Source organism: Mytilus galloprovincialis, chromosome 7 (assembly GCF_965363235.1).
Source record: "Mytilus galloprovincialis chromosome 7, xbMytGall1.hap1.1, whole genome shotgun sequence".
Lineage (NCBI taxonomy): Eukaryota > Metazoa > Mollusca > Bivalvia > Mytilida > Mytilidae > Mytilus > Mytilus galloprovincialis.
Window position 1 is genome coordinate 48,911,349 of NC_134844.1, and position 144,011 is coordinate 49,055,359.

Consider the following 144,011-nt stretch of genomic DNA (forward strand, 5'->3'; position numbering starts at 1 on the left):
TTCCTCATTGAAGATTTTCAACATAAAAAAAACCTGCCAAGACATGGTTTTTACTGTTCCATTTTGGTGTTTTGACTTTTATCAGAAGTGAATTATGATGCATATATTCTAAAGACACATGTTAAATCTATAGCTCAAGATTATCATCATAAAAGACCACCAGGACGTGTTTTTTACATCTACCATTTTTCTGTTTCATATGTGGTGGTATGGCTTTTTTCAGAACTGCATCATGATGTTGCTGCATGTATTCAAAAGACATGCACATGCTAAGTCTCTGGTTCTTTCTCAACAAAAAATAATCGGAGTCGTGCATTTTGCATCTTTTATACCATCTTAAAATTACTTTGTATTAGCAGCAAACTCGCTTTCTTTGACATCTCTTGTGTTATAGTACTAAACAGATTAAAGACTCGACTTAAACACAAAGAACATTGAAAAAAGGATATATCCCCCAAAAGCCTTCACACCGGCAATGTTTTGGTTATAGTTACATACTCTCGTATACCGAACAATTCAGTAAACTTTTACGAAAGTGTTCTCTCAACAGTTATACTCTTTTGCCACTTTTTTCACTATGTAGAAAGGTAATCATAAGGTACGGCTGAATTTTTGTATATTCCATTAAATTCAGTTGTCCCCAAAGAGGAGTGCAAATATGTAAAATTGTGTTGACATCTCTATAATCCTTTACTTGCAATAATACCCTGACATATGTTTTTATGGTTAAAACAGAAGACGTTGATGGTTGAATTTATCTGACTGTTGAATAAGGATGGTAGATCGAGGGTGTTTTCATGTTCTTATTGACACCTTAATGTACATATTTGATATTTACTACTGTTTTATGCCTAGACTTGTCACATACACTGTAGTATGTCTATCTACAATGAAGTTTTTATACTGCAACTATTTAAAATATATAAACATGATAAAGACATATCTGTCTATATTTATTCAATCTTTAAGAAATCACTTATCATGTAATTCATCAATGAAACGCCTTAAAATCTTACTTCAATTTGATAAAAGAGAATTTGTTTAGAAATGATAAATATTCTCATTTTTCTGAATAGAATATCTAATTTTAAATAGGGAATTTTTTTAAACATAAGTTATAATTGTGTATAGTGAATATACTTGTTGAGTGGTGAAACTTAAAAAAAATAACCTTGAATTGAATTGAAAATACATGTATGTATACAACATGTATAAATATGTAAATACTGGCTTCAATAACAGTTAAACGGCGTGACATAGGGATGCAAATACGCATGCATGCACTAAATATATTGCTTTCAATTTTTAAATCTTATATGAAATGCACTTGAAGAATGTTTGCTTTATCGTGTTTGACTCAACACGTTTTCAAACATGTTCATTTTGTGTTATTATTACAAATACAAGGAAGTATGATTGTTTATAAATGAATCGGTTTCCAGTCGCTCATTTCTGATAAATACATGAAATATGCATAAAACTATTGGAGTGTAATGCAAAAGAAATCCCAGAGCTTATGGAATGGCAAATTTGAATTATTGATCTAGTATCCCGCCAGGGATCTGACATCTAAAAACAATTTCTTTATCTTAACAAATGATAATTTATATGAATCAACAAACAGAATTTGTAGAATATAAAACACGCGGTGCAATTTACATGAATTATACTATAATTATTACAGTAACTCTAAACTAAAAACACTCGTTATTTCCGTCAGTGCAACGGAACATTATATACGTTTATTGATTTAAGTACCTAAACCGAGTTGACATCAAAATATAATTCTATTGAAGTTTGTCTGAATGAAATTTACTTATTTTTGCAATAAATAAAATAGCAAATTTTTTTTTAACTTCTTGCTTCATTGTGCTTATAACCTTTTACCAAGCTGGACCTTCTATTAGTCACTATGCATGGGACTTATTTGATATCTAATGGTCCAAGACACACGTTTCAGATTCTTCGACATTTTGGTGGGCACAATGACATCCTAAATAATATTCAATTGCGTTATTGGCGCATCCAGAGAGGAGGTGTCTAAAGATTTCTATGGATTTATTTCAATAACGTAACAAATCGGCAAAAACTAAGCAGATTATTCCCCCTTTTCCACTTGAATCCTTAAATTTCCCTTGTTTTAAAACTCTGGAATCGCATCTTCTCTTTCTCCAACAAATAGAAAATAAGAATCGATTGACGACTCATCTTATTTTGTCCAAAAAAAACATAAATGCAGGGAATAAAACGAAAAGAAGAGTAATACATTAAGTCTCTAAGCTGCAATTTTAGTGCATAGCTAGCATTCTTTTTAGACATACATACACAATCATGGTGAACCTTTAACCATTTGTGTGTCCGTAGTGTGAATACTATAGGCTACACCTGTCTTCATTTCATACAAAATTATGCACAAAATGAAATGATTGTGATCCTATATACTGCAGATATCGTGGCTGTTTACTATTTTTTTTTTTTTAGATCTTCGCAATTAGTAATCCTTTTCCCTATCTTAACCTCACGAACTTCCGTGTGCAGAACAATAAATTATTTATTTTCTGCAAATAGTTTCGTCGTTTTAATCATTTATAATGTGATAAATGGACATCATAATAAACGGCTACTGTACAAACAGTGAAATACCATTCTGACATTTAGAAAATTGATGTTAATTGCATATGTCGCTTGACAAAGCTATAACAGTCGTCCAACCTTGGTTGTTTTCCGTTGCATGTAAATCTATTCGATCGAAGAGATAATGACGATGAAAAACATTTCGCATCATTATGATTCTTCCATAACGTCAGAAAAAGAGAGAAGGAATACGGCATATTTATTACGTAATCAAAAACCCTACAAGGAGGCTCATCTTAGCTAGGATGACCTAACTGATGTCATAAGAGTTGGCGTAAAAGAGAATAGAAATCAAAATATGTTATAGTTTTTGACCAAGCAAGTTTCTGTATATATAGACAGATAGGGATGCTAAAAAAGGGGCATAACAATTTGGTGATACTCGCTTTGCATGATCCTGCATGGTGCCTTCGGATTGAATTTGGCAGCAGGCACACCATAGTCTTAACGCTAAAATGACTTATATTAAGGCCTTAACGACAACTATTCATTTGTGTTAACTTTAAAGACATTTATTTCATTGTTCGAATATTTCTTCATAAATATGGTCAAAATCAGTCTGGATTTAAAATAAATACTTGTTAAATTGTGCCTTTTGTCGTTTAAATATATATAAATAAGGACAAGTTTATGTTGTCAATAGGTTTCTTTGTAATAGATATATAGCTACACATTCCAAAATTTACCTACTTCATCGATGAATGGGTTGATTATATGGTTTGGTTTTAATTCGTGTTATTATGAACGAAATTTATTAGCATTCCTTTTGTTCAGAATAGCGAACGTGACCTTTCAAAAAGAAAACTAAAGTCAAAACGAACTTCCTCAAATGTGTATTATAAACGTTAACTTTGATCTTGATTTAAAAGCACAGCTGATCGCCAACTATGATAATAGACTTTCAAATAGTACCTACATTCTTTTCTTGTTCTGTGCATTAAATTTGATTTTCTTTCACAGAACACTCTTTATTAAAAATGAAAATTTTGTACAGACAGTAAAATAAACAACTTTTACGTTGAACCTGAATAGAGGTTACTGACACTGAGCTCCATGATAAAAAAATTCTGAAAACTCTTTTTTTTTTTACTGTTATCAAATTATAGTATGATAGTACATTGAACAAATATTCAAATACAAATATCTTCAATTCCAAAGTACAGGGCCCATATAAGGTATTTTAATTAATATGAATCACAAAGACAAAAAAATATAATTACATATACATACATATCAATATAGTTGTTATTATGTACCTGGTATTATTTAAACTTTTTTTAATTTATATTTTCGGTGTTTAAGACACTATACGATCAAAAATTGATATATTTATTTCATTTCTGTCAATATGAAATCACGATAATCCATTACGTTGATCGATTACATCAATCTTTGCGGTCGATATGATTGACATCTGATCTTTCAAAAAATCAATATAAAATGATAAAAATATGTTCAAATGTTAGTAGCATTATCATCATTCTATTGGGCGTTGTCAGTTTTTATTTCGCGTACGAATTGTTGTGTCTCCTTGGTATCGTCCGCCTTTTTTTTTCTAGTGTCACTTTAATGGGGTAGACCTTGGTTCAGGGAGATAACTCTTTAAATCAGTTAAGCGTTTTTAAAAGTCAAGTTCATCAATGTTTTTTAAGCATTTACCTGAAACAGATTAAAAATAAACTATGTAACGTAGAAGCTTAGAATATGTTTTTGAAAATGGTTGACACAAACGTACTGATGATTTTAAGAGTTATTTCCCTGAACCTAGGTCTACCTCCTTAACTGATCTTATTTAACTGCTAAGAAGTTTAGTATCGTATTCCTATATATAAAAATAAAGTGTAAATGTCCGATTATTTAGAAAATGTAAATGGCTCAAAATAAGATGAGTCGTCAAAAGATGAAGCGCATATATCCATTTTAAAAAGGTGGCAAAACTGTTGAGGTTCGCCTTATATTTTTATTCATTTGATATCTTGCTTTTAAATAAATTAGCTATCTAGTATGTGTAAACTGTATTTAAAGCACTTCTATTGGACTAAGTTTCAATCAATTTGTCCAACCTCTTTGCTTTCAGTACCAAAAAAAGGTGTATCTGTTAAATAAGGGAAGGAATGTAGAAGACAGCAATCCATGAATGGCACAAAAACAATAAAATTAAAAAGATAGTGACAAGTCAACATACAGTCTATAGAAATGACAATCCGAAAATTTATCCACAGTAAAAAAAACATGGTTAACGAACAGCCATGCCTCCACCGCCAGAATCTTTAAATAAAATGCAGTTTTGTTTGAGAAGTCGAATTTTTCAAAAACCTTTCGTAATTAAACGTCAGATTTGTGTTCTGTAGACTCAAAGATAAAGTTCGATAGAGGACAGTGCTATACTAAGTCAGGAACCTGATGTTCATTAGTTGTCGTTTGTTGATATGGTTCTAACTTTTTCTCGTTTGTTATATACTAGAAGATTAGACCTTTGGTTTTCCTGATTGAATGGGTTAACACTTGTCATTTCCGGGCCCTTTATAGCTAGATTTTCGTTGTGGGGCAAGGCTCCGTACTGAAGGTCTTACTTTAGCCTATAATGGTAAACTCTTACAAGTTGTGATTTGAATAGAGAGCTGAGTTGTCTCATTGGCACTCATACCACATCTTCCTATATCTATTATTATTATACACATATATATATATAGTCACTGTGATGTTTTGATCTCACTTTACTTTTAATAATTTAAAAAACAATTTGTTAAATATTAATAATATTGTAATGTGTTTTAGGTGGCTATGGATGAGCAAATAATAGATTTGGAAGAAATCGTTGAAAAACAAGCATGGGATTTATATATGAGCAGTAGAAAGAAAGGATTTCCAAAGAAAAGAAAAGAATTAAATTTAGTATTTGACTGGTCTGGAGTGTCTTTTGTAACAGAACAGCCAACTTATTCCCCAACAGGAAACGCACATTTTGAATCGAACGTTATATTTAGGTCGGTCTTCGAAAATCAAAGTGCCAGTGCGCAGACTCATTCTCTTAAAGCCGAGCGCCAAACAGTTGCGGAGTGTAAAAGTACCTTGTCAAAGGGCTACACGACAAGTTTAAATATGGGTTTAGAAATAGGAGCACCAGAGGAAATAGCAAAGGCTTCAATAGGATATTCTAGAGGATATGAGGTGGTTAATGGTAGAGAGACCACTAACCAGAAAACATTGACATGGTCAAGTGAAGGGACACTTACAGTCCCAGAACATTCAAATCTGACAGCTGAAATTCATATCAAAGAAAAGCAATGTGGATACACATTCAAATCTCGTGCCGCCATACGTGGAACAGTTGTAGTGAATTTCTACAGTAGGAGGGACAATGACAAATATTTAATGGTATTCACAGGAGATATGAAAGACGTTCTTTTAGATGATAAAACTATACCGGACTTAAAGACCGAGGGACGGACAGTGTTTATTGATATAGAGGGAAGCTGTGATTTTAAGTTTGGGATTGAACAACAAATAGTTATATCGTAGATTCATATCCGTTTATATGCATTTATAATTGCCATCGTTGTTTATCGATTGTTCAGGAATATTTGACTTGATTCTGAGGAGCCAGAGCTCTTAGACTGATTCGCCGACATGCATTAACTGTTGTAACCGGGCTGTGATTTTCTGATGTATTTCGTGATCATCATGCAGATATTTATTTTTTACAAATAAGTTTTTTTATAATATATTATTAGGCTTATATTGCTTATAGTCTATCAATAGTACCGTTTTCTATATAAAAAAATCATTTTCAAAGATTTTATCCAATTGTTGTTGTTGAATTACTCAATTATATTGCAGAACCTAAAAGGTGTTTTACCTCTGGGAAATATAAAGAACTTATCACCTCACTGAGGCTTACTCTGCTTCTTTAAAATTTCCTGTATCTCGAAGAAACAAAAATCCCTTCATTTTACTTATTTTATTTCCATAATTATAAGATCTAACCGTAACGTTAAAAAATGCAAATATGAATTTGATAGAAACACATGAAGCTAATTCTTACATACACTGAACAATATACACTCTGTAACGCTTTTTCATTCGGTTCTCATCACGTATTCTTAGACAAAATAGAAGCCACGAATCCACTTTATTTTTTTTTCATTCTGATCAAAATTCTAGAACAATTGAATGAGTGGTTGCGCATTTAATAATTAATTTTGACATCTAGCTATGAATGGAGTTTGTAGCTACTGCTTTAAAGAATATGAGGTCCTGGTCTAAAAAAATTAGGGCAACTGTTGCGGTTATATATCTTTGTTTCCTACTTTAATTTTGTGAAGTGGTAGGTGAGCTGAAGCGATAGAGCTGCTGGCACAGACTATCTTCCTATCTCCTTATCATAGGGATATTTACACTGATCCTTATGTATAGATGTCTTTGAAGGTCTTTGGGGTGTATTTTTGTTCAATTTGTGGGGTTTAATTGTGCTCAGTTTTTAGTTTTCGATATAGTGTTTTGGTGACTTGTTTTCCTCTCGTGGGTTTTCGTATTTTTTTATTGCGTTGTCATTTGTTCTTCGTCTTCTGAGTTTTTAATTTTCTCTTACTATTATTCCTCGTCTCTTTCTATAGTAAGTTAAAACTGTGTTAAGATTCGGCAAATTGACAAATATTCCAATCCTGTTATTTGCAACGTACTTATTCAGATTCATTTTATGATTTAGGTAAAAGTCAGACCTCAAGTTGCCTTCGATATGTAACTGACTCGAGAGTTGGACACCGGGTATATATTTTTTCTATTTGGAAAACCAGCACCATTGGGGAATTACGCTCGAGACCAAAGTTTAAGAAGACAAATACTTTTTTTTAATAAAATTGAAATATCCGAACTGAATAAAACATTGTTGGTATGAAACTCTTATAACATGGAAACGATTACGGAATAACTTACTAGTTTTTAGCTTTTTTTCTCGGATCGAATTGTCAAACAAAACGAACTTGCGTGCAATGGCAGAGGAATCTGAATATCGCATTCCCAAAGGTGTATATTTCAGGTGTAATAAGTTTATAAGACAACCCAATATTTGTCAAACTTAGCTTTTTCTACATTTAGGTTTTAACAGCAATCGAAGATATAATGTTAATGCTGACTATTTGGCAGTTTGAATCAAAAACATGAGTACTGTCATATGACATTTATTTTTACTTTCAGTTTAAATTACATTCTTGGAATGTTAAATCATTTATTTGCCTTTCAATTATTTTCTTTTGTTGAATCATTCGAAAGTAATCTGGTTTAATGCTTGGCAATGACTACAATTTATAAAATTAATTCAATAATAATAATGATATTTATACATTGTTGCTCACTCTTGCCCCAGGCAGCATTTTATTTACATCAAGTTATGAGGGTCAACATGGGATTTACAGAATAAAAATCATTGGCATAAAAAGTGATGAATAGGCAAAAAAATATAAAAAGAATGTCCATACATGTGTATTTTGGAAAATTATCCTGACTTGACTTAATCCACTTCGTCCCAAGGGGAACATTATAAGGGCGACTACAGTTTCTGTCCATGGCTGTTCGTTTTGTTTCTTTCCAGGTCATCCCAATTTTACTCAGCTCGGTTGTTAGTCCCCTGCGCCAGGTGTTTTTTGGCCTTTCCCTTTTTCGGTGTCCTTGGGGGTTCCATTTTAGGGCTTGCTTGGTAATGTGTGTGGCTTTTTTTCTGAGGGTATGCCCGATCCACTTCCACTTTCTTGCTCTTTTTGTCTGAGTTGTTGGCTGTTGTTTGGTTCCTCTCCATAACTCATTGTCGGATATTTTGTTTGGCCATCTGATGTTGAGGATGTTTCTCAAACATTTATTGACAAAAGTTTGGATAGATTTGATGGATGCAGCTGTTTCTCTCCAGGTTTCTGATCCGTATAAGAGTACAGATTTGACTTTGTGGTACAAATGTAAATATCCTTAACTTTGTTCTAGTTCTTAAAGCATTACTCCTCCAAACAGGTTTAAGCATGGAAGCCGATATGTCTTCGTCTGTGCCTCCTGATGTACTGATAATACTTCCAAGATAGGTGAATTGTTGTACATCTTCAACAGTAGAGTCGTCGATCTTCAGACAATCGTGCTGGTTTGTATTTAGCCTAATTGGTAAATCAGCCTACAAAGATCCAAAAGGCATTAGATGGACCCTCACAACACGTCTTGAAGATCTTGAATTTGCTGATGACATTTGTGCACTATATATATCCCATCGCTTTCAATATGCACGACATCAGACCAAAAGTCTTGAAACAGTAGCAAAACAAACAGGCTTATACATCAACGCACATGAAAATTATCCTAGTTAAAGTACAAATGTAATTTAATAACTCCTTAAACATTGTTAAAGGCTTCTTTTTTGCTGTGACAACTAAGTCTTTCAAGACTTCAGAATTATTTGGTCTAAATAACATCCAAGCTTTTGAAAAAGATCAATCAATATGCAAATTCAATGGTAACACGGAAATTTTGTTTGTCTCTTATTACTGTCATCACTGTCTTACATTTTTTTTGTCTTAGTCATGTACCTCCAATCTACTTATTAAAACCAACTGTCACTAACCTCGGGGGATTTCCCCATGGAGACTTCCAATTAGAAATTTGGAAAGCTAAATTTTGTCCAAAAAATAAAATAAATCAATAATTTTACATTGATATATGACATGTATGAATGTGAAAGTATGAAGAAGCAACTAAACATCATTAAAAAAAATTGAAGGCCCCTTTAAAGGTTTTGTGGGACTATGAGAGCCATCTTGCTCGTAAAACCCCCATGGGCATTTTGAAATGTTGGCAGGTATGAACACACCTCAGAAATCACATCACACAGAACATGCAGAATATAACTACAAAAATGTATAAGCATTGATAAACAAGAAAACATCTGATGTGAGTGTTCCATAATGGAAAATTTTCTTACAAAAAGAACAGTAACCTGCATTGAGTAAAACTTTAACATCACAAGTATATTTAAAGGAGAAGGCATTTATAGGAAAATGAATTCCCTAGTACTCAGATGGATTTTTCTATCAATCCTTTTTCATTTCTTTTTGGGAGTTGATATAAACCTCATATCTTGCTGACTTTGTCTAGTCAATGAAATAGACACATGAGTTCATTTTATAATAAGACTTGCAAGTACATTGTACATGTAATATGCTTTATTGACCTGAGCAGAGAACCTTTTGTATATATCGCATACATTCATGTACATGTATGTTTTATTTCTACAAAACAAGAAAAAAGCCACACAAAAAAAAACAAGTGAGGAATGAGATCTAAAATAACTAGTTGAACAATTCTACATTAAATTAATATGGTCTAAATCCATGAAATCGTCACAAAATAATTAGACCAGCACATTTGTGAACTATATACACTTTTGCAGTAAATTAGGTTTACCATCATGATCATGCTAACATGTTTGTTATTTGTTCAGCCACTGTTCAAGAAATTGACAAGAAAACAGTAGAAGTTGATATAAGAATACCTAATTTGGAAGTGAAAGCCAAGATTCCAGGGATAGGAACTGCTAAACTAAAGGATAACTGTACAGTAACACCCAGTTTTGAGGCAAAGTAAGTAAGACTTGCATTATTATAATTATAAAGAAATAAACTTGTAATGTCTTGAGGAACAGAAAATATATGATACTTAAAAACATACATGTATGGTAGAAAATAAGTAACAGCTTATTTCTAAATATTAATACTGTATAAGACTAAGTCCTTGGAAACATTCATGAATATACATTTTTGTTAAGAATGTGTATCTGATGCATATATCTTCTTTGTGTAACACATTTATGTTGGTCAAAGGCTGTGACCAATGGATTTCAGAAGGTAGTAGACCTTAAAAATGCATAATAACAAGCAATCTGGCTGAAATCCAGTAAAATATCATTCCTTTAACTGTTTAAGGATGTTAACAGGCTTAAAACAAACACCCAAAAGAAAAAGATTGTTATGTGATTATAAATTTTTACATAGACAATAGACAATATTTATTAGCACAAACACATTTACACTAAACATTACTAAATGGTTATGGCATACAAAATTAAGACATATGACACTGCAAAGGTCAATTTTTAGGGCCATATGTGGTCATATGCTTTTACAAAAAACATTGTTTTTTTTATTTTGTAATTGTTAAACTTGCTTTAAAGGGGATTATGTACAGTATAGGCTTCAATTTAGACAAAAAAATAAAATACAAATCTTTTTGTTTCAGGTATAAGTTAAAAAGGAATTTTGAAATAATATTTTGTCATCATGGTCATATGCAACATTGAGAGTAAAACATGTGAACCTTTTTGTTAACTGAATAATTATTATGCATTGCTAATTAATTTAAGACTTTGATGTTATATATTTAAGTATATTAAAATCAAATTTGAGTCAAATCTGTGAACATTAATTAAACAACAGGTTTTTTAAAGCCATTCTAGGAACCTTTAGAACTTAAATCTAACTAGGAAAATGAAATTAAACATTTAATTTATATTGTTTTATTTGTTTATTTTAGTTCACTTCAAATTACTGCCATTATTAAGAAGAATGATATTGAAAATAAGTTTAGATATGATATAAGAAAGTTACCAGGGGAGATAATTCCAGAAAAATGCACCACAAAGGTTAGTAGATTGTTAAAACATAAAAATAAGAAGATGTGGTATGATTGCCAGTGAGACAACTCTTCCTAAGAGACCAAATAACACCAACATAACCACTATAGGTATCTCAAGGTCCGCTTTAAAGGGGCATGAAATGACAATTAAAACCAGAAAACGTTTAGTGAAATGAAAATAATGAAAACATGCCAAAAAACAATAAAGAAAGAATCAATAAAAAATAAGAAAATTTGTCATGCTTGAAGTTTTCCCCTGTAATATAATACACAGAAAAAAAGTCAGATTGGTTAAAATGATTGAACAGTTGAAAAGTTTGATTTGATAAAACAATTGTAATAGGGTCATAATTTTAAATGAACAGCAATAGGTGAAGAGAAACCTGTATTTTGTACATTGAAGTCATCTATCTCTTATTTAGATTTAATTCAGTTAAATGACCAGGTACACATAAGTGCTTAAATGATATACATGTATACAAGTAGCCAATGGCTATAGTATGTATCATTACATATATATGTGTATCACACTTGTAATAGTAGGTGTTATGTTAAACTTGGTAATGGTCAAATCTTTAAATGAAATAGGGTAAATGTATCTTTCTTTTTTGTAATTTACATAAACTGTCATGTTAAACTACAGTAAGATTTTAATAAAGCCTTAAAATACAATTGATATAGGTCATTGAAATGTGAAGTGTTTTTTGTGTAGAATGATAAGTTGATTTTTTTTATCTTCCAACATGCATGACATGAAGTGTAATTTATAGATTTTTCTATTCACAGTACAAAGATGATCTGATAACTGTATTACTACACAAAGCTGAGCCATCATCATGGGAGATACAATTAAAGAGAGGACTTGAGCAAGCTAAAGATTAAAAAGGATACCTAACTCAAGTGTTGAAGGGCCATCATGCCTCTTTCCACTGGTTTACTACTGTATAACCTGCATATCAACTTAAACGATTTATTAAGATTGTATATAAACCTATAGAAATACTGATTTTTACAACAAAAACCTATGCATCTGTTGTGTTGTCTACACTCCTCTAGATATGATTGTGAATCATAAATTACCCCATAAAGTCAGATTATACAATGTATATTTCAAATTAGTGCAATTTTCATTTTCTCTTTTGTATATTGAATTTACATACATAATGTATTCCTTAATCTGTAAAAGATATGCCTTTAATTTATAGTTACTTGTGTGTTGTGTATACTGCTTGCACAAACTGTTAAAGGTTTCTGATTTGGTCCATTTCAGAACTGGTACTTGTAATAGATAATTGATTAACTTTACAATTAAATATCATCCACACATATCAAATACTTAGCAGAATATGAGATTCTTCACTTCACACAGTTTTGCTCTTTTGTTTTTGAACATCTTTCTTTGATACCCTGTGCAAATAATGTTTTGGGAGGGCTATATTGGTATCATCTAGTTCATCTGTGTATCTGTCTGTCCATGTATATTAAAAGCTTCCTAAATTGCTAAATGAATGTCAACGAAACTTAACATAATTGTAGGACACTACCTAAGCAGTGGTGGATCCAGAAATTTTTATAAGTGGGGGCCCACTGGCTGCCTAAGAGGGGGCCAGATCGCTTCACGCTTCAGTGAATCCCTATATAAGCAACCAAATTTTTTTCTCAAAAGGGGGGGCCTGGGCCTCCAGCCCCCCCCTAAATCCGCCTCTGCTAAGGGTGTGCATATATAATTATTTCAGATCCTGCATGTTAAAGGGGAGACAACCCAACTAATTAGCCATTTCAGAATCTAATGTATCCTGGGTAATATTTTTAAAAGTGTACACCAAAACGTCCAGATTGGTTTGAAATGTCTTAAACAATGGAAATTTAACCAATGATGTGACGTTATTTTCATTTTGGGGTACCAACAATGAAATTACCCATGATGTTTTAGATTCAGATCATTCTGAAACGGCCAATTAAATTCAATAATACAGAAATGTGATGATAGTCTCTCATCTCACAAGTACAACTCCTTTTAAAGGATGGATAAGTTTAGATAAAACTCTACACAATTATAGAACATCTATGGAAGATATGAATAAAGGAATGTTATTATTGATTAAAATGTAAAAAGGGGAGATAATAAATTAAGTTATAGAAGTATTTTCATGGTTTCACTGACTTCACTAACAGTTCTATTTCTTATTTAACAATGTTTACATTTGAATACTAATTGTGTTTAGAAGGAAATAATTATAAGTGTCAGTATGTGTGACAATGGACTATGATGTATATGTTGTTTTATCAGCATTATTTTTTTTTATTAGTTTTCATGTCCCAGATGTATATTGGGTGTTCTATTGATGTTGTTATATTTAGTTATTATTGTTTAGAATGCATAACATAATTTTCATATACAAGTTTAAGATTTTTGTTACATCTGAAAAGATTTTCTGAAATATTGTGCTCTGGGTGTGATGCAATTATTTCTAAAAACAGTGTTATAAATGTGATATATATATTCCATCACTGCAACAAGTCAGTGTGTTACCATATTTCTCCACTTGATACAGTTAAATGTTGATATTTAAAGCGTGAGGCTTGCCCTTAAGTAATCTTTTTATTTTTTGTATGATTATTTTGTTTTACATTTTAACCTAGTACTTGAGTTCATTTTATGTATGTGGTGATTGGTTTTAGTTTTTTAGATTTTTTATCTACCTCATACTCAACTTTGATAAAAAAATTTGGTATATAATAATGCCAATGTTACTTTTATTATTTGGTCTGTACAACTATTTGCATCTGTCTGAAAGATTGATTTTTATACATTAAACATAGTAAATGTATATTATCTCCCTTGATAACTTTTGAGTTATCTACCCTGATTATAAAATGAAATAGATAACTTTTCAAGATTCTGCATTTTGCAGTTTTTAAAATGAACTATTTCTAAATTTGATTTGAAATTGATATTTAATTTAGTACTATATCATAACAAGGTTGCAAACAATCTATTTTTAACTTAACATTTTATGCTCTATTTTCTTTTTTATTGTATTTTCTTTTCAAGAATTCCTCTATTAATAAACCAATTTAAACGATTTATTGCTGGAGATAAAATTACAGTATAAAAAAGTTTTGATTAAACAAAATTTGAAAAGAAATTGAAAATGTATTTATATTTGAAATGTTACCAAAGGGTGCTCTTTTGTAAATGAGAAATACATGAACTATAAGTTACAGTAAGAATGCAAGTAGATGTAGTGTCGGTGAGGTACCTCATAAACAGCAACACACAAACTTACATAAGCCTTCTTGTGTCTGCTTTTGATTTAATTCTACAGCAAGCTTCCTATGTTGATAAAATCTACCCTAAATTTTTTCAAAAGTAGATTCTGTGGTTTAAAAACTCAGTTTTTTTTACTTTTATTCCTTAAATATAATTATGCCAATGTTTTGAATAACATAAGTTAATTTGTATTTATAATTTAATAGGTTGTTTTTATGTTTATTGCAATGATCTGATGTGTTCTTTTTATAGTTATATACATTTGAAGCATTTAATCAACTAGTAAAATATTTTGAAAAATTTTGTGCTTTTTTTGTATTCAATATCTAATAGTTAATTTTGCTATTGTCACTTTACAATAAGGAAAATTTATAGGGCATTTTGGGCAATGAGTTTGGGTAATACAAATTTTACTCTAACTTAAGTTTGCCTCAACCACATTGCATAAAACTTATACACAATGCTAATTACCACCAAACACAACTCAAATTTCAATTTTGGGAGGAGTCTCTTTTGTTGTTCTTGACTTATGTTACTTTGTAATCGGAAAATTGCAGAATTTGTTGTATATTTACAAGCGAGGGCATCTTTGTTCCATGGACACATTCTTCATTTATTTTGTCGAGTGAAACACTCACATGAATTGTTTAATATGATTTCTAGTATATGGGTTCTTGACAATGTCTACATGTCCTTCATGTAAGTTTTACCTGACCTCTACCTCATTTTGGATCAATGATCAAGACTAAAGTTACATGATTAAGTCCTTATCTCATAAACTATGAGCATTAGGTCAACTTTATTTGCTGTATGGAATGATTGTAAGTTGTTCATGTACGACTGGCAGTGTCATCTGACCTTTACCTCAAATTCATTGTTCATTGGGCAATGTTTTATTTTCGGGGTTTTTTGGTCTATTTGACAGATACTATAAGAAAAAGAGCCACAATAGTTGGTGTATGAAATGATTGTAAAGTGTACATGTCCGTCTAGCATCTTTTATTTGACCTTGAACTATTTATTGTTCATAGGACAAATTTTTAATTTTTGTAGTTTGATCTATTTTTGAGATAATTGAAGGAATAGGACAATTATATGTTGTGTATGGAATGATTTTTATGTGTGCAGGGCTGTGTTGCAGGTTTCATATGATCTTATCATGGTTCATTGATCAATGTAAAGATTGTGTGCTTTATTCTGTTTCTCATAAACTATATTAGCCATATGATCACCATATTTGGTGCATGAAGTGATTTGAAGTTGTACATGTCTGTCTGGCAAGGTTCATCTGTTGGGTACTTCATTTTCATAGAACATTGATAATGTTAAGTTTATGTGATAAAAAACCTTCATTTTACAGGCTTTCATCATAAATTCAATGCTAAGTAAAACAGACAACTTAGCATGTGCACTCTTATTTATAAGCATAACAATAAGTATGATTGGACAGAAGAAAACAAGGTGAACATCTCAGGTGATGATTCACACAATCCCTTTCTGTTTTCCTTGAATATGACCTACCGAATTATACTATTACAAGAGCAACACGTCAGGTCAGCCACAAGTGGAGAAGGATCCTCATACTTTTCCAGAGCAAATGTGAACAACCCCTGTTTTTTATTGGGGGGGGGGGGCGGGGGAGGGAGCAATAGTGATTTTCATAGTGGTTTAAGGTGTTCTTTCCAGTTAGGTCGTACTTTGAGATATAATGTTTAACTTTTATTACATTTTGACTTGGATGGAGAGTTGGCCTCATGGGCCCTCATACCACACACCTGTGGCCTCCACTAATGTTTGCTCATATGAAAACTATTGTTTAACAGATTAGAACTCAATGCAATTTGAAAGTCCAATAACACATCGCCATTGGTCTTTCTTTTTATAAATATTCACCACATATTCCTTGTAACGGCTGTGTTTGGAGTATTTTCACCAACTCCAAGAAAAGTCCTCTACATTCTTATTTATGTATGGTATAAATGAAGGAAAAATTCTTGCAACCCCAAATACAGCCACCATATTCAACAATCGGGAGCAACAACTGTTCAAATAGTTTGAAAAGACATTATGGGTTACAGTGACACCACCTTAAATTTTCCATTTAGCTATTACAAGACCAAATGCTCTGTTTGCAGGAGATTCAACAGTTACATTATGATCTATAAAAAATTGGTTACAATTCCTATCATGATTTCCTTGAGAGAATGTTGCTGCTCACAAAGAAGCTATTAAAACAAGAGTTCCAAATGGTGAAGTTGAAATCGTAAATTTTACAGACACCAAAGCTTTTGAATGACATCAATTATGTCTGAGAGTAAAGATAATTGATCAAAAGTGCTATGATTTTTTCCAAAAACCATTCTTCTCGCCTGCTACCAACTACATACTTTAGCCTTTGAATTTGTTTAAAATGTTATACCATTGGTTAAGCATTGCCTCCGTGAGATAAGGGTTCTCGCAGATCTGACATGTTTGTAGCACATTAACACATAAATTATAAAAGGGGTATTAACTGTCAAATTCATGTTCACCAATTGGGCTCAAATTCTCATATTAGATTTATAACATACTAAAACGTATATTCAAATTACAATAAGTCTGAAATAAACAGTTAACAATGCATGTATTCGATAATATATATAATAATTTCGTGTGTATTTTAGTATAAACGTCATCTTATTAACTATCGAGATAACCTTCGAAGACTGCCGACGGTCACATAGCCCGATATAAATATAAATAGATAGCGACCTCGTGCAATTGGATTTTCTAGGTCTGTTTGACTTCATGTTTTTGTGGATCGAATCAGCCAACGAAATGGTCCACCTTTGTTTCACTTTCAATTTTGACATTCTTTTCCTTTTAGTGACTGAAACACGATTCATACATGTATACGTAACCAACCTTTATCTAATGGGTTAAATTGAAGGTCACATGAATACGGATTCAATGAGGTCGAAACATTCACTTGCAAGTAAATAATTCATCAGCGATGTTTCTTTGCTTATTTTGTCAAAATTGAACCAAATTGGTTTCTAAAAACGAATTATTATTTCATCATTTCACTTTTATAAATGATTGAAACAAAACAAAAATCATCTCCTATTTTTTTCAATATATATCTCGTAGCTAGTGCCCCTGTAACAAACTAAATGAGAATATAAAGTTTATTTCATCAAATCAAGGCCGTTTATATAACTAACAAGGACGTGATATAATTGATTTACAAAATAGAAGATAAGATCTGAGACTACTATACAGTAGTCTCAGATAAAATCTAGAACAACAGGGAAGTGTTTCGAACGTTAGCCGATTCTACATGGTACAGGAAATACATGTATTAATTTCAGTTTCAGTGTTGTTAACTTTCCATTAACATCTTTTAAGTTATAACTCTTTGTGTATCTCTTACATTCAGTAAATCGGATACACTTGAATGAAAGCATCTGGACGATCAAAACAAGGTAGTATGTTTGTCATTGTCAAGACAATTATTTAATTGATTTACAGAAATTGAAACGTTTGGATTTGAATATGTATGCTGCTTTAATTTTTCTATTGGATAATTGCAAGCACCAAAAATTAAAAAAGAATTTTAAGAGTTTAGTGTGACGTTCATTTATGCTGAACTATGGTACACATTTTTGTTAAATGACCAGCTGAAGCCCGCCCAAGGGTGCGGGATTTTCTCCATGCGTTGAAGACCATTTGTGGCCTTGGGCTGTTTTCAGCTCTTTCTGGTCGGGTTGTTGTGTAGTTGACACATTCCCCGTTTCCATTCTCAACTATTATATAAGTTTACAACATAGATAACAGCAGACGATTCTGTTAAACATATTAGAGTATGTCGGATCTTATAATTTATTGTGCTCGATATATAAATTTACCCAAAATACATACAGCTCTTTCAAATCATTTAACTCATTATTTTATATATTCATACAAATATGTTTTTTTCCAATAATAAAATTTGATAAAAAAAAGTTCTAAGATCATAAGAGTGTGAAATTTTAAAATGAAAAGCATCTCAAATGACACCATTAGTGTCCTAATCCTATGGATTCATTTATTTTCGTGGGTACCAATTTTCGTTGATTGAGGAAAAATTGTATTGTCGTTGATATTTAATTTCGTGGTTTTGCGAAAGTGTGCCTACATGCCTATATGATATTTGTTATTGTTGTTCATTTGAATTCGTGGTTCATCTTTACCCACGAAATCCACGAATATTGGTATCCAACGAATAATAATGAATCCACAGTACTAAACCCCCAGAGTTTTCTATTTCATCTGTAAATTGCAAAGTAGCGGCCACTTTATATAGAACTAATATATCACTTATAAGTCTTATTTTGTAAATGTTTGCCTTATAAGTCTTATTTTGTAAATGTTTGCCTTATAAGTCTTACTTTGTTAATATTTGTCTTATAAGTCTTCTAAAATGTTTTTAATGTAATGTAATTTAAATAATAAGTCCTAGTAGGGTGTCATGTTATTTGGCGGAACAACCACGTTGAAATACCAACTAAGCGTGTCGGTCAGTACAAAGCAAGTTCATAGTGTATTAGCATGTTCTCGTCTTGAATATGCAATTAACTTGCCACTGGACGCTATACAGCCATCCATTGTCATCATCGGATAAGAATCTACCATAAAAAGAAGATGTGGTATTATTGCCAATGAGACAACTCTCCACAAGAGACCAAAAGGACACAGAAATTAACAACTATATGTCACCGTACAGCCTTCAACAATGAGCAAAGCCCATACCAGCTATAAAAGACCCCGAAATGACCAGTCTAGCTAGGTACTTCCGTGGTTGGATGTACACGAGTGTTTTTACTGTTTCACATAACAAATCACTAACACAATGGTATAACACCTGAGCACTTCTTGTGTAAAATAATGTTTTTCAAAACGTACTGGAACTATTGAACACTTGAAATCGACCATATCCAACAATATTATGTCAAATATAACTTTAAATATCCATGTCACTGCTAGAAACCACAACATCTTTATGACAAATTCGTTAATTCAATATTTCAGAACACTATATGTACAAATACAGTTCACATTTAAAAGAAAACCTATTAAAAAAACCCATGATGTTTGAAAATATTGATTAAATTCAAAGTTAGAGTTGGTTTGTATTCTGTTATTTGATCAATGCAGATGATATGGGCCGGAAACCTCCATGCGTCAAACAATGGTCAAGTGTCTTGAGACATTGGGCTAGGTGTTCCATAATGGACCCACACAGGATAATTTTTAAAATGTTTAAGTGGTCTATACGAAAGTGTAATACTAGAATTAAAAACTGGAGTTTCAGAGTTATAGAAATGTTAAAATTGTATAATTATGAGCAATATTGTAATTTTGAATTAAATGTATTGAACAAAAATTTTATTAAACAAATTGAGGAAGATGTCAGATTTGATCATTTTAAATCAAGAGTTGCAGAGGGAAGTAAATTGAGGTCTTACAAATTATTTAAAAATAACTATTGTACTGAAAATTATTTGCAAAATATTATGTCATTAGAAAAACAGAAGTTTATTCGCTAAATTTAGATGTGGGGTAGCTCCACTAAAACTAGATACTGGAAGATATGAAAGGAAAGAAGTCTATGAGAGGACCTGTTTTAACTGTAGCTCTATTGTTGAAGATGAACTGCACGTCATTCTAATATGACGTCCTTATTACGCTTTGTAAACAAAGCCGTGTTCTAATAAGCACAAAACATGTTTGACACATGCGCACAAACTTACTGTTTAAATTAACGTTATTTCCATCGTTATCCTTTAAAATATATACATTTAGGCAGATAACATAAACTTTTATAATATATTTTTATGAAACAACATATATTTATCCTGCTCGTAGTTTTTAAACTTATCAAATATGAAATTCAATGCACAGACTCCTCGAGGAGGAAACGGGAACAGCCAAACATTTTTACGGTAATTTCGTACGCTTCGACCTATAAAAATACTGTATTAATTTGTCCTATTAGAATCGAAATAATTCCTTCATGTCATGCTCTATGCTCATTTTAACATGGGTAGGCATTATATTTGACCACATTTTACACCTCGCTAACGCTCAGTGTAAAATATCGACAAATATAATGCCTTTATGCCCATGTTAAAATGAGCATAGAGCATGACATGAAGGAATTATTTCTTAATTTTAAAATGCCCATTGTATGTGGATCTAAGACAAATCATGATGACCATGAAGCTTTACATTTTAACGAACGTTTTAACCTTTTATAAGATAATGAAAAATTTATGTTTTTATTTAGTAACGACGTTGCTGCTATAGTTGCCAAAACCTGCAACAATATTTTATTAAGAAGAAATAGTATTTTATTTCACTAGTTCTTAAAGAAACAAATGTTTTACTATCATGTAGTAAATGTATATTGTGAATTTTAATTATAAATATGTAAAAATATGTTTATACAATGTATGTATATAATATATTTTAAAAGTCTCTCTTAAATCTTTTTAAGATTGGTGCATGCAATGCAAACGTTTTCATGTTTTAAATCTATGTATGTGAATATCATGTTATGTTTGTATGTGGTGAGACTATAATAAAATATTGAATCTGAATCTGCTTAGATTTTGATGGGGACGCGTAAACAGTTTGAATCACACCAAAAAGTGGGTGAAAAAAAAAACTATTTACCCTTTTCTCTGCAGATTTTGGGGAGAGAAATCCAAATCAGAATAAATTCACAGAGAATACCATGAATTTAGTACTTTTAATTTATTGTGCATTTTCCAAACAATGGAGTTGCATTTCGAAAACAAAATTCTACAGCGTATTTAAACATTTTTTCTTTGAGAATTATTTGAGAGAAAAATGTAGAAATATTTTACCCACTCCAACCCAGTTATAGTAAATTGCTGTGAGTCAACTTGACCTCTTTTTTTACAGAACCTGAACGGGAAGAATTTTGCTGGTCTATTGTTTGTGGGTAATAGTTCCAAGGCTGAACAAAAGAGAAAGACTACACGTGAACTTTTAAAAAATAGTTTAATGTAACCTTATACAGAAATTTCCGCTTTTATAATTATTAAGTTTGATAGATAAAATATCTGTGTCACTTATAATGATCGTAATGATATTTTCACAACATGTATAAGATTGTGGCCTAAGATTGTAGCATCTGGTGGAAGTCCTATACAATATTTAAAGTTTTTTTTAAAAATCATTTTGTTTCAATTTCTGCATATTTTAAAGGGTAAAACAATATAATAGAACAAACATTTTTTAGTTATTTTTTTAATTGATTTTTTTTTTGCTCTTACATATTACATACTTTAGTATTAAAAAAGAAAATCGTTTTAATATTTTTTTGATCTTTGTTTCTACAGTTTTACAATGTTTTCTGCTGTTGGTTCAGTTATCTCCCATGTCTATTTCAAGCTGTAAGAATGATCTTCGGTTATCTCCCATGCTGTAATGATCCGTATTTATTTAATTCTGTTTTCATGTCTCTAATCATAGCGTTCAATATCAAGAATCATTCACAAAGCAGTTTTATATCAAATCATAAAGTAATATTATTACTAATCATTAAACTGCCTTATTAGTGTAATTGATCAAAGTTAAGGCAGTGGTCACATGGTGGTTCCAACCAATCAAAAGACACTTTTTCTATGAGAATATCATAATTATAATTTCATGTACTGAAAATGTATTGATATTCTAGAAGAGTAGGATCGAAGTAAAACAAACTAGCACACTTGAAATAAAAAGGTAGGCATAATTATATATTTAATGCTTAAAAACAAAGAATTGCTGGATTGAAGTTGTTTTAGGAAATGTGTATATTTCTTTTAATCTAAAGTCAAAAAGGACATTTTCATTCAAATTCAGTATTATATAATTTTCATTTGATTTCCAATTTTTCTCTGAAACCATATCATTATCAAAAAAGAAAAAAAGAAAAGAAAAACTCTTTTTGAGTGAAAACCATAAAAAAAAAAATGAAAGATCTACGAAAGGAGAAATATTCACCAATTAAGTTTAAATTTATTCATGATGGCGGTTGCTTCTCTCTAAATTGAACCTAGCCCAATAACTATGATCGTAGACTTTTCCTGAATCATGATTCTGTTTTATCATCTTAAGCAACAATTCTTGATGATTTGAGATGTTAATGGAAATGAAAATTTTCAGTGTTAATTAATAATTGCACAATTAGGTTCTGCTTTAAAGCAGTTTGAAGAGAACTGTCACTATCAAATTGATCTAAGATGGGCCCAATCGGTGCATCTCCAATGATTTTGATGACATTTTACTAAGTATAGACTTCAAACGCCTGTGCTTCTCCGGATGACATCACTTAGTACTTTAATATTTAAGAAAAGAAACACATAGAAAGGAACCACGAGCTGAAAATCTGCTCAAATCTGCCATCATACTCGGTTATCTAATATGTTTTTTCCCTCATTGTTGAAACTTTTCCCCGACCACGATAATCTTCATAATCTGCGGCAACTTTTTAAAATACTTGTATCAAACCAAAGGAGTTCGCCATCTTTTTTCTAGTACAATGTATTGACCTATTATAACTTGATCATACAAAATCTTACAGATCGTATCAACAGGAATAGATTAAATTTAATATTCTATGAGTATATCTATTAAACTTACCGTACTTAAGATGTTTGTATTCCTTTTTTCCCTCGTATTTCTTTCTTGTTTTTTTTACCAGGTCCTTGTTTTTTACCTTCAAGTTGTCTTTTTGTTTTGTTTTGTTTTGTTTTGTGTTTTGTTTGTTTGTTTTATGTTGTTGTTTTTTTACACATCGTCTATTCTGTAAACCCTCAATAAAGACACTCATATAAACTTTGAATTTGAATCATTTTTGTTTTGACATGACATCTTCATGATGCAAATAGAATAAATAAAAATAAGAAGATATGGTATGATTAGAAATGAGACAACTCTGCATCAGTTTCTTCGTCTTCTATAGTATGCATTATACCAGATATATTTGTGTTTTCATAGATTCAAATTTGCATTCCCCGGCAGGTTTATAAATTGCTCATTTGAATATGTTTTTTTTTCAATTGGACATTTAATTACTTCATTAACAATGACATATTTAAAAAATTGATTATAGGGTAGATTGTCCAGAATTTCAATCTTACAAACTGTAAAAGTAAGTAAAACTAATAACATGCACGAACTATTTAAAATATTTGACAGTTCAACAATTCCCAACTCCACCTAACAGATGGACGTACAAAGAAAACAACAGGTTGTCCATACCTTGACTTGTTACAAGCACAAAATATGAAGGGGTTATAAGATAAGAGAATTTCGAGATAAGAATTTTATTAATCTAATCAAGAACCCATAAAGGGCATCATTTTACAACAATATTATGCACAATATGATTGGAAAAAAGCAAAACAGAAACCTAATACCATACCATAACGTTATGGACAGGTTCAGAGCCTAATATATAAACACCAGTGGCGGATCCAGGGGGAGGGTTCCCTTTTTTTGGACAATCAATGCATTTGAATGGGGACCTATAGTTGGAACCCCCCCCCTTTTTTTTAAATGGCTGGATCCGCCCCTGAACACTTTGTTCGTGTTATATATAACCACTTTGTTTGTGTGCACAAACAAAAAATAATGTTTTCTGCTTTACTTTGGTTTTGCCAAGGTTTTGTCTTACTATACAAATCCTGGTCTCGCTTAATTAAATGAAACATGTGAAACATGACACGTAACGTTTGTAGAAATTAAACAGACATAGGTAGCTTATGAAAGGATGCAGATATCTTAAAAACTCATTTTCTCTTTGCAGACACATTTTTAGTATTTCAACCTAATAGCCTGAACCTGTTAAAGATAACAGTATTGTTTTCATCAATATCATTAAAACTTTCATTTAGAACTGGTTACCATGGGAATGCATATTTGTTTGTTCAAGATGAAATGTTTCAGATTTGATATACAATACCTGATAGATTATTTCTTGTGCAAAGTTATTTATTTTCAGATCGTACCAGGCATAGTTATTCATTTTCAAAAACTTCCTGTCTCCTCCCCTCCCTAATTAAAATGGTCATTCCGTTACCTGCAATGACCTTTACATAGTGTTGTTTTTTACACTTATAAGGGTTGTTTGTTACTTTAGATATATATATATATATATATATATATATATATATATATATATATACATGTCCCTGGTTAAACATATTTTGATGTCTCTGGTTACTCATTCCAAAAAACTCGATGCTAATATTTTACTTCTAAAAAGGATCAAAAATATAATTTGACATCCAAAATTTACAGATGAGTTTCGAAACTACTCTCTTCTTTGTATGTCCTGGACATCTTATAAAAGATGTTACAACTGGTTTTTTTGGAACGCCGTAACTGCCTTATGGTACTTCCTTCTTTATCATGATGAGGTTTTTCTATTTCATGATGAGGTTTTTCTTTATCATGATGAGGTTTTTTATACGACCCCAAAAAAAATTTGGGATCGTATAATGGTAAACTATGACTGCGTCGTCTGCGTCGTCGTCGTCCGAAGACACATTGGTTTCCGGATAATAACTTTAGTTTAAGTGAATAGAAGGTCCAATACCACAAAAGGAAGGTTGGGATTGATTTTGGGGATGATGGTCCTAACCGATTAGAAATTAGGGGCCCAAAAGGGGTCCAAAACAAGCATTTTTCTAGTTTCAGGGTAATAACTTGTGTAGAAGTATTTCAATTGCTCTGAAATCATACCGCAATGTTTAAAACCACAAGTAGAAGGTTTGGATTCATTTTAGGGGTTATGGGGCCAAAGTTTAGGAATTAAGGGCCAAAAAGGAGTAAAACAAGCATTTTTCTAGTTTCAAGACAATAACTTATGTGTAATTGTATGGATCTCTCTGAAATTGTATCACAATGTACCATTAAACAAAGGGGAGGCTGGGATTAAGTTTTGGGTTAATTGCCCAAAATATGTAGGAATTAGGGGCAAAAAAAGGGCCAAAAAGAAGCATGTTTCTAGTTTCCAAACAATCATGACAATAACTTGTGTTTAAGTGTATGGATCTCTCTGAAATTGTACTACAAGGTTCAATACTGCAATGGAAAGCATAGGATTGAGTTTAAGGGTTATTGAGGTTTCAAAAAGTTGGGGGGGTGGATTTTTTGTTTACCATTTTTAGAAGGGCTGCCTTTTTTCAAAATTTTTCAAATTTCGAATTTTGAAAAGTTTCAAGAAGAAATCTTCAATTGCACAGTATTGTGCAATAGATTTGTTAGATCTTTGACCACATTTATTTTTTGACAAAACCTATATTATGTCAAAAATTTGATTACAATCTAAATGCAGACAGAATCAAGCTTGAATATTGTGACAAAATTTGCCCTAACTGTTCAGGATTCAACCACTGCGGTCGTATAAAGCTGCGCCCTGCGGAGCACCTGGTCTTTATTAGAATGATTTTTTTTCTATTATGATGAGATTTTTCTATATCATGATTTCTCAATTTTTATTTTTATAGATAGTATTAGTGCACAACAATATTATGTTACCGTTTTGTAGAGTTATTTAAGCAACAAAACCTCCGATGTTCATCAACAGATAAGGTACTGACAGAAGAGTAATCAATGCTTTAGAAAGTGCACATACTTGTTGAACATAGAATATGCCAAGGTTAAAAACATTATCTCAAGGGCATGCATGTTCTGTAATATACATTTACACTACTCCATGTTTATTAGTTTACTTGGAATTTTCATACCAGTAGTTTTGTTCTTTTTTATCGACGTCAGTTTTTTACTTATAACTGATCATCATGCCAAACTATAATCACTATTGCTCGATATTAAGCAATGCCTGTCAGTTATAACATTCTTCACTCACACGAAAAAAGAAAAACCGGATCACGATCAGGTGCGGATCCAGGATTTAAAATTAAAGGCTCCAAGGATCCTGTGTCTCTCACTTGATATTTTTATTTACAATCGATGCATAAATTAATGCAATCATTATACTTTTGCTTTCGTTTCAGAGATATAAGCCAAAAACTGCATTTTACCCCTTTGTTCTATTTTTAGCCATGTCGGCCATGTTGGTTAACAGGGTAATCGGACACACTTTTTAAACTATATACCCTAATTATAATTGTGGCCAAGTTTGGTTAAATTTGTCCCAGTAACTTGAGAGGAGAAGATTTTTGAAAGATTACAAAAAATTGTTTCAGAGATATAAGCCAAAAACTACATTTTACCCTAATGTTCTATTTTTAGCCTCGGGTGCCATCTTGGTTCAAGTGGTTGGCCGGGTCATCGGACACATTTTTCAAACAAGTTACCACAAGAATGATTGTGGTCAAGTTTGTTTAATGGTCCAGTTGTTTCTGGGAAGTAGATTTTTGTAAAAGTTAACGGACGACGACGGACGACGAGTGATGAGAAAAGCCCACTTGGCCTGTTGGGCCAGGTGCGCTAAAAAAAAGTTGGGGTGGCAAGACAACGTTTGGAGTACGATTTTTTAAAATTCTTTGCATTTACCATATATATGTCTCCGATTGGGACAACCCTTTACACATATGTTACATCAGCTGTGACAATTTGGTTTAATATTAAACGTATGAAATTTTATGCTACTCTAGTTATTTGATTGATCTTCCGACTTTGTTGCTATTTATCCATATTGATTTAGACAACAGTTGTATTATTTATATTGGATAAATTTCAAACAGTCATCATCGTGCATGATTCTTCTGGATAGGTGAATGCCTTTTTGATTTGAATAAATCATTATTAATAGTCATTTTAAAGCTATATTATACTGATCAAATTTCATTTAATAATTAATAATCCATCAATTAATTATATATATGAACAAATCAAGCAAATCATATCAATTCTTACTTTAAAGTACTAGTATACTGTACAACATGAGTCCTGGAAGTCCGAATGAAGCACAATCATTGTGTTCAAGGAACAAATCTGGTTTAAATAATTTTATGCTAAATGATATACAGTTTTGTTTAGTGCTTTGGATTATCAGATTTCCGATAAAACTACTTTTCATATATACGAAGGTCCGTGTAACACTTATCAATTCAAAGTTTTAAATTTTTTTTTTAGATTTTTGGAATTTTGATCAAAGTTTTATATACGAATTGAATGCTTCTTTTCGTAATTTTATTCGATTGAAACAGCATTAAAAAAAACATTTTGTATAAAGCACGGACAAAAACCATGCATGACGCGTTGCCATAAAAATATGTTTTAACATTCTTAACAATTCTAAACCCTATGCTATATTTGTAGCCATGTCGACCATGTTGGTTGATAGGCGAGAAAATACGATTTTTAAACTAAATTCCACAAAATTGGGTCCCAATAGCTAAAAGTACAACAAGAAAGAAACATGATAATCTGTAATTTCTATATTTTTTTCAAAGTTTTTATTTTTTACCTCATTTTTTTCCAGAGTCAACAAATGGCATCAGAAAGAGAGATTATTGACTTGAAAGAAATCGTAGAAGACCGGGCATGGAATTTCTACACCAAATGCCGCAAAAAGTGGCAACCAAAGAAACGGAAAAATGTAAACCTCGTTTTTGACTGGTCAGAAGTTACTTTTGATGTGAAAGAGCCAAAGTACACCGAGAAATCTGGCTCGGAAAAGTTAGTTTCAAATATAATTTTTAAATCAGTATTTGAAAACAAAAGTAAAACTGAGCAGTCGCATTCTCTGAAAGCTGAAAGGCAAACCGTGGCTTCATGCAAGGCATCACTGACGAAGTGCTACACTATAAGTACAAACATGGCCCTTACACTTTCAGCTCCAAAGAGCGTGGCCACGGCGTCCGTAGGATATTCTGCTGGATACACGGTAACATACAATAAAGAAACCACAGACCAAAAGACTTTAACCTGGGCAACCGAAGGCAACCTGACTGTTGCCCCGGAATCAAAACTAACAGCCGAACTAGAAATCATTGAGAAACAATGTGAATATACATTTGAAACTAAAGTTGCTATTAATGGAACTGTGATTGTTAACATTCATAGTCGGAAAAATAAAAATAAATTCTTAAAAGTGTACACCGGAGATATGAAAGCTATATTATCTGATAAAATAAAAGACATTGAAAGTGATGGGAGAACTGTATATATTGATATTAAAGGAGAATGTGACTTTAAATATGGAATAGAACAACAAATTGTGATTAGTTGAGATGTGATTTCAACAGTCTAGCTCGTGTGTGTCTCTCGTGCTTACATGCACTATATTAAAAGGATAATATGACAAAAAAAATGCATAGCTTTGAAAAGAAAGTGGTAAATAGAAGTCTTATATTTGAGTCAAAAACTCGACAATTTTAGGAATCGTTTGGCAACTGTGAATCGCATACATGTACATACATTCATATAAAGTGGTGTTCTTTCAGGTACACTTTTTAGCACACAAAATCAATTAAGACAATGGTCATTTAAGGATACTAAATAGACTTAGAGTAGAGGTTTATCCAAAGCGCTTTCGTCTTGTGCATGGTGTGTATAAATTGCGATTTATATTAAAAATTTAAATGTTAATCGTAAGTTAATTTTTCAAAATAGATATAATATTACGTACGTAGATGTACGTGTCCTGTATTTCAATATCTCATAATACTGGTATACGTATAAGACACAACCATTGCGTACTATAAGTTTTTAACCTCCCTCACATCATAAAAGGCTATGTGTACCAAGCTGCTGTAAATGATACCATGGAACAATTCATTGATATGCATGGTGAAACTTTACTTTGGTATGAAACTTATCTTGAACTTTTTCATTTGATATATTATTAGAGACAATAAAAAAATATGAGTTAGAGACGAACAGCCATGGATGCACCGCCATTGTCATAAAAGAAAATATAACCTAAACGAGATAGCAGACATGAATATTCATTATTTACAAAACTAAAAACCAAACCCCACAAAAATAATTAATGTACAAATATAGAGGTTTGTATACGAGAATGAGCTATAGCAAGTTATATCGATATAAGAAGATGTGATATGAGTGCCAATGAATCAACTCTCCATCCAAGTCACAATTTGTAAAAGTAAACTACAATAGGTCAAAGTAAGGTCTTCAATACGGAGCCTTTGCTCAATACGAACAGCAAGCTATAAAGGACCCCAAAAAGGACTAACATATATGAAACATTCAAATGGGAAAACCAACATTCTATAAATCTATATAAAAAATGAGAAATGATAAACAATTATGAACCCCTGTCATTTAAAAAGTTTGAATCGTCCAAGAATGCCAAAAAATCCTAGCATTCCAAACTATAATACTACAAATAAATTAAAAACAAAAACCGTGGCAAATTAAACTATGACAAACTATAAAAAAAACTCACAAAAACACAAACGATAATGACAAATACCACACAAAGATGCTTTGTCGTCTAACTCTCCTTTCCGCTATATAGATAATGTTCTTTCACTCTATAATTCAAAATTTGGTGACTATGTGGAAGGCATCTATCCCATCGAACTAGAGATAAAGGATACTACAGGTACAGTTAAGTCGGCCTCATATCTTGACATACATCTAGAAATTGACAATGAGGGTCGGTTGAAAACAAAACTTTACGACAAAAGAGATGATTTCAGCTTTCCAATTGTGAACTTTCATTTTCTAAGTAGCAACATTCCAGCAGCACCTGCATACGGGGTATTTATCTCCCAATTGATACGATATCCCCGCGTTTGCATTTCCGATCATGATTTTATTGATAGAGGGTTGCTGCTCACAAGGTAGCTATCAAACCAAGAGTTCCAAATGGTGAAGTTTAAATCATCCCTTCGTAAATTTTACGGACGCAATCAAGAGTTGGTTGACCGTTATGAAATAACCGTTTCACAAATGATATCTGATATGTTCCTTACGTCGTAACTACAATTCCCTTCCCTTTCATGAATGTGACCTCCCGAATTAGACTATTTGCCGGATTTGTTATCACATAAGCAACACGACGGGTGCCACATGTGGAGCAGGATCTGCTTACCCTTCCTGAGCACCTGAGATCACCCCTAGTTTTGGTGGGGTTCGTGTTGTTTGTTATATAGTTTTCTATGTTGTGTCATGTGTACTATTGTTTGTCTGTTTGTCTTTTTCATTTTTAGCCATGGCGTTGTCAGTTTATTTTCGATTTATGAGTTTGCCTGTCCCTTTGGTATTTTGTCCCTCTTTATTTTTTTTTTTTTGTAATGTGTTTATTGGCAAAAAAAAACCTACATATATAATAACAATAGTAAGTAAGTTCATAGTTCATCAGCAAAACCGAGACAAGTACACAAAGCTGATATTTTGAATCATTCTTTAAACGTATAATATTAATAATTATGATTTTAAATAAGAACAGAAAATCTTAATCTAAGGTAGCATGGATTGGATAGATATTTTTATTACGTTACGGTTAACTTATAAAATCATTCTATTATTTGGAGCCAGGGGTTTCAGCAGGCGTACGCTCTTTGTTATGGTTTATTTTAATAAAATATTATTTTTTCAATAAACAAATTTTCCCCAAGATAATTTTTTAAGGCTACAATATTTACTTGTTCACATTGCATTTTTGTTTTGTATATATACTATTTAGTTAATAGTATTATGAGATTTCTAATGTAGTTTTTTTCTGTTTTTTTCTAATATCCCAAATAAGACAATATCTAAATTAAGTGGTAGTTCAATTTGGACTTTTGAATATATCCATTTATTATAAGTTCTTCCCAAACATCAAAAACTTTTGGACATGTCCAGAATATGTGTTCTATAGTTTTTATTGAGTCTGTATACAGAAAGTGTATTTATTGTTTTGTGAGATTTTAATTTTGTAGAGTAATTTATTTGTTCCCAAAATTCTCTAATTTATCCTGTATTGGAGCCACTGTAATTTTGAAATTTTAGTAATGTAAAATGGCAGTCTGTATATTTTATTCCAAATAATATTATGTCTATTTAGGATTATGGACTACTTTTCCTGTGATGTGATATTTGTTATTTTTTCATTTAAAACATTGTACATGTCTTTTGATCCTTCTGTAGATTTCATAAATATAGAATTAGTAGTAGGTATAATTTGCCCATAAGGCTTTATAAGCTGATTACATTTAATATTAAGACTTTTCATATAGGTATAAACAGGTGACATTACTCCTTGAAATATAAGAAAGTTTTTATCAATATTATATGTTTCTTTAAATTCCTGCCAAGTCATTAAATGTCTATCATAATCAATTAAATCATTTCAATGATTAGCCAGACTATCTTTTCAGTTCATTTTCTATACAGGGATTACCATTTTTTTTTTATTCCAAAGATTAGATGTGATAAAATCATATCCATTCTTAATATCTACTTTGGTTTGGAGTTCAGTCCAAGCATTAATAAAAACCTCCTGCCAAAAAGGATTTCTAACTTGTGTTCTTGGACCAAGGACGTAATATACGTCCATGTTGCACCTACCCAGAATAACTCATTAAATTTAATTTGTTCAGTACAAGTTAGTAACTTACAATAGTTATTATTTTGCTTAATTATTCTTCTTATCCAAGTTATTCTTATTCCTTTGATGTATTGTTTTATTAGATCTAACATGTTAACATGGTTAAGTCCACCCTGTATATATATTTGAGATATTGTTTCTCTTTTAATTTTGTCTGGTTTACACTTTTTATTGTTATTGTTTTGACATTAGTATTTCGTCATTTTCAAATGTATTGGGAAGTGGTTTAGTTTAATTATGCAACTTTTAGGAGCATCCATGATAGCGGAATATTGGTATATACTCGAATACTGCACTCCGTTTTTTTTTATATGAAATTGCGGATTTTAAAAGACAAGAAACGAACTTCTCCGGAACGATAATATGAGCAATGGCAGAAAAGGAAGAATATACAATTCCTGATGGTTAGATTTGTTTGAATTGTGTTTTTACATAATTTCCGCTTCAACTTCATTTTACAGTATTCAAATTATATATAGTATCAATTATTAACAAAGATTAAGACGAACTAAACAAAATAAAGTAAAAAGGGGGAGGGTTAATAATTTAAGTGATATACATGTATCTATTCTAATTTCTAGTACGACCAATACATACAATGTATTGCACCCATTTAAAATTATGCAATCGGAAACACATGCACATAAATGTTTGTCAATGAACATTTAGTGCTATGGTTTTTTTTTCATGTACTATTCTTACAGCTTCTTTTGTTTAGATTACAGAATTTAGATTAAGGGGAATAATAGACGTATTTACACTTGTATGCAAATTTGTCCACCATTACCTATAATCACACAGGTTCCCGTAAACTTTGACATCATAATTCAAAACATTTTACGTCATAACTAAAAAGTTGCTTGACGTCAAAAGGTTATTCGGAGGTGATATAAGGTCATTCGGAGGCAAAATACATCTAAATACCAAAAGTGTAAATACGTTTTTTTAAGCTTGACTGTTGACACACTCCAGACCTGGGAACAGAATATCTAACTCAATATATATGTTGGTGCCATATACAGGTCAGGAATAACCACCAATTGGTGGATTATACCTCAATTGACATATAATCCACCAATTGAGGTATATTGGTATAGACCAATTGACGTATAATGTAATTTTTTTGTAATAAAATGCTAGTGTGCGATAGGAGCATGATTTTGCAACTAGCAACCTATTTATGACCCTTATTGAGTCCTCTGAAAGTTTCAGTTTTGTCAAAGCCTGCTGTATCTCTTGAGAATGCATGTGTACAGCAATTCTTTTGTTGAAACATTTGTACTATTGACCATGATTGACTTTTAATAATGAAAGTCAAGTATTAACAAAGAGCTCCATTCACCTGTGGAGTTGTACTCATGATCGCATGACTGCAAACAATCCATTGACAGATGATTACAGGTAAATTTTCCAATCAAGAATTGACAAGATAACAATAGAAGAAACTGCAAATACAATTATTGATTAAATGCAATATGTTATGTCACTATACTTAACTAGGAATGTTTGACAAGTTTTTATACCATAATATGGTTTTAAGAAAACAATGCTCCATTTTGATAGAATAATTTCTTTCGAAAAACAAAGAATTATACACCAATTGGTCTATACCATTATACGTCAATTGGTGGATTATACGTCAATTGAGGTATAATCCACCAATTGGTGGTTATTCCTGACCTGATATATGTTCCTGTGCAGACTGACTTCTAAGTCTCCAGTTACAGATCCATAACTGCTCAGTGATTCCTATATTTTCGATGCGCCGACGTATAGTCAATAATGTGCTGATGGATCGTCGTACGATGTAGATGTAGATATAGATAGATACAAAAGGATACATGTCAACTCGTACTTTCGGCAACTTGTACTCAACCAACTCGTACCCTATTTTTACCAACTTGTACTTCTACCAAGTCGTACCCAATTTTTTTTTAACATTATAATGCTTCATTTTTCATTATTTTGTGGTTGATCTACTGATAGGATTTATATCTAAAAAATATTCTCAAATGTCAGTGTGCTTGATCCATAGAATATTTGAAAAGGATATTTTTCACTGAATATTGCGATGGACTGCAGAATATTTTTTTTCAACATTATAATGCTTCATTTTATATTATTTTGTAGTTGATCTCCTAATAGGATTTCTATTAAATAAATCTTCAAGTGTGCTTGATCCATAGAATATTTGAAAAGGATATTTTTTACTGAATATTATGATGGACATGTCTTTTTTTTGTATATTTTATATACATGTATATAATCAATGAATAACTTTTTAATCCTTTTGAAACCATAAAGCACATGTATAAAGCAAAGTGCAAAAGATTTATATATTTTTTTATTAGATACTATAATCAATAACAGATTAGAATAACAATTTTCGGTGAGGATGGTGATTATGTAACATAAAATATTGTCCCTCATGAACTATTGTCTGTCGGACAAAATTTCATATAAAATATTGTCCACTGATAGTACTGACAGTATTTCATAATGAAATATTTCATTATGAAAAAGTGTCTTTTTCCGTGAAATGTTGTCACCTCCTTCTGGACAATATTTCACTATGAAATTTTGTCATTGGACAATATTTTATATGAAATTTTGTCCGACAGACAATATTGAAATACTGACTTTGAACATGTTGAAAATATTTTTTAATCGAATTATTACACAATTAGAAATAGTACACAAGCATGCATCATGCATATTTTTAAATTTATAACTGAAATGCTTTTGTATAGTAAGGAACTTATTTTATGTTATTCTGAACCCAGTACTGGAACGTTAACATACATTGTACTTTTTTTTTACAAGTACAAAAGAATAATTAACAAAATATATCTGACAAATAAATGCATATGCTTCATTTAAATCAATATTGTGTAAATTGTATAAATTTACAATGCAATCTCTCTCTTTCACTCAGTTTTATAACATGTATATAAAATAGATCATAGATAGTACAATGTAAGTAAGTAAGTAAGTAAGTAATTTTTATGGTTTTGAAATCCAAAATTACAGGATTGATACCAAGACAATACAAAATATACAAACATATATATCATACCAAATTCATAAACATTGTATATTTATATAAGGAGGTGGTACCACAAAGTTATTTAGTACTTAATAAAGCATTTCTAGAAATGTACATGTCACTTATAAATTTAACAATAATTCTAATTATATCAGTCACACCACACATATACAAAAATTTAAATCTTGCTTCATTAGTCATATTTAAAAAAGATTAGATTTAGATAAGTATGTTTTTTTATACATATGTATTTCTCATATTATGTGTGTTTTCAGCTATCACAGAAGAAATCAGTTCTAAGATTGTAGAGACCTATATCAGTATACCTGGTCTGGAGGTCAAGTGGAAGATACCAGGTATAGGCACTGCTGAACTCAAGAATAACTGTTCAGTTACTCCTACATTTAACACAGAGTATGTATAAATCTCATGTAATCTTTGAAAACTACACAAGTATGAAATAACCTAGCTGTGAAAATGTAGCTCTATTGTTCTTTGATATCAAAAATCATCAAAAGAACCTTAAGAGCTACGTTTTCGCAGCTAGAAATAACCTTGCCATTACAATAGCCACATTTCTAGTGCTCTCTGTTGTGACATAAAGATTCAAAGACTACTACAGGTCATATAGAAAACAATGGTATATGGGGTAATCTCAATGATGCCTCAACCATATAATTATAAAACAAAACCAGAAAATATGCCTACATGTAATTAAACATACAATGTTCAACAATGAACAAAAGTCTATAGCATATTAGCTGCCTCAGATAAAATACAATGTATAGACCTTTATATGCAAGTCAAGGACTTCATGTATAAGATGTTGGTAACAGTCTTTGTTGATACGCTAATGTGTGCTTCATTTTCAGGTCTCTAGAAGTGGTTGCTGTTGTCAAGAAGGATAATGGAGTGGAACATAAATATAAATACACAGTGCAAAAACTTCCAGGGGAGATAATTCCTTCAGAATGTTCAACCAAGGTATGAAAAAATTAGTACAAGTTTTTCTGGTTTTTTCAAATTTGCTGTTGAGAGGTTTTAAGGTACTTTATTGTTTCAAAATGAAGCTTGTTGGGTGTTTTTTTTGTGCTGTGGAAATATGAGGTTTTTCAAAGTCATTGTTCAAAAGCAATAACGAAACAATTCATTTTGAAGAATTAATTTCATGAATTGTTTTTAGTAACAGATTTATTTATATGATTAATACATGCAGATGAAGTGTTCAGGTGCTGCAAGTGTTCTGACATCAGGGACACATCATTTATAGAATTGGGATGCTAGACTGGATATGTCTCCTTTTTTTTAGTTTTAAAAAATGTTGTTTTTTATATAAGTAATTTCTAATTAAAAATAACAGGCATTTGTTCATGAATTTCTCATGCTACATGTACTATGCACTATATATGATGAATTTGAGAATGTGCCTCTCAGTAATCCCAGTTAAAAAGTTAAAAAGCTTTTTAAAAGTAGCATGTGTCTCATCCAAAACTGTATATCTAAATGTTGGACTGAAATCATTGAAGATTCATATGCATACTGCAGGTATTGGTAATTTTCTATATTTCACAAACTTTTGTTTCAGTTTAAAGATGGCCAGATTACGATAGTACTAAAGAAAGCCAACCAGTCATCTTGGGAAGTTCTATTGCAACGAGGACTTGAACAGGCCAAGTGATCAAAATAAATTACTTTCAGGGGAGATAATCAATAGATAATTTATTTCTTATCTCCCCCCTACAGTATTCAATGGAAGAGATGTAAAAGCAACAAAAATTATGAAAGAAAGCTAGATCAGAAGAATCTCAAAGCAACATTTGGAATTTAATATATAATTCAAATATATAATATATCTTTGTATACTAGTACTAATTGAATTAACTATTAACTGTGGTTAAATAATGCACCTTCCTCTGAAATATCATAGTTAGGTATAGCTGCATTATTATTTTTTTGTGTAGTTGTAAAACCCTTTCTTGTGTTCATGCTGACTACAAAAAAAATCTGTCTAATGGATTGAGAAAACCCATTATGTTTTACACTAGTACCATGCTATGGGAAAATTTTGTATGGAGAGATCAAAGGAAAATTTGAAAAAAAAAGTGATAAACTCTAATTATTTAATGGATTCTTGATCGTGATAACTATTGAATGTCCTACATAAAATCTTAATCCTTTAGTTCTGACAGTCCTGAAAGACATAAAAGTCATTTTATTTGGTTACAGTTGGTGCTAAACCTGCTTACTGTTATAAGGACATATTCAGATTGTCTGCCTTTTTATCAGCAAATATACCTTTTGTTTGCATAAATTTGAGGAAAAATATTCTCAACCCTAAACTTCCAACTTTGGCACTATTTGTCACATAACTAAAATGTCATGTGATGATGTTTAATATATTGTCATTTTATACTTTTGCACACAAAAAAAATATTACTAAGTAATTATATTTTACTTAAATTAAGTATTCTTTTTTATTACTCATTACTAGGAATTACTTACCAATTACTCACTATTACTATCAATTACTTATATTTTACTAGATATGAAAATAGTTACTTGAAACAAGTAATTGTTTTACTGAAAAAGTGTGTCTATCAAAGATGTACATGTAAGGCATGTAGATTTTTGTTTTGTTAACTTCCACCTTTTTACACCAGAGTCTATACACACCAATGTATATATGAATTTTCAAAACAAAGGTTTTATTTACAATGTATGACCTCTTAAAATTGGAATAGTATATAGAGTTTACATGTAATGAAGTTTTTAGTATTCTAATTCAATTGAATTATTCTGTTCAAATAAGCAATTTACGGAATTGAGTGACATTAAATGAAATGTGTTACTGCAAGTGGTTTCACAATAAATATGAGTTAAATACCTTGAACAAGAACTTCATTGGTTAAGAATTCATAATTTTTCCCCTTTGAATTTTAAAATTCCATTTCTAAGCCAATTTTATTTATACTTGTTGATATAATTCACTATCTATGTTTGATGACCAAATCTATTTGTTGAATGAATTACTGAACAATATATACCATCATAACATATGTATTTCTGATGCATTTCTGAGTTGTATTATACTGTTTATTTTTCATTTTGATGGCATTATTTTTATGCATAATTTAAAATTCTGAAAATGGATTAATCATGATTTTTTTGTCCATTGCTTATCATTTGCAATAATAATGGATGTAAATATTCCTTATATTTTAGTTTTCTATTTTTTATCTTAGATATTTAAAAAAAATTAAGTTAATGAATCATCGTTGTTTCTGTCGTTGACTTTTTATATTCATACCTTCTTTTTTTTATTTTTTGTTTTATTCCGTTTTCTGATTTATTTGGTGCTACATTTTGCAAGTTATGTATACTTTTCATTATCAAAAATATATATCAAACCTATGTTCTTTTGTTTTTATATTCTTTAAGCCATAACTGGTCTCAAAATTTTTAAAAATCACCAAAAAAGTAAAGAGTAGAAATTAATCCAGTTTGACCATCATAAAATATGCAAAATGTGAGTAAAGAAAACCCCTGATGCTCAACCAACTAGAACAATAAAGGTAACAACAGTAAGATCATTTGTAAAACCACTCGGTGCTAAAAAGAATGCACTTCGCATGAAAATTAACCAAACTGGAAACATGAAATGCAGTTAAGTTGACTTATGAATGACCATTTCACATAGGTTCTTGTGCACACTTTTGCAAAACCACAAAATCAAATATCCTTGCAAATACAGGTGTTCTTCAATCCACGAAAATTGGTACCCACAAAAAGTATTGTTTGAAATACTCTATGAATAACCATGATCATTGTTCTTTGAAATGAAAAAAATATCAACACACTTTTATTCCGTCTCACAAAAGAGATCTACAAATTAAAAACAATTAAAAGTGGAAAGGTGAATATGACAAGAGAACTCAGAAACTAAAAATTGAAAATCCAGCAAGCAACCCAAATTGTAGAACTCTAGAAAATAAACAGTCATCGACAACTTAAAATAGACATACAAATGTATAGACAACCCAAAACAAACAATGCCAAATTATATAAAACTAAAGAAAACTTGACACAGTCTAAACAGTCTGAAAATTTAAAGGGGATAATAAACTTGCAGACTCAAAGTATAATGGATTTGACGGTTAAGCATGGTTCTTTATCAATCTCTACAGCCTTGTGACATCTGAGTTCATATCCTTAGTTTTTAAGCTCACCTTGCCTAAAAGTATTAAAGATCTACAAACACATCACCATCACCAAAACACAATTTTGTCATGAATCCAACTGTGTCCTTTGTTTAATATTCACATAGACCTAGGTGAGCGACAAAGGCTCTAGTTTAGTGTATTGCTATTATATAATTATATTTTTTACATATATTATAATGGACAACAAAGAAAAGTGAGTATTGTCAAGTGTGTTTTAACTCCCTTTTTCTCATAAATCAGTGTAGCAATTACAACTTTTTTCATCATTTTTATTTTGATAACAGAACAAATTACATACAATACATACTAGTCATCATAGATAAAACATTTAAAAGGCATATTACAAACAATAAATATAAAATCTTAATATTAAAATCTTATATAAAAATAAGTCAGTAAAAGTTTTAAATATAAAATGCAAAATATCAAATAGTTTTCTTTCACCCATGTCTGCATAACAAATCAGTATACCATAAGTTATTGCCTTGTTTTAGCATACCATAATTCTGGTTTTGTCACAACTTGGATATATTAGTCACAATATAATTGGTTTAACACTGTCACTCTATGAATCTGTAGGGGTCAGTAGATTTCAAGAAAGGCATTAAGGTGGTTGGCATGAGATAAGCAATTATCTTTTTTTTTTATATTTCTTTAAATCCTTGTTTAATTTTTACTTTGTATACAAAATTTAGTAGGAAAAGTTCCATGTGCCATAAATTGGTAATATGATAAGCATAACTGAACGCCTATAGATCCTATAAAGGTCATATCCCCCCTCAAGGTAGACATTGACAAAAAAATTATTTATTAAACTAATTGGCCTAATCGGAAAATTAAGTATTCATTCTTCTGTCTCAATGTAAAATTGTACAAAATATACACTTTAAAAAAAAGTCTTCCTGCATTATTTACATACAATCTGGACACACAATCATAAATTAATCTTTTTAATTCATAAATTAATAAATATTCACAAAAATATTAGCATTTTAAAAGATGTAAACATGAAAATCATAAATCACAACAAAATAAAAACAATAAAACAAAATCCCAAACTACCTACTATACAAATTCTTTTTATACCCCAATAAAATTATATTAATCATTCATTAACAAATAAAAATTTCACAAACAAAATTATATTCTTAACATTGCATTTTCGAATAGAAAAACAAACCATAAAGGTATTCACTCATGACACAAAAAGCAGAAAAACAGCTTTTATTGCTGTTCTTCATATCAAAGTTGCAGTGAGGCCTTCAACACTGAGCAAAAACTCTCCCCTCACTTCAAGTAAAACCAGCCACTAACACTTTGTATTACCTTGTCCTTCTCCTTTAGGGAGCTACCATTTGATTTTTAGGGGGGGGGGCCTAGGATGAAAAATTTTGTCCTGCATTTTTATTTTTCACTCTGTTCGGTCCTGCTTTTTTTTTTTAGTTTATCCTGACTTTTTTTTACCTAAATTGTCGTCATTCTGTCTCATTCTGTTTACTCAAAACTCCTGTCCTGCCTATTTTTTTCAAATTTCATCCTAGCCCCCCATAACAATCAAATGGTAGCTCCCTTAACACATTTGTGTTAGTATTATTCAATGTGAAAATGCTAAAATCAAAACAAAATGATAAATAAACGATAATTAGTCATAAAAAATAATCTTCATTTCAAATACATGTTAATGAATATTAGAAATCAATCTACATATAACAAACAAAATTCACAAATCTTAACAACAAATGAAACAGTGCCTCCTTATACAAAATATATTATATTTTACTATTATTTGTGCTATTAAATAAATCAATAAAAAAAGTCATTAAATCAAAAAACCTTTGTGAGTATGCTACATTATCCCACTTCTCCACATTGTCACTCGAAAATAAATATCTCACCAGATTCCTAAACTCTAAGACTCATAACTCTACAAAAGTCAACTGATAAAATTTTCTTATAGATATGCACATTTATATATAATGTCCTCATTAACTACAAAGTTTCATGAAATTTTGTTGTGTGATTTCAGGGGAATTGCAATGACAAACTGTTGCAGTAGTATATTCAGGCCAATAAGTTCAAAGGGGCATAACTACTAGAAAAAAAATTCAATCATGATTTCCTGTCGATATGCACATCTATGTAGTATGTTCTTATTATCTACAAAGTTTCATGAAATTCTAATGTGTGGTTTCAGAGGAGTTGTGACTACAAGGACAAGACTGACATACAGACAGACAGGTAAAAAACATTATGTATACATTTTGCATGGGGTATAATTTTCAAAATTAAATACCATGAAAAAAGATTCAACACATGCTAAATAACAAAATATTATACCCGTTTTGCAAAATAATGTCTACAAATAATTTTATAATTGTCAAACACTGGAACACTGGGTATTTATGTTTACTGTCAACCAAATAATTGCTCCTAACAATAGTAGAACTACATGACAGGAATACAGTACAGTGGCGGATCCAGAAATTTTCATAAGTGGGGGCCCACTGACTGACCTAAGAAGGGGCCTGTTCCAGTCACGCTTCAGTGATTCCCTATATAAGCAACCAAATTTTTTCCCAAAAAGGGGGGCCCAGGCCCCCTGGCCCCCCCCCCCTAAATCCGCCTCTGCAGTATACATGTACTTTTAATTTCTACTGGATCCCTGTCATATAATTTTGTACTGTAGGTGTATGTAATCCACTGTATACAGCAGGATATTGTACAAGGGATACCCTATGCATACCTGCCAACTGTCACCATTTGCGGGAGATTTCCCCATGGAGGCTCCCAATTTGAAATTTTGAAATAGCAATTTTGTCCACAGTTTAAAACAAAACGATCAATTTAACCATTGGTATAGCATTTTAAAAGCATGGAGAAGCAAATAAACAATATTAAATTAAATTTGAAGGCCCCTTCAAAGGTTTTGTAGAACTGTGACAGCCCATGGGCATTTGAAATGTTGGCAGGTATGCTAATGTATACATTTATGTTTCAGTATTGTATTTAATTTAAAATTTGGAGATTATTGTCTTAAATATCTGTATACATAGAATAGCTTTTTTTAACAAATAGTAGCAGCAAAATCTACAATACACTTATCTGGAACAGGTTCAGATGGGGGAGGGAGGACCAGATGATTGAGACAGCCCCCTTACCTTTTTAAAAAAAGAAAACAAAATGAAATGGAGTTTGTCCCAATAAGGTCCTCTAATTCTTAATCTCAGGGATACCCCCACCAAATTTAAAATCCCTAATCTACACCTGCCTATCTTACAAGTGTAAAATCCCAACCCATAAAACATGTTTATTTCTAGTTGAATCATAACTAGACTTGCTAGCAGAAATATTAACAATAAGTTTAAATCTATAGTATCTTAAGTTGATTTTAAAATATCTTTCTGGAACTGAGTCTATTGCAAATTTATAAAAGACTAGCTCTCTTATACAAAACCATTAACCAAAAATCAAACTTGTATTAATACCAGTTCTCCCCATGTGGTTATGGTACCAGTATGCTTCATTAATGTCTTCAATAAAGGTATCCCACTTGTAATTCCAAAGGTTCATAGCGTTGCTCTTTTCTTGTGGGGTCATGGCACTATACCTGAAATTATTTTTAAAAACAAATGCAATTAGCAGATCACATGAAAAAGAAATAACTAATTTCGCATTGTTTCAAAAATGGCTAAAATAAATGCACACAATAAGTTTTGAATTTACAGTAAGAAAAAGGTAGTCCTTGATATATGTCAGCTACTGAAACTGATACATGTGTATTTTATAAAGTTTAAAATATATAGAATTGTCCTTTAAGGAGGTTCCAGGGTATAAAAATTTCAGAAAAAAAATTAAAAAAATTTTTTTTTCAAATTTTATTTATTACTTTATTAGTTGTTACTTTATCATATGGTACAAAAGCCCCAGATGACTTTTAAAATGTGCATATCATTAAAAAAAAAAGCCCCAAATAATCTCCCTTTGGTGCAAAAAATGCAATTTTTTGGCATTAAAATTGAAATATCTTTTTTAACTATTCTGTGACATATATTTTTTATTATTATTTTCCAATAAGCTGTACTTAAACTCAACTATTGTAAAATTTGAGCTATTTCTGTAATTTAGTTCTTTTTTTATTTCGATATTATATATGTAGATATAGGAAACTGCATAGGAGATTGAGTTGCAATGACAAAGTAGGTGCTTCACAATGCAAACATGTCTAAGTTGAAAGGGTCATAACTGTATCAAATTTCTGTGGACAGAAACATCCAAGCCTAATGCATATATACATATTAGGACCTAACAATATACCAAGTACAGTGTAGACATAGAAAAACATATAGAAGTTGAAGTGACAAAGAAGGTGTTTGACAAGGCCAGAGTTACAAGGGACATAACTTTAACAAAATTCAATGGAAAGAATCATCCAACCCACAGGAAAATCTACATATTAGGACTTACTGATATACCAAGTTAAGTATAATTATCATAAAACATGAAGGACAAATGAGGTGCTGGAGAGGGCAAAAAAAATTAAATGGAAAAGGGCTTTCACAAAATATAATGGACCAAAACATCCTACCCACATACACATCTGCATATCAGATATAACAGTGATTAATGTATATATAATCAAGTAAGAGATGGTTGGGTCTAGGATTTGCCAAGACAAGGTTGGTTCTGAAAAGAGACTAAAATTTCCAAGGGGTAAATATTTTTTACTAATCTAATGATTGAATTTTGATTGACTTACTGTAAGGAGTTTAATGCCAACTGCTTCAGGAATTTAAGATCAGCATCTTCACCAGCCATTCCCATAAAAGCCATGTAGAAGTCATATGACAGTCCACGGGCTCCCCATACAGATGGATCATCTGCACTTATAACTACTGGGTAACCCTCTGCTATCAAGCTTGCAGCTGGATGGTTTCTTAAATCATCTACTAACTTTAATACCTATTTATTCAGATAAAGAAAATTAATCAATACTATATTTTAATAAGATCATTGGATAAAAGAAAAATTAAAAAATGCAAGTTAAATCCATCATGACATGACTATGGTATGTGACACAGGCTTGCTTGCCCTAATGCATCAACATACTACATTTGATTCAATATAGTTTTGAAGTACAACAGTTATGCCCTGGACACTAATTAAGCAAGATTTTCTACCATAAGGGTCAAATATCAAAGTCAAGGTCACAGTGACCTAATTTTCATATGTGACATACCATCTTGCCATGATACATCCACATACTGATTTTGGTAAAATATTTTAAGATTTTTTTCCCAATATAATATGTATATAACGAGATGCTCCACAGGGCGCAGCTTTATACAACCGCAGAGGTCAAACCCTGAACAGTTGGGGAAAGTATGGACACAACATTTAAGCTTAATACAGCTCTGAATTTGGATTGTGATTAAATAATTGACACAACAAAGGTTTCTGACACAGAATGAATGTTGTCTAAGAACTTAAACTTAAAAAATTTAGATTCATTCAGCATATCATAGAACCCCAAGAATTCAATTTTTGATGAAATCAAATAATGATCAATTTTAGACCCTTTAGACTCAATGTGGACCAATTTGATAACCAGGCCCAAATATTAAAAATCTAAATACATGGTTAGATTCAGCATATTAAAGAACCCCATATATTCAATTTTTGTTGAAATCAAACAACGTTTCATTTTGGACCCCGATTTGGACCAACTTGAAAACTGTGCACATAATAAAAAATCTAAGTACATGTTAAGATTCAGCATATCAAAGAACCCTAAGAATTCAATTTTTTTTAAATCAAACTTAAAGTTTAATTTTGGACAACGTCAACGTAATACCAATATATGACCAAAAAATTTTCAATTTTTGCGGTCGTATAAAAAGGGAAGATGTGGTATGGTTGCCAATGAGACAACTATCAAACAGATTTAAGATAAGTGGTTTTTAATTGCTTAAGGATGTACTTAGGTGAGATTAGGTAAAAATTAAGAAATTCAGAAATTAAAATTGATACTATAAGCTGGTAGAGCATCAATTAAGGATAAAGATAAGCTAAAAATATTGATAGGTCATGGACCTCCTTTTCGAGATATTTGAGATTTAAAATATGGTGGGAAAAGGCTGAATCAGACTTTTACCTTATATTTGCATTGGTATTATTTGGGTCTCAAAATAAAAGAAAAAAAAATCAATAATCGTCTAAAATTTGGATAAATTACCTATCATGAGCTATTAAGTCTTATATGAAAAAATAAATGGGTATTATGGGGCAAAATATTTTACATTGTATTGTATGGAAAAACACCAAGGAGTCCGATAATTTGACACAAATTCCAAAACCTCACCTAAGTACATCCTTAATGTTACTGTACAGGCTCCAACAAATATCAAAACAATAACATATACTCGATTATTGGTGGATTAATCTGATTACCAGGAGGGAACCACTGAACTTCAGCAGAAAAACTGTCAATCTTTTTCAATAAAGCTTAGAGTCAAGAGCACCTTGACATTAAAAGAGTTTGAAGTCAAAATCTCAGTCTATATTTGTTTTTTAGAGTACTTATATACACTAACCTGGTTAGATATAGGGTTCACTTCAATGGCAATTTGTTTCTGTTTCACTGCCTGTAGAACTTTTGGGTGTTTAGTCAGAGCATACCCATGACCAATTCTTGTTGTATTTAACAACACTGCATCAATCAGGTTATCATCAGTGGGTGTTCCTTCCCAATCTATTGAAAAACGACATAAAAAAAAAGATGGACAAAAAATTTACATCTTAAATTAATTACTAGCTAGCTTATAAAATTATATGCTGGGACAACAACCCAACAGCACAAAAATGATTTTTGAAGCCAGGATTCACATTTTGATTCATATGCAGAATGAATTTGATGGAAAACCCATGATGTTCTTAAAAATATAATATAGAGTTATTCAGATGTTTTGACATATACTTGTTTAAGCATACTACTAGTCGTACTGTTATACTGTAGCTTATAGATAAAGTTCAGATTAACTGCCTTATAAAAAAGTACATTTTTTTTCACAATATAATTTTTTTTTCCCAATATAATTATTTTTATTAGGCAATTAAACATGCAGGCATATATTTGATGGGCAGTGGGTTCAATTTTGTTCCAAATTTTACCAAAAGTGATTTATAATAAAAAGGAAAAAGGTCAATTTCATTTAGGAGTTGATTTCATCTGCATGTTTATAAAAGTACAATTTAAAAATAAGTATAATCAAAAATATAAAATATAACAAAAAGAATTGGCTAAAGTAAAAAGAGGTATTTTTGAAAAAAAAATGATTTAATATTACCTGCAGTAAAATTCAAAGATATGAGAGTTTTTTAACACATAAATCAGCTCTTCTTGAGTTCAATTCATAGAAGATCAACTATTCAAACTCAAAATTAGGAATGTTGTTAAAAGAGTCAAGTGTCCTTCTATGCAGCTTCCAAAATGTATAAAGAAATGTACTTTTTTATTAAATGAATTAAACATCATATTGTTAAAATCCCTTAAACATTGCATAATTATTGCATTGGACACAGTTTAAATAACAAACCTGTTTCTCCCGCATGGAAAAAATAAGGCAATTTGATTGGTGGGTTCTGTTGCTGTGGATACAATAAAGGATCAATATAGTACAATAACGATTTCCCAGGATCCTCTTGTCCAACTAAGTCATAACCAGCAAAATATTCTGGAAACTTGGTCTTAAGAGAAAGGGAAAGTTTAACATCTCCTAAAATGTCTGTTGGACTTTTAATCCTGAAATAAAAGTAAAAGCTTATAGTGAATTAAAGGAAATTTGAAGTTTCTAGTTATAATTTTGATGGTATACACAATAACATATTTTTTTGTCTGCTTATATAATTTCTAGTTTGTATCCAGGTTGCTTAATGTGATCTGTAAGAGGAAAGCATAGCTTTTAAGTTCATCTGACCTTAGTACTGGTTTGACCTTCTTGTTAAAACCATAGCAATATTGTGGTTAAAAGAGCATAAATTTGTCAAATTCTATTTTTTTTAGAAGGTTTGTAAGACACATAAGACACATATAGGTCTTGTATCATCTATTTGTCTTGTATTTGGATAATTTCATGTTGATGTAGATCTAAAACTGTTTCTGTTAAATTTTGAAAATATGTCCAGGTGAGCTAAAAAAGGCAAATCTAAAATTCAAGGAAAGAATTGTTTTGATTTCACTACCTTATACTAGAGTATATATATTTTCCACCAGAAAAGTCTTTATGATCTCGTTTAAACTGGTTAAATACATCTTGGTAAATTTGCATTACAGTTGTCTTGTCGTATGTTCGTCCATTTAAATCATATACCTGAAATCAATAAAAAAAATCATGAATCATCAGTATTAAATTGATAAACAGTGTATTGCTTCGAGAGAACTGTAAACAATATGTGTTTATGTTTACAGAAATTATAAATACATGTGCACATTGTTACTGCTGCCAAATGTAGAAACACAACAAATATATGGTTTCTTAAATTTTTGTCCTTGATTTATTGGGGTACAAAGGCATGAAAGGCATAGAAGCACATTTTGTACCATGCACAAGTTTGCAATTTAAGCTAAAAAAAGTTTTGGGCATATTCCCACACATCTTCAAAAATTCTTTCAAATCTTTAAATTTGATCAAATCCAATTTATGAAATCTGACCTAGAAATGTGTTTTATATATGAACGTTTCTCATTTGGTATTTCTATTCCATAGATTTCTTACATATAACATCACCAAGAAGTCATAAAAAGTTACCTTTCATCAAGATATGAAATATCTCTGAAATCATCTTGACTTATCATACAATACTTTGTTATTCACAAACTTGAGGGGGTTAAACCATTATCTCAGTGAGGACCCTTAAGGGAGCTACCATTTTTAGAGGGGTGCTAGGATGAATCTTTTTTTTTTAGTTGTAATCTCTGTCCTTCCTTTTAATTTTTCACTTTATTCGGTCCTGCCTTTCCTTTATTAGTTTATCCTGACTTTTTTACATAAATTGGCATCCTGCCTATTTTTTTTTTTTTTGCAAAGTGTTTCATCCTTTCCTTTTACTCAAAACTCCTGTCCTGCCATTTTTTCAACTTTTTATATCCATGAAAAACAAATGGTAGCTCCTAATTACACGACATTTCAAAGGTTTGGGTAAAATGGTAAGGGTAATTATTATTGTTGTAGGCTGTACAGTGACCTATTATTTGTCATATCAACACCACCTGAACTTTGTGGATAGTTGTATCATTGGCATCCATACAACATATCTTTTTTTGTATGTTCAACACATGCTTATTGTATATATTTCCTGAATATTGGTCATTGTTAAAAATCAAAACTAACCAAAATTCAGAGGGTTAGCCATGCAGTGGCGGATCCAGGGGGGAGTGGTCCAGGGGTGGAACTCCCCTTTTTCTGGGCAATCAATGCATTTGAATGAGAGCATATAGTTGGAATCCCCCTCTCTTTACTCTGGGTTGGGACCCCCCTTTTTAAAATGGCTGGATCTGCCCCTGCCATGCATGCATGGCTACAGTTCAGGTAACTTATTCATTGAAATTTCAGTATGAAGTAAATAACAAGAAAAACCTTAGCCATGCATAAATGGCTTACCCTCCTTAATTGGGCTATGCTTTCATCATATATTTCTTGTCAATTTTCTGGAATTAAAAATCAATCAAGATTCAAAATATTTCTTGTTATTAGGACATCTCATTACATACCTGTGGCAAAAGTCCTCTTAATTCAATGTACTGAACGTTATCTAATCTGAACTCATTCAAGGCTTCATAGAAATAGTCCTTAAAGACCGGAAGATAGTTGATCATACCATTGGCAACATCAAAACACTGTAAAAATTGTGCCCATACAGCATCTATGGTTGGATATGTCTTCACTGGGTCATTTACTACTAAGGACATACTATTATACAACCTGGTGTGCAAATATATAACAATTACCATGATTACAGTATCACAAAAAAAAGTATTTTTGCCAAATCTTGGGAATCTTGGGCATTTATTGCAATTAAAAATTTGACTGCTAACCCCAACTTTTCTTTCATTCTCTTTTTATTACATATAGTTTATAAAGCTATATTTGAAAATCTTATAAAATCCTTGTTTTTTTTTCAAAGTTTTTGAAAGAAAAAATGTTAAATGTATGAAAAATCTAGAAAGAATCATTTCCAGCCAAATTTTCAATGGCTCATATCTCGAAAACAAGCACCTGGACCCTTTATTTCTTTCTCTTTTTTATTTCCTTTATTCATATATGATATAAATTAATAACAGTCTTATAAAAGTTTGTTATTTTGAAAAAAGTATTGAACATCATTAACAAAAAATCATGAGAACACATTAATTATAACTCACATCTGATCAAACTTGGATGGATCTCCTGAAACTTGTCTTTGATGACTAACTAATATCCATGGACACCCTAAAAAATAAAAATTGGTATCATTAATTAATATTTACTATCTATTATTTTACTTCCTGCTCAGTTCACTATTTAAATGGTGCAAATTAGAAAGACATTTTCAAATATACTTCTGAATTTGTCATGTGTTAGTTAACCCTTTCCTCCATTGACATTTTTTTGTTCATACTTGATTCGCATAGGATTATTTTCAATAAAAAAAATCATCAGGTTTAAAGTATCAATGCATTGCAAAAAGGAATATTTAATCAATGAAATTCTGGTCAGATATTCTCTTGAATATCCTTTTTATATTAGATACAAATTTTATTAGATCAGATGTTTCAACTGAGGCACTACACAGGCGTCAAAAGGCGTCATTATGGAGTAATGGGGTGGCGTCAAAAAGCGTCATTATGGAGGAAGGGTTAAAGAACTGAACACATGTACCTCTATTTTTAGTTACATTGGAGTTTTGAAAATGTATAAAATTAAGCACATTTTGTAAGGAAATGCTTCATTCTAAAATGTGTGCGATGATAAAATCTTTGAATATAATGGTAAACCATATATAACTACAAATAAAGAAGTAAATTAACATTTTATTATGTTAAACCCAAGAAAATACAAATTAAAAAAAGCTTCAAATCTTCATGTGCACATAGATGAGGGGGGATAGGAGGGGTCCTGATCCCGAAATCCCGGACTTAAAAAAACGAAATCCTGAGGTCCCGAATTTAAATAAAGTAAATCCCGACGTCCCGAAATCCAAAAAAAAGAATTCCCGGACCCCGAAAGGGTCAATCCCGAAATCCCGAGCTTAAAAACACCTAATCCCGGAGTCCCGATAAAGGTCCTATCCCCCCTCATAGTTGTTGCAAAATTTTAGTGAAGGTTTCACCATTTCTTTGCATAACCTTCAATGACATATTTTGTAAGAATCAGTAGAAACTTTTAAACTGTGTTTTCATCAATATAGAGATCCTCCTGGAAGAGAAGGGGCAGCAGTGAGTGACTTTCTACCTCATTGTTGAGGATACTCAAGATGAATAGCAGCAATAAGAAAAGTTTGTACAGTATTTCATTTATTGATGATTTATGAACTTGAGGGTCTTATCACATTTCTCTAATTCTACAAGGTTATAATGAAGTTCTATAAAATTGATATACAAACCTGGGTTTTGTGGTGGGTTAGCAAAGAAATGAAACTCAATGCTAGATTTGTTGACATCTTGGCACATGTAACAGTTTGGACGGTATGTAACATTCTTCACAATCCACCAAATATCTGTCAAGGAAATATCATGGAGATGTAAGGCGCCACCTGAAATATATAAAATTTGATTTCATGAACATGATGAATGAAAATTATATAAAGAAGACAGGTGCATGTTTAGGTAATACTCTGGATTCATTTATTCTAGGGTACCAATTTTCGTTGATTGTGGAAAACACTTTAATTTTGTAGTTTTACTGAAGTCTGCACAAAAGTCTTTATAAAAAAATAAATTGACAAAGTTGTAATTTGACATAATCAATCACTTATTATGCTTATATATAGTTACATGGTTCAAAGCACACTTATCCCATCACTTGCACCCTCTATCATTTAATATATGTATTTTTATTTTACTAAGTTATATAGTTAAGTCATTCAAAAATAAGTGGAAGAAATATAAGATTAGTACTTGCACTTTGTTCTATATACATGTATATATATGAATCATAAACCCCATGATTAATTCAGACCCTTGAATTCATGATTCATTAAATTTAAAAATAACAAAAAAAAAAACAGTCTGCTAAATTATTGGAATCATGCATCTGCATGTAGTGTTGGTTATTCTGATAATTTGCATAAATTTTTCTTGCTTAATAAAAAATTGAAAAAAATCTATTTGCTTACTTGCATTTTCCAAGAATGTGTGAGACGAAGTTTGAATCTATTTTTATATATACAATTATATAAGCTTTTTGTTGGTTGAAATGCACATATATACTACCAGTAATCCAATTTATGATATTTTTGAAATCAAAGCATATAAAGTATTGTTTTAAATGAGTGAGCAGGGTGTTTTATTTAGATTTATCCAAAATAAAAACAATTTGTTTTTCTATATCCTATTGATGCAAATATTTAGTGTTAGGCATTGTTTCATTTTGCTTTCGTAACTACTCTTTTTTTTGGGGATGGGGGGATATTTTTAATTTTATTTTGGTAGGTCTACTTCTACCATTCATTACCTTACTCAGAGTAAAGAAATATGAATTTAAAGTGTATAAAAAGATTTAAAGATTTTCACTGTAATGGAGAACCTTATGCTCATTCTGTAAAAAATGTAAAGGCTATATTTCCCCAAAAGCCATGACTAATTACTTAGTTGAAGATAATGTCTAACGCTGGTTTTCATGATGAAGCAATTACTTTTGATACTGCTTCATGCATATACAAGGGGTCTAAATCATTGTAAATAGGGAGAAAAAAGTGTTGCCATGCATGCCATGACTGTTATTCTCATGAATTAAAAAAAAAATTCTGATCATAGTAAATCATGTGAATCAACCCTGATTTAGGTATTATATAGATATAGGAAGATGTGGTATGAGTGCCAAAGAGACAACTCTCCATCCAAATAACAATTAATAAAAGTAAACCATTAGAGATCAATGCACATACATCACCTATCAATGGAGTTATTCGGAATTTTGTAGCTGTTCAATGGTTTACTAAGGATGGGAGTTGAGAGCAGTTACGTACAGCTTTATTTTTATCTACATGTATTTATTTTTTGGGTCAGGGGACAGTTCTAGTTTAATGCTACACAAAATGTATACATGTAAATTATAGAATTGTTTTTCATTAGTCCATATATATATGTATATATAATATGGGCTAAAAAATCTGTCATATTCAAAATAAATCCTCTGTCACATAAAGTGGATAACAATTTCTATGTACCATGTGTACTGACCATGACCATGGTGACATGTACATGTAATTGTACTACATGTTTAAGTACTTTCATAGTGGGCTTTGTTATCTGTAATATTCTATATACATGATATACACTACATTGCACTACTAGAGATAAGACTGTTCAAAGTTTAAAACTAAGTCCAAAATTCAGATCATGATCAGGATGATTAAAAAAAAAGATTATCTTTATTAAAATTTGTATACATATTTTTCAATTTGATTGAAAATATACCATTTGCCAAAAAATGTATAATAGTTTATTGTAATGAATATGCAAAAAAAAATGTATAATAGTTTATTATAATGAATAAGAATTATTTAAGTAGTAAGTTTGATGGAAGTTTCAATTGAAATTAGAGCTTTAACTATCTAAATATGTTTTCTTCAGCATGTTCAATTCTCCAAGGATTGGATGTGCAACCACAACAGGGGAGGTAATTTGAGCAATTACTTCACATTTTGTAATATATCTAATCTTAATCTTTCTGTTTACATACACATGTTAATCTTATACTGTAAATATACTGGTAGGAAATTATCTTTGTACACAAAGGAAACATTTATAAATAATACATGTGATCATATAATTAATCAATATAAACTAACCTTTTGGCATTTTTTGTAAAATTTTGAATACACTGCTTTTCTCTATAATTGGCTTTCCCTTGAAGAAATGCATACTTGGAGGAAAAGGAGCACCATTCCTAGACGCATTTATTTCCGCATACTTCAAACGCATAAGAGCTGCATTAGCTTTTTCCTCTTTAGCAGTCAATGTTAAATTTCCTCCAATTTTCAATTTCTCCTCAGCATCAAGAAAAGATTGTCTTGTTTTTAGATATGTTTCTTTTGAAAACTGAAGAGGTGAGGATTTGATGCATGTTAAAAAGAAATAAAATGCCAAAATACAAATTGATGCTTTCGTTTCCATTTTGTTATTGTCTATAAACCCAACAGGTGCGATGCTATTTATAAATGAATCTATAGTCTGTTTCGATGTGAAAACGAAAGTAGGTGATTGACCGACATCGACTGAATTGTTTCCGTTTCCTTACATTGTATCAGTGAATGATCTTTATCTAAACAGGTTCAGTAAGGCAGCAACCATTTATTTTCTGGGGGGGGGGGGGGTTGAAAAAAAAGTTTTTTTCCAGTTTTTTTGAGAAAAAAATAATTTGTTTTTGATTCTGAGAAAACAAAAATGTTTGTTTCCCCCTCAGCTGCTCCTATATGTAATGCTAAAACTGAAAGAAAAAAATTTGTCCAGAAAAAAAAATCCATTTGATAATGTCAGATTCAGATAATTTTTTGTTTGAATCAGAGTGATCCTTTACAAAGAAGGATTTATCACTCCCTAAGACAAGATACTTGCCTGTATCTACGTTGGCCATTCTTTTTTTATGAAACAAAACAATACCAACTCTTTCAATTTGTCTTTAAGTTTGGAATGTGGAATACTTGAGTAAAGTGTAGAAAAAGTCAAATGTTTTAATACTATTGTAAGATGAAAGAGATCTAGAGTTAGATTGTATGCATATGCACTCTAATTAATCTTTGTATTTTTTTAGCATCCACATCTGATTCACGCCACCTCTAGAATATGCAGTTTCACAATAACTTTGAAGCCCTGCTTCGATTGCTGATAAAATAGATGTTAATAATTTAGAAAGAGATTTCGTGGAGCACTTGGAAGACCCAGCAATGATACCGTTGTTTGTAATGACACTTATGTAGTTTAGGTATCCAATACAGTAATTGGAGATCCAGTTATTCATCTTTGGTTGAAATTCCAAAGGAACACATAGAATAGACCTATGATTATCCAGGATTTCCTCTTTCGTAATTATCGTGAGGGTATATGTTGAGTTTCCAAGTGAATTGTCAATTCCTAATTCGTTTATCAAGCAGTTAATGTAATGAGTTTTACACACAAAAACGATGTTGTTTGGGGCTTTATCTGCGGGGACAACAACATATTTGTCATGGAGTTAGGATAAGTGTTTTGCAACATTTGGGTCTTTAAAGATTGACGTAGCATGGGCATTGATAGACCCATTCAGTTTCTTCATTCTAATTTGTATCAACACCCTCACTGTCTTAATTCATTCAGTTTAGGTTACATTAGGTTACTACGACACAGTATACTATATATATATATAAGATAGAGTTAGAGGAGGGGATAAGGTCTCTATACGGCAATGCTAGGCGGTGTTGTAGAAGTTAAAAATAAAAAGTACAGGTTCCAGCCCCGCTCGGGGAAGAAGTTACGAATCAGATCTACTCTAACATCGTTAGGTTGGTTTTCTAGGCACTTTATATAACATATGTTGTGTACAAGTTATCATTTTGTACAAATTATAATTTGTACAAAAATATTGCACAAATCATAATTTGTATTTTGACTTTGTACAAATTGTAATTTGTACAAAAAGTGCCTGTACAAATTACAATTTGTACAATATTTGACGAAAATTCACTTAGAACTTGTAAAACAATTTATAATATGGATTTTGGTGAAAAAAGAATTGATACACACCATCATAGAATTGTTATTAAATAACAACACGAAACACCTTATTCACAAAGTTCAAAAATAGTTCTTTATCATTCGTTCTAGCCGGTAAGTTAATTATGGCATGGGAATAGTTATCAAAGGTATCAGGATTATAATTTAGTACGCCGGTCGCACGTTTCGTCTACATAGGACTCATCAGTAACGCTCATATCAAAACATTAATAAAGCCAAACAAGACGTGAAGTTCCAAGTTGAAGAGCATTGAGGGTTCAAAATTTTCCAAAAGTTGTGCCAAATACGGCTAAAGTAATCTATGCCTGAGATGAGAAAATCCTTAGGTCAACACCGAAATTGCATCTTTTGACTTTCACATTTAACTCTTCCCAAACACTTTGCAACGTCTAATTACTTTGGGGGAATTGCTTTAATAAGTTGCCAAAGCTATATATCCAAGGTATTATCATTTACACTCTTTTAGTTATTTACTCACTTGATGTTCTAGTAACAGTGTTTTAAAACATGCATTGTCGGCATTTTTTATTAAAAGGAAAAATTTGTCCAAAATTTTCTGAACATAGCAGGGAAAGCTACATGAAAGAACAGTCATGTGTACACCAATGACAAGCATAATGGGCTTTTGGTTTGATTGAGTATGAAATGACATTGAAACACCAATCATTCTTGCCAGGAATCGTGCGCTGTTTGGAAAATACTGAGATCCAAGACTAATATCTTACAAAAAACAAGACAGTATCTATCAGAATTGTTGTTAAGGGTTAATGTCATTATACATATTCCTTAGTATGATCGTGGTCAAACCGATCCTCAAACTATATGAGGCGTAATTGTTGAATCTGAAGATTTCGGGTATCAAATTGGAAAAGCTGTATGAATTTATACAGGATATATGTATATATGTCGAAAAGTTTAATTGAAGCTCTGAGAGACACACATTTTTATTCACTGCAAAGGTTCCTGAGCTTCAAATTGCGCGATGTGAAGCAGTTAAACAGCTATTTTAAAAACAGGTTGCCCGGAATTTCTTTAATTTATGTGAATGCATAGTCGGGTTAAGCACTTTTAAATGTAAATGTGATTGTCAAAAGATGCTGTGCAATTCCCAGTGCCATATTTCACTCGCCTGCTCAAACAAATAATAAATCTGGAGTATGATAAGCTGATGACCGGTACCAAAGTGAGATATTAACCGAGTCTCAGGACAAATCTGCATTGGTTTTTTTTTTGGCATTATTTTAAAAAGTCATCATGTGTCAAATTAATTCATGTAAAATCTGCGTTTTAGCGAACACGTGCATTTGGTAATTTCAGGTCTGTTTGATTTCATATTAAAGGTTAAAAACATTTTGATAATCGTTTTTATCTGTATAAGAATAAGTTTTTGTGGATCGAATCAGTCAACCTAATTAGTTGACCCTTGTTTCACTTTCAATGTTGACTTAATTTCCTCTTCAATAGCTGAACACGCATAATTTATGCTAATATGTCTCTTTAAAGCTGAGGGCTTGAATTGAAATTCAAATAAGTACGGATTCAATGAAGTCGAATTATTCACTTGCAAGTGAATAATTCATTGACGATGTTTCTTATCTTAATTTGACAAAATTGAAACAAAACGGGCTGGCTATTAAAAGCGAATAATTCAAAGCGAAATATTATATAACTGTTTCTTTTCCATTAATGATTGAACTTGAAAAAAAAGATACTATTTTTTTTATCTCAGTGGAGTCTTGTCCATTATTAAACCTGGGAATATTATACCAACCAATTATCATTTACCTAACAGTAGAATGACAAAACGTTTATTGTATTGATTTATAGGGAAATATCAATGAATAATGAATCAGCATCAGTTGCTATCACATGACTTAAAGAAATAACAGTATTTATAACTTTACTGGAATATACTATATATTTAGCTATTTTTAGATCGAAAGGGAATGTTACAGCATTGTTCATTGGTGAATATTTTGGAAGATACCTTTAGATTGACAAATCCAAACAACTGTTCCAAACACAAAACTTGACAGAAAACGCAAATTGTCAACAACCTCAACGTGGCAGAGACGTTTTGAAAAGTTTGAACATTTACGTCAAATTTTCTAATGACTGACGTGATCTAAAACGTGCTGACAGATTACAATAGAAATACAAACAGTACAGAAAGTGATTTATAGTGCGTGCAAATTTATGCTAATTGATTTATCAACTTAATTGCTGTTCACTGAAATTTTACAGAAAAGTAAAAAGAAAGTGAAATTTTGAAGAAAAAGTTTATTCATTTCTTTCAAAGATTTTTGCATAATGTCGTATTTATACCAGAGTGTTAAAGGATACATATTCAAGGTAAAAATCAACTTATATTATATTAAAAGCATGCAAAATTATGCATGGGTCGAATCAAAAGTTCTTAATTAGCAATAGCAGATTAGTTGTTGTGAAAATCCAAATTATGCTACCAGTGCCAGTGGTAATTTTGAACACTACATCTTGGGGATATAAAGGCAGCACTCTATAAACCAATTGAACCAAAGAAGCTCTTTCCTTACTCAACTTTCTTTATGTAAATATCTACAGGTCTACAACACTTTTAATCCCCCTTTTCTTTTTTGAGCTGGGTACTGTCCATTAGTGTAGCTCACAGATCCATTACTGTACAGTCCTGAGTCTTAATTTCACCCGGTGTCATATGGTATTTTGAACCCCATGGTAAAATGACCCCGGGGTCAAAATACCGCTATGGTAAATTGAACCCCCCCTGTATAGAAAATTGAACCCCCATGGTAAATTGAACCCCCCTGTTTTTTTAGTTCTAGATGATTAATAAAACATTTAACATTATATAAAAGCTAATCAAATATTAAAAATCATTAATACAAGAAGGGGAGGTCAATTTTCAATGATTGGTTAAAAGAAAATATTTGCTTGGTATAAGTGCTCTGAAGTCTTAACCAACAAAATTTCAATCAAAAAACTTCTGAAAGCATAACTAGACCATGTAGCTTGGACACTTTAATTCTTTGAAATTTGTAATATTTATATAGAATGGTAGACTTAAGTTTTGATTCTCCATGGTAAAAAAAGGGGGAGGGGGTCAAATTACCATGGCTCAGTTAATCTAAAAAGTAAAATTTTCAAAACATCTTTTCAAGCTACTAAAATAAATACGAACTTCTTATTGGAGTATAATAAATGTGGAAAGGAGTTACAGTAGCTAGATATTTTAGCATTAAAGGTCTTTAGATGTATAGTAGGGGGCTCAATATACCATGGTAGGGGGGTCAAAATAACATGCCATGGCAAAGTAAAATTTTCGAAACATCTTTTCCAGCATGGTAAATCCATTCAAACTACTATTTGGAGTATTATAACTATGTTAAGGAGTTAAAATAGCTAGAATTTTTGAAATTAAAGGTCTAAATATAGTAGGGGGTTCAATATACCGCATAGGGTCAAAATACCATGGTTAAGTAAAATTTTCAAAATATCTTTTCCAGTATGTTAAATACATACAAACTACTTATTGGGTTATTATAACTATGTTAAGGAGTTACAATAGCTAGAATTTTTGAAATTCAAGGTCTATAGTAGGGGGTTCAATATACCGCAGAGGGGTCAAAATACCATGGCAAAGTAAAATTTTCAAAATATCTTTTCCAGCATATCTAATACAAACAAACTACTAATTGGAGTATTATAACTATGTTAAGGAGTTAGAATAGCTAGAATTTTTGAAATTCAAGGTCTATAGTAGGGGGTTCAATATACCGCAGGGGGGTCAAAATACCATGGCTAAGTAAAATTTTTAAAATATCTTTTCCAGCATATCTAATACATACAAACTACTTATTGGAGTATTATAACTATGTTAAGGAGCTAGAATAGATTGAATTTTTGAAATTCAAGGTCTATAGTAGAGGGTTCAATATACCGCAGGGGGGTCAAAATACCATGGCAAAGTAAAATTTTCAAAATATCTTTTCCATTATGTTTAATACATACAAACTACTTGTTGGGGTATGATAACTATGTTAAGGAGTTAGAATAGCTAAAATTTTTGAAATTTAAGTCTATAGTAGGGGGTTCAATATACTGCAGGGGGGTCAAAATACCATGGCTAAGTAAAATTTTCAAAATATCTTTTCCAGTATGTTAAATACATACAAACTACCTATTGGAGTATTATTACTATGATAAGGAGTTAGAATAGCTTGAATTTTTTTAATTTAAGGTCTATAGTAGGGGGTTCAATATACCGCAGGGGGGTCAAAATACCATGGCTTAGTAAAATTATCAAAATATCTTTTCCAGTATGTTAAATACATACAAACTACCTATTGGAGTATTATAACTATGATAAGGAGTTAGAATAGCTTGAATTTTTTTAATTTAAGGTCTATAGTAGGGGGTTCAATATACCGCAGGGGGTCAAAATACCATGGCTTAGTAAAATTTTCAAAATATCTTTTCCAGTATGTTAAATACATACAAACTACTTATTGGAGTATTATTACTATGTTTAGGAGTTAGAATTAGCTAGAATATCTGAAATTCAAGGTCTATTGTAGGGGGTTCAATATACTGCAGGGGGTCAAAATAAGATGGCAAGGTAAAATTTTCAAAATATCTTTTCCAGTATGTTAAATACATACAAACTACTAATTGAAATATTATAACTTTGTTAAGGAGTTAGAATAGCTAGAATTTTTGAAATTCAAGGTTTATGGTAGGGGGTTCAATATATCGCAGGGGGGTCAAAATACCATGGCTAAGTAAAATTTTCAAAATATCTTTTCCAGCATATTTAATACATACAAACTACTAATTGGAGTTCAATTACTATGTTGTTCATTAAGAATAGCTGGAATTTTTAAAATTGAAGGTCTATGGTAGGGGGTTTGTATGAATTAAACTTGTCTGAAAAGAAATTTTGAAAATTTTACCTTGCCATCTTATTTTGACCCCCTGCGGTATATTGAACCCCCTACAATAGACCTTGAATTTCAGATATTCTAGCTAATTCTAACTCTTAAACATAGTAATAATACTCCAATAAGTAGTTTGTATGTATTTAACATACTGGAAAAGATATTTTGAAAATTTTACTAAGCCATGGTATTTTGACCCCCCTGCGGTATATTGAACCCCCTACTATAGACCTTAAATTAAAAAAATTCAAGCTATTTTAACTCCTTATCATAGTTATAATACGCCAATAGGTAGTTTGTATGTATTTAACATACTGGAAAAGATATTTTGATAATTTTACTAAGCCATGGTATTTTGACCCCCCTGCGGTATATTGAACCCCCTACTATAGACCTGAAATTAAAAAAATTCAAGCTATTCTAACTCCTTATCATAGTAATAATACTCCTATAGGTAGTTTGTATGTATTTAACATACTGGAAAAGATATTTTGAAAATTTTACTTAGCCATGGTATTTTGACTCCCCTGCGGTATATTGAAACCCCTACTATAGACTTAAATTTCAAAAATTTTAGCTATTCTAACTCCTTAACATAGTAATCATACCCCAACAAGTAGTTTGTATGTATTAAACATAATGGAAAAGATATTTTGAAAATTTTACTTTGCCATGGTATTTTGACCCCCCTGCGGTATATTGAACCCCCTACTATAGACCTTGAATTTCAAAAATTCAATCTATTCTAGCTCCTTAACATAGTTATAATACTCCAATAAGTAGTTTGTATGTATTAGATATGCTGGAAAAGATTTTTAAAAATTTTACTTTGCCATGGTATTTTGACCCCCCTGGGGTATATTGAACCCCCTACTATAGACCTTGAATTTCAAAAATTCTAGCTATTCTGACTCCTTAACATAGTTATAATACTCCAATTAGTAGTTTGTTTGTATTAGATATGCTGGAAAAGATATTTTAAAAATTTTACTTTGCCATGGTATTTTGACCCCTCTGCGGTATATTGAACCCCCTACTATAGACCTTGAATTTCAAAAATTCTAGCTATTCTAACTCCTTAACATAGTTATAATAACCCAATAAGTAGTTTGTATGTATTAAATATGCTGGAAAATATATTTTGAAAATTTTACTTTGCCATGGTATTTTGACCCCCCTGCGGTATATTGAACCCCCTACTATAGACCTTGAATTTCAAAAATTCAATCTATTCTAGCTCCTTAACATAGTTATAATAATCCAATAAGTAGTTTGTATGTATTAGATATGCTGGAAAAGATATTTTGAAAATTTTACTTTGCCATGGTATTTTGACCCCCCTGCGGTATATTGAACCCCCTACTATAGACCTTGAATTTCAAAAACTCAATCTATTCTAGCTTCTTTACATAGTTATTATACTCCAATACGTAGTTTGTATGTATTTAATATGCTGGAAAAGATATTTTGAAAATTTTACTTAGCCATGGTATTTTGACCCCCCTGCGGTATATTGAACCCCCTACTATAGACCTTGATTTTCAAAAATTCTAGCTATTTTAACTCCTTAACATAGTTATAATACCCCAATAAGTAGTTTGTATGTATTAAATATGCTGGAAAATATATTTTGAAAATTTTACTTAGCCATGGTATTTTGACCCCCCTGCGGTATATTGAACCCCCTACTATAGACCTTGAATTTCAAAAATTCAATCTATTCTAGCTCCTTAACATAGTTATAATAATCCAATAAGTAGTTTGTATGTATTAGATATGCTGGAAAAGATATTTTGAAAATTTTACTTTGCCATGGTATTTTGACCCCCCTGCGGTATATTGAACCCCCTACTATAGACCTTGAATTTCAAAAATTCAATCTATTCTAGCTCCTTAACATAGTTATAATAATCCAATAAGTAGTTTGTATGTATTAGATATGCTGGAAAAGATATTTTGAAAATTTTACTTTGCCATGGTATTTTGACCCCCCTGCGGTATATTGAACCCCCTACTATAGACCTTGAATTTCAAAAACTCAATCTATTCTAGCTTCTTTACATAGTTATTATACTCCAATACGTAGTTTGTATGTATTTAATATGCTGGAAAAGATATTTTGAAAATTTTACTTAGCCATGGTATTTTGACCCCCCTGCGGTATATTGAACCCCCTACTATAGACCTTGATTTTCAAAAATTCTAGCTATTCTAACTCCTTAACATAGTTATAATACCCCAATAAGTAGTTTGTATGTATTAAATATGCTGGAAAATATATTTTGAAAATTTTACTTAGCCATGGTATTTTGACCCCCCTGCGGTATATTGAACCCCCTACTATAGACCTTGAATTTCAAAAATTCAATCTATTCTAGCTCCTTAACATAGTTATAATAATCCAATAAGTAGTTTGTATGTATTAGATATGCTGGAAAAGATATTTTGAAAATTTTACTTTGCCATGGTATTTTGACCCCCCTGCGGTATATTGAACCCCCTACTATAGACCTTGAATTTCAAAAATTCAATCTATTCTAGCTCCTTAACATAGTTATAATAATCCAATAAGTAGTTTGTATGTATTAGATATGCTGGAAAAGATATTTTGAAAATTTTACTTTGCCATGGTATTTTGACCCCCCTGCGGTATATTGAACCCCCTACTATAGACCTTGAATTTCAAAAACTCAATCTATTCTAGCTTCTTTACATAGTTATTATACTCCAATACGTAGTTTGTATGTATTTAATATGCTGGAAAAGATATTTTGAAAATTTTACTTAGCCATGGTATTTTGACCCCCCTGCGGTATATTGAACCCCCTACTATAGACCTTGATTTTCAAAAATTCTAGCTATTCTAACTCCTTAACATAGTTATAATACCCCAATAAGTAGTTTGTATGTATTAAATATGCTGGAAAATATATTTTGAAAATTTTACTTAGCCATGGTATTTTGACCCCCCTGCGGTATATTGAACCCCCTACCATAGACCTCAAATTAAAAAAAATAATAGCCAATAATTTGTAAATTAAATTATCTGCAATATTATTTATCAAAAACAGGGGGGTTCAATATACCGCAGGGGGGTTCAAAATACCATATGTGAAAAATGACCCCGGGGTCAAAATACCATGCGGTATAATGACCCCGGGGTCATTTTACCGCATGGTAATTTGACCCCGGTGTCATATGGTATTTTGAACCCCCTAAAAAGTGAACCCGGGGTCAAAATACCATGCGGTAAAATGACCCCGGGGTCATTATACCGCATGGTATTTTGACCCCGGGGTCATTTTTCACATATGGTATTTTGAACCCCCCTGCGGTATATTGAACCCCCCTGTTTTTGATAAATAGTATTGCAGATAATCTAATTTACAATTTATTGGCTATCATTTTTTTTTATTTGTGGTTTTAAGTAGGGGGTTCAATATACCGCAGGGGGGTCAAAATACCATGGCTAAGCAAAATTTTCAAAATATCTTTTCCAGCATGTTTAACACATACAAACCACTTATTGGACTATTATAACTATGTTAAGGAGTTAGAATAGCTTGAATTTTTGAAATTCAAGGTCTAAAGGAGGGGGTTCAATATACCGCAGGGGGGTCAAAATACCATGGCTAAGTAAAATTTTCAAAATATCTTTTCCAGTATATTAAATACATACAAACTTCTTATTGGAGTATTATAACTATGTTAAGGAGTTAGAATAGCTTGAATTTTTGAAATTCAAGGTCTATAGTAGGGGGTTCAATATACCGCAGGGGGGTCAAAATACCATGGCTAAGTAAAATTTTCAAAATATCTTTTCCAGTTTATTAAATACATACAAACTACTTACTGGAGTATTTTAACTATGTTAAGGAGTTAGAATAGCTTGAATTTTTTAAATTCAAGGTCTATAGTAGTGGGTTCAATATACCGCAGGGGGGTCAAAATACCATGGCTAAGTAAAATTTTCAAAATATCTTTTCCAGTATATCAAATACATACAAACTTCTTATTGGAGTATTATAACTATGTAAAGGAGTTAGAATAGCTTGAATTTTTTAAATTCAAGGTCTATAGTAGGGGGTTCAATATACCGCAGGGGGGTCAAAATACCATGGCTAAGTAAAATTTTCAAAATATCTTTTCCAGTTTATTAAATACATACAAACTACTTATTGGAGTATTATAACTATGTTAAGGAGTTAGAATAGCTTGAATTTTTGAAATTCAAGGTCTATAGTAGGGGGTTCAATATACCGCAGGGGGGTCAAAATACCATTACTAAGTAAAATTTTCAAAATATCTTTTCCAGTTTATTAAATACATACAAACTACTTATTGGAGTATTTTAACTATGTTAAGGAGTTAGAATAGCTTGAATTTTTGAAATTCAAGGTCTATAGTAGGGGGTTCAATATACCGCAGGGCGGTCAAAATACCATGGCTAAGTAAAATTTTCAAAATATCTTTTCCAGTTTATTAAATACATACAAACTACTTATTGGAGTATTTCAACTATGTTAAGGAGTTAGAATAGCTTGAATTTTTTAAATTCAAGGTCTAAAGTAGGGGGTTCAATATACCGCAGGGGGGTCAAAATACCATGGCTAAGTAAAATTTTCAAAATATCTTTTCCAGTTTATTAAATACATACAAACTACTTATTGGAGTATTTTAACTATGTTAAGGAGTTAGAATAGCTTGAATTTTTGAAATTCAAGGTCTATAGTAGGGGGTTCAATATACCGCAGGGGGGTCAAAATACCATGGCTAAGTAAAATTTTCAAAATATCTTTTGCAGTATATCAAATACATACAAACTTCTTATTGGAGTATTATAACTATGTTAAGGAGTTAGAATAGCTTGAAATTTTGAAATTCAAGGTCTATAGTAGGGGGTTCAATATACCGCAGGGGGGTCAAAATACCATGGCTAAGTAAAATTTTCAAAATATCTTTTCCAGTATATCAAATACATACAAACTTCTTATTGGAGTATTTTAACTATGTTAAGAAGTTAGAATAGCTTGAATTTTTGAAATTCAAGGTCTATAGTAGGGGGTTCAATATACCGCAGGGGGGTCAAAATACCATGGCTAAGTAAAATTTCCAAACATCTTTTCCAGTTTATTAAATACATACAAACTACTTATTGGAGTATTTTAACTATGTTAAGGAGTTAGAATAGCTTGAATTTTTTAAATTCAAGGTCTAAAGTAGGGGGTTCAATATACCGCAGGGGGGTCAAAATACCATGGCTATCTAAAATTTTCAAAATATCTTTTCCAGTTTATTAAATACATACAAACTACTTATTGGAGTATTTTAACTATGTTAAGAAGTTAGAATAGCTTGAATTTTTGAAATTCAAGGTCTATAGTAGGGGGTTCAATATACCGCAGGGGGGTCAAAATACCATGGCTAAGTAAAATTTTCAAAATATCTTTTCCAGTTTATTAAATACATACAAACTACTTATTGGAGTATTTTAACTATGTTAAGGAGTTAGAATAGCTTGAATTTTTTAAATTCAAGGTCTATAGTAGGGGTTCAATATACCGCAGGGGGGTCAAAATACCATGGCTAAGTAAAATTTTCGAAATATCTTTTCCAGTTTATTAAATACATACAAACTACTTATTGGAGTATTTTAACTATGTTAAGGAGTTAGAATAGCTTGAATTTTTGAAATTCAAGGTCTATAGTAGGGGGTTCAATATACCGCAGGGGGGTCAAAATACCATGGCTAAGTAAAATTTTCAAAATATCTTTTCCAGTATATCAAATACATACAAACTTCTTATTGGAGTATTATAACTATGTAAGGAGTTAGAATAGCTTGAAATTTTGAAATGCAAGGTCTATAGTAGGGGGATCAATATACCACAGGGGGGTCAAAATACCATGGCTAAGTAAAATTTTCAAAATATCTTTTCCAGTTTATTAAATACATACAAACTACTTATTGGAGTATTTTAACTATGTTAAGGAGTTAGAATAGCTTGAATTTTTGAAATTCAAGGTCTATAGTAGGGGGTTCAATATACCGCAGGGGGGTCAAAATACCATGGCTAAGTAAAATTTTCAAAATATCTTTTCCAGTTTATTAAATACATACAAACTACTTATTGGAGTATTTTAACTATGTTAAGGAGTTAGAATAGCTTGAATTTTTTAAATTCAAGGTCTAAAGTAGGGGGTTCAATATACTGCAGGGGGGTCAAAATACCATGGCTAAGTAAAATTTTCAAAATATCTTTTCCAGTTTATTAAATACATACAAACTACTTATTGGAGTATTTTAACTATGTTAAGGAGTTAGAATAGCTTGAATTTTTGAAATTCAAGGTCTATAGTAGGGGTTCAATATACCGCAGGGGGGTCAAAATACCATGGCTAAGTAAAATTTTCAAAATATCTTTTCCAGTTTATTAAATACATACAAACTACTTATTGGAGTATTTTAACTATGTTAAGGAGTTAGAATAGCTTGAATTTTTGAAATTCAAGGTCTATAGTAGGGGGTTCAATATACCGCAGGGGGGTCAAAATACCATGGCTAAGTAAAATTTTCAAAATATCTTTTCCAGTTTATTAAATACATACAAACTACTTATTGGAGTATTTCAACTATGTTAAGGAGTTAGAATAGCTTGAATTTTTGAAATTCAAGGTCTATAGTAGGGGGTTCAATATACCGCAGGGGGGTCAAAATACCATGGCTAAGTAAAATTTTCAAAATATCTTTTCCAGTTTATTAAATACATACAAACTACTTATTGGAGTATTTTAACTATGTTAAGGAGTTAGAATAGCTTGAATTTTTGAAATTCAAGGTCTATAGTAGGGGGTTCAATATACCGCAGGGGGGTCAAAATACCATGGCTAAGTAAAATTTTCAAAATATCTTTTCCAGTTTATTAAATACATACAAACTACTTATTTGAGTATTTTAACTATGTTAAGGAGTTAGAATAGCTTGAATTTTTTAAATTCAAGGTCTATAGCAGGGGGTTCAATATACCGCAGGGGGGTCAAAATACCATGGCTAAGTAAAATTTTCAAAATATCTTTTTGTGTTTATTAAATACATACAAACTACTTATTGGAGTATTTAAACTATGTTTAGGAGTTAGAATAGCTTGAAATTTTGAAATTCAAGGTCTATAGTAGGGGGTTCAATATACCGCAGAGGGGTCAAAATACCATGGCTAAGTAAAATTTTCAAAATATCTTTTCCAGTATATCAAATACATACAAACTTCTTATTGGAGTATTTTAACTATGTTAAGAAGTTAGAATAGCTTGAATTTTTGAAATTCAAGGTCTATAGTAGGGGGTTCAATATACCGCAGGGGGGTCAAAATACCATGGCTAAGTAAAATTTCCAAACATCTTTTCCAGTTTATTAAATACATACAAACTACTTATTGGAGTATTTTAACTATGTTAAGGAGTTAGAATAGCTTGAATTTTTTAAATTCAAGGTCTAAAGTAGGGGGTTCAATATACCGCAGGGGGGTCAAAATACCATGGCTATCTAAAATTTTCAAAATATCTTTTCCAGTTTATTAAATACATACAAACTACTTATTGGAGTATTTTAACTATGTTAAGAAGTTAGAATAGCTTGAATTTTTGAAATTCAAGGTCTATAGTAGGGGGTTCAATATACCGCAGGGGGGTCAAAATACCATGGCTAAGTAAAATTTTCAAAATATCTTTTCCAGTTTATTAAATACATACAAACTACTTGTTGGAGTATTTTAACTATGTTAAGGAGTTAGAATAGCTTGAATTTTTTAAATTCAAGGTCTATAGTAGGGGTTCAATATACCGCAGGGGGGTCAAAATACCATGGCTAAGTAAAATTTTCGAAATATCTTTTCCAGTTTATTAAATACATACAAACTACTTATTGGAGTATTTTAACTATGTTAAGGAGTTAGAATAGCTTGAATTTTTGAAATTCAAGGTCTATAGTAGGGGGTTCAATATACCGCAGGGGGGTCAAAATACCATGGCTAAGTAAAATTTTCAAAATATCTTTTCCAGTATATCAAATACATACAAACTTCTTATTGGAGTATTATAACTATGTAAGGAGTTAGAATAGCTTGAAATTTTGAAATTCAAGGTCTATAGTAGGGGGTTCAATATACCGCAGGGGGGTCAAAATACCATGGCTAAGTAAAATTTTCAAAATATCTTTTCCAGTTTATTAAATACATACAAACTACTTATTGGAGTATTTTAACTATGTTAAGGAGTTAGAATAGCTTGAATTTTTGAAATTCAAGGTCTATAGTAGGGGGTTCAATATACCGCAGGGGGGTCAAAATACCATGGCTAAGTAAAATTTTCAAAATATCTTTTCCAGTTTATTAAATACATACAAACTACTTATTGGAGTATTTTAACTATGTTAAGGAGTTAGAATAGCTTGAATTTTTTAAATTCAAGGTCTAAAGTAGGGGGTTCAATATACTGCAGGGGGGTCAAAATACCATGGCTAAGTAAAATTTTCAAAATATCTTTTCCAGTTTATTAAATACATACAAACTACTTATTGGAGTATTTTAACTATGTTAAGAAGTTAGAATAGCTTGAATTTTTGAAATTCAAGGTCTATAGTAGGGGGTTCAATATACCGCAGGGGGGTCAAAATACCATGGCTAAGTAAAATTTTCAAAATATCTTTTCCAGTTTATTAAATACATACAAACTACTTATTGGAGTATTTTAACTATGTTAAGGAGTTAGAATAGCTTGAATTTTTGAAATTCAAGGTCTATAGTAGGGGTTCAATATACCGCAGGGGGGTCAAAATACCATGGCTAAGTAAAATTTTCAAAATATCTTTTCCAGTTTATTAAATACATACAAACTACTTATTGGAGTATTTTAACTATGTTAAGGAGTTAGAATAGCTTGAATTTTTTAAATTGAAGGTCTATAGTAGGGGGTTCAATATACCGCAGGGGGGTCAAAATACCATGGCTAAGTAAAATTTTCAAAATATCTTTTCCAGTTTATTAAATACATACAAACTACTTATTGGAGTATTTCAACTATGTTAAGGAGTTAGAATAGCTTGAATTTTTTAAATTCAAGGTCTAAAGTAGGGGGTTCAATATACCGCAGGGGGGTCAAAATACCATGGCTAAGTAAAATTTTCAAAATATCTTTTCCAGTTTATTAAATACATACAAACTACTTATTGGAGTATTTTAACTATGTTAAGGAGTTAGAATAGCTTGAATTTTTGAAATTCAAGGTCTATAGTAGGGGTTCAATATACCGCAGGGGGGTCAAAATACCATGGCTAAGTAAAATTTTCAAAATATCTTTTGCAGTATATCAAATACATACAAACTTCTTATTGGAGTATTATAACTATGTTAAGGAGTTAGAATAGCTTGAAATTTTGAAATTCAAGGTCTATAGTAGGGGGTTCAATATACCGCAGGGGGGTCAAAATACCATGGCTAAGTAAAATTTTCAAAATATGTTTTCCAGTTTATTAAATACATACAAACTACTTATTGGAGTATTTCAACTATGTTAAGGAGTTAGAATAGCTTGATTTTTTTAAATTCAAGGTCTATAGTACTTAACATAGTTATAATACTCCAATAAGTGGTTTGTATGTATTTGATATACTGGAAAAGATATTTTGAAAATTTTACTTAGCCATGGTATTTTGACCCCCCTGTGGTATATTGAACCCCCTACTATAGACCTTGAATTTCAAATATTCAAGCTATTCTAACTCCTTAACATAGTTAAAATACTCCAATAAGTAGTTTGTATGTATTTAATAAACTGGAAAAGATATTTTGAAAATTTTACTTAGCCATGGTATTTTGACCCCCATGCGGTATATTGAACCCCCTACTATAGACCTTGAATTTAAAAAAATCAAGCTATTCTAACTCCTTAACATAGTTATAATACTCCAATAAGAAGTTTGTATGTATTTGATATACTGGAAAAGATATTTTGAAAATTTAACTTAGCCATGGTATTTTGACCCCCCTGCGGTTCAATATACCGCATGGGGGTCAAAATACCATGGCTAAGTAAAATTTTCAAAATATCTTTTCCAGTTTATTAAATACATACAAACTACTTATTGGAGTAGTTACTATGTTAAGGAGTTAGAATAGCTTGAATTTTTTAAATTCAAGGTCTAAAGTAGGGGGTTCAATATACCGCAGGGGGGTCAAAATACCATGGCTAAGTAAAATTTTCAAAATATCTTTTCCAGTTTATTAAATACATACAAACTACTTATTGGAGTATTTTAACTATGTTAAGGAGTTAGAATAGCTTGAATTTTTGAAATTCAAGGTCTATAGTAGGGGCTTCAATATACCGCAGGGGGGTCAAAATACCATGGCTAGGTAAAATTTTCAAAATATCTTTTCCAGTATATCAAATACATACAAACTTCTTATTGGAGTATTATAACTATGTTAAGGAGTTAGAATAGCTTGAATATTTGAAATTCAAGGTCTATTGTAGGGGGTTCAATATACCGCAGGGGGGTCAAAATACCATGGCTAAGTAAAATTTTCAAAATATCTTTTCCAGTATATCAAATACATACAAACTTCTTATTGGAGTATTATAACTATGTTAAGGAGTTAGAATAGCTTGATTTTTTTAAATTCAAGGTCTATAGTAGGGGGTTCAATATACCGCATGGGGGTCAAAATACCATGGCTAAGTAAAATTTTCAAAATATCTTTTCCAGTTTATTAAATACATACAAACTACTTATTGGAGTATTTTAACTATGTTAAGGAGTTAGAATAGCTTGAATATTTGAAATTCAAGGTCTATAGTAGGGGGTTCAATATACCGCAGGGGGGTCAAAATACCATGGCTAAGTAAAATTTTCAAAATATCTTTTCCAGTATATCAAATACATACAAACCACTTATTGGAGTATTATAACTATGTTAAGGAGTTAGAATAGCTTGAATTTTTTAAATTCAAGGTCTATAGCAGGGGGTTCAATATACCGCAGGGGGGTCAAAATACCATGGCTAAGTAAAATTTTCAAAATATCTTTTTGTGTTTATTAAATACATACAAACTACTTATTGGAGTATTTAAACTATGTTTAGGAGTTAGAATAGCTTGAATATTTGAAATTCAAGGTCTATAGTAGGGGGTTCAATATACCGCAGGGGGATCAAAATACCATGGCTAAGTAAAATTTTCAAAATATCTTTTCCAGTATATCAAATACATACAAACTTCTTATTGAAGTATTATAACTATGTTAAGGAGTTAGCTTGAATTTTTGAAATTCAAGGTCTATAGTAGGGGGTTCAATATACTAATACCATGGCTGAGTAAAATTTTCAAAATATATCTTTTCCAGTATATTAAATACATACAAACTACTTATTGGAGTATTATTACAATGTTAAAAGTTAGAATTGCTAGAATTTAAAAAAATTTAAGGTCTATAGTAGGGGTTTCAATATACCATGGTAAGGGGGTCAAAATACCACGGCAAAGTAAAATGTTCAAAACATCTTTTCCAGTATATTAAATACATACAAACTACTTATTGGAGTATTATAACTATGTTAAGGAGTTAGATGAGCTTGAAACCCCTACTCTAGGCCTTTAATTTCAGAAATTCTGGCAATTTGAACTCTTTTATGAGTAAGAATACACCAATAAGTAGTTTGTATGTTTTAAACTTGCTGGAAAAGATGTTTTGAATATTTTACTTTGCCATGGTATTTTGACCCCCCTGCGGTATATTGAACCCCCTACCCTAGGCCTTTAATTTCAGAAATTCTAGCAATTCTAACTTTTTTATGTAGTTAGAATACACCAATAAGTATATGTATTTATTAAACTTGCTGGAAAAGATATTTTGAAATTTTACTTTGTGATGGTATTTTGACCCCCTGCGATATATTGAACCCTTTACTATAGACAATTCAAAAAAATCTGGCAATTTTAACTCTTATATGTAGTTAATATACACACACAAGTAGTTTGTATGTATTAAACTTGATGGAAAAGATATTTTGAAAATTTTACTTTGCCATGGTATTTTGACCCCCCTGCGGTATATTGAAACCCTCACTCTAGACCTTTTATTTAAAAAGTTCTGGCATTTCTAACTTTTTTATGTAGTTGGAATACACAAATAAGCAGTTTGTATGTATTAAACTTGCTGGAAAAGTTATTTTGAAAAATTTACTTTGCCATGGTATTTTGACCCCCTGCGATATATTGAACCCCTTACTCTAGACAATTCAAAAAATTCTGGCAATTTTAACTCTTATATGTAGTTAATATACACCAACAAGTAGTTTGTATGTATTAAACTTGCTGGAAAAGATGTTTTGAATATTTTCATTTGCCATGGTATTTTGACCCCCCTGCAGTATATTGAACCCCCTACCCTAGGCCTTTAATTTCAGAAATTCTAGCAATTCTAACTTTTTTATGTAGTTAGAATACACCAATAAGTAAATGTATTTATTAATCTTGCTGGAAAAGATATTTTGAAATTTTACTTTGTCATGGTATTTTGACCCCCTGTGATATATTGAACCCTTTACTATAGACAATTCAAAAAAATCTGGCAATTTTAACTCTTATATGTAGTTAATATACACACACAAGTAGTTTTTATGTATTAAACTTGATGGAAAAGATATTTTGAAAATTTTACTTTGCCATGGTATTTTGACCCCCTTGCGGTATATTGAACCCCTCACTCTAGACCTTTTATTTAAAAAGTTCTGGCATTTCTAACTTTTTTATGTAGTTAGAATACACAAATAAGCAGTTTGTATGTATTAAACTTGCTGGAAAAGTTATTTTGAAAATTTTACTTTGCCATGGTATTTTGACCCCCCTGCGGTATATTGAACCCCCTACTTTAGGCCTTTAATTTCAGAAATTCTGGCAATTCGAACTCTTTTATGTAGTTAAAATACACAAATAAGTAGTTTGTATGTTTTTAACTTGCTGGAAAAGATATTTTGAAAATTTTACTTTGTCATGGTATTTTGACCCCCTGCGATATATTGAACCTCTTACTATAGACAATTCAAAAATCTGGCATTTTTAACTCTTATATGTAGTTAATATACACACACAAGTAGTTTGTATGTATTAACTTTGATGGAAAAGATATTTTGAAAATTTTACTTTGCCATGGTATTTTGACCCCCCTGCGGTATATTGAACCCCTCACTCTAGACCTTTAATTTGAAAAGTTCTGGCATTTCTAACTTTTTTATGTAGTTAGAATACACCAATAAGTAAATGTATTTATTAATCTTGCTGGAAAAGATATTTTGAAATTTTACTTTGTGATGGTATTTTGACCCCCTGCGATATATTGAACCCTTTACATAATAGACAATTCAAAAAAATCTGGCAATTTTAACTCTTATATGTAGTTAATATACACACATAAGTAGTTTGTATGTATTAAACTTGATGGAAAAGATATTTTGAAAATTTTACTTTGCCATGGTATTTTGACCCCCTTGCGGTATATTGAACCCCTCACTCTAGACCTTTTATTTAAAAAGTTCTGGCATTTCTAACTTTTTTATGTAGTTAGAATACACAAATAAGCAGTTTGTATGTATTAAACTTGCTGGTAAAGTTATTTTGAAAATTTTACTTTGCCATGGTATTTTGACCCCCCTGCGGTATATTGAACCCCCTACTTTAGGCCTTTAATTTCAGAAATTCTGGCAATTCGAACTCTTTTATGTAGTTAGAATACACAAATAAGTAGTTTGTATGTTTTTAACTTACTGGAAAAGATATTTTGAAAATTTTACTTTGTCATGGTATTTTGACCCCCTGCGATATATTGAACCTCTTACTATAGACAATTCAAAAAAATCTGGCATTTTTAACTCTTATATGTAGTTAATATACACACACAAGTAGTTTGTATGTATTAACTTTGATGGAAAAGATATTTTGAAAATTTTACTTTGCCATGGTATTTTGACCCCCCTGCGGTATATTGAACCCCTCACTCTAGACCTTTAATTTGAAAAGTTCTGGCATTTCTAACTTTTTTAGGGAGAGATCCGTTTGCGCCAAAAATGCGTCCTTTTGCGCCACAACTTTTTTTCTCTAATGCTATGTTTGCGCCATATGTTTAAAAATTACATGGTATCAATTGCGCCAAAAATAAAATATACGATTGCGCCAATTTAAAGAAAAACATTTCTTAAACACAGAAATTTTTTTCTATTACAGTTTCCTGATTTAGAAGGCAAAAGGCAATCTAAAAGTGGAATATAAATTAAATGTCCATTCCTGAATCCATGTATTGTATATATGCAAAAACATCTTCTGCCCGCATACAAAGATATTTCAAGTTAGCTTCACAACCAAGAATAACAATGCCACTGTCAATATCATTTACTAAAACAAACTCTTCTTCTTTATTTGTGATCACTATACCTCACTTAAATTTTTTGAAATCCTACTGAACTTTTTGGTTGGGCAGGGATCAGTTATCTTCTCTCTCTGTACATAGACTGTCTTATATGCACTTCAAGTCATTTTTCTGTAGATGTTCCTCTTCATGATGGAATAGCTCCGAACATATGATCTTAGCTAGTCTTTCGGATATATTTTCTGTAGCTTTTCTTTTGGTAGATTGGCGCAAATGAGTTCTGAAAACTGGCGCAATTGATACATTTGAAGAAAAAAAAATTGGCGCAAATGATACCCCTGAAAAACAGTAATTGGCGCAAAAGGAGTGTTGCCCTTTTTTATGTAGTTGGAATACACAAATAAGTAGTTTGTATGTATTAAACTTGCTGGAAAAGTTATTTTGAAAAATTTACTTTGCCATGGTATTTTGACCCCCCTGCAGTATATTGAACCCCCTACCCTAGGCCTTTAATTTCAGAAATTCTAGCAATTCTAACTTTTTTATGTAGTTAGAATACACCAATAAGCAAATGTATTTATTAAACTTGCTGGAAAAGATATTTTGAAATTTTACTTTGTCATGGTATTTTGACCCCCTGCGATATATTGAACCCTTTACTATAGACAATTCAAAAAAATCTGGCAATTTTAACTCTTTTATGTAGTTAGAATACACAAATAAGCAGTTTGTATGTATTAAACTTGCTGGAAAAGTTATTTTGAAAATTTCACTTTGCCATGGTATTTTGACCCCCTGCGGTATATTGAACCCCCTACTTTAGGCCTTTAATTTCAGAAATTCTGGCAATTCTAACTCTTTTATGTAGTTAGAATTCACCAATAAGTAGTTTGTATGTATTTAACTTGCTGGAAAAGATATTTTTAAAATTTTACTTTGCCATGGTATTTTGACCCCTCCCCCCTTTTTTACCATGGAAAATCAAAACTACCCTTATATATATATATATATATATATATATATATATATATATATATATATACATATGTTATAATTGCAAATAATTAAAGCATTCAAGCTACATATGGTCTAGTTATAATGTGTCAATAAGTATTTGAATGACATTTTGTTGGTAAAGACTTCAGAGCACTTATACCAAGCAAAGATATTTCTTTTAATTAAGCATGGAAAATGTACCTCCCCGTCTTGTATGAATGATTTTTTAATCTATGATAAGCTTTAGAATAATGTAAAATGTTCTAATATTCATCTTGGATGAAAAAAACAGGGGGGTTCAATTTACCATGGGGGTTCAATTTTCCATACAGGGGGGGTTCAATTTACCATAGGGGGGTTCAATTTACCATAGCGGTATTTTGACCCCGGGGTCAATTTACCATGGGGTTCAAAATACCATATGACACCGGTGTCATATGGTATTTTGAACCCCATGGTAAATTGACCCCGGGGTCAAAATACCGCTATGGTATAACTACATAACTACATAAAAAATTTTACTTTGCCATGGTATTTTGACCCCCCTGCGGTATATTGAACCCCCTACTAGACCTTGAATTTCAAAAATTCTAGCTATTCTAACTCCTTAATATAGTTATAATACTCAAATTAGTAGTTTGTATGTATTAGATATGCTGGAAAAGATATTTTGAAAATTTTACTTTGCCATGGTATTTCGATCCCCCTGCGGTATATTGAACCCCCTACTATAGACCTTGAATTTCAAAAATTCTAGCTATTCTAACTCATTAACATAGTTATAATAACCCAATAAGTAGTTTGTATGTATTAAATATGCTGGAAAATATATTTTGAAAATTTTACTTTGCCATGGTATTTTGACCCCCCTGCGGTATATTGAACCCCCTACTAGACCTTGAATTTCAAAAATTCTAGCTATTCTAACTCCTTAATATAGTTATAATACTCAAATTAGTAGTTTGTATGTATTAGATATGCTGGAAAAGATATTTTGAAAATTTTACTTTGCCATGGTATTTCGATCCCCCTGCGGTATATTGAACCCCCTACTATAGACCTTGAATTTCAAAAATTCTAGCTATTCTAACTCATTAACATAGTTATAATAACCCAATAAGTAGTTTGTATGTATTAAATATGCTGGAAAATATATTTTGAAAATTTTACTTTGCCATGGTATTTTGACCCCCCTGCGGTATATTGAACCCCCTACTAGACCTTGAATTTCAAAAATTCTAGCTATTCTAACTCCTTAATATAGTTATAATACTCAAATTAGTAGTTTGTATGTATTAGATATGCTGGAAAAGATATTTTGAAAATTTTACTTTGCCATGGTATTTCGATCCCCCTGCGGTATATTGAACCCCCTACTATAGACCTTGAATTTCAAAAATTCAATCTATTCTAACTCCTTAACATAGTTATAATAACCCAATAAGTAGTTTGTATGTATTAAATATGCTGGAAAATATATTTTGAAAATTTTACTTTGCCATGGTATTTTGACCCCCCTGCGGTATATTGAACCCCCTACTAGACCTTGAATTTCAAAAATTCTAGCTATTCTAACTCCTTAATATAGTTATAATAACCCAATAAGTAGTTTGTATGTATTAAATATGCTGGAAAATATATTTTGAAAATTTTACTTTGCCATGGTATTTCGATCCCCCTGCGGTATATTGAACCCCCTACTATAGACCTTGAATTTCAAAAATTCTAGCTATTCTAACTCATTAACATAGTTATAATAACCCAATAAGTAGTTTGTATGTATTAGATATGCTGGAAAAGATATTTTGAAAATTGTACTTAGCCATGGTATTTTGACCCCCCTGCGGTATATTGAACCCCCTACTATAGACCTTGAATTTCAAAAATTCAATCTATTCTAACTCCTTAACATAGTTATAATAACCCAATAAGTAGTTTGTATGTATTAAATATGCTGGAAAATATATTTTGAAAATTTTACTTCGCCATGGTATTTTGACCCCCCTGCGGTATATTGAACCCCCTACTATAGACCTTGAATTTCAAAAATTCAATCTATTCTAGCTCCTTAACATAGTTATAATAATCCAATAAGTAGTTTGTATGTATTAGATCTGCTGGAAAAGATGTTTTGAAAATTTTACTTAGCCATGGTATTTTGACCCCCCTGCGGTATATTGAACCCCCTACTTTAGACCCTGAATTTCAAAAATTCAATCTATTCTAGCTCCTTAACATAGTTATAATAATCCAATAAGTAGTTTGTATGTATTAGATATGCTGGAAAATATATTTTGAAAATTTTACTTAGCCATGGTATTTTGACCCCCCTGCGGTATATTGAACCCCCTACTATAGACCTTGAATTTCAAAAATTCAATCTATTCTAACTCCTTAACATAGTTATAATAACCCAATAAGTAGTTTGTATGTATTAAATATGCTGGAAAATATATTTTGAAAATTTTACTTTGCCATGGTATTTTGACCCCTCTGCGGTATATTGAACCCCCTACTAGACCTTGAATTTCAAAAATTCTAGCTATTCTAACTCCTTAATATAGTTATAATACTCAAATTAGTAGTTTGTATGTATTAGATATGCTGGAAAAGATATTTTGAAAATTTTACTTTGCCATGGTATTTTGACCCCCCTGCAGTATATTGAACCCCCTACTATAGACCTTGAATTTCAAAAATTCTAGCTATTCTAACTCATTAACATAGTTATAATAACCCAATAAGTAGTTTGTATGTATTAAATATGCTGGAAAATATATTTTGAAAATTTTACTTCGCCATGGTATTTTGGCCCCCCTGCGGTATATTGAACCCCCTACTATAGACCTTGAATTTCAAAAATTCAATCTATTCTAGCTCCTTAACATAGTTATAATAATCCAATAAGTAGTTTGTATGTATTAGATATGCTGGAAAATATATTTTGAAAATTTTACTTAGCCATGGTATTTTGACCCCCCTGCGGTATATTGAACCCCCTACTTTAGACCTTGAATTTCAAAAATTCAATCTATTCTAGCTCCTTAACATAGTTATAATAACCCAATAAGTAGTTTGTATGTATTAAATATGCTGGAAAATATATTTTGAAAATTTTACTTAGCCATGGTATTTTGACCCCCCTGCAGTATATTGAACCCCCTACTAGACCTTGAATTTCAAAAATTCTAGCTATTCTAACTTCTTAATATAGTTATAATACTCAAATTAGTAGTTTGTATGTATTAGATATGCTGGAAAAGATATTTTGAAAATTTTACTTTGCCATGGTATTTTGACCCCCCTGCAGTATATTGAACCCCCTACTACAGACCTTGAATTTCAAAAATTCTAGCTATTCTAACTCATTAACATAGTTATAATAACCCAATAAGTAGTTTGTATGTATTAAATATGCTGGAAAATATATTTTGAAAATTTTACTTCGCCATGGTATTTTGACCCCCCTGCGGTATATTGAACCCCCTACTATAGACCTTGAATTTCAAAAATTCAATCTATTCTAGCTCCTTAACATAGTTATAATAATCCAATAAGTAGTTTGTATGTATTAGATATGCTGGAAAAGATATTTTGAAAATTTTACTTAGCCATGGTATTTTGACCCCCCTGCGGTATATTGAAACCCCTACTTTAGACCCTGAATTTCAAAAATTCAATCTATTCTAGCTCCTTAACATAGTTATAATAATCCAATAAGTAGTTTGTATGTATTAGATATGCTGGAAAATATATTTTGAAAATTTTACTTAGCCATGGTATTTTGACCCCCCTGCGGTATATTGAACCCCCTACTATAGACCTTGAATTTCAAAAATTCAATCTATTCTACCTCCTTAACATAGTTATAATAATCCAATAAGTAGTTTGTATGTATTAGATATGCTGGAAAAGATATTTTGAAAATTTTACTTAGCCATGGTATTTTGACCCCCCTGCGGTATATTGAACCCCCTACTATAGACCTTGAATTTCAAAAATTCAATCTATTCTAACTCCTTAACATAGTTATAATAACCCAATAAGTAGTTTGTATGTATTAAATATGCTGGAAAATATATTTTGAAAATTTTACTTTGCCATGGTATTTTGACCCCCCTGCGGTATATTGAACCCCCTACTATAGACCTTGAATTTCAAAAATTCAATCTATTCTAGCTCCTTAACATAGTTATAATAATCCAATAAGTAGTTTGTATGTATTAGATATGCTGGAAAAGATATTTTAAAAATTTTACTTTGCCATGGTATTTTGACTACCCTGCGGTATATTGAACCCCCTACTATAGACCTTGAATTTCAAAAATTCTAGCTATTCTAACTCCTTAATGTAGTTATAATAATCCAATAAGTAGTTTGTATGTATTAGATATGCTGGAAAAGATATTTTGAAAATTTTACTTTGCCATGGTATTTTGGCCCCCTTGCGGTATATTGAACCCCCTTCTATAGACCTTGAATTTCAAAAACTCAATCTATTCTAGCTTCTTTACATAGTTATTATACTCCAATACGTAGTTTGTATGTATTTAATATGCTGGAAAAGATATTTTGAAAATTTTACTTAGCCATGGTATTTTGACCCCCCTGCGGTATATTGAACCCCCTACTATAGACCTTGATTTTCAAAAATTTTAGCTATTGTAACTCCTTAACATAGTTATAATACCCCAATAAGTAGTTTGTATGTATTAAATATGCTGGAAAATATATTTTGAAAATTTTACTTAGCCATGGTATTTTGACCCCCCTGCGGTATATTGAACCCCCTACCATAGACCTCAAATTAAAAAAAATTATAGCCAATAATTTGTAAATTAAATTATCTGCAATATTATTTATGAAAAACAGGGGGGTTCAATATACCGCAGGGGGGTTCAAAATACCATATGTGAAAAATGACCCCGGGGTCAAAATACCATGCGGTATAATGACCCCGGGGTCATTTTACCGCATGGTAATTTGACCCCGGGTTCAATTTTTAGGGGGTTCAAAATACCATATGACACCGGGTTCAATTTTTAGGGGGTTCAAAATACCATATGACACCGGAACTCAGACATTTCACGGTCATCCAATGACCTGGTAAACAGGTTAAACCTTTGATATGACCATATCAAATAGACTGAATAATCTGTCTCTTGTGTGGCTACATTTGTCATTTCATATTTTCTTTTCATCATTTGGGTATTCAATTATTTTTTGACACAAAAAAATATAAAAATTAAATAGCCAAAAGATGAAAAGAAAATATGAAATGACAAATGTAGCCATATGAGAGACAGGGTTAGTACATGTACATGTAGGGGCATCATCATGGTCATAATTTTAAAAAAAAAAACGGATTATTTATGTATATAAAAATAATTTTTCAACAATTTTATTCTAAAAATCATATTTATTCAGTTAATTAAGAGGGGATGCCCTCTACACTCAATGAATCCACCACTAGTTATGACACCTAATGTATAAGAAATATCATTTCTATTTCAGACCCCTCCTCCAGAACCAGAAAAAGAAGAAGAGAAAAAAGAAAAGGATGAGAGTGAGACAGATGAAGAAGTAACAGAAGAAAACTCATTAGGCCACTCTGACAAGAAAACAGATGAGGTCAAAGGTAAATATCTTCAAAATTTATGTCATTTTAATTTATAGTTTCAAATTTAAGAAAACAAGTCTTAATGTTTATAAACATGACGAAGATATTCTTCAATAACTTTATTTACTCAAATGTTCATAAACATGATAAAAGAAATAATCATGTGTCATGATTGGCATTGAAACAACTCTCCACTAGATGCCAAATGACGTTAAATTTAACAACTATATGTCCCTGTACAGCCTTTAACAATAAGCAAAACACGTACCGCAAAGTCAGCTACAAAAGACCTCAAAGAGACAAATAAAAAACAATTAACATTACAAAAAAACTGGCCTAATTTAGGTAAAAACAATAAACTATATACAAATACATGAACATGTACGATATACAGCAACAAAGATAACTGCTGAATTAAAGTCTCCTGACTTGGGACAAAACAAACATGAAATACAAAATATTGTGGGTTAAATATGTTAGCATGTGCCCAACCTTCCTCCTTAGTTGGGACAGTGGTGTAATAGTACAACATGAACAAACTAAAAAAATCAGCTGATTAGTCTAAGACATATGGTTTAGAAAGGTCAAACTGGTCTTTTGACTATCCATATATTCAACATGTTCAATGATATTCTTCATGTATACATGACATAACATCTGTCAAAGAGACAACAACCTGACTAAAGGACAGAAAACAGTTGAAGGCCACCATTTTGTATTTAACACATCGAGAAAATCCTGTACCCTGAGGCGATCCTCACTGATAGTAAATGTACAATTCATGGTACAGGTAGTAATTTTAGAAGCATATTTTCAGTGGCGTAGCTAGGTCATGTTTACATGTACGCCCGAAGCCCGGCAAAGAATCTAAGGACCCTAAAACGTGTCAATGTCAAACAATTGCTGTATTGGGTTAGAGCTAGGGAGCGAAGCCCCCGGAATCTAACATGTCTAAAGAGTGATCGAGAATGGATACCATTAATGTCATCTAAACTCATCAGTAGCAGCATACTTTTGAATTTAAATGGTTTATATGTTATGTTAAATTATTCATTTTGTTAATTTGAAATTTAATGGTCATTTGATTTAGAGAAAATGTCAAAACCAGTAACTTTTAGAATATTTTTAAAAATATTGTGGGGGTAAAGCACCCAACAAACAAACACACATATATTGTATGTCTTAATCTTCAGAGATATTCAGGTGCAATATTAGATATCATAAAGGGTTCTGTGGAACTATGGTTCTCGTCTGGAATTTTTCCTCGCTAAAAGTGAATCCATTTATCTTTCAATTACAGGATTTTGAAAAATTAAACATTTTCTTTAGATAGTTTTTCTTGATCTGGACTGAGACTACTATAACACATATTATAGTAGTCTAAGATCTGGAATATAAGTTTCGGCCAAGTTTCATGACAGTCTATGAAGGTTAATGCATGTAAAATTTTAAAAAGCCATACAGTCTGTCAGTATAATACTGAAAAATGAACAAACAAATTTACTTTCAAAGCTTTGCTTCAGACAAAATTTGTGAAACAAATCTTGGATTCTGTTAAAGTTTCATTTAATCAGATGAAGTTTTGACAAAGAAATTGTTGTGTAAAAAAAATGTTAACCCCAGGCTAAATATTGGTACCTGTTAATTTTGTCTAACACGGAAAAATTACAGACTTGACAGAAAATGAACAAATATAATATATGATACAATTTGGCTGAAAAGTAAATTTCGTCAAATTGATCCGCAATATCAACATGATCAAGCTAATGAAGAAAGTACTATAAAGCTGATGTGCTTTAAACAAGTTCTTTTTATTTTCTTTAGATTAAAATAAATTTTTTATCAAAATTCAAGTGTACGCCCGGGCGTTTTGACGTAAACGTAGCTACGCGCCTGATTTTGACAATAAATGTATCTTTAGCATGTTTGGTGATACTTAAGGCTAAAATATTAGATTGAAAAAAAAATCATCTAAGTGCTGATTAAACAAACAAAACAAAAAACCTGTATAACGAATCAGAGCTATCATCATATGCATGTTGAAAATACATTCCTGAATTCAAAATGATTCAAAAATGTTATAAAAGCATTTTTAAAAGATTGTTTTAGTATTCGTTATGACATGGTATTAAGACCATTATATTGATTATGATATAAAAAATTTGAAATATATATATGCCCATTTTCATTTTAATTTCATGTTTTATAGAAGAAATCCCACAAGCAAATATTGTATGGAGAATGTCATCAGGAGTTTACAATACAGCTACTGGTGCGGTGGGAATGGGCGTCGGTGGAGTCAAGTGGGTGGCAGGTAAAAGTTATGACGTTGGATCTACAGTTGTTAGCAATGTTAAAGTACCTAAATTATCAAGTTTTAAAAGAAAAGACAAGAAAGAATAGAATTGGTTATTTATAGTTGTATATATACTCTGTTTTCCTGCCATATTTACAATCAGTATTATAATTATCAATGAGGAGTAATATCATTACAAAAAACAATGCAATTTCTGTTATCTAGTAGTGTTCTTGCCATATTAATTTTATTTTTATTCAGTATTTTAATCGTTTTGAAATCCATTTTGAAAGGAAATAAGCGACATGGACATCCTTATATAATGAGTTCTTAAATGTACATATATATATATGTTAGGATTAGGGTTTAGGCATAGGGTAATAGTAAGGGTTTGCAAGTCCAAGGTCCAAAATCTATAGCATTTGAATAAAAGACATGGGGACTCCTTGAATGAATTATAAGTTTGAAAGACTTTTTTTGAATAATTTTAGTTGTAAAACAATTCATTTCTTGTTGGATTTACATGTGTTTTTGATTGAAAGACATTCTATGCTACTGCTTATGTTTATTTTGTCATTTCCATATGTTATCATTCACATGTGTATTATTAGTATTTGTTTGAAAATGTTCCATAGTACATCTCATGTGCATTATGTCATTTCATTGTGTCTACATTTGGAGTGGACACACATCAATGCAGAGTAAAATATATTTTTTGTCACCAAGTTACGTCTGCCTCCATCATTTTTTTGTCCATATGGAGTAGACATATTATTTTGTTTATTAAATCAGAAGAATTGTATAAAGTCTTACATTAAACAACAACACTTGAGAATAGAGCATACAGTACTTTTTCTTTTTGAAAATGCGTAAATCATTTGTTACGATTTGTATTCCAATTCAATACAAAATCTGAGGTTCATTTTGAGTGTTCATTGTGTGTAGGCGGAAATGTGAAAATCCTCATGACCTGGAGCATAGAACATCTGCCACTCATGATCAATTACAATTCTAACATGACGTCCTTCAAACGCTTTGAGTACACACCCGTGGTAAAATATGAATATATTGCATTGGCTGTTCCGATCGTACTCCCACGTCATTTGTTATCTTATGAATGAAGTACCGGACGTCATAGAGTGATGACGTAATAATTTAAGCATTTTACGGGAAAATACACACTTCTGATACCGAAAATCATCAAAACAAGGAAACGTAAACAAACGATGCTAAAATGTGGTATAAGCCTATTTTTTTATACATAGAAGACATATAAGTAAATTATCATTAAAATCTATCTAAATACCTTATTGTAAATAGTTTGAGCATGTCACTCATTCTGTTTGCACCGTTCTTTTACGCCTATCTAAAAGTGCGTTAATTTATTTGAACGGCAAATATTTGCCTCCACCTAGAGCGCTTTGATCCAAAATAATTGCCGTATTTGTCCTATTAGAATCAAAATAATTCATGGGGGCTTGAATATATCTAGATTTTACTACAGGTTGTCCCTTTATGTCGATATTTTACCCCTCGCTATAGCTCAGGGTAAAATATTTGTCATAAAGGGCCAACCCATGGTAAAATCATGATATATTCAAGCATCCATGAATTATTTCTTAAATAATACACATGTAAATATAACAAACAAAGTATGAGGGTCTTGAAGGGGTTCAATAAATAAAGAAAAGAGAATATTGGGGTGCAAAATTATAATGAATACGAAAAAAGCATAAAAGAATACTAAAATGATGACCATCATTCAGACCCTCATAATTCATGTAATTATAATATGAATATTTATTAAAAAAATCCCACCCCAAAAATCCAAAGATGGAAAAAGTTTTTAAACCTCCAGAGGAACATTTATTAATGTGTAAATGTTTGTAATTAGGGTGAAAAATGTAAATGAAATCATTGCTATTGTTGTTTAAAATGCATTAAACATTGTTATATAAGGATATGTTGTAGCGTTTAAAAAAAAATGATAATGAATTTGTTGGCTGGTACCCGGTACTGAGATAATCATTGTAATCTATGAAATTAAACTAATCTTATTGTCTGAATTTAACATTTGTATACATAAAATTTATTGCTGTTAAAATGTTTTAAAAATGTGCAATTGTAATTAGAAAAAGATAAAAATTGGTTTTACTAAAAGTGTATTATGTATATTTCTGTTTGAATGTAAGGCAAATTTGTATTTGCATTCCATTCATTGTAACATATTGGTTTAATAATGTTAGTAATCAATTTTAATTCTTTATTCAAATGTGCCATGCTTGAAATTACAATTATCATTTCTGCTCCCTATAACAATTATGTATGTAGCATTATGTTATAAAATGGTGAAAATAAATACATATGATTTTGGGTGGAATACAGAACTGAACATTTGATGCTATGAAAATAATATTTACCACATCATTAGTAGAAGGTGCTTTGTATTAATCATAATTGTGAAACAGTTATATTGTTTGTAAATTAGTTTACTTTTATTATTGTGTTTTGTAAAAATACATGTTTAGAAATTTTGGAAAGGCAGATTTTCAAAAGATTTTTTGTCTTCAAGTGAATATCAGTAAAAAGAATATATCCATAAGTTACAAAAAAAATTGATTGCACAGGTATGTCTTGCAATTTGTAAGCTTTTACAATCATTGTGAAAAGTCCCTTTTAGTCATATACAGTACTTACATTGTGGATTTAGCATTTTTCACTATTATTTTACAGCAATGTTATCTTTCAAATGTTTGGCATGGAATTTGGTCTTTCTAATTTGTGGTGGCAGGTTATGAGTGTCATGATTAGGATAAGCAGAATGTTTGAATATGATAAATTTAATCTGCCATGATATATATATAGTGGCCAGTAATACATATATATATATATATATACATGTTGTATATAAAGTCCTACTTTCAGAGGAAGAATTTCCTGTGGAGGATTTTTAACACTTCCATCCATCTATATAACATCAGTGTATGGTGACTGCCTCTTCAAAATGCCATAGTCAATATCCTCATAAATGTAAATGAATATCCATGAAACATTTGCCATGGGAATTTGAATAAACAACTAATCAATGTATACAGTTGAGGGAATGCTAAATCTGTTATGTTGTCTGTAATGAAAGAATTGCATAATAAAAAGTTCCAAATAATTAGGCATACCACTGCAAAAGTCAAGCATGTTGTAGAAAAAAAAATGTTTAGATTTCTAGTATTTTGTTACATAATGATACATATTTACAACTTGTAAAAATGTACAAAAAAAATCAATTCCGAAGTTAACTGGACAATTTGATTACTACAAATCTGCATTGAAAATGTGTATGTTTTTATTTTTGAGGCTCCACATTTCTACAAAATGGACTATGTAGGGTGTCATAGAAAACTAATAGATAATATGAAAGTTTAATCATTCTGATCTCTTTAAAAAGTTACTGCTCAGACTTTATATTTGAACATGTATCTTTTCATTGTTTAAGGGGGTAGACATTGGTTCAGGGAGATAACTCTTTAAATCAGTAATACATTTTTAACAGGCGAGTTTCATCAATGTATTTTAAGTATTTACCTGAAACAGATTAAAAATAATCTATGTAACCTAGAAGCTTAGCATATATATATATGAAAATGGTTGACACAAACATACTTATGATTTAAAGAAGTATTTACCTTAACCTAGGGCTACCTCCTTAAAGGATGACACAATCAACATGCATTTGATTAGCTTTGCAGTTGTTGAATGATGGATGAATATTTATGACAATAAATTTATATTTTTGAATAATCATGTGTTAAATTATGATATATAGTGCTTTATGTATGAATCATTGAATGGTAGAGGATATAACTAACTTGTTAAATGTTAATATTATGGTTGTAGTGTTAATCTAGTCATGTAGTTCTGTTAGCACTTTTTGTTGATGTAGTTTCTAGTCATTTAAGTGATGTTAATACTAGTTTTTTTTGGTGTCTAGTTCTGTGAAGGGGTTTACTTATGTAAGATCTACTTATAAATGTATAGTTGTTAATAGATGATTAATGCATATCAATATTGAAATTGTTAAACATTTACTGTAAATGATAATGCTTACTTTATTTGCATATATGCAAAAATATATATTGAAATCCATAGTATATTGAATTATATTTATAGATAAGACTTTTGGTTACAGGTTCATATAGCGTGCATACACATATTGCTTATGAAAGTACAACAAATGTTTTTATTTAAATTCAAATATTTTTAATTCAGTCATTGTTATTATTATAATATGAAAAATATATCATGGTACTGTTGATGTAAGGAAACAACACAATGGCATCACAATAGAAAACACATCTGCACATCAGTCAACAAAACACTTATCAGAAATGGAACAATGATCAAATATAATTTATGGTGGAAGAATGGTTGTTTTGGTTATAATGTAATAAATAAAGTAACCTGGGCGCTAGCTGCAGAACCGTAGCCCTTAAGTCCTTATGATATTTGTTTTTCTATTTATGGTCTACTAATTGTAAAAAATATCAAAATGCTACATGGGTGCAGTCATTTGTGAAGGGGACATGACATAGAGATAAAAATAGCGGTCTATCTGTGATTGGTTGTTATATCAGTTATATATATTTCTCCTGGAAAGCATCATGAATAAAGTTTAATGATAGCACAAATTTGTCCTCAAAAGTATACCATTAAGGGCCAAAGATTTTTTTAAATTTCTATCAAAATTATGGGACATTTTCTATGAAATTGGAAGGTTTTGGTAAAAAAAAAATGGCCATGTGATCATATATATTTAAATGAGGTAAAATCACAAAATGATATCACGCTCATATATTACAACAGTAGGTTTTTTCCATAAACAGTTTATTTAAAACACCATTTAAGGAAATAATTGCCAGAAATAGCATTGTTGGCAATGGGGCAAACACTTAGTACTTTATATTCTTCTCTGCTCCAATGATGGAACATGTATGTAATACTGTATTCTCGTTGTCTCCCTTGTTATCCTGGTAACTTTTTCCACATCATGGCTAGGTTTGGTTTTCAGCCTCCATATTTTAAAATTAAATCTTGTACATTAATGTTTTAATATTGTATAGAAAACAAGAATAATGAAAATGTAATCTAATTATATTTCAGTAATAATGTAAGATGTATTTGCAATTTTGTTGTTGTCTGGAAATCCAAAAAAGTTTTAGTATTATGAAAACATGATAGAATTATATGCTGTAATATGTTTGTCTATGCCTGAATGATCAGTTTGAAGATTAGATATTTAGTACATTTCAACAACGATGGCTTTGCAATAGTATAATTTGCTACATTGAGACAATAAACATAACTAAATTGTTCAGTAAAGTTATGTGTTAGTATATTAACTTTTCCAAATGTGAATAAAATGGAAATCTTGAAATGTATTACTGTAGAACTACTGCATAATGTTTACAAATAAAGATGTTTATTTATTATGACAAAATTTGAATATTGTTTTATTGTTTTATTATTCTTTATTTTCACGAAGAAGTATTAAGAAATTCAATGGTGTGGATACACTCTAAAATATATATACAGCAATGTATCAAATACTGATGATCATCTCTACAAAAGTTGCATATTGAATTGAAAGAGACCCTAGTGTGATGCTTTTTGGCATTCAACCTATGCTGTTACATTGGCATCCACACAATTCATTTTCAAACAGATTATTTAAAATAAGTCTTTATAACAAAATGATTTTTAATAGATGTTTTTATGAGGAAGTATTGACTTTGATCATTGGTATTTGATACGATGTAATAAAAGTATTTGATCATTTAAGTTTCAAGCTGATTATGCTAAAAAATTATGAGGCATTATTCTCATTGTATAATTCAGCGACTGAAACTTTTACATTGACTGATTGTTCAAATGTAAAGTTTATTTGGTGAGAAATACTTGCCACGGACTGTTAATATTTCTGAATGCAATTCCTTTAAAATCTCGCCAAGGTAATTGATACCAAAACATAAGGGTACATCCCTGTAGTCTTGCATAATTTGCTGAAATGATTTGCATTGTTTAAATGTTACAATGTTTATTTTCAAAATCAATAAACTTTTTCATTTTTGGAAATAAATATTAAGGACGTAACTACTGATTTGAGTTAAAGGAGATATGAGGTAAACATATATAAGGTACGAAGCACGGCAAGACTACAACCCCCCAAAAAAACAGATAAATAGACCTTCATATTTGAAATCCTATTGGTTTGACAGTAAATAGTCCCTCCTTCCCAAGGACACGTAGGAGCAGCTATCTATTAAATCTTATTTAAATGTCATGACCGTATAATTTATCAGAAGATTGTTGATGTTTAATATACCTATTGTTGTGTTATTGAGTTAATTATGTATTTAATATTTGGCATGACTTGGACCTTATACGAAAATTGTTAGTCAAACACTTGAAATACCTTAAGCCATTAACTTGGAACACATTAAATACTTAGATACTAATGGGTTCAGTTGAGTTATATACCAGACACTGAAGACACAAAACAGGACTTGTTTACTATTTCCGAACAAAGGCTGTGGAATTGTTGAAACTACTACAAATCAGAAATCATAAAGCTTTATAGTTTTATGAACACTAATGCTAAATCTATCAGCAAATGTTGCTAAGCAACTGTCCTACCTTAATTACATGTTGTTGTTGACCCTGCAGACAAAGGCCCAAACAATTATTTTTTATAAATAAAACAAATACTAGAGGAATTTTCAAACTCATATGTTGAAAAACAAAACAGACAACGCCATGAATAAAATAGGAAAAAACCAATAAACACACAATAGTGCACAAAACACAAGGAAAACTAAAGACTGAGCAACACAAACCCCCCCCAAAACTGTGGGTGATGTCAGGTGCTCCTGAAAGGTAAGCAGATCCTGCTCCACATGTGGCACCCGTCGTGTTGCTTATGATATTACAACCGCGGTATTAAGTCTATTCGGTGGGTCAAATTCAGGGAAAGGGTACGAGTTTTGTAGTAACGACATTAGGAACATATCCGTTATCTGTGAAACGAATATTCCATAACGGTTAACCAACTCGTGATAGTGTCTGTAAAACTTACAAAGGGATGACTTCAACTTCAGCACTTGAAACTCTGGTTTAATAGCTTCCTTATGAGCAGCAACCCTTTATCAACATGATCAAGGAAATCATGATAGAAAATACAAGCCCTGGAATATCGTATCAACCTGGAGATAAACACTCTGTGTGCATGGGCGCTGCTGAAATACTGCTACATAGAATTGCAAAATTCATAATTTGGAAGCTAAAATCATCCTTTTTGTCGTAAAGTTTGTTTTCTACTAACCTTCATGATGTAAGTCAAGATATGAGGCAGACTTAACTGTATCTATTGTATCCTTTATCTCTTTAACAATGGGATAGATTTTTTCAACAGTCACACAATTTTGATTTATAAAAATCTTACCAGTAATTCAATTCATTTTTCCATAGATTTTACATAGCACAGAAGAAGAAATAATAGTGATTTGTAGACTGTTGTTTGTCTGGTTATTTTTTTTGCCAATTTCTCCTTGAATTATGAGTTTTTTAGTATAAACCCCAGTCAACCCTTTCCCTCTAATATCATGCGAATTCTACACTGTGACTTTATTTCTTTCATAGGCACCAATTTTCGAAGAATTGAGATAAAAGGTATTATTTTCGTGGTTTTGCCAAATTCTGCATACACACCTGTAGTTTTTGAAAAGAATATTTACACACACGTATATTTGGTTGAAACGAACTTTTGTGGTTTACTTTTTACCAGGAAAAATCCATGACAATTGGTATCCCCTTTTTGCACGTATGTAATACAATGCGAAATTAGAACATTTTATGTCGGGATCAACACTGATAACAGATGAAAACTATAAATACTGATGCAATATATTGATGCCAATCCGTGTACGATTTGCTTTATTGACAATTAATAATGCATTTCCACAATTTTGTTTGTTCGTGAGTATGTGTATTATTGTAACTCACAGACATGTGCGTGTAAAGTCGGGCGTTTTAACATCTAGATCTATTATGAAGGCAAAATGATATTCAAAACAAATATATATGACAAGAGTTATTGAGAAAACTCTAATGATAATGGCCGTACACATTTTATTCAAACTAATTTACTATTTAACATCAAACAAAAACGCGCGACCCTGTTTGTTTGCAACTAGTAAAGAGTTTGTTGACTTGTCATAATGCAATGCCTGTGGTTTGATAAGACCTTCGCTGGACGATAGGATTGTCTATGATGTTTTCGATCATGTGATACAACCACAACAGTGTTAGAATAAGTCCCCACAACATAAACATTTTCAGCGTTGTCTACTGAAATACCGTGTGGATCTCGTAATACTCTTTCGTTCCTAAATTCCCATTGTTTCATAAATTGGAAGTCACAGCATTTAATCGTGTTTAATAAACTGTTTGTATACATAATATCTTTATTAAAAACTGCTACATATGAAAATCCCCTTTGATTTAGTGGTCCTGATCTTACAGAACCTTTTGTTCCACCATTCAATAAATTGATCGTCTTCAACCCATTCTCACCTGTACAATATATTAATATTCCGTCGTGTGTGTGCACTGCCCCTTCAATGTATTCCACAAGATGAAGCTTTATAACAAGTTTTCTTTTCTCAATGTCGACAGGGCTGATATACTGAGCGACTATGTTTGTACCAGACGTGACAACAATTATATTGTTATCTACGTAATCGATATCAAAGCAACTATCTAGTTTCATCTCAAAGTCCTTTGTACCATTGTTGTGAATTACTATGACAATGTATGACTTTATCTTGAATGTTACAAGTAAACATCATCCTTCCATCAGGTAGTATGGTACATCCTCTGACGTCAGCTGCATCAATATCGATGGTCTGTAATAAGGCCATTGTCAGGTTGCCAATAGACTTTGGTGCTGATTCAGTGATCATCTGTTGAGCCTGTTGATCCTTCTGTCTACTTAAAATAAGTTTGTTCGGTTCAATATCAACGATTATTTCTCCAAAGGATTTAATGTCAATGGCAAAATTTTGAAAAATATTTTCCATTTTCCATGAAATTTGCGAATGATTTAATTCCCCGCCTTTAATTATTGACTGTTCGAACTGTTCTTTCTTTCTTAAATCACGTTCCATTTCTTTTGCTGTAAGGAATGTTTGCAAATCGGAATCATACTGTTTAATTTAGCTAAGGCAGCTTGAAATTCTGTTATCACTTTTTGATTTTTCTCAACTTCGCTCAGTAGCTAACGAATCTTCTTACTCTCTGTCTCCTCTGATGCTTCCAGATCTCTCAGTAGTGTCTGATGAAGTTGGTCTAGGTGATTATTGATCGAGGTTTTAGCTTTATGAATCTCCATTCCCGTGCTCTTCTTTTGTTCTTTCAAAGACGCTTAATTGTCTTCTCGGCCTTTTCGAATTCTTTCCATATGCTCCTTTACCTCAATCAGACAGAGTCTTTTCGATATCTTGGAATGCATTTGATGATTTAAAACCGCCAATGACATCATCTATATCTTTTAAATCTTCACATTTGCTATGATCCTCGACAACACACTTTTTACAGCACGGACAATCATGCTTCTTACAAAATATTTGATACTTTTGGTAATGTTTTCTGCAGGTCTGTGCGATTTGAATAACATTGCTTGGTAATTTCTGGTACTCAGCTATTGCCACGGTATCATGATTACGTGAAGCTTTAGATAAACCATGGTGTTCCCTACAATCATCACAGAGACCTTCCTCACAATCCGAACACCAGATGACTGACTGTTTACTGATATTGCGTAGTTCACAAACTCCACAAACTTTCCAGTTACTTGCCATTACTCTGAAAAATACATTTTTTTAGTTTAATTGAATTTTTAATATTAAATTGTATATGATAAAGTTTCGCATTCACCCGCAGTGCTCAACAGTTTGATATCTGTGACCATTCGATAATGATTGGCCAATGAAAAGAAGTTATAAAATATGACTCATGCGCAAATAGGTTTACATGCTAACATCTTTTCAATCTTTCTCATCCTTCATTTCGTGAGGTAGATCGAGTTCGTCATGAAAAAATATAGAGTAAAAACATATGACAAGACTTTTGTTTGATATAACCTAATTTACTACTGGGTGTTAGTGTTATTTATCTTTTCATTCGTTTTAATTTAAAAATTTCATGCATTGACTTTTCTATTGAAATGTCTTTTTGTTATCATCATATCATTTACTTCTCTTTTGGCTAAAAAAACAACAAAAAAAAGAAACAAAGTAAATGCTATTATACAGTGAGTACACACCGTGTGTATGAAAGAAATGGTTTTGTACGGGTTCACACGTTCTAAAGTTTTTGGAAACATTAAAAAGCAAACAGGTCTAAATAAACCACCCAAAACCGACATGACAAAAAAGATTTAATTAAATATGCCAGACGCAACTAAAACATTTGACAAAACAAATAAAGCATAAAGTTTAAGAGCATAAAAACCGAAATATTTAAAAAAAAAAAAAAAAAAAAAAAAAAAAAAAATGTACCACAGGGGTAGTAAAGTAAAATAGAAAACAAGGTTTGGTTGAGTATGGATAGTAAAATAAGGGCCTGAACCAGAAATGATAAATTCACCCAGAACAAGATAAAACAAGCATAGCAGTGTGAAGTATATATGGAACATTGAATATCTAATGCGAACATTGAATATAAAATATCCAAACCCTATAACCAAGTGTCTGTGATAAATGTTAGTAAAACGACGGAAAGTCTTAATACTGTGGATTCATATTTTTTTTTGTGTTAATAATTTGCGGAGATTCCGGAAAACTTGCATGTCGTTAATTTTTCATATCATTATTTTGCCAAAATCATACAATTAGTTTTCAACTTATAATAAAGAATCCACAGTAAACCCGGTAGTAGAGAAAGGCGAATTTACTGATAAATTAAGTTTAATTGGCCCACCTCTGTGATCGTTTGTCATATTTGGAGTCTTTGTTAAACGATGCATTAGAAATATGTCAGACAGGTTCATGCTATTCATACTCGTAATTTTAAGTATCATTAGCTAGTATATATCATGATCTGACTTTTGTTTATTTAAATGTTTATTTGCTGTATTATTGTAAATATAAATAAGAAGATGTGATATGAGTGCCAATGAGACAACTCTCCATCCAAGTCACAATCTATGAAGTTAATAATTATAGGTCAAAGTACGATCTTCAACACGATCAGCACACTACAAAGGGCCCCAAAATGACTAGTGTAAAACAATTCAAACAGGAAAACCAACGATCTAATCTATATAAAAAACGAGGAACGAGCAATATAAAAAAGAAGACGTGGTTTCATTGCCAATGAGACAAGATAAAAAAATGACACAGAAATTAACAGTTATAGGTCACCGTACGGCCTTCAACAATGAGCAAAGCCCATACCGCATAGTCAGCTATAAAAGGCCACGAAATCATAAATATAAAAGAACTCAAACGAGAAAACTAACGGCCTAATAAATGTACAAAAATATGAACGATAAACAAATATGTAACACAGCAACAAACGTCAACCACTGAATTGCAGGTTCCCTACTTGGGACAGGCACATATATACATGGTCGAATGCATGAGATATGTACAGGCTTGAAAACAAAGACTTATATAATATAATCTGTATTTGTCATATAAGTAACATAATACTTGTGACATAAACAAAAGTTGAAAATCTATATAAGAGCCCAAGACTAACATTATTCTAAGAAAATTGGTCAAATGTATGTTTATAACAATACAGAGAACACTATTTAGTAAAGAGTCGGGATCTCAATAACAAAATACAAGTCACACAAATATGTTATTGACATGACAAAAAGTATGAACAAAAATATCAAACTCATTGGTAAATTAAAAAAGTCTATTTCAAATAAGGATCTGATGTCACGTCGAGTATAACCGTATGATGTATGACAATCATGGGACCTACACATTAATACTAAAAGGTACACAGCATTAACCTATTTGATTTTCTATCAAAATAATATACAACCGGAGAACTTATATGGACATTTGTAATTTAACATAGAACGATCAACACTTCTAAACTATAGATTCTTATAAAAAGTAAAAACACAAAAATACTGAACTCCGAGGAAAATTCAAAAAGGAAAATCAAAAATCAAAACGCAAAATCAAAAGTCCAAACACATCAAACGAATGGTTAACAACTGTCATATTCCTGACTTGGTACAGGCATTTTCTAATGTAGAAAATGGTGGATTATGAGATCCTAGTAAAATCCCAGAAAGATAGAACTATAAGATTTTAAATATAACTTTCTATAAGTCCCTCAGGCAAAGATGACCTCAGATAGATTTCACTATTATCTAAATATATAGCTCTTCAATTGTTTCAGTTCTTATACATCCATTAGTCATATATTTTGCTTTGAGCATTCCTGTTTGAGGAAAAGCACTTCGGAGGCACGAAATCTATAAATGAAGGCAACAGTAGTTTACCGCTGTTCAATAATCAAAAATCGATTGAGCGGAAACAAATCCGGGTCACAAACTAAAACCGAGGGAAACGCATCAACTTTAAGAGAAAAACAACGGAACAACAGTAACACTGAACTGTTACAAAAACAACTGCAAACATACATAGAAACGGACTGTTTGGTAACAACTGCCATATTCCTGGCTTCGTACAATACATTGTAAGAAAAAATTGTGGGTTGAACCTGGTTTTATGGCTAGCCAAACCTCCCGCTTATATGGCAATGTTAAACATACCGCTAAAATGACAACATTCCGTAACAGGAATACAGTACAAATAACGCAAAAATATTCAGGACAGAGAAATATGTATAAATAGTTGATTTGTTTTCATTTTTTTCAAGTCAATAATTGTATAACGCGTCGTACATATAGAATATGGAATATGGCTATACTGTGCTATTGCGCAATACTGTGCAATTGAAGATTTCTTGCTACTGAGCAATACAACGCTACTGCAGATTTCTTGCTATTGCGCAATACTGTGCAATTGAAGATTTCTTGCTATTGCGCAATACTGTGATATTGCGTAATACTGAGCAATTGAAGATTTCTTGTTATTGCGCAATACTGTTAATCTGTTATATACAATAATTTACACACCCTGTTTGGTGTGTATCTCCTCTCATATCATTATTGTTTGCTTTTATATATAAATCCGAAATAATCAATGAATAATGGAAAATTTTGAGAGAAAAAAAAATATGAAAAAAAAAATGGTTTACGGTCGTATACAAATGGCTTAAAAACAATACAAATAAGAAGATATTCTATCCACATCTTACATGAAATGTATGCGTGAAATCGCATTTTCAATATATACATGTATTCCCAAAAGGGCATCAACCCTGTAAAAATGTTGATAAGCGCAGACTTTCCGAGAATTTGCTGATGTAACTTTTGCTATAAATTTCAAAAAAATCCTACAAGAAATGTAAACAAGAGCGCTTACAATGCAATTTTCTATAAATATATTTCCAAGTGGCATTATTCCTTTAAAAATAGTTGAAATATGAAAAAACTTCATAGGTAAGATCAGAAGAATCAATCTTCGATTATATATTAAAATCATGGACTGTAAAACAAAGAATCAACAGCTCTCTGGGTCGAATACTTTTAACCATTTTGGCACCAATTGTTTAAATTTTTTTAGCCAAGTGAGTTGCCATTGATCTCAGTAGATGATTGGTTAAGTTGAAACATGTGAAAGGTCTTAACCTGTGTCATGTCTCAGGATGAATTAACAGGTTTATAGAGTAACTGGCATCATTTGTTTTATGCTGATAGTGTACATACACACTTTATTCAAATCCGATTTACTTCTGTTACTACTTTACACTAAACAAAAAAGCGCGGTCCTGTTTGTTTGCCACCAGTAGTGAGTTTGTTGACTGGTCATAATGCAATGCCTGTGGACTAGTTAGACCTACAGTGGAAGATATAATTTGTCTGTAATGTTTTCCGTCATGAGAAATAACCACTACATTGTTTGAACTGGTCCCCACTACGTATACATTTCCATCGTTGTCTACGGAGATACCTTGTGGATATTTTAAAACGTTTTCCTCCTTGAATTCCCATTGTAACTGTCCTTCGAAATCACTGCATGTAACTGTGTTGCTGTCGGGGTTAGTATAAAACAGGTGTTTATCAAACGTTGTTACACATGGATATCCCCAATTACAAAGTGGTCCGGATTTTATTGAACCTTGTGTATCGTCATTTAAATCAATCGTCCTAAACCCTTTATTCCCTGAACAATATATTAATGTTCCTTCGTTTGTTAGCACTACACCTGTATTTTCTGATCCAACATCAAACTTTGTCGTTACTTTTCTTTGATTTATGTCAATGCAGTTGATGATATACGGTCCAAAGTAACGACCAGCAGTAACAGCAATTTTATTGTTACCTATGTACACCATATCAAAACATTTACCTGGTTTTATTTCAAAGTCCTTTGTACCATCTTTGTTTATTCCTATAACTTTTTGTTGATTGTTACAAGTAAACATCATCCTTCCATCAGGTATAATGGTACATCCTCTGATCTTTCTTGCATCGACGTTGACAATCATTTCTAACATTAGTGTCAGGTTTTCAATGGACTTTGGTGACGGAACTAAACTCATCTGTTGAGCCTGTTGATCCTTCATCCTACTTATCATAAGTTTGTTCGGGTCATTAACAACAGTTATTTCTCCAAAGGATTCTATATTAATTGGAATATTCTGTAAAATCGTTTCAATTTTCAAAGACATTTGTGGATGATTCAATTTTCCGTTTTTAATTAGCGATTGAACGAAATGCTCTTGCTTTGCTAAATCGCGTTCCATTTCTTTTGCTGCAATGAATGTTTGCATTTCGGAAGCATAATGCTTAATGTTCGGTAAACAAGCTTTGAATTCTTCAATTTCTTTTTCCTTATTCTCCACTTCACTCAGTAGCTGACGAATTTTCTTATTCTCTGTCTCCACTGTTGAATCAAGATCTTTCAGTACTGCCTGATGGAGTTTGTCTAGGTGATTATTAATTGATGTTTTAGCTTTTTGAATCTTAATTTTAATGTTCTTCTTTTGTTCTTTCAAAGACGCTAAATTTTCTTCACGATCTTTTCGAATTCTTTGGATATGGGTTTTAACCTCGTTCATAGTCTTTTCGATATCTTGGAATACATTTGAAGACTTAATACCTTTTATGACATCATCTATATCTTTTAAATCTTCACATTTATTGTGATCCTCAACTACGCAACGTTTACAGCATGGACAATCATGCGTCTTACAGATTATTTGATACTTTTGATCATGTTTCTTGCAGGACTGTGCTATTTGAATAACGTTACTTGGTACCTTCTGGTACTCGGCTATCGTCACGGTTCCATGATTACGCGATCCTTTGGATAAACTATGATGGTCCTTACAATTATCACAGAGACCCTCCTCACAATCTGAACACCATATGACTGATTGTTTACTGGTATTGCGTAGTTCACAAACTCCACAAACATTCCAGTTACTTGCCATTACTCTGAAAAAAAAATTTCTTAGTTTAATTGAATTTCAATATTAAATTTTATTCAAGAATTGAATTCCTCTTTTTGTAACTTTATTAGGGTGTAAAAGCGTTGACCGAAGTACATTTTGTATGAAGCGCGGATGCGCTTCATTCTAAAAATGTGCGCATGGTAAAAAAAAAGAGGCATTCAATACTTATAATTACATTTTTTAGCTAGGATCATGAAAACACGATTTTTATCAAGTTTTTATTTAATTTATCTGTGCACTTTATTGTGGGACCTCGTGTCATTATGAATGATGAATTTTATTGTGTAATGAAATTGCTTAAGGAATAACGCGAGATTGCAATGTAGCCAATCAGTATAACGTATTATAATGAAACATACGTCTAATGTAATTATATGATAATGTTTCGCAATCACCTGCAGTGCTGAATAGTTTGCTATCTGTGAATGTTCGATAAAAATTGGCCAATGAAAAGAAGTAATAAAATATAAATTATGCGCAAAAACGTTTACATGCCAAGATCACTTCAATCTTTAATCTCATCCTCCTTTTCTTGAGTTTGTCATGCAAATATATAGAATGTATACATATGCCCAATTGTTTGTTTGTTAGAACCTAGTTTACTGCCAGGTTGTTATTGTAATTAGTCTTTTCAATCGTTTTGATTTAAAAGATTCATGCATTCACTTTTCTATTGAAAGGTTTTTTGTTATCATCAAATTATTTACTTCTCTTTTGGCTAAAAACAATAACAAAAAAAAAAACAAAACAAATGATATTATACAGTGAGTACTTCAAGTGTTTATGAAATAAATGGTTTTATACGAGTTCACACGTTCTAAAATATAAAACATCAAAAAGCAAATAGGTCTAAATAAATCACAAAAACATCGATGTTACAAAAAAGACGGAAACAAAACATATGACAAAATAAATAAAGTATAAAGTTTAACAGCATCAATTTTTTTTAATCATAATTTTATTTAAAAGTCATAAAATTAGTTTTCAACTAATAATAAAGAATCTACAGTATTGTAAACCCTGTAGTAGAGAAAGGCGAATTAACTTATCAATTTAATTTAATTGGCCCACTATGAAAATATTTGGAGTCTTTTTTAAACGATGCATTATAAATACAAATGTATATCAGACAGATTCACGATATTCATACTCGTAATAGTCCTTTTCAACAATTGTCTACAAATGCAGTTGAGAACGACTATGACATGTAAAAAGTCCGGCGTCGTTTTAAAAAAAATATTAGTATTGACCACTATTAATTTTATGGCTTTCATTGACAATGAAACAACTTTCCAACAGAGTCCAAATGACGTGGAATTTATAATTAAGTATGAAGAAAATGATGGGCTGTAAGTCACAGTTCATCTTTTGAGACTTTGAGCTCCTATCTGTCCTGGTGGTATTAGGAAAATTAAAAAAAAACAAAACATGTTTTATTGTAGTTGATGTTTAATTTAACAATGCAATGTCTTATATCTTTTGACAAGTGCGGCACATATCTGTACAATGTCTGTTAGTTTTAGCCTTTGGTGCCTCCATAATATAGTCTATACTGTGTATCTTTTTAATTCACCAATTTAAACTCTTATGCTAAGTAATTCCTGCTTCTTGTAAAACAAAACCCACCACAAACCATTTTTTGTGAATGGTGGAAAGACACTACGACAAAGGGACAAGTAATGTTGCTTTTCGGGACTCAGACCAATATCGGCCAATCATTTGGGGAGGACTACCACATAGTTAAATGAGGGATAACCGAAGTCGTTGAACTCAAAATCTCTGCTTGGCACTGTCCAAAAAGAATTTGCAATGACAACAAGCTCTATAGTAACTCACGAGTTGAAAAATAAAATTCGATACCGCAAGTACATGTATGTACTGCTCAAATGTTGTTACATTGGAAGAGAAATCAATTAAATATATTTTTTCCCTATTCATAATGAAAAACATCAATTTTAACAAGGTTTCTTGCAGCGGAGTAGTCCCTCGTTGATAAAAAATAGTGATGTTATATTTTCACTCGACCTTGGGAATCTATATGTTATTATCCCTTGCGAAAACTAAGGTGGAGATCGGCTGAAAAACACCAACTCAATCGTGTTTACAAATGTTATACGGACGGAAGGACAGTCCAGTTATTGTATTTCATAAATATTGAAAAAAATTTAATTACCATTTTTTTTTTAAATGTTATGTACCAAGTCAGGAAAATGGCGGTTGTTATCTTATAGTTCGTGTTTGTGTATGTTGCATTGTCGTTTGTTTTTTGTTCACTTTTGTTTCTGTTGTTTCGTTGTTTTTCTCAAATAGTTGATGTGTTTCCCTCGGTTTTAGTTTTACCCGGATTTGTTTTTGTCTCAATCGATTTAGCGGTATACTACAGTTGCCTTTATTTACAGAAACATATTAATCGTTATTGGCATGCGGCACAATCTTTAATGCAAGACTGACATAATCATAAAATTGGAGAGAAAGCTGATCAGGATGCAAAATGATTGCAGTATTTTTTTTATAAATCAATTCAACGTGAAATGTCGTGTAAATACAAACAATAAGAAAATTACATGTACATGACAGAGAAATATATTTAATTAATTTTTTGGTTGATATGTCTTCTGTAGCTATATAGTCAAGACAGTGTATAACCGCAAATCGAGTATCTATACGTAATGATAATCATGATGGTTTTTGTCTTTGAGACAACTAGACGGTGTCGAAAGTTGTTGAAAGGGTCTTTTGAGTATTTAAATGTTTCTTTGTTGTAATATTGTACAGATGAATAAGAAAATGGTGTATGAGTGCCATTGAGACAACTGTCCGTCCAAGTCACAATGGATGAAAAGTTAATAATTATAGGTCAAAGTACGGTCTTCAACACGAAGACCGCATTATAATGGCCCCCAAATGACCTGCATAAAACAATTTAAACAGAAAAATCAACGGTCTAATCAATATAAAAAACAAAAAACGAGAAATATAAAAAAAGAAGATGTGGTATGATTTCAATTGAAACAACTTTCCACAAGAGACAAATGACACCGAAATTAAAAGTTATAGGCCACCGTACAGCATTCACAAATTAGCACAGCCCATACCGCATAGTAAGCTACATAAGGGCCTTGATGAAAAATGAAAAATAATTCAAACGAGAAAACTAACGACCTAATCAATGAACAAAAAAAAAGATGTAACATAGAACATGTAGAAACAAACGACAACCACTGACTTACAGGTTCCTTACTTAGGACAGGGTTATTCATACAGAATATGGCGGGGTTGAACATGTTAGCGGGATCCCATTCCTCCCCTTTAGCTAATCTGGGACTGTTGTGTACAATACAACATCAGAACGATATCATTGAACAGCAGGCTCCTGACTTAGGACGGGTGCATTTTAATGCAGCGCGTTAATCGTTTAAAGTGGCATCAACCTTCAACCTAACCTGAGACAGTAGTGAAACATTACAACATAAAAAAGATACACCATAAATTATCAATGGCTTAACTCGATCAAAAAGACATCTAAACAAAAACAAGTAAACATACACCATGTACACTGAACGAATACATATGATCTATGAAACTATATAAATACATAATCAATACGTGTTGGTGCCTATAAAACATAGACTGTACAGGTTGTGTTAAAACGATGTAGTTAGAATGTCAACAAGGCAACTGTAACTGGGACTAGATGTCGTTAAATAAAACAACGCACACAGGTAAATTAAAATGTAATAATAAGGTCTATCACTTATAAGATAAACCAATTTAATGAAAGAGATTTGATTAATATATTTATTTTCCTTAAATGAAATATTTTATCATTAGGATCCGCATCTCGCTTCCGGCTTATAAACATCACGTGACTTCAGCCTCACATTTGAACTAGGTGCTCTGGATAAGTGAAAGTTCAAAAACCCACCCACCTCCCCTCACACTCTATCAACAATTACTTGTGTCTGCTGCTGTTTTATTCATTTTTCAGACTGTTCAGAGAGAAACCTGATACTTCATACGTTGTTGGACAAAATAAAGATGACTAGACTAAGCCGATGGAATTGCTTGCTGAACAAACTTTTGAGAACTATCGTATTCTAAATATTCGATTGAGTGTTATACAGTTTTACCAGGACAATCAGCCACCAGCAATGTGATTGGAACAATCAGTATGATTTTAGTTTATCCACCTGGAACACATATTGTACTTTAAATTTTTAATATTGGGCACAGAGCAGGTTCGCTACTCCAGCGTAAATGGATCAAATAAATTATATACACATTTTAATGGTTTGGCCTTAACAAAATATCAATTTTGTTCCCTGCTTCAAAATTGTTTGGGTTTCTGTGAACTACCGTTCCACATTCGTTCTCATCCTTTTCGGATAAGACGAGCTACTGATATGGCAAAAAATGGTGTTAAAGACGATATTATCAAGCAGTGCGGTCGATGGTCTTCCGTTGCATATTTACGCTATATTCGTATCTGAGTCTTTAACTTTCATTACAGCTCAAACGAAGTGTTTTTAATATTATAATACATATTACCTCCTTTTAGGTTCAAAAGCTATTTGTTTCGTCGGATCTTCAATTGTATATTGGGCACAGACAAATGCAAAAACGAGAAACGGGGACCCAAACATTGGTCTTCAAAGCAGAGGGGTGTACATACGCTGGTTTGGAAAAAGGGGTATGTTGTGGAATGATTTTAATGCTAATGTATCCCATGCAGTTGACAAATTTTCTCCTCCGCCATGATAGTCTTTCAGCTTGGTTCCAATGATCTTGTAAAAGTTAAAACTTTGGAACTCATCCAAAATATTGAAAGGGATATTCTGCGTCTGCATTTACTTCTACCTAACACTCGCATCGTATGGAGCGAAATGCTAATGCGAAGGTATTGACACGGTGCTACAGATGGAAAAGCTATCGAAAGATCTCGAAAACGAGTTAACTCAGCTTTTAACAATTATGCCTAGAATGACGGGCACTGTGTTATTCAGCATCCTAATATCCGAGCTCGAGAGATGAACTTGTATAGATATGACGGAACTCACTTATCCGATATTGGTTATGATATATACTTGAACAACATACAAGGGGGTATTGAAACTTTCCTATCATCTCATAAAATTCGCTGTTTCCCGGAATTATAATTCGGAATAGAATTTCTTATGGTTTTCAAGGGGTTAAGAAAAAAATAGGGGGTGTATTAAATGAGTGTGTATAGACTCACTCACGTGGCAAGATTAAGGGGTCATGATCCGTTCCTGTATTGTATGTCGGATCATATTAGTTTTTTACTTTCCTGCGTTACCGCAGGAAGTTCTGTCGAGACCATCTCATGTCTACCCTGAGTGGCCGGTTCTGAATTGGTACAAGTTCGAGCTTAACTGTTTTATGATCTAGAAATTGTTAAATTGTTAATCTTTACTCCCCTGAAACCAGGGGGTGATGCGAATAAGACCCGACGTATTTGGGGATCATGGCCCTCGTTCTCTTTAGGATTTAACCTAGAGGAACTTGAGCATCCATTGCTACCAATGGTGCACAGATTTGTCAGTTAAATCAATCATGTCGGCATTCTGTTATCATGTCAGACCTCGTCTTCAAATTGAACTGTGGCCGTTAATTTCACATAAATTGTTTTTTTGTTATGCTTTGCCTTAAACTTGATTCTTTAATTAATATTGTGAGAGGATGTACGATAGTAAATAAATTTACAAAATTATCTAATTGGTCGTTCAGAGTACGTAGTAAGGTTTTTGTAATTGCTGATGTGTATAATTTTGCAATAAGGATCTACTAACAATATAACGATTTTGAAATACAATATTCTATTCTATTATGCATATAATTAAAAACATTGTTCTGTTTGTATTATCTCCCGTTTGCCAGACTAAATAAGAAATAAAACAAATGCATTAAGTGAATTGTATCGTAACGGTTAATTAAAAAAAGAAGATTGCCAATGAGAAAACTCTTCACAAGACCAAATGACACAAAAATTGACAACTATAGGTCATCGTACGGCCTTCAACAACGAGCAAAGCCCATACCGCACTGTCAGCTATGAAAGGCCCCGAAATTACAATGTAAGGCCGTGTTCACACCAAACGTCGTGTACAGTAAACATGTTTACAATTAGTTTAATGTAATGGACACTGGTTTCACATTAAATTTGTTCACATCTATACACCTTGTTAAATTACCTGTACATAAGATTTGTTCACACTTGTAAACTATGTGTCATTTAACACCGTGTAGAACGCCACATGCGGGGTGTCGGCTATGTTTGACATGGGGTGGCAATTTTGAAGCGACGAAAAAGTAAAAAAGTAAGTTCAAGCATCAAAATTTCTTATTTTAAGAACTCTCAGTACCATATAATGTATTGCACGGAAGGAACCACAACATAATCTATTTCCTGAAAACAGAAGCAGTCGTTCTCAGTGCTCAGTTTTCTTAAACACCACGCCCTAGTTTTCCGTGTTGCAGATTTTAAGGCTCTATATGCAGTCCTACACACAGCCCTCAAATTGAAAAGTTTTACAAAACTACTGTTTAGATAAAAACAACATAAAACCTAAGTGGCTGTCAACATTCATTAAATGAAATTTGTCAAATTTGTAATATTATCAGTAAAATTAACATTACACAGGTTGGGTCGGTTCAAATATCTTGCTAGCTACAGTGATAATTTCTGCCTCCTTTGTGATAAAACTGGTGTATATATAAGTGACATTGTTTTTGTGCAGAACATGAAATATAATTTTAAGTGTATAATATAGAAAAAGGAACAAACAATTTCATGACTTTTTGTATAGATGCAAAAGAAATCAACAGAAAGTAACTATTTAATATAAACATTTCAACTAGTTATAATAAAAGAACATTTTAAATAGATAAAATTTAACATTTAAAAATGCATGACAATTGGCATTTTCAAAGTTCATCTTATTAGTTATTTTGCACTTTACATGTATCACACAAGTCAAGTTAATAAAATAAAGAACAAAAGGGGGGGGGTTGAAAAATTAGAATAAAAGTTTCATTTAAATTTTACTAATGAATTGGAAATCAATAAATGAGGTTTCACAATTTATTCTTATAGTAAATTTCACTAAGGCTCAGCCTCTCCTCCCACTCCACACACACATCCCTTAATAACGATCAATAACATTTCAGGACAAATGTTACTGTTAGTTTATCATTTAGTCATCTGAGAAACAACATTCCAATTCTGAGCTGACCACACTTTGCAGTTACTCTTTAAAGATTTGTGCTTTGCGGAGAAGTCACAAACACCAATCTTGTTTTGTATTGACTCATAAGCACCTCCTACCCTATTTAAATCACAACGTCCAGACTATAAAATTTGTAAGGGTTTAGCGGAACCCAGTGTCTCGCCTACTTTTGCTGTTAATCTCAGACTCAACAAAAATGAGGGAAAACATCAATAAAAATATTTCTCTCTATACTATCTTTTAATTTTAAGAAGCTTCTGTCCAACATGTCCAAGTTTGGTAAAATTGGATAGTTTATGAATCTAACAAATGTTTAAAAACTTTAACTGCAGACTGTGTGTAATGTTAACTTGAAGAAAAACTAAGTCCATATAATATATATATATATAAATACAGAAAAACAGGTACAAATATTTGTTTATGATCAAAAGCTTCTAGATACTAGCTTTTGATCATAAACAAGCTTCTTTGGTTACATCTTCTGACATCAGACTCGGACTTCTCTTGAACTGAATTTTAATGTGCGTATTGTTATGCGTTTACTTTTCTACATTGGTTAGAGGTATAGGGGGAGGGTTGAGATCTCACAAACATGTTTAACCCCGCCGCATTTTTGCGCCTGTCCCAAGTCAGGAGCCTCTGGCCTTTGTTAGTCTTGTATTATTTTAATTTTAGTTTCTTGTGTACAATTTGGAAATTAGTATGGCGTTCATTATCACTGGACTAGTATATATTTGTTTAGGGGCCAGCTGAAGGACGCCTCCGGGTGCGGGAATTTCTCGCTACATTGAAGACCTGTTGGTGACCCTCTGCTGTTGTTTTTTATTTGGTCGGGTTGTGTCTCTTTGACACATTCCCCATTTCCATTCTCAATTTTATTCTGTCCATGTTTGGTGCAAATCAAGGATAGTATAAGAAAGTTATTAAATTTTTTAAAAAACTTTAACCTCAGAGTGAATATATTCTTTCCTGGCAGAAAAACTAAGTTCATTTGTAAGGAAAATACAGGAAAAATGGAATTTCATTTTAACAGTATAGTTAAAGAAAGTTATTACAATTTCAAATACTTTAACCACAGAGTGAATATGTGTGGTCGCCGATGCCGCCGCCGAAACCACGCTGACGGAATGTAGGTTCGCTATGTCTGGCTTTTTCGACTAAAGTCGAAGGCCCGACAAGAATAAATGATTAAAATTTATTAAAAAGGGGGACTTTCCAGTTTTCCGACATTTACTCAAAAATGCTTTCAGCAATTCTCATGAAACTTTGGTGAATTGTTAATATCCATTGATGTAAGCTCTGTTTTCATTTTCATAAATTTCTTACATGACATTGAAAAGAAATTGAACTTTATTCTATGAAAATGTGACGAGCGTATCATGCCCTCATGGCGCAGCTATTTATTCATAATGTGAAATCTTCATCTATGACAAAACTGTAGTCAGGTAGTGTTTACATTGTTGGGAATCATATTACTCCATCTTGTACATAGTTAAACTTTTTACAGATAAAAATTGAAACAATAATATATTTAATTGAAAGTGACAAGTACTTAGATAACACTAGCTTATCTGACATTTAATACCAGATGAAAGAGCGCTCCAGATGAGCGAAAAATAGAGGGCTGTGTGGTGGACTGTATGCAAATTTCTGTATAAAAAACTACTTAACACAACTACCCTCCGTATTATTTATATAGAATTGTATTCCTCTCATGGACTTCTACCAAATTCCTATTTCTTAGTTAAAATTAATTGGTTTTAAAACTATTATTCATTAGAATGTAAAGTGTCGCTCGGGGTGTCAGATTTTGCATCTCAATGGGTAGAGGCTTGTCATAAAAAAGAAAAAAAAGAATACATTTTCTAATAAATCGGTCTCTATCTGATACTTTTTTATTCAAACACACCTACACTGTTATGATGACAAATTACAAACTTATGGTATGTCATTTGGTCCATATTTTAGTCTTATAAGTAATGTGCATTTTATTGATAAACATAGCAAATAAAGCCTCAAAGTAGAAAAATAATTGGATATGCATATAAGTGTAATGTTATTTGTTTTATATTATACCTTTAAATAACAAAAATATTAACAAATACACGTAAGAATATGAAAATTACACGTATGAATGAAGAAGGGTGTAACCGATTTATTATCAAATCATTAATGATTTAAATTAATTTGCATAGGAATAATTAATCAAATGCTTTGAACAGACCAATCTTTAATCTTTCTATGATTTTTTTTTATCAATTCCGTAAATGCAAATGTATATTCGAGATCGTAAATGATTTTGTAAATATTTTTGACGAATAATAGTTTTAAAACCAATTAATTTTCAGTAAGAAACTGGTATTTGGTAGAAGTCCATGAGAGGAATACAATTCTATATAAATAATACGGAGGGTAGTTGTGTAAAGTAGTTTTTTATACAGAAATTTGCATATAAAGCCTCAAAATCTGCAACACGGAAAACTAGGGCGAGGTGTTTGAGAAAACTGAGCACTAAAAACGACTGCTTCTGCTTTCAGAAAATAGATTGTTGTGGTTCCTTCCGTGCAATACATTATATAGTACTGAGAGTTCTTAAAATAAGAAATTTTGATGCTTGAACTTACCTTGTTACTTTTTCGTCGCTTCAAAATTGCCACCCCATGTCAAACATGTCCGACACCCCGCATGTGGCGTTCTACACGGTGTTTAAATGTTCATAAAGTAGAGCCGAATGCAATGATTTCGGACAACTTTTTTTAGCAGTAATTAAGGGTTTAAAAAGTTGGGATGGAAATATATTGCTTAAACGTGTTCAGTATAATAACGTTAATATATATGGCATCAAACCGATGAGTAACACAAAAACGTAATTAAGCATTTATAAAATCCTTAACATGGGCAAATAATCTCATCACAGATACCGAATTAATGTTTTTGTCTTCAAAAACATACAGCTTAGTAATCTATAATATATTCCGTGGAAAGAAAATCATTAGTATCTCGAATGATCCAAACAGTTGTTAATAGACAACTTGTGATACAAAATATCAATGATGAAAGATATTAAATTTAGAATGCAAATTGGAAATATGTCAAAGAGACAACAACCCGACCAAAGAGCAGATTACATCCGAAGGCAACACATGGGTCTTCAAAGCAAAGAGAAAATCTCGCACCTGGAGGTGGTCCTTAGCTGGCCCCGAAATAAAAATGTGAACTAGTTCAGTGAAAATGGACCAGATACTAACTCCAAAACATAAAAATGAACTAAATTAATAACAAAAAAAAACGTACAAGACCAACGAAGAACGGAGGCTCCTGACTTGGGACAGGCGAAAAAAATGCAGAAGGCTTAAACATTTTATGTGAGATCTCAACCCTCACCCTATACCTCTAGTTAATGTAGAATAATTCAACACACACCAATACGCACAGTAAATACCAGTTGAAAAGAGGTCAAAGTCCGATGTTAGAAAAGGTAAAATTTACATAAGAAAATTCCTGTTTCGGGGCCTTTTATAGCTGAACGTTGCTCATTGTTTAAGGCCTTACGGTGACCTATAGTTATTTAACCCTCGTGAAATATGAATATTCTTAGTTAGGCGAACAAATCTTCATATCTCCCTCAGGCATATGGGAAATTAATGTATAGTGTTATAAGTTTTTATCCTCTTTACACAGTAGTAAAGACCATGCATACTTGATTTAGAAAGTCATTAAAGTGAATCTTGTAACGGATATAACAAAATAATGAATGAAATCAACCTAATTTTATACCACTATATTTTACTTTAAAATATTAATTACATAAGATAGACCTTACCACATTATTAGCCCAATTCTCTTCTCATTTATCAATCTGTATCAATATAATACAGATATCATAAACGTGAAATGCAAACACCTCTCCTATCAGTTTACGAATTGATAAATATAAACCTAATCATACACATAATAGTTTTGAACTATGTTTCCTTGATTTAGCAACTCTTACAAGATCGAGCGTGATTGTTTATGATACTTGTCGGCGTACAGCCCGACCCTTTCATTCTTCGACTTTACTATGCTATACACATATTTGGCATCAATTGATAATTAAACTACTGCCAAACTTAAACTAATGATACATCGGTCCCCGTAACATGAACATTTCCATCTTTGTCTATTGATATGATACCTTGTGGGCTTTTTAAAACGTCCCTTTCTCTGAATTCCTATTGTGTATTACCCTGGAAATCACGACACGTCACCGTAGTAAGGTTATATTTTGTATATATAATGTTGTTATCAAAAACTGTAACAAATGGATAGCTTCTATATCCAAGTAGCCTCGATCTAATAGTGCCTATGATTCATTGCTTAATTTTATTGTCATTCATCCTGAAGCCCTTTCACCGTATGTCAATGTTCCTTCATTTGTAAGCGCCAACCTTTCATTGTTTGATCAAACACTAAGCTTTTTAGTTATTTGTCAAGTTGTCTCAATATCCATAAACTTGATAGAATAAGAAATTAATTTCCTGCTTTAATTATTGACTGTACAAAATGTACTTTCTTTTCATGGTCTGTAAAACAAAGAATCAACAGCTCTCGTTTAACCCTTTGAGCCCCCATTGTTTAAAGAATAATCAAAGTGCTGCAGACGATCCCAGTAGATGATTGGTTAAGTTGAAAGGTCTTATCAATTCTGTATCACGTTTAATGATGAATAACATGTTAGAGTAGATGACATATTTCAAACAATTGAATGATTTAATCAAGAATGTGAGAGATGTCACATGAAGAGCAAGGTCAGCTCATCCTCCCCACTCTCCGACGCAGAGGTCATATCCGTTTCATACATGATCCGCAATACTGCATTTGATATTGAGTGTAGTGTTACGAAGTATTGAACGCAACGAATATGATCTCTGTACCTGAGATTGCATCGTTCCATGAGCACTTCAAATAACTTAAGATTTTCTGGGGTTAATATTGCGTTTGTTTTTGTTTTCTAATAGGTGTTTTGTAGACTATTTTTCAAAGTTACGAATATCCCTTTACAACTTTAACCCCGCCACATTATTTATGTATGTGCCTGTCCCAAGTCAGGAGCCTGTAATTCAGTGGTTGTCGTTTGTTTATGGTTACATATTTGTTTTTTTGTTTTATTTTTTTACATAAATAAGGCCGTTAGTTTTCTCGTTTGAATTGTTTTACATTGTCTTATCGGGACCTTTTATAGCTGACTATGCGGTATGGGCTTTGCTCATTGTTGAAGGCCGTACGGTGACCTATAGTTGTTAATATCTGTGTCATTTTGGTCTTTTGTGGATAGCTGTCTCATTGGCAATCATACCACATCTTCTTATTTTATAATTTCCCCACTTTTCTATGATACTAAAATTCCTATTTTCTTCTTTCCACTAAAATCATAGATAAGAAGAACATAACTGTACATAATGATCAACACCGATAGCAAATGCAAACTATCATTGCAGTAATATATTGATACTAAACCGTTAATGAGTTGTTTTTATATTTATTTTCACATGTATTTTTTTCAAACGGTATTTTTTCTGGTTTCCTTTGTGCCCTACTTGTAACTAATATACAGCCATAGATGTATAAAGCCAATGGCTTTCAACACAAACGATTGCGTCAAATTGATACACGCTTTTGTTGAACAAAACTATAAGACAAGACATATGCTGATAGTGTATGTACACATTTGATCAAAAAACAAATTTACGTCTTTCACTACTTTACACTAAATAAAAAAGCGTGGTCCTGATCGTTTGCAACTAGTAGTGAGTTTGTTGATTGATCATAATGTAATGCATATGGATAAGATAGACCTTCTTTGGACGATAATAGTTGTCTATGACGTTTACCGTCATGTGATATAACCACAACAGTGTTGGATTTGGCTCCCACAACATAAACATTTCCATCGTTGTCTACGGATATACCTTGAGGGCATTTTAAAACGCTTTCCTCTTTGAATTCCCATTGTATCATACCTTGGAAATCAATGCATGTCACTGTATTGTTATCAGAATTTGTATATATAATATGCTTATCACAACTTGTAACATATGAATATCCCAAAATGCCAAGAGGTCCTGATCTTATCGAACCTTTTGTTCCGTTATTTAAATCGATTGTCTTCAATCCATTCTTACCTGCACAATATACTAATGTTCCGTCGTTTGTGAGCACTGCGCCTTCATTGTATTCTCCAACATTAAGCTTTCTACCAACTTTTCTTTTCTCAATGTCACAAAGAACGATATACGAAAAGATCCTGCCGGTACCAGACGTGACAAACATTATATTGTTATCTATATAATCGATATCAATCTAGTTTCATTTCAAAGTCCTTTGTTCCATCGTTGTTAATTCCTATGACTTTATGTCGTTTGAAACGAGTAAACATCATTCTTCCATCAGGCAGTATTGTGCATCCTCTGACTTTATGTGCATCAGTGTTGACGGTCTGTCGTAACGTCAGTGTCAGGTTATCAATGGACTTTGGTACTGGGGCGGCAATCATATGTTGAGCCTGTTGATGCTTCTGTCTACTAATCATCAGTTTGCTTGGCTCATTATCAACGATAATTTCCCCAAAGGATTTAATATCAATCGCAATATTTTGTAAAATCGTTTCAATTTTCCAAGATATTTGTGAATGATTCAATTTCCCGCCTTTCATAATGGACTGTACGAACTGTTCTTTATTTGTTATATCATGTTCCATTTCTTTTGCTGCCAGGAATATTTGCAATTCGGAAGCATACTGCTTAATATTTTCTAACCCAGCTATAAAATCTGCAATTTCTTTTTCCTGCTTCTCAATTTCGTTCAGTAGCTGACCAATCTTCTTACTCTCTGTCTCCTCTGTTGTATCAAGATCTCTCAGCAATGTCTGATGTAGTTGGTCTAGGTGATTATTGATTGAGGTTTTTGCTTTTTGGATCTCCATTCCTATGTTTTTCTTTTGTTTTTTCAAAGATGCTAAATTTTCTTCACGGTCTTTTCGAATTCTTTGGATATGCTCTTTAACTTCGTTCAATGTCTTCTCGATATCTTGGAATGCATTTGACGATTTAATACCACATATAACATCATCTATATCTTTTAAATCTTCACATTTGTTATGATCCTCGACGACACACTTTTTACAGCACGGACAATCATGTTTCTTACAAAATATTTGATACTTTTGATCATGTTTCTTACAGGACTGTGCGATTTCAATAACGTTGCTTGGTAATTTCTGGTATTCGGTTATTGTCACGGTTTCATGATTACGTGTTCCTTTGGATAAACTGTGATGTTCCTTACAATCATCACAGAGACCCTCATCACAATCCGAACACCAGATGACTGACTGTTTACTGATATTGCGTAGTTCACAAACTCCACAAAGTTTCCAGTTGCTTGCCATCATTCTAAAATTATACCTCTCTTAGTTTAATGCAATCGTCAATTTGAAATTATATATGATAATTTGTAACAAGCAAATAGACTAATTTAATTAAAATGCGATATCATGTGGAAGCTTTATTAGCAAACTTTGGCAACAGGATATGTATTTTAATCAGATTTTAAATAGACTGCAGTAATGTAACTGTAAATGTCCGGTACGAAAAAAATATTAGTTAACAAACTCCACGGAAAATGAGCTTTTGATTTTGCCATTTAATACGGAACTTTTCGTTTTGAGTATTTTTGTTATTTGACTTTTTGGTATCGTTATATCATTTACTTCTATTTTGACTAAAAACCCAAAACACACAAATGATCCGATAAATGTGTACAACTCGGTTTATAACATAAATGTCATTGTACATGTACACACGAGAACAGAATTTTTTATCAAATATAAATCGTCTAGTAGAATAACAAAAATTAAACGGGTCGAAAAAAAATCAACGAACACTGACGTGACAAACAGATTTAAAAACTCATTAATACAGGCTGATACTTTATTTCGTCAAACGCAAGTTTCTATCGGTAACGTTTCTCATTAATTAATAACTAGGTAACGACTTCACCATACACGACATCGGTGACTCTTTTCTTATCTTATATCAATAAAAAAAAAACATGTTGTTTTTTAAAGAAAAAAATAAAAGAGATAAATGGATATTTCCCCCGATTTTCAGTTCCTATAGTACTTAGAGCCATAGTGGTATTCAAAAGCCGACAAAATCTGTGACATACCCCATTGACTGTTCCTTTGTGTTGTTGTTTTTTTCACTACACTTCAACATGCAAGTGTTTTATTTGTAATTACATGTACTACTTGATATTGATTGTCTTATGAGCGTCATTTAGAAATACAAATTTATAATTATCATATACAGTTGTGAAGAAACATGATTCAATCAGGATTATCTCCCGTTGGCAGAATATATCTAAATTCGATTCGGAAAAGTCACATGTAAAACTACATTTTCGAAGAAAGATAGAAAACAGCGGATAAAAAAAAGCATATTGCAGTTATTTTTAAAATATTTAAAAAATTATATACTTTGTTACGACATGTAATGAGCTTCATAATATTGTAATAAAAAATAAAACTTTTATATTTATGATCGAGTATTTGAAGAAAAAATCTGCAAATACATCACACATACATAAGATGTACAAAAAAAACATAAAAAAAAAAACGAAATAACAACTTATATGTTGTTATCGTCTAGACGACCATATTATTTCTATAAAATTGCAACAAAATCAAATAATCGAATACATTACACTGACGATTATGTCGGAAATTATTAATATAGCAATTAAAGCCTTGTATGAGGTCAATACACAATTTATCGACCCAAAGAAGTATAGCATAGTATCGACCTCATACAAAGGCTATAATTGTATGATATTTGAGACCATATTTCTCTATTAGGTATGTCTATTCTTCACCAGCATAGTTTATTTTTTAGCACCTTTTAATCTATTTTATGTTGTTTTTTTGTTGTTTTTTTTTGGGGGGGGGGGGGGTATTTTTACTATTGTTTATTATGTAAGCCAAATCCAGACATTGATATAGAGGGTAATATGCCTTATAACATGGCGAACATCATAAATACTTGATTCAGTGAAACATAATAACAGTACTGTGTCTTACTAGTTTAGGATTTATCAATAATATTTCTCATCATAGTGATTTCTGTATTTACATACGATACCAATAACAAGTACTATCTTTAAAAAAAAAGACCTCCGATGCATACATATATGAACATAGACTTTAATTTTTATAATATGTTTTATCATATAATTGCGTTATTTCGTTAGGTCAGAAATGTTTTATATCAATTATGTCTTTACCGTATTAAACCGTCCTTTGTAAATGAGTAACAAACCGAAATCATTACTGACTGCATCAGAAAAAGTCTTACATTGAACAGTTGCGGATTCAGGATCCCCTTTTTATTACGATCACCCTGTCCCCTGTTATGTTAAATGGTTGGATCCGCCACTGAATAAATATACCTAAACAGAATTTCAACATCGTTCATCTTCATTCATATTTAATTTCTTTCGAAAAACACTTGAATAGCATACATACCATATATCGGGAATATCGGGAATTTGATTAGTTTGGGGCTCATAATCCTCAAAATAAGATCCCTTAAACTGCGTCCCTTTGAATCTTGGAAGTTGAAGGGAATTAGCAATCTTTAAAATTGACATATTTGCGTTATATGTCTGGTGTGTCTTTTCGCATTTTATAATTTTGTCTAATGATTTCTTGAAACTAGATAAAAAATAATATGTGTTTTGGAGGCCAAATTTATAAAACAGATATTTCTAGATGTCATTCAAGTCAAGACTTCCGATCAGATGATTATCATTCTTTTCAATTGATTAAGAACCGTTGATTAAGCGGTATTAACACAATATTGGAATATCGAATCAAAGATAAAAAAAAAAAAAAAAAAACTTTGGTGAATTTTTCGTTGTTTTTTTGTCGTGTGATGTCTATTGGTCTTTTTAAACTATCATCATGCTTACATATTTGCATATTTCTCAGTATTTTCAGATAAAATTTTATTCATTAAACTAATTCTAAAACTAATGTGGTTTACAGATTTATTCAAACGGGGTTTTTTTTCAAACATAATTGTTGTTACTATCAATTATCCAAATCAAGTATGTTTGTAGACCTTGCATTTGAGGTAAGGGGTTTTGTAACATTTACGTTTTGTTTGATACGTTAGAACAAGCAAACCGTGGTGAGGTGACAAAAAAAAAATAATCAAAATCATGATGTCTGTTCAGGTCTTTTATCATTTTGACGGCTAAAATAAAAATTTGCAGATAGTTTTGCAGATGCGTCCTAAAATATACCAAAGAGGAACAAACGAAACACATTTCGTAGAAACACTGTTGGTGAAAAAAGCTACTTGTAAGCAGCAACCCTTAATTAAGACAATCATGATAGGAATTAAAGCTCTAGAATGTCGTATTAATTGAGTAATACACACTCCATATGCAGTCGCTAATGGAGTGTTGCTACACAATACATAATGAAACTATCCAGCATCCACTATTAGAAGTGGGACATTTAAAGACGTATCGTATCCGTTTCTGATACGTTGACATATCTAAGAATATCTATGTGTTATTGTTCAATAGATTATTTTCATATTTAAAAATGTGTTTTTCTATGTTAGATATCTTTCTGTCATAGATACCCATTGATCCACTCTTTTTATTACATGATAGTTTTCAATTTATGAGTACTCGTTTATATCTAAACACTCGATATTTAAACTATCCCCATTTCTCCGTCCAAAATCTGTCCTTCTATAGCCATGTGTAATACGAAATTGAGTAATGAAATCAAAATAGCAATGGTACAATAGAGATTTGCCATATTGTGCATATATACAAGAGAAACTTCTTAAAGAAAATCGGGACTTTGTGACAAATATAGTTAAAATCTACAGACTTGATGATGAATAAAAAGATTTTTATTATAAAAAAAATAGTTTACTCACTTCTCAATTTGCTAGCGTTTGTTGTTAACAAAAAGTCATTAACAACTATATTCAAAAACAAAACTTGTATTAAGTCACTTAAGTCGAGTGCACCCTTGACGTTGTACTTGGCTACATATTTGAAGAAAGGATTGCCTGCTATTTTTTTTTATTAGGTCTTTCCACTTTTCCGTGGAAAGACCTATTGCTTTTCTTCTGATTATTATTAGGTCTTTCCACTTTTCCGTGGAAAGACCTATTGGATTTCTTCTGATTATTAGGTCTTTCCACTTTTCCGTGGAAAGACCTATTGGATTTCTTCTGATTATTATTATTTTTTTTTTTTTTTTTTTCTTCCACCTAATTTTTTTCCTTCGCTGTTTTTTTGTTTCGCAAGATGTCGCTTAGATTTTTGGAATATGATATCGAACAGTTTATACGCTTTTGAAACCAACTCTGCTTAACCGAATACTTTCCCATATAAGAGTTATCTCCCCAAACACTGTTTTTCTTGTTATCTCTAAGGCTTCGCAACCGTATAAGAAACCGACAAATTTATTTTTCCAAATTGCTCCTTATATCCTCAGGATGTTCTGTTTTATTTTGACCGAAGCCGTATATAGATTCCATATGAGAGTTATCCCCCCTTTTATGTTTGATATAAGAATATGCATTTCTAACTGGTAAACCATAAGTGATAGAGACCTAGGGTCTTTTGATTTGAGATCCTTGGTCCAAAAAAATGAAAATAAGGTCAAGGTCAAAGGTCAAGGTCATATTATAAATTTTGATTTTGGCTTATTTTCACTTATTTTCAAAAGCCGTATAACTTATCGACAAATTATTTTTACTAAATTGTTAGTTGCGACATGTCGTAACTTATAAATTTTGGTTGAAAGGGTGCGTAGACAATAAATGGGAGTTTTCGCCCCTCTTATGTTTAGAATTATGCGTAAAGTGATATTACTCATGAACCATACATATTAAGGAACTAGTGTCTTAAGGTTTGAGATCCTTAGTCTATGACCTTGAAATTGAGGTCAAGGTCATAGGTTAATTGGACGTTCTAGATTTTGACCTTTGCTCCAAATTCATATTTAGACATCATAAAGTCATAGGAACTGACATATCAACTGAATTTTTAATATTTTCACATCAAAATATGTTGAAAGTGGTGGAAAGACCATCAATGGTTCTCTGAACAATTGGTTTTTAATTATTTTTTTTTTTTTTTTTTTTTTCTTCCGCCTAATTTTTTTCCTTCGCTGTTTTTTTGTTTCGCAAGATGTCGCTTAGATTTTTGGAACATGATATCGAACAGTTTATACGCTTTTGAAACCAACTCTGCTTAACCGAATACTTTCCCAAATAAGAGTTATCTCCCCGAACACTGTTTTTCTTGTTATCTCTAAGGCTTCGCAACCGTATAAGAAACCGACAAATTTATTTTTCCAAATTGCTCGTTATATCCTCAGGATGTGCTGTTTTATTTTGACCGAAGCCGTATATAGATTCCATATGAGTGTTATCCCCCCTTTTATGTTTGATATAAGAATATGCATTTCTAACTGGTAAACCATAAGTGATAGAGACCTAGGGTCTTTTGATTTGAGATCCTTGGTTCAAAAAAATGAAAATAAGGTCAAGGTCAAAGGTCAAGGTCATATTATAAATTTTGATTTTGGCTTATTTTCACTTATTTTCAAAAGCCGTATAACTTATCGCCAAATTAATTTTAATAAATTGTTAGTTGCGACATGTAGTAACTTATAAATTTTGGTTAAAAGGGTGCGTAGACAATAAATGGGAGTTTTCGCCCCTCTTATGTTTAGAATTATGCGTAAAGTGACATTACTCATGAACCATACATATTAAGGAACTAGTGTCTTTAGGTTTGAGATCCTTAGTCTATGACCTTGAAATTGAGGTCAAGGTCATAGGTTAATTGGACGTTCTAGATTTTGACCTTTGCTCCAAATTCATATTTAGACATCATAAAGTCATAGAAACTGACATATCATCTGAATTTTTAATATTTTCACATCAAAATATGTTGGAAGTGGTGGAAAGACCATCAATGGTTCTCTGAACAATTGGTTTTTAATTTTTTTTTCTTTTCTTCCGCCTAATTTTTTTCCTTCGCTGTTTTTTTGTTTCACAAGATGTCGCTTAGAAATTTGGAATATGATATCGAACAGTTTATACGCTTTTGAAACCAACTCTGCTTAACCGAATACTTTACCATATAAGAGTTATCTCCCCGAACACTGTTTTTCTTGTTATCTCTAAGGGTTCGCAACCGTATAAGAAACCGACAAATTTATTTTTCCAAATTGCTGGTTACATCCTCAGAATGTTCTGTTTTATTTTGACCGAAGCCGTATCGAGATTCCATATGAGAGTTATTTCCCCTTTTGTATTTGAAATTTTGAAATGTATTTTAAACTGGAAAACCATAAGTGATAGAGACCTAGGGTGTTTTGATTTGAGGTCCTTGGTCCAAAAAAATGAAAATTAGGTCAAGGTCAAAGGTCAAGGTCATATTCTAAATTTTGATTTTGGCTTATTTTCACTCATTTTCATAAACCTTATAAGATATCGACAAATTATTTTTACTAAATTGTTAGTTGCGACATGTCGTAACATAATAATTTTGGTTGAAAGGGTGCGTAGACAATGACTTGGAGTTTTAGCCACCAATCATATCTAAAATTATGCGTAACGTGATATAACTTATTAACCATACATATTAGAGACCTAGAGTCTTTTGATTTGAGATCCTCAGTTTGTGACCTTGAAATTGAGGTCAAGGTTATAGGTAAATTTGACGTTCTAGATTATGACCTTTGCTTAAAATTCATATCTTTACATCATAAAGCCATGGGAACTGACATTTTAGACTGATTTTTAATATGCTAATATCAAAATAGATATTTACTGGTGGAAAGACCTTTAATTGTTCTCTGAACAATTGGTTTTTAATTTATTATTGATATCAGTAATCAATTCGACTCATATGATGTGGATGATTCAATTCCCTTTTATTAGCAAATTACGCTAACTGTGTTTGTTTTTTTTAATTCAATTTCACGCCTTGGTAGTTCTAATGATTTATATATCAAGTTTCAAAACATATATATAAGTATGTAGATTTACACGAAAATCACGTGCTTGTTATATGTGTGTAAATACAAAAAAGAAGATGTGGTATGATTGCCAATGAGACAACTATCCACAAAAGACCAAAATGACACAGACATTAACAACTATAGGTCACCGTACGGCCTTCAACAATGAGCAAAGCCCATACCGCATAGTCAGCTATAAAAGGCCCCGATAAGAGAATGTAAAATAATTCAAATGTTAGCTTCTGTTGTCGTCCATGCAATGTTTTCATAATTGTATTATAAGTACGTTTAGGGCAAAAAAATAAATTAAGTCCAGATTTTGACATACAAGAAGCAAGTATGCAAACACAAATAATACATAAATTAAGCAATAATTCAAAATTATTGAACGAACAATTTCTATATTAAACATGAAAGAGATAAAAAATTTGCATCGCCCTTTCCTTTTCCCCATCTTTCTTCCCTTTTCTCGATTACTTTTTAAGCACATAAATAATCACTTGAATAACAACCAATATGTACGTTTGGATACGTCAACGTATCATATACGGACACGATACGTCTTTAAATGTCCTACTATTATTACTAGACAATAAAACAAACATCGGAAAGAACTGTCGAAGCTGAAAATGTTAAGGAATCATGACATAACTTTTGTAACTAAACTATGTTTTGGTATATACAATTTGTATAAATGTAATGTTTTTTTATCATTGAGGATTGAATGTGAAATTCATAAAAGTAAAATATGTCTGCATGTTAATTTATATGACGTCCTTTCACCAATGATGTTAAATGTTTTGACTTGTTTGTGATACCGAAAACCTTGGTGTAATAATTTGTCTATGATACAGGGATTGCATACATACAAATAAATTTTGACAAAACAATGATTTTGTTACAATTGCAGCTCCGATAGTTCCTTTTCGATGTATTTTTTTTTATCTAGTAAAAGTAGATAGTGGATAATTTCATTATGTTATAAATTTGTATCCTCTTTACACAGTAGTGAAGACCGTGCATGCTTGATTTAGAAATTAAAAACAGTGAATCTTGTAAAAAATATAAGAATATAATGAATGAAATCAACATTTTTCTTAACCATTATATTTTACTTTTCAATATTTTTCACATAAAATAGGCCTTACCACATTCTCAGCTCAATTCACTTCACATTTATCAATCTATATCAATATAATACAGACAATTTTTATTCAAGTCTGGTTTACTTATTTATTTATTTATTGAACATCATACACAAATGCGCTGTCCATTCTGTTTGCTACCAGTAGTGAGTTTGTTGACTGATCATAATGCAATACCTTGGGTTGTTTAAGACCTTCGGAGGAAGATAAAATTTGTCTATGACGTTTACCATCGTAAGAGACAACTGCAACATTGTTTGAAATGGTTCCCGCAACATAAACATTTCCCTCTTTGTCTATTGATATACCATGTGGGCTTTTTAAAACGTCCCTTTCTCTGAATTACCATTGCGTATTACCCTGGAAATCACAGCACGTCACCGTATTAAGGTTATCGTTTGTATATATAATGTTGTTAGTAATAACTGTAACATATAAATAGTTACTATTTCCATGTAGCCTGGATCCAATAGTGCCTGTTGATTTATTGCTTAAATTGATTGTCCTTAATCCTGCAGCCCTTTCACTGTATATCAATGACCTTTCATTTTTAAGTGCCATGCCTTCATTGTTTGACCCGATATTAAGCTCTTTTGTTATTTTTCTTGTCTCAATATCAATAAACCTGATAAAATTAGAATTTAAATAACAACCAGAAGTTACAACTATTATGTTGTTACCTTTATATGAGATATATAAGCTTTGATCTAGTTTAAATTCAAAGTCCTTTGTTCCATCTTTGTTTATTGCTATGACTTAATTTTTCTCGTAACAAGTAGACAGCATTCTTTCATCAGGCAGAATGGTACATCCTCTGACATGCATTACTCGCATCAATATTGACGGTCTTTTTTAACGCCAGTGTCAGGTTATCAATGGACTTTGGTAATGGAACGGCAACCATCTGTTGAGCCTGTTGATCCTTCTATCTACTAATAATAAGTTTGTTCGGCTCATTCATTATCAACGATTATTTCTCCAAAGGATTTAACGTCTATAGCAATATTCTTTAAAATCGTTTCAATTTTATCAAGATATTTGTGAATGATTTAATTTTTTGCTTTTAATTATTGACTGAACAATTTTTTCTTTCTTTGCTAAATCACGTTTCATTTCTTTTGCTGTAAGGAATGTTTGCAAATCGGAAGCATACTGCTTGATATTAGCTAAGGCAGCTTGAAAGTCTGCAATCTCGTTTTCGTGCTTCTCAACTTCGTTCAGTAACTGACGAATCTTCTTACTTTCTGCCACCTCTGATGTATCAAGATCTTTCAGCAGTGTCTGATGTAGTTGGTTTAGGTGATTATTGATCTAGGTTTTAGCTTTTTGAATCGCCATTCCAATGCTCTTCTTTTGTTCTGTAAAAGACGCTAAATTATCTTCACGGTCTTTTCAAATTTTTTGAATATGCTCTTTCCCCTCGTTCAGAGTCTTCTCAATATCTTTGAATGCATTTGAAGACTTAATACCACCTATGACGTCATCTATGTCTTTTGAATCTTCACATTTATTATGGTCCCCAACGACACACTTTTGACAGCACGGACAATCATGCTTCTTACAGAATATTTGATACTTTTGATCATGTTTCTTGTAGGAGTCTGACTGTGCGATTTGAATAACGTTGCTTTGTAATTTCTGGTACTCTGCTATCTTCACGGTTTCATGGTTACGTGTTCCTTTGGATAAATCGTGGTGTTCCCTACAATCATCACAGAGACCCTCCTCACAATCTGAACACCAGATGGCTGACTGTTTACTGATATTTCGTAGTTCACAAACTCCACAAAGTTTCCAGTTACTTGCCATTTCTCAGAAGAATTTTTTTTTTCTCAGATTAATACGATACTAGAAGTCGATTTGAATCTTACTGTACAAGTGAATATATGTATAAAAACAAATTTCCGTAATTTAGCTACTTGAAAAGTTTGAAATTAATTTTTAGCAATAATGTATCCTTATGAGCACAAAACAATATCCTCCAAATTCAACCAGACTGTTCCGATATCATCGCAAGCAATCATTATTTAGTTTTAATTACTTGTAGCTCTGGTGTTTTTTGTTGTTTTTTTTTTGGCGTCAGTGAATATCCGATAAGGATTTTCCATTCGACAATGGATTCTACACGAACACGTTAGTGGAAAATGTTTTGCTAATTCAAGTTTGAAAGCATTTTTCTATCATTATATCATCATTTACTACTCTTAAAGCCTAGATGTCAGATTTTCGTTGTTGATATGTTTAATCATTATTATGGTCCTAAATGAACCGCTTTTCTACACCAGGAACAGATAACCTTAGCTGTATTTCAAAACAATATATCAATACTTTCATGCTCACCCATTTCGTACACTTGTTGGTCTTCTCATTAATTTATTTCATTAGACCTTCACTGATGAGTCTTTTTTTTTAGACAAAACATATGTCTGGCGAAATCATTGTTAATCATGGAATCTATGATGAATTTGTTTAGATAAAAAAAAAAAACATGAAACGCAAACCTCTAGGATGATTCAATGCGCACAACACATGTTTTTGAATATGAATTTTATAATGCAGGTACCTTCGAGACCCACAAATTTGAGGACCACAAATATAAAACTTTCGGAGAAAAAAATAAAGGAAACGGGTTTAATATGAAATAACCAAAACTGAAGTGCCATAAAGCTTTAATTACTCATAAATACAGGTTTCACAAGCACGTTTTGTCTAAATATTACTAACTAGTGGCACACATTCCGAACCTGTAGAACATGTTTAGTCACTGGCTGTTAAACAAAAATCGATCAATCAATAAATCACCAGTGCTACTCGTATCAAAACAGTTGACATATGGAAGTTGAGAAACAATGAAAAGAACATATTCATATTCGGTGTGCCAAATCTTCATAAGATCACAGGGGTAAGGAGAAGAAGGGTGTAACTTACAATTCTTGTGATTGTATGGGTTATAAATAAAGGATAATTGTACCACGGTCGATTAGTTTAATTAGAACAAAGTAAGAGAAGCATAGTAGTGTAAAGTAAGTGGCATACAACAGATGATGTTTTATTTAATGCAAACACTGAAAATACAATATTCCAAATTCAGGCCCCCAATCCTATACCCAACTGCCTATGGTTAATGTTAAGAAATCAACTGAATTTATATTTTCCGTAAATCTATAAACCAGACTCAGTCATGTACCCTGAAATCTGATCGAACCCCGCAGTAAAGATAAGCAATTTCACTTCTACATTAAATATCAATAATAATATATGACTAACGTACACCCTTGCAGTTGTTCTTTTTATATTGGAGTCTTCATTGAACAGGTTTCAGAATTGAGGGTATTAGCTGTAGACCCCTCTCAGACGGATTTTACGCCATGATTTTCATTCCAGTACAATGTAGAATCATTAGTAAGTAACATGATCTTATTGTTTTGTGTTTAGATCAATTTTTCTATATCTTAAACCTAGATATCAGATGATGTGGCATGAGTGCCAAAGAAATAACTATGCCATCCAAGTCAAAAATAAACTATTATAGGTCAAAGTACGTCCTTCAATGTGGAGCCTTTTCTCACATCGAACAGCATGCTATAAAGGGCCACACAAATGACTAGTATAGAACCGTCCAAATATGGAAAACCAACTGTCAAATCTATAAAAAAAAAACGAGAAACTAGAAACACTGTCTTATGAATCACATCAACAGACGACAACCATTGAATAACAGTTTCTGGCTTAGGATAGGTGCACACAAATGTCTGTGGTTTAAACGATTTAACAAGCACCATCCCTCGCCAATTCCTGAAACACGAGTGCAACATAAAACTCAATCAAAAGACATATCAACAAACCTATGTATACATACACTGATCGAATAAATTTGATAATAATAAAAAAAAACAATAAAAATAAAAAAATTATTAATAAGGGGAGTCAGATGTAAAACATTATCAGAAAGACAACTATAACATTGGACCAAATGCCGTTAAATTAAATAATGTACACCGGTAAATAAAAATAATTGTGTATTAAGTTTTAAATTATGTACGGAAATATATTTTAATAAAATATTAAATAGATGTTTAGTATAAAGTAAGAGAACAAAAGTTTAAGAATTTATCGTCATACTAAATTCTTATCCAAGAAAAAAAACCTCGACAAGACATAACACAAAAAAGTAAAAACCAAATAAGCACTAGCTGCGAGTTATAAAAAAAAAGTGAATATGACATTAATGAAAATGAAATAGGGATTTAAAAATTCGCAATAATCATCCAGTTTGGTTCAGTTGTGTTTAAATAGGCAGATACATAGCGTATTAATGCGAAGTTGAACTGAACCTCTTGGGCTACCATGACCTAACCGTGTTGAGCAAGTAAAAAAAAAAATGTGAACATTAAAAGTGAAACAAGGATACACAATTTTGTTGACTAATTCGATCTACAAAAACTAATTCTTATACAGGTAAAAACGATTATTAACATATTGTTTTAACTATTGAAATGGGATCAAACAGTCCTACAAAAATCCCATTGTACGAGTTTGCTATCTATTTATATCTTTGTTTATGTTAATATCGGTTATGTAACCGTCGACATTCTTCAGAAGGTCATCTCAATAGTTAAATCGGTGAACAAGAATTTGACAGCTAGTGCCGCTCATAAAATAACAAAACTGAATCACAAATTGTATCAACAGGTAACGTAAGTTCGGTTCGAGAGTAATCCCAGTTACTGAAAGCTTGTTGAAATCAAAAATAAATAATCATAAAAAAATCATTCATCAGAAAATATAAATCAACTAACACACATCACAGGAATTTTGTGTTTTAACGTGATAGACATGAATTGTGAAATTCCAAAAAAAAATGTTTGTACCTTAATATTATATTACTTGACTCTTTATGGGCGATGCTTTGTAAGATTTATTAGTACAATGCATTTGTGATGGGCGATATCTATTGTTTAATTTGGATGATATCCATTTAGTCAAATTTCAAAAGAACAGAAGTTTATTAAGTGAAGTATATAATCATGATTATGTTGCTTCTGTGTATTTTCTTTTAATCATGTAGGACGAATTTCAATTCACATCTAGTACAACAATAAATGATAATCAATAAACGTGACATTGCAAATGATATCTCTACTCCGATAAAAAAAAATGGAGTTTCCACGAACTTGAATAGTTTTCATTCATTTCTAACGGTTAACTCAGTATTTTAACATTTTCTTGTACGTAAAGGTAAATTCATAAAGTTGCATTATACAAACCAAGTCTGATAAGCAATACAAGATTGTAAAATCTAAACAGAATTATATTATTTTGGTAACATTAAATGACATACTTACAAGCAGGAAGAATATAACGATCATTTAATCACACAAACCATTCACCCGTTTACGTATACCTAACCGTCGACAGTTATTTCCCTTTGCATATAATTATTTTGATTGATATAGGATCTATATGTGGATAAGAATGGGCTCGGATTAAGGAAGAATCTTTTTTACCATATTTTGTAATATTTAAGAACAAATTCTCAATTATTTTTTAGTTCATCATTCTTCATTATTTGTATTTGAGCACATCAGTATTCTTTTTCTTTGTAGTTTGAGGACACAAGATCGCAATTCTGTATTTTTCAACCTTTTATTCCTCATTCTGTAAACCCGTCGAGACATTAATATAGGAGTTGATATGATTAATTACAAAGCGATGACAACACATACCTAATTCCGTTATCATTTTCTATACAAAAGAAGAACACAATAGTTTGATTTTTTTTTTCAAATTGTGAACTATTGGACCGGTCAATAGTTTCCAACAATTGGACCTCGATGAAACTATTTGACCGCAAACGTCATTATATTTCGCGGATTTCAATGCAGCTACTAGATTGGATGTTTAGATTCGAGGGCAAAAGTTGCACTTCGGGGACAATAAGCGTACTATTCCACTCATACCCAGTCAATAAGTATACAATATCACACATAATTGGTGCTTGTTCTTGACTCTTTACTTAATAGTGTTCTCTATGTTGTTATAAACGTATATTCTATCAATTTGCCATAGAACAATGTTAGTATTGGGCTTTTATACATAACTCGTTGTTTTCTCTATATAAATCGATACCATACTAGATATTTTGTTTAAAGGGGCGGGAGTTGATTCGTGAGATAATGGTTGCGGATTGCACTTAAGATAATGGGCTACATTCTCAATAATACTATCGATAAGAGGTGTTATTGTGTTTTATAGATATAAAATTCAGGTGATTCTCGAAAGAAAAAAAAGATAAAAGAATACAAACAATATTTACTGAAATGTCTTTGATGATCATCCTTAGGTAACATATTTGACCTGTGTTGGTATATTGGATCTCAATAACAAAATACAAGTCCCACAAATATGTTTTTGGCATGTACAAATGTATGAACAAAAATAGAAAACTGATTCATAAATTAATAAAGTCAATCATAGAAATAAAAATCACAGCCAATTATGTTAACCAACGAAACGAACAACACGACACTGATCATATTCTTGAACTGGTACACACATTTTAAAAAGAAAATGGTGGGTGAAACCCAGTTTTTGTTTCCATATCCGTAATTGTTTGACCGTTATGTCTATTTCAAATAAGGATCTGATGTCACATCGAGTATAACCGTATGATGTATGACAATCATGGGACCTTCACATTAATACTAAAAGGTACACAGCATTAACCTATTTGATATTCTATCAAAATAAGATAAAACCGAACATATATGGACATTTATAATTTAACATAGAACGATCAACACTTCTATACTATAGATACTTATGAGATCTTAGTAAAATCCAAGAAAAATAGAACTATAAGATTTTAGATTAAACCTAATATAGGTCTCTCAGGCCAAGATGACATCAGATAGATTTCACTTTTATCTAAATATATAGCTCTTCAATTGTTTCGGTTCTTATACATCCATATAATTATTTGGCTTTGGGCGTTCCTGTTTCAGGAAAAGCACTTCAGAGGCACAAAATCTATAAATAAAGGCAACAGTAGTTATTGCGCAATACTGTTAATCTGTTATATAAAAAAATTTACACACCCTGTTTGATGTGTATCTTCTCCCATATCATTATTATTTGCTTTTATATTTAAATTAGAAATAATCAATGAAAAATGGAAATTTTGAGAGAAAAAAAATTTGAAAAAATGGTTTGCTGTCGTATAAAAATGGCTTAAAAAACAATACAAATAAGAAGATATTCAATCCACATCTTACATGAAATATACGCATGAAAATAGTTGAAATATGAAAAACTTCATAGGTATACGGAAGCCGATAAGGGCCATTCAAAAAAAAAAATTATGTCGTAATTACGACATAGCATGTCGTAATTTCGACATAACATGTCGTTAAAACGACATCGCTATGTCGTAATTTCGACATTACATGTCGTAATTTCGACATAACATGTCGTAATAACGACATAACATGTCGTTATAACGACATCGCTATGTCGTAATTTCGACATAACATGTCGTAATTTCGACATAACATGTCGTAATAACGACATCACTTTGTCGTTTTAACGACATAGCTATGTCGTAATAACGACATCGCTATGTATATAAAAGAATATGTATTATGATTGCCAAGAGACTAAATGACACAGAAATTAACAACTTTAGGTCATCATAATGCCCCCAATAATTAGAAAAGCCCCACATAGTCAGCTATAAAAGAGGGACGAAAGATACCAGAGGGAGAGCCCCCGAAATGCTGGGCGGCAGACAGTGTTATTAATTAATTATTAGCTCCCTTGGTAAAACTCCAAATTTCATATTTAATGTATTTCCTTGTTAAAAATTTTACATGAAGCTTAATAAGTATATATTTGTTAATTGCATAGCTTTTGCTATTTGAATTCATTGGTTAAAGATATTATTCATATGTAAAGTTTGATAATTGTATCGTCGCAAAATCTTTGGTCACCTTCTTTGGTTACCTTCTGTGAGAAACTTATATATTTTATAGATCCCACTTAAGGTTGTTAAGATACTGTCCGTAGCAGGGGTGTAGAGCCCGTCAAATTCTAGTAAATCTTCTACATGGTGGAAAAACTATGTGTGGAATTATTTAAGGACTGCTTTTCAGTCCCCCCAAAATCAGTCCCCCAAGGCAAGCCATGCTTTCCGCCTCCCTAAAAATAAGCGCCAACGACATGCCTTCTTGTCATAAGGATGAATTGAAGTATTTATTGCTCTTTTCCTACTTTCAAACGTTGGACACGATGTTCCTACAACCTCTACGATTTAAAACAGAATCTTCGAAATTTCATCCGCAAAACAAAATAAAAATGTTAGAAAACACGAACCAATATTAAAACAAATTCAATATATGTTTCAAATTATGTTTTTACAGTTCTTGATTATATACTAATTAATATCTAGTATATTTGAGGATTAGACAAAGCTATGTGAAAAAAACCGGATGTCCAACGTTACATTTATGAAAAACTGTTTTAACTCTTATGTATAGTGATCCTATTTCTTATTCTCTGATCTTCTTCATTCTTGGCAGGAACCAGTGGCGGATCCAGAAATTTTCATAAGTGGGGTCCCACTGACTGACCTAAGAGGGGGCCCGCTCCAGTCACGCTTCAGTGATGCCCTATATAAGCAACCAATTTTTCCCAAAAAGGGGGGCCCGGGCCCCCTGCCCCCCCCTAAATCCGCCTCTGGGAACAACGACATGTGTCGGTTCTTTGTGGCGTTAAAGCCGTTATTTTGCCAAATTTCATTTGACTCGGTGGCTTCATATTAAGCTGGAATAAGAAAAATGTCCAACGACGTTTTTCGTTAACTCAACGACTGAAAGTGAATTTTGTAAGTAAATATAGCAGAAAATGAATAAAAAGAGTAAGACAATTGTAATATCTTACAAAAGTACAAATATTTGCCTCATTGTTCATTATGAAATTTGGAAAAAGAGGTTGATGATTGCTGCCGAAAAAAAAGAATAGCGCATATTGCTATAGACTTCACCTGGAGACATAGGTTCGACACAGGTTCAATTTTGCAATTTTTATTAATCGTTTGTAGCTTTTAACGATTTATTTAAAAGAATGGTGAAATGGGGGGAAAATCTCATTACATGAACTTCGTCCAAGTTTTCCAAAGACAAATTGGAGACACCAAGACAGTCCTCTTAATGTATAATGCGAATTGAAATTTATGTTGTGGAAGTACTCCGAAATAGATCATTTAAAGTCGTCACTTCAGGTAGGTGCAATCACCAATATTAAAAGACTTATACCAGTTCAAGGAATGTTTTACTTCGCGATTTGTTCTGCTATTCATGTTATAACTGTCGTAGTGAAATTAATTCCTGTACTAGCAAAGCCGGAACTTTTCGTCAATATAAACTTGTGTATGAAATAGAGGTAATTGAAAGACAAATCCCAAACCGCGACGAAAACCGTTTCATCGAATTAATAAAAACCCGGGATTATATAAGCCGTTTTCGCGGACGATCCAGGAGTAGATTACTATATTTTAAAATGTATATCAGAAGTTAAACACTATAGATAACTTGGGGAAATAATTCTCAAACCAATGTTCAAGTTATTGAAGGGGTGTATTTCGACAACTTATGTGCTAGGGAAAATACAATTTTATTCAAATTTAACCAAGGGTAAAAATGTTCGATTTACTTGCAGAGTATCAAATATATTTGTATTGGGGTTGAATTAAGATATAGAAATTTTACAATGACAGATGATATGCACCTTGAAAGTTAAACATCATATGACAAAAGTTTCGTACATCTAAAAAAAATTTTTTTATGGAAAACCGTACCACATCTTCCTATATCTATTTCCGTCCCATCTTTCCTTCCTACATTACTTGCGACAGTAATGCATTTTAGTTGAAATAACTTAAAGGGTAAACATTATTAAATCGATTTCCACAACTTGAGGTAATTTATGATAAAATGACATCACAAAACGAACAGAACCAGAATCAACCAACATATAAAAAAAAAAACGAATAAAAAAAAATAATCGAAGTCAAAAACCCTCTTCGACGCCGCTTTTTTTTTTAAAGTGTAACGTCGTGTTGTAGGAACATCGTGCCCAACGTTTGACAATAGACAAAGAGCAATCAATACTTAATTATTACAACGAGCCATGGAGTTGGGCTTATTTACAGGGAGGTGGAAGGCTTGGCTTGCCTTGGTAGTACGCAAACTCAGTCCTCATATAATTCCATATATTAATCTTTCACCACATTAAGTCCATATCGACCATGATTAACTGTACCACCCTTCCACAGTAGATAACGTATTACTTTGATATGGGATCTGTAAAATATATAAGTTTCTCACAGAAGGTAACCGAAGAAGGTGACCAAAGATTTTGCGACGATACAAATATTAAACTTTACAATATAAATAAATATCTTTAACCAATGAATTCAAATAGCAAAAGCTTTGCAATTAACAAATATATACTTATTAAGCTTCATGTAAATCATTTAACTGTGAAATACATTAAATATGAAATTTGGAGTTTTACCAAGGGAGCTAACAATTAATTAATAACACTGTCTGCCACACAACATTTCGGGGGCTCTCCCTCTGGTATCGTTCGTCCCTCTTTTATAGCTGATTATACGTTTTTTTTCTAATTATTGGGGCATTATGATATGACCTATAGTTATTAATTTCTGTGTCATTTAGTCTCTTGGCAATCATAATACATATTCTTTTATATACATAGCGATGTCGTTATTACGACATAGCTATGTCGTTATTACGACATGTTATGTCGAAATTACGACATAGCGATGTCGAAATTACGACATAGCGATGTCGTTGTAACGACATGTTATGTCGAAATTACGACATAGCGATGTCGTTATAACGACATGTTATGTCGAAATTACGACATAGCGATGTCGTTATAACGACATGTTATGTCGAAATTACGACATGCTATGTCGTAATTACGACATAAATTATTTTTTTTGAATGGCCCTTATCGGCTTCCGTATAGGTAAGATCAGAAGAACCAAAGACAAAAACAAAGAATCAACAGCTCTCTGGGTCGAATACTTTTAACCATTTTGGCACCAATTGTTTAAAAAAATTATCCAAGTCAGTTGCCGGTGATCTCACTAGATGATTGGTTAAGTTGAAACATGTAAAAGCTCTTAACCCGTATCAGGTCTCAGGATGAATGAACAGGTTTTTAGAGTAAATGGCATCCTTCATCCGCTATGCTGATAGTGTACATACACATTTTATTCAAATCCAATTTACTTCTTTCACTACTTTCCACTAAACAAAAAAGCGCGGTCCTGTTTGTTTGCCACCAGTAGTGAGTTTGTTGACTGGTCATCATGTAACTGTGTTGCTGTCGGGTTTTGTGTAAAACAGGGGTCTGTTGTTCAACTTGTGATTAAACTAATCATATGATTAATTTTATCAGTCGTTAAAAAATAATTGGATGATTAGTAAATGCAATGATTAAATTGTGTTGTTCAACTTATTTTAATCATTGTATTTACTAATCATCCGATTAATTTTTAATCATATGATTAAATTTGGGTAGTTAGCAAGTGTTTCCCACAATGCATTGTAAATCAGGGCCTACAAAACTTCCTTTGATGCATTAAATTATACCATTCTTCTTTTAAACAGGTTTTGGGTGCCAATAATTATCGAATAAATATCTTATAAGATTTATAACATGTTCATGTTTTTTCTTATGGAAACATAAAAATATTTTAGATATGTTTCCAGTTCAAAATGAAACATGCTTGAAATAATTTCAGTGAATGCACTGATTAAGTAATCTCAAATTCAAAAGTAATATATATGCATTTATTTACCATGAAAATGGTTTAGGGTGCATTTTGTAATAATCAGCATTTGCATTCCACTTTAAATTATGACTAGGGCCAGAGTTTTTCATGTTATTGCTCATAAATCTCAAGTGGTATCTGAAATGATGAGGTCATGCAGGTGGTCGAAAAACCAACATTCAATGAGTAACTTGAAATCAGTTTGTTTCTTTTAAAATTATTAATATTAAAAAAATTCAATCGTTGTTGAAAAAGTCTTATCATGCAACATGTGACTGTTCTAACTCAGAAGCAATGTCAGAGATTGTCTTCGGTCCTCAATCAAAATGCATCATTCATGGCCATGATTTTAATGCCGGAATTTGGTGTCTGACAACACCGACAGTGTCCGTGATTGCAATGATAATTCAGTTGAAGTCTTTGTTTTTACATAATGATTCCTCCAAATATCTGTTAAAATATTTTTTGTTAATTAAGTCATACCTTCTACACATGCGAAAGATACGCTTTTGCTTTATAAATGACGAAATAATTGGGAATAACGATCTCCATTGACGCGTATGTGAAGGGTACTTTCTTTCACGTCCGCATTTTATCAAGTATGGCATGCCAAGTTAACATTTCAGATCATTTTTACGGAATAGGCCGACCCCCCTAATTTTTTGACATTTTTTTCAAATTTTGAGCTCTAGTTTCAGATTTTTGAACATAGCGCCCTTCGATACCTAGCGAAAAAGAAGCGCCTGTTTCTCCTCTACAAGACCTATATAGTCATACCCCTTTACACCCCTCATTATTTTTCTCTAGAACTTCTGGAATAGGCCGACCCTACCCCCATTTTTTGGACATTTTTTTCAAATTTTGAGCTCTAGTTTCAGATTTTTGACATAGCGCCCTTCGATACCTAGGGCAAAAGAAGCGCCTGTTTCTCCTCTACAAGACCTATATAGTCATACCCCGTGACACCCCTCATTATTTTTCTCTAGAAGTCCTAGAATAGGCCGACCCCCCTAATTTTTTTGACATTTTTTTCAAATTTTGAGCTCTAGTTTCAGATTTTTGAACATAGCGCCCTTCGATACCTAGCGCAAAAGAAGCGTCTGTTTCTTCTCTACAAGACCTATATAGTCATTCCCCGTGACACCCCTCATTATTTTTCTCTAGAAGCCCTGGAATAGGCCGACCCCCCTAATTTTTTGACATATTTTTCAAATATTGAGCTCTAGTTTCAGATTTTTGAACATAGCGCCCTTCGATACCTAGCGCAAAAGAAGCGCCTGTTTCTCTTCTACAAGACCTATATAGTCATACCCCGTGACACCCCTCATTATTTTTCTCTAGAACTCCTGGAATAGGCCGACCCTACCCCCATTTTTTGGACATTTTTTTCGAATTTTGAGCTCTAGTTTCAGATTTTTGAACATAGCGCCCTTCGATACCTAGTGCTAAAGAAACGCCTGTTTCTCCTCTACAAGACCTATATAGTCATACCCCGTGACACCCCTCATTATTTTTCTCTAGCAGTCCTAGAATAGGCCGACCCCCCTAATTTTTTGGACATTTTTTTCGAATTTTGAGCTCTAGTTTCAGATTTTTGAACATAGCGCCCTTCGATACCTAGCGCAAAAGAAGCACCTGTTTCTCCTCTACAAGACCTATATAGTCATCCCCGTGACACCCCTCATTATTTTTCTCTAGAAGTCCTAGAATAGGCCGACCCCCCTAATTTTTTGACATTTTTTTCAAATTTTGAGCTCTAGTTTAAGATTTTTGAACATAGCGCCCTTCGATACCTAGGGCAAAAGAAGCGCCCGTTTCTCTTCTACAAGACCTATATAGTCATTCCCCGTGACACCCCTCATTATTTTTCTCTAGAAGTCCTAGAATAGGACGACCCCCCTAATTTTTTGACATTTTTTTCAAATTTTGAGCTCTAGATTAAACAATGACATAAAAGGTGCTATATTTTACAGGGTAGGACTACTTTTAAATACGTTCTAAATTGAAGAGGGTGCATAGGTGGCCCTACACCTACAAATAATCCGTTGATAGATGCATAGTTATTGTGGTACTGAATATTAGCCTAAAAAGTTATGCGACTTGTTATATCAACAGATTGGATAAAAACCATTTCAAAATTGAGTTTAAGTTGCTATATTTTAACTGATTTTCTGCCTTTTTAAATATTTTTTTATTTAAAGGCCGTTGTTGTCTTATTCATTTGTTTGGTTTCTCGATATATCGCCTTATTGTTCGCTGGCTTATTGTTCGCTAGCTATTGTTCGCTAGCTTCTGCCTGGTTCGCAAGTATGTGGTTTTTATGCTTGTACGCATAGCAATATTTTGGATAAAAGGCTAAAAAACATTTTTATATATGATTTAAAGGACACAAAATAGTACTTTGGTTCTAAAAAAATAATTGTCATTGATAAATATTTCATAATTGTTATATAAGTTGAGTAATACCACATTTTAATGAATATTAGGGGAATACAGTCTGTTAATGGGTTGGACAATTTAAATCGTGTCAGTTAAGAGTTATTTAGCCACGACAATAGTCTTACTACCTTTAGTTTATATTTTCACATTGAAAAAAATGAGATGTACTTGTGACGAAAAAATTACAATACGGTGCAACAGTATCCTTATAGAAAGAGAACTTTTATTTTAATTTTATTTCTTTGCATTTCATTGAAGGGTGTGTCACTTCAATATAGCGTTATATGGACTGATTGGCCGCTCGAATTCGCACGAATTTATTATTTACGCCAAGTTATCAATCAGCCTTATTTTTTTTTGTCTGTTCAAAGTCTGTAACATCTATGAATCTGTCATGTGTTGCAATGCAGCTGATTAAATTCCATGCGTTTTCTTTGAAATATTAAGGCTTTTCTACCTTAGGAATAGATTACCTTATGCCGGCCTCACACATTGGCGTATAGACCGGTGTTATATATATATAGCCATTCTTCCTCCATGCCAGTTTTTCCCCCGGGGGAAAGACTGGCATGAGCCAATATTTCCCCCGTGGAAATTTTGGATCATTTCCATTCTTCCCCCCGCGGAAATTTGACAATACGTATACATATAGTCACTTATCCCCCATGCCAATCTTTCCCCCTATATTATAGATATCACTGTATATATATACACGCCTGAAAATTAAACCGAACAGTGTTAGAAATCGGTTTATAGATACAAATTTTTAGTTCTTTTACATTAACAAAAGTCTGTCTACAGGTTTATCAGTCTGTCTATGTTTCAACTAATCTGTCTTGCTTTGTGTCCCCTAGTCTTTCTACATTCTCAACTGCATGTCTGTCTATATGTCGACAATTGCAAACTTTGTCGTTACTTTTCTTTGATCTATGTCAATGCATTTGATGATATACGATCCGAAGTAACGACCAGCAGTAACAGCAATTTTATTATTCCCTATGTACACCATATCAAAACATTAACCTGGTTTTATTTCAAAGTCCTTTGTACTATCTTTGTTTATTCCTATAACTTTTTGTTGATTGTTTCAAGTAAACAACATCCTTCCATCAGGTTTAATGGAACATCCTCTGATCTTTCTTGCATCGACGTTGACTATTATTTCTAACATTAGTGTCAGGTTTTCAATGGACTTTGGTGACGAAACAAAACTCATCTGTTGAGCCTTTTGATCCTTCTGCCTACTTATCATAAGTTTGTTCGGCTCATTAACAACAATTATTTATCCAAAGCATTCTATATTAATCGGAGTATTCTGTAAAATCGTTTCAATCAGAGTCTTCTCAATATCTTGGAATACATTTGAAGACTTAATACCTTTTATGACATCATTTATATCTTTTAAATCATCACATTTATTGTGATCCTCAACTACGCAACGTTTACAGCATGGACAATCATGCGTCTTACAGAATATTTGATACTTTTGATTATGTTTCTGGCAGGACTGTAAAATTGGAACAACGTTGCTTGGTAACTTCCGGTTCTCAGCTATCGTCACGGTTTCATGATTACGTGTTCCTTTGGATAAAGTGTGATGGTCCTTACAATAATCACAGAGACCTTCCTCACAATCTGAACACCATATTATTGACTGATTACTGATATTGCGTTGTTCACAAACTCCACAAACTAACCAGTTACTTGCCATTACTCTGAAAATGCCTTTTTTAGTTTAATTGAATTTTTAATATGAGGCAGGCATTACCTGTGAATGGGGACGAAGTTTGCTTAAATCATTTATTTTGTAACTTAAATATTTGTTAAAAAAAGAAACGGAAATACCGTAACGTTTCCGATTTTGGTTCTGTTGTTAGGGATTTTACTTGTGACGTTATTTAAGTTATGACGTCATGTTCAATGTAAACAAAGAAACGCAATGCATCAGGTAACGTTTATTCATACCAATTTGAAAGACAAAGAATGATTAAAAATGAAATATTGGTATTGTGTTCATTGAGTTCCTGTATTTTACTAGACTAATCAAAGTCTCACGACAACAAGACCGGAAAAAGGAAGAGAGTTGAGTGTTCTGCGCAATTCCGGAAATTTTCTCGATTTTTTTTTTGTTATTGAATTTTCTACTGTAATAGGGGACTTCGTCCCCATAATATTAAATTGTATATGATAATGTTTCGCATTCACCTGCAGTGCATAACAGTTCGAAATCTGTAAATGTTCGATAATGATTGATCAATGAAAAGGAGTTATAAAATATAAAGTATGCGCAAAAATGTTTACATCTCAAGATCTCTTCAATCGTTCTCATCCTCCTTTTTGTGAACAAGATCGAGGTCGTCATGAAAAAATATAGAGTAAAACATATGACAAGAAGTTTGTTTGATATTACATGTATTACATAATTATGTTTCGAAAAACTAAGGATTTTCTTATCCCATGAATAGATTACCTTAGCCGTATTTGACACAATTTTTTGGAATTTTGGGTCCTCAATGCTCTTTAACTTTGTGATTGTTTGACTTTATCACTTTTTTATATGAGCTTCACTGATGAGTCTTATGTAGACTTAACGGGCGTCTGGCGTACTTAATTATAATCCTGGTACCTTTGATAACTATTTACGACTGGGTGTTAGTGTTGATAATCTTTTCGTTCATTTAAATTAGGTATCACGCATCATATCACTTACTTCGTTCGTGTTGTTTTTTCTTTAGTTTTCTATGTTGTGTCATGTGTACTATTGTTTTTCTGTTTGTCTTTTTCATTTTTAGCCATGGCGTTGTCAGTTTGTTTTAGATTTATGAGTTTGACTGTCCCTTTGGTATCTTTCGTCCCTCTTTTACTTCTGTTTTGGCTAAAAGTAAAACAAACAAAACAAAACACATTTTATTATACAGTGAGTACTCCAAGTGTTTATGCAATAAATGGTTTTGTATGGGTTCACACATTCTAAAACAAAGAGCTTTTGAAACATATAAAAGCAAACAGATATAGGAAGATGAGTGTCAATGAATATATGTCTAAATAAAACACCAAAACATCGACATTAGAAAAGCATTTAATTTAATATTCCAGACGTAACCAAAACATATGACAAAACAAAAAGAGTATAAAGTTTAACAGCATATTTTTTTTTATATCATAATTTTATATTAAAGTCATAAATTTGGGTTTTAACTACTAATAGAGAATGTATAGTACTGTAAACCCTGTAGTAGAAATACGAATTAGCTTATGAATTAAATTTAGTTGGCCCACCTCTGAGATGGTTTGTCATATTTGGAGTCTTTCTCAAACAATGCATTATAGATACAAATGTATATACATGTAGGTTCATGATATTTATACCATACTCGTAATAGACCTTTCCACCAATTGTCTACACCTACAGTTGAAAAGATTACGACAGAAAATTTAAAAAATCAGGGGTCGTTCTGAAAAAAAAATGAAAATAATAGTATTGATCACCACTGATTGTATTGCTTTCATTGACAATGAAACAACTTGCCAAGAGAAATCACACGACATGGAACTTTTAATATAATATGGAGAAAATGATGAGCTTAAAGTCACGTTTCATCTTATTAGACGTTGAGCTTCTAGCTATCCTGATGGAATTAGAAAAATAAAAAGAACAAAACATGTTTTATTGTAGTTAACGTTCCATTTCACAATGTCTTATGTCTGTTGACAGGCACAAGGGCGGCACATGTCTGTACAATGTCTGTTAGTTTTGGCCTTTGTTGCCTCCATAATGCACTCAATACTTTGTAACTTTTTAATTCACCAATTTAAAGTCTTATGCTAATCAATTCGTGCTTCTTGTAAAAATAATTACACAGGCTATTTTCGGAAACGATGGAAGGACTCTACGACAAAGGGACAAGGTATGTTGTTTTTCGGGACTCAGACCAATATAGCGGTCAATCAGTTCGTAAGAACGACTAAATAATTAAATGAGGTATAACCTAAGTCGTTGAACTTAATATCCCTGCTTGGCACTGTCCAAAAAGACTTACAACGACAACATTCTCTATAGTAGCAAACGAGTTGAAATAAAAATTCTATACCGCAGGTATGTACTGCTAAAATGTTACTTTGGAAGAGAAGTCAATTATATAAAAGAAATTCCCCATTCATCAAGGATAAACATCAACTTTAACAAGGTATCTTGAGACGGAGTAGTCCCTCGATGATAAAAAAAATAGTGATGTTATATTTTCTTCGACTTAAAAATAAACTACATTATCCCTCCCAAAATTGAATATGTGCATCATCAGCTAAGGGACTACTAGCAGTTACTGACATGTCATCGTAATGATCAATTAAACTGATTGAAAAATAGTGTCCTCATCATATAAAAATAAGTACAATCTAACCCGTAAAAGGTTTAGTAGCATGCCACCATACGATATATGAAAAGAACATAATCCGTATCATGCCTAAACTAGTTTTATAATACATGTGTTTATTTCCGATGCAAAGACCCTATAAGTGAATCAATATACTTACCAAAATATGCAATCCTTGATGACCTAACAACAGTATTGTAAGTATTTCCTTTCTGAAAAAGTCTGTTCAAAGGATTGGTTAGCTTTTCAGGTAAATGCATACTTTTTAGTGCTTTGTAAAGAATATTACAATAGAGGATTGGATGTGAAATACCTAAAAGTGAAATATGTCTGCCTGTTGATTTATACAACGTTCCTTTACCGATGATAAAATTTAGTAAATATTTTAACTTGTTTGTGATATCGAAAACCCTGGTGTAATAATTTGTCTATAATACAGAGATTGCATAGGTACAAATATCTTTACAAAACAATGATTTTGTTACAAACATCGATTCATGATGATCACTCAACATTTTCAGCTCAGACAGTTTTTTCTCAATGTATTTTATTTTGTCTAGTAAAAGTAGACATAGTGGATGTTTTTATTATGTTATAAATTTGTATCCTCTTTAAACAGTAGTAAAGACCGTGCATGTTTGATTTAGAAATTCAAAACAGTGAATTTTGTAAAGGATATAAAAATATAATGAATGAAACCAACCTTATTCTATTCCATTTTATTTTACTTTTCAATATCATTCACATTAAATAGGCCTTACCACATTATCAGACAACAATCTGCATTTTTGTTATCAATCTTTCTAGAAAAAATACTGATATCATAAACGTGAAATGCAAACATCCCTCCTATCAGTTTACAAATTGACAAATATAAACCTAATCTTACGCATCATAGTTTTTGAACGTATTTTATAACTCTCACAAGACCAAATGTGATCGTTTATGATACTTGTCCAGTGAACAGCCCAACCCTCTTATTCTGTGTCTTTATTATACAATACACACATTTGGAATCACTTGATAATAAAACTAATTATAATACTTAAACTAAGAATTCTGTTTGACATAAAGATAACCCCTGAAAACATTTGTTGTTAAGATTCAAAATAAAAAAATATCAGAAAACGAGCGCAATGTATGAATTCATAACAAAGAAAGACTATGTCTGTACATAGAAAATGCATCTGACGTAGATTGCAAGTAGTGCTAAAAGATTAAAGTTAAAGTGAAGATATTCCAACTAAATCTCAAACTATTCAAAACACAACAGCGAGATATTGCTTATAAATACCATCCTGCATTACGAAAAATTACAACGAATATTAAAAAAATAGCATTTTATTCATTTGCAGAATTTGAGGAAGCAACATTTTTTCAAACTTTTTATTCGTCTTTTTTGTATTTAAAACCAGTAATAAGGAGAAAAACAAAATAGTCGTCAAACACACACACACATATTTTAATGATATGGGTCTGATCATGAGTTATGGTTCATAGAGAAAAAAAAACATGCCGAAAAAAGTTCTATAGAAGCTTATGTTAAGGTGTTGGACATTAAAATAACTTTCAAGGAATGTAACGATACTTTCAAAATGCCCCAATCTAATTAAAAACCGATCTCTCATCGCTCCTGTTTCTGATATGTCGCGTGGGAGATCTAACGAAACCCGCTTTAAGGTCACATGTGAGTGACCTCGTAGGTGTGTCTTTTTCGACCAATGAAATTGAGTCTTCCACGATCTTGGAAGTTTAACGTAAGGCAAAGGGATGTAACTCATTCTATTAACGACGAAATCGTCAGTAAACTTTTTTGATTGGCTTATTAATAGGTCGTCAACTCATTTGCATATCTTTATAAATTCATGACTTTTAGTTCACTCACATGTGACCTCAAAGCCGGTTTCGTTAGATCTCCCACGCGACATATCAGAAACAGGAGCGATGAGAGATCGGTTTTTAATTAGATTGAAAATGCCCATGCTTCATTGTTGGAAAACACAGTATGCAACGCAAAATACGTTGTTTATTTTGATTTTTCAGTATTTAAATAATCGATGGCAGGCACAATTGTCAACAACTAAGGGTTAGATATTTAAACAATCCTAACTTTCTGAATGATATTATGCTACAAAGCATCGAAAAAAAGTTCATAAATTCATATGAATGAATAAACAAAATTATGTCCCATATGTAACCAATTATTGGCATTGTTTCAGCAGTCTAAAAAAGGCACCTGTAGTATACCGCTGTTCAAAAGTCAAAAATCGATTGACATAAAAAAAAAAATCCTGGTAACAATCTCAAACCGAGGGAAACGCATCAAATAAAAGAGGAAAACAACGAAACAACACTGAACCGCAACAAAATACAAAGAACAAGGCTACACACAAACGAACTATTATATAACAACTTCCATATTCCTGACTTATTATAGGGCATTTTAAGCAAAAAGTGAGGGTTGATAATGACAACATTACATGACGGGAATAATATACAAATAAATGAAAAACACAAGATTACAATTGTACATATCGACATGTTAACCACAAAATGGCAACGTATAACTAAAATTAATTAAGGTTAGTACACAAAAACAGCTAATTGAATTACAAACTGCGGGTGTGTAACGCGAATTGATCAACGCCACAAAAAGTAACGTCACATGTAAATTTTTGTTAATTGGATATAAAACAAAATTAGGTTTCTAATTATGTTATTTGATGTATTCTATAACAATTACAAGAATATTAATATAGCATTGTGTTAGTAATTGTGCTACTAACTATGTCGGTCTCTCTTCCAAATTAAAGTGCGTAAAATACTAGTAGATAAAGAAAGGCAACAGTAGTATACTGCTGTTCGAAAGTCATAAATCGATTGAGAGACAAGAGCCTGTCACAACGACAGCAAACCGGATTTATCAACATTTATTTGTGTCCTGGCAATATCACAAAAACCATATCTGATGAACAGTGAAAGTGAAAATCGTTAATATCAAAATTGACCTCAATTTTTGCAATCAGTACCAACATATTAAAATTTGAAAAGCTTAGGTTGAATGGTTCATGAGTAAATGCAACAACATGAATGGAAACGCCATTTTTCGATCTTTCAAGAACCATAACTCCTGAACGGTAAAAGTCAAAATCAACATAATTGAACTTGACCTCCATTTTGTCATCAGTAACAACATATTAAAATTTGAAAAGCTTTGGTGGAACAGTTCACAAGTAAATGCACGAATCCGACTGGAAACGCCATTTTTCAATCTTTCAAGAACCATAACTCCTGAACGTTAAAATTCAAAATCGTCATTATTTAACTTGACATCCATTTTGTCATCAGTAACAACATATTAAAACTTGAAAAAGCTTTGGTGGGACAGTTCATGAGTAAATGCACGGACACGACTGGAAACACCATTTTTCAATCTTTCAAGACCCATACCACCTGAACGGTAAAAGTCAAAATCGTTATTATTATACTTGACCTCCATTTTGTCATCAGTAACAACATATTAAAATTTGGGTAGCTTTGG

General features: G+C 31.7%; 6 protein-coding genes across 8 annotated transcripts; 4 read left to right on the forward strand and 2 right to left on the reverse strand.

Moving 5' to 3' along the window:
* Positions 1 to 7,564: 7,564 nt before the first annotated feature.
* Positions 7,565 to 12,315, forward strand: LOC143083166 (uncharacterized). The gene is made up of 4 exons (XM_076259398.1): positions 7,565 to 7,659; positions 10,109 to 10,247; positions 11,197 to 11,305; positions 12,085 to 12,315. The coding sequence occupies exons 1-4, from the start codon at positions 7,626 to 7,628 to the stop codon at positions 12,178 to 12,180; spliced, it is 378 nt and encodes a 125-aa protein (XP_076115513.1). The 5' UTR covers positions 7,565 to 7,625; the 3' UTR covers positions 12,181 to 12,315.
* Positions 12,316 to 17,846: 5,531 nt separating this feature from the next.
* LOC143083167 (uncharacterized) lies at positions 17,847 to 29,170 on the forward strand. 3 transcript variants are annotated; one of them, XM_076259400.1, is made up of 2 exons: positions 17,847 to 18,036; positions 28,062 to 29,170. In XM_076259400.1, exon 2 carries the CDS (start codon positions 28,071 to 28,073, stop codon positions 28,809 to 28,811), a length of 741 nt encoding a protein of 246 aa, XP_076115515.1. In that variant the 5' UTR covers positions 17,847 to 18,036; positions 28,062 to 28,070; the 3' UTR covers positions 28,812 to 29,170. The 3 variants fall into 3 exon arrangements, with proteins under 3 accessions (XP_076115515.1, XP_076115516.1, XP_076115517.1); XM_076259401.1 differs by lacking the exon at positions 17,847 to 18,036 and adding an exon at positions 22,197 to 22,345; XM_076259402.1 differs by lacking the exon at positions 17,847 to 18,036 and adding an exon at positions 26,140 to 26,203.
* Positions 29,171 to 32,448: 3,278 nt separating this feature from the next.
* Positions 32,449 to 37,132, forward strand: LOC143083168 (uncharacterized). The gene is made up of 4 exons (XM_076259403.1): positions 32,449 to 32,548; positions 35,466 to 35,604; positions 36,063 to 36,174; positions 36,776 to 37,132. Exons 1-4 carry the CDS (start codon positions 32,515 to 32,517, stop codon positions 36,866 to 36,868), a joined length of 378 nt encoding a protein of 125 aa, XP_076115518.1. The 5' UTR covers positions 32,449 to 32,514; the 3' UTR covers positions 36,869 to 37,132.
* A 2,531-nt stretch (positions 37,133 to 39,663) lies between these two features.
* On the reverse strand, positions 39,664 to 53,809 carry LOC143083165 (adenosine deaminase 2-like). Its single transcript, XM_076259397.1, has 9 exons — positions 53,457 to 53,809; positions 51,048 to 51,197; positions 49,828 to 49,894; positions 49,177 to 49,387; positions 47,649 to 47,776; positions 47,003 to 47,208; positions 46,001 to 46,158; positions 44,167 to 44,369; positions 39,664 to 43,017 (listed from the first exon to the last, which is right to left on the reverse strand). The coding sequence occupies exons 1-9, from the start codon at positions 53,779 to 53,781 to the stop codon at positions 42,867 to 42,869; spliced, it is 1,599 nt and encodes a 532-aa protein (XP_076115512.1). The 5' UTR covers positions 53,782 to 53,809; the 3' UTR covers positions 39,664 to 42,866.
* A 3,597-nt stretch (positions 53,810 to 57,406) lies between these two features.
* LOC143083169 (transmembrane protein 263-like) lies at positions 57,407 to 89,136 on the forward strand. The gene is made up of 3 exons (XM_076259404.1): positions 57,407 to 57,729; positions 81,238 to 81,361; positions 83,553 to 89,136. The coding sequence occupies exons 1-3, from the start codon at positions 57,688 to 57,690 to the stop codon at positions 83,744 to 83,746; spliced, it is 360 nt and encodes a 119-aa protein (XP_076115519.1). The 5' UTR covers positions 57,407 to 57,687; the 3' UTR covers positions 83,747 to 89,136.
* A 7,874-nt stretch (positions 89,137 to 97,010) lies between these two features.
* LOC143083170 (uncharacterized) lies at positions 97,011 to 111,826 on the reverse strand. Its single transcript, XM_076259405.1, has 2 exons — positions 110,370 to 111,826; positions 97,011 to 99,282 (listed from the first exon to the last, which is right to left on the reverse strand). The coding sequence occupies exon 2, from the start codon at positions 99,276 to 99,278 to the stop codon at positions 97,581 to 97,583; it is 1,698 nt and encodes a 565-aa protein (XP_076115520.1). The 5' UTR covers positions 99,279 to 99,282; positions 110,370 to 111,826; the 3' UTR covers positions 97,011 to 97,580.
* Positions 111,827 to 144,011: the final 32,185 nt, after the last annotated feature.

Coding starts and splice junctions, on each gene's coding strand:
- LOC143083170 (XM_076259405.1), bottom strand. CDS start 99,278: ATGGCAAGTAACTGGAATGTTTGTGGAGTTTGTGAACTACGCAATACC.
- LOC143083169 (XM_076259404.1), top strand. CDS start 57,688: ATGTCGTATTTATACCAGAGTGTTAAAGGATACATATTCAAG. Junction 57,730..81,237: donor TTAAAGGATACATATTCAAG/GTAAAAATCAAC, acceptor TTTCTATTTCAG/ACCCCTCCTCCAGAACCAGA. Junction 81,362..83,552: donor GAAAACAGATGAGGTCAAAG/GTAAATATCTTC, acceptor CATGTTTTATAG/AAGAAATCCCACAAGCAAAT.
- LOC143083166 (XM_076259398.1), top strand. CDS start 7,626: ATGGCAGAGGAATCTGAATATCGCATTCCCAAAG. Junction 10,248..11,196: donor ACACCCAGTTTTGAGGCAAA/GTAAGTAAGACT, acceptor TGTTTATTTTAG/TTCACTTCAAATTACTGCCA. Junction 11,306..12,084: donor CAGAAAAATGCACCACAAAG/GTTAGTAGATTG, acceptor TTCTATTCACAG/TACAAAGATGATCTGATAAC.
- LOC143083165 (XM_076259397.1), bottom strand. CDS start 53,781: ATGGAAACGAAAGCATCAATTTGTATTTTGGCATTTTATTTCTTTTTA. Junction 49,388..49,827: donor CCATCCAAGTTTGATCAGAT/GTGAGTTATAAT, acceptor TTTGCACACCAG/GTTGTATAATAGTATGTCCT. Junction 47,777..49,176: donor TAAGAGGACTTTTGCCACAG/GTATGTAATGAG, acceptor TATTGATTTCAG/GTATATGATTTAAATGGACG.
- LOC143083168 (XM_076259403.1), top strand. CDS start 32,515: ATGGCAGAAAAGGAAGAATATACAATTCCTGATG. Junction 35,605..36,062: donor ACTCCTACATTTAACACAGA/GTATGTATAAAT, acceptor CTTCATTTTCAG/GTCTCTAGAAGTGGTTGCTG. Junction 36,175..36,775: donor CTTCAGAATGTTCAACCAAG/GTATGAAAAAAT, acceptor CTTTTGTTTCAG/TTTAAAGATGGCCAGATTAC.
- LOC143083167 (XM_076259400.1), top strand. CDS start 28,071: ATGGCATCAGAAAGAGAGATTATTGACTTGAAAGAAATCGTAGAAGAC.